At 39.9% G+C, this 119990-nt stretch overlaps 1 protein-coding gene across 25 annotated transcripts; it reads left to right on the forward strand.

Annotated features, from left to right (window-relative positions):
* The first annotated feature begins 29474 nt into the window (after positions 1 to 29474).
* On the forward strand, positions 29475 to 119199 carry C2CD5 (C2 calcium dependent domain containing 5). 25 transcript variants are annotated; one of them, XM_060776537.2, is made up of 30 exons: positions 29475 to 29768; positions 38716 to 38802; positions 39389 to 39560; positions 41479 to 41574; positions 42688 to 42843; positions 45565 to 45763; positions 49674 to 49825; positions 54190 to 54378; positions 57227 to 57312; positions 58196 to 58228; positions 59508 to 59561; positions 63131 to 63239; positions 65775 to 65840; positions 77721 to 77835; positions 79743 to 79931; positions 82928 to 83119; positions 84430 to 84616; positions 85895 to 86059; positions 88404 to 88544; positions 89867 to 89930; positions 94139 to 94200; positions 95995 to 96093; positions 97113 to 97202; positions 99307 to 99394; positions 100890 to 100976; positions 106383 to 106433; positions 108637 to 108738; positions 109706 to 109896; positions 112553 to 112699; positions 117834 to 119199. In XM_060776537.2, exons 1-30 carry the CDS (start codon positions 29679 to 29681, stop codon positions 117960 to 117962), a joined length of 3588 nt encoding a protein of 1195 aa, XP_060632520.2. In that variant the 5' UTR covers positions 29475 to 29678; the 3' UTR covers positions 117963 to 119199. The 25 variants fall into 25 exon arrangements, with proteins under 25 accessions (XP_060632520.2, XP_060632521.2, XP_060632525.2 ...); XM_060776538.2 differs by having other exon boundaries at positions 108667 to 108738; XM_060776542.2 differs by having other exon boundaries at positions 79743 to 79871.
* Positions 119200 to 119990: the final 791 nt, after the last annotated feature.

Here is a 119990-nt window from a genome sequence, read left to right on the forward strand (position 1 = left end):
CCGCCCCCTTGATTAGAATATTTAAATCAACCTCTCACTTTTTTCCCCCTCATCGCCTCTTTCCTACCGCCCCCCTTATTAGAATATTCAAATCAACCTCTCTCGCTTTCCCTCCCTCACGGCCTTTCCTATACCAAGCGTACAGAGAAGCCCGCCCCCTTAATTAGAATATTAAAAAAAAACCTTTCTCTGTGACCAATCGGAAAGAAGGAAGGTTTTTTTTCCCTTCCTCTCTCTTTTTTCCTATTCCTCGCGTACAAGGAGAGAAGCTCTTCAGGCAGGGAAGGAAGCTCCGCCCCCTTAATTTGAATATTTAAAAAACCCTTCTCTCTTTTCTCTCCCTTCGCCTCAAGGCCTTCTCCTTTTGGATAGCGCAGGGCAGGCTGGGAAAATGTAGGGGGCGGGGCGTTGTTGTCAATGGACTGATGGAAGCTTTAGGGTGGAATGACCAGGGTGGGACAAAGGACTCTTGTCTGCTGGAGCTAGATGTGAATGTTTCAACTGACCACCTTGATTAGCATACAATGGGCTGACTGTGCCTGGAGCAAACTTTTGTTGAGAGGTATTATATGTCCTTGTTTGTTTCCTCTCTGTTGTTGTGCTGTTGCAATTTTAGAGTTTCTTAATACTGGTAGCCAGATGTTGTTCATTTACATGGTTTCCTCCTTTCTGTTGAAATTGCCCACATGCTTGTGGATTTCAATGGCGTCTCTGTGTAGTCTGACATGGTGGTTGAGAGAGTGGTCCAGCATTTCTGTGTTCTCCAATAAGATGCTGTGTCCAGGTTGGTTCATCAGGTGCTTTGCTATGGCTGATTTCTCTGGTTGAAGGAGTCTGCAGTGCCTCTCATGTTCCTTGATTCGTGCTTGGGCAATGCTGTGTTTGGTGGTCTCTAATCTAATCACCTCTCAACAAAAGTTTGTTCCAGGCACAGTCAGGCCATTGTATGCTAATGAAGGTGGTCAGTTGAAACATTCACACCTAGCTCCAGCAGACAAGAGTCCTTTGTCCCACCCTGGTCATTCCACCCTTTTTCCTTGGAAAGAAAGGGAGGGGGGACTTTAGGTCCTCCAATATGGCAATATGGCCAACTTCCATTTAGAAATTCCTAGAAAAGTGTTATCACAGGTTAAAAAAATGGGCGGGGGGGGGGGGTTCAATTTTTTTTCACTTTTGCGGGATGACCTAGATATTTCTATGTTCTCCAATTGTAGAATTATCTTCCGGTGGAAGTTGACTGTAGAGTCATGCTAAAAGACTTAGAGAGATTCCTGGGTACGTATTCTCTTAAGTAAAAAAAGTAGCAATTTCTTTATTTGCATTTTTCCACCTTCATGGAGGTGCCCCTAATCCCAGTAAATGTGGAGCAGTAGTTCCAACCTATGGTCTGTGGACCACCAGTGGTCTGCAAGAATGAAAATATGGTCTGCGGCCCCACCATTGCTACATTGTTGCCTTGAAACCACGGGGCAACAAGAGCGACTGCTCCCATGGTCTCTTACAGTGCCAAGGCAACAGGGATGTCAGAAGGGGAAAGGCTGAGAAAACACCAAAGATTACTGCTATCACATTAGCTCTAGATTATTAAATTTAGTGTCAGGAGCAACCAGACAGTTGTATTACATTTTTAACAAAACAAACAAACAAACAGACAAAACACAAAGTTTGCAAGCAAATGTCCTTTGACCGGTATCTGGCCACTTGGAGCACCTCTGGTGTTGCTGCAAGGAGGTCCTCCATTGTGCATGTGGCAGGGCTCAGGTTGCATTGCAGCAGGTGGTCAGTGGTTTGCTCTTCTCCACACTCGCATGTCGTGGATTCCACTTTGTGGCCCCATTTCTTAAGGTTGGCTCTGCATCTTGTGGTGCCAGAGCGCAGTCTGTTCAGCGCCTTCCAAGTCGCCCAGTCCTCTGTGTGCCCAGGGGGGAGTCTCTCATTTGGTATCAGCCCCTGATTGAGGTTCTGGGTTTGAGCCTGCCACTTTTGGACTCTCGCTTGCTGGGGTGTTCCAGCAAGTGTTTCTGTAGATCTTAGAAAACTGTTTCTTGATTTAAGTCGTTGACGTGCTGGCTGATACCCAAACAAGGGATGAGCTGGAGATGTCACTGCCTTGGTCCTTTCACTATTGGCTTCTACTTCCTGGTGGATGTCAGGTAGTGCAATATCGGCTAGACAGTGTAATTTCTCCAGTAGTGTACAGCGCAGACACCCCGTGATAATGCAGCATGTCTCATTAAGAGCCACATCTACTGTTTTAGCGTGCCGAGATGTGTTCCACACTGGGCATGCATATTCAGCAGCAGAGTAGCATAGCGCAAGGGCAGATGTCTTCACTGTGTCTGGTTGTGATCCCCAGGTTATGCCAGTCAGCTTTCGTATGATATTGTTTCTAGCACCCACTTTTTGCTTGATGTTCAGGCAGTGCTTCTTGTAGGTCAGGGCACGGTCCAGAGTGACTCCCAGGTAAATATGTTTATTAAATATGATTATTAAATATGTTTTGGTGTCTTTTAGGCTTGTTCCTTGGCTTATTTGGAGTGCTGATTCAGAAAATTGCATTGGATAGACCACATCAGCTCTAGATTATTAAATATGGTTTTCTGTGGGTGAGCAGATGGCGACTACTGGATGGCATATGTTCTGCATCAGAAACTAGAGCTGATGTGGTCTATTCAATGCAGTTTTCTGAGTCAGCACCCCAAATAACCAAACCAAATCTAAAGTTGACCAAAAACTGATTCGTAACCCTTTTGGTACTAACGTTGGAGAGTGGTCCCTGGTCAAAAAAAGGTTTTGAACCACTGATGTGGAGGGATGATTGCATTTGTTTAAACTAGTATAAGTGATCTTAGGGGGAAAGCTGATTATAATTAAACACAATTGACAGTGACATCTTGGGCTGATGTCTTTCTATGCACTCCTCTTCAAAGTAACTTTCCAAGCTGAGGTGTGATCCATAGGAGTGAATGGGAAAGCTGAAGGCCAGCAGCAACAGTCAGAGGAATGAAGTCATGGGGACAGATAAATAACAGATAGAAAGATGAGCCACGTATGACCTCGAGGTACAGAACGCGAGTCACTGAACTTAACTTATTGATTTGAAAAACAGGGAATGAGCCAAAGCATCAGCCAGAGGCCTCTGATATAATCCACTGAGTCAACATTGCTTTGTTGCTGCAAGATTATGGAAATTTTCCAACATAAACAGCACAGGTACTACTCAGCCAGTTGAGGGAAGGTGGGCTGGAAATGCAAATATATTGATTCTCTTTTCTGAAGAGAAAAAGGCAAAGGTGGCTAATTAAAGAAAAAACCCAACCAGGTCAGAGCAGGCCAATTGAAAGGTTATTGCTCTCTATGCTTTCTCCAGCTGAGCAATCGGCCATCGATAGAGTGTGGGAGGTGGCCGGTGGGAGTTGGACCAGGAGACCAATGGAAAATTTATCGAATATCTTACAATCTGAAGACAATGATGTCCAATCATGCTTTGATTCAAAACAACCCTATGGCTTTGATTTAAACATAAAGCAGGAAAAAATATGTGACCGGATGTGAGGGTGATCTGGCTACGACATCTGTCACTTCAGTTATCTCCAGGTTTGATTCAGTTGATTCTGAACTCAAGAATGGACAGGAAAAGAGATTTAAAGATGGGCTTAAAGCCAACCTTAAAAACTCTGTCATAGACACTGAGAACTGGGAAGCCCTGGCCCTTGAGCACTCCAGCTGGAGGTCGGCTGTGACCAGCAGTGCTGTAGAATTTGAAGAGGCACGAATGGAGGGTGAAAGAGAGAAATGTGCCAAGAGGAAGGCGCGTCAAGCCAACCCCGACTGGGACCACCTTCCACCTGGAAACCAGTGCCCACACTATGGGAGAAGATGCAGATCAAGAATAGGGCTCCACAGTCACCTACAGATCCACCACACACTGCACACTGACCCTGGAAGACTATCCTACTTGGACAATGAGGGATCGCCTAACACCTAACAGCCTGATTCAGTTGATCTGGCTGGCTAGACGGGTGTCCCTCCCTCACCACTCCATGTGTGTCCCTCCCGAAGCTGTGCGCTCGGTGGAAGAGGACAACATCCCAGGTATAGAAGGAGTGTACCAATGTCTCCAGTCTTCGGTCCCAGGTATACAATAGCTGCACTCCCCGCTAGAACCTCCAAAAATATCTGACAGAGTAACTAAGTAACACCATAGGTCTCACTGTAGTTGTGAATAAGCCTTTACTGGTTTTGCTACCACAGTCTAACTCTTGGGTCAAAATAAAAATGGATCCATCTACAAGAATTAATGCAGCTTGACACTATTTGGCTCAGTATATGGAATTCAGAGATTTGTAGTTTGGTGAGGTCCCAGCACACTTTGGCAGAGAAGGCAAAGACCTAGTAAAATATAAAGATCTATTGAGCAACAGTCTTAATTCTTTGGAAACTGTTACAGTGGATATTTAGTGGCTAATTCATTGTTCATGTGTCAAGAATGATGCACACTACAAAGCTTTCAAACTACAGTACCTTTTGGGCAACTTGGCTAGGTTCCACTTCAGACAATATTGAGCAGACTCAGTTCTTGTGGGTTTTTTCGGGCTATATGGCCATGTTCTAGAGGCATTTCTCCTGACGTTTCGCCTGCATCTATGGCAGGCTTCCTCAGAGGTCTGCTGGAGCTGGGAAAAAAGGGGTTTATATATCTGTGGACTGACCAGGGTGAGACAAAAGGCTTTTGTAAGTTGGGCTAGGTGTGAATCTTTTCAACTGACCACCTTGATTAGCATACAATGGGCTGACTGTGCCTGGAGCAAACTCTTAATGAAAGGTGCTTAGATGTCCCTGCCTGTTTTTCTCTCTGCTGTTTTAATTTTAGAATTTTTTAATACTAGTAGCCAGATTTTGTTCATTTTCATGGTTTCTTCCTTTCTGTTGAAATTGTCCACATGCTTGTGGATTTCAATGGCTTCTCTGTGAGCAGAGTCTGAAGCTGATATTATCAGAAAAGGAATTAGTGCCGAAAGATTTCAAGAGAGCTTCCAGGCAGGAATAATAATAATAATAATAATAATAATAATAATACTTTATTTGTACTCCGCTACTATCTCCCCAAGGGACTCGGTGCAGCTTGCATGAGGCCGAGCCCAAACACAACAATACAAGCAATAATAACAACAATTAAAATAAAAACATAGACAATAAAATACATCAGACAGGCCCCAACCCTGGCAGTCTTCAGGAGGAGCTTGAAAACGTGGCTGTTCCAGTGTGCCTTCCCGGACATTTTCAATAAGACAACACACAATTAAAAACAGTGGGAAGGCCAAATGTAGAGTTAAAATTGGAAATAATGCTGGGACATGGATGAAAAGATGATAGTGGTGTTTGTGGAAGGGCATACGAGCAGACCTAAAGAAATGTAGAGCGGTTTGGAGGACAAAGTGCAATGGGATCATTATTCCGGGAAGGCACACTGGAACAGCCACGTTTTCAAGCTCCTCCTGAAGACTGCCAGGGTTGGGGCCTGTCTGATGTCTTTAGGGAGTGAGTTCCAGAGTCGAGGGGCCACCACCAAAAAGGTCCTCTCTCTTGTCCCCACCAATCGCGCCTGCGATGCTGGTGGGATCGAGAGCAGGGCCTCTCCGGATGATCGAAGGGATTGTGCGGGTTCGTATACAGAGATGCGGTCACGCAGGTAGGCGGGTCCCAAACCATTCAGGGCTTTGTAGGTAAGAACCTGCACCTTGAATTCGGACTGGAAAATGAATGGCAACCAGTGGAGCTCCTAGAACAGGAGGGTTGACCGCTCCCTGTAAGGAGCCCCAGTTAACAACCTGGCTGCTGCCCGTTGGATCATCTGAAATTTCCAGGCCGTTTTCAAGGGCAGCCCCACATAGAGTGCGCCTACACTGTAGAATTAATGCAGTTTAACACTACTAGAACTATCATGGCTCAATGCTAAGGAAAAATGAAAGCTGTAGTTTTACAAGATCTTAAGCCAGGGGTTCTCAATCTTCCTCATGCTGTGACCTCTTAATACAGTTCCTTATGTTGTGGTGACCCCCAACCATAAAATTATTTTCCTTCCTACTTCATAACTGTCATTTTGCTACTGTTATCAATTGTAATGTAAATATCTGATATGCAGGATGTATTTTCATTCACTGGACCAAATTTGGCACAAACACCCGATATGCCCAAATTTGAATACTGGTGGGGTTGGGGTGGGCTTGATTTTGTCATTGAAGGGTTTGGTGGGCATTGACCTTGAGTTTTGGAGTTGTAGTTCGACTATATCCAGAGAGCACTGTGCACTCAAACGATGATGGATCTGGACCAAACTTGGCACGAATATATGCCCAAATGTGAACACTGATGGAGTTTGGTGGAAATAGTCCTTGACATTTTGGGAGTTGTAGTTGCTGGGATTTGTAGTTCACCTACAATCAAAGAGCATTCTGAACCCCACCAACAACAGAATTGGGCCAAACGTCCCACATAAAACTACTATGACCAACAGAAAATACTGTGTTTTCTGGTGGTCTTTAGTGACCCCTCTGACACTCACTTGTGATCCGTCCAGGGGTCCCGACCCCTAGGTTGAGAACCACTGTCTTAAGCCTTCTCTGCCAAATAGTCACCAAACTACACATCCCAGGATTCCACAGTACAGAGCCATGGCAGGTAGTGGTGTCAAACGGCGTTAATTTTACAGTGAAGATGCCCCCTGTGACTGCTTATCTTCCCCTTCCTTCTTCATTTACTTCTGTAAACCATTGTCTCTCCACATTGTCCATAAGGCTATTTAGTTCTTTACCTACTTAATATTATTTTCTGTTTTACATCTGAACCCATGCATGGGGAAAAATGAGTGACCCAAGGAAATGATTAATAAAAAAGAGATCTTTATCTTCTGGAAAAATGTGGCATTCCAATGCAAAAGATTAACCCTGTGGCATACTTCAAGCCAACTCTCACCAACTTGCTGTTCAGCTATTACTGGTTTCAAGGTAATTTACAGCTACTGACGCACCTTTATTTGCTGCCAGAATCCATGCTTGGCATTAGGCAATGTTTATGTAATTTGTTGGCACATTTGTTCTTTTATTTGCTCTAAGAGTGTCTATTTGGGTAGCATCTTTGAGGCTGGAATTATTTTGCCTGACCTTCAAAATGTGCTTGATTATATTGCATTTTTACAGTCAACCCTTCACATTAATGGATTTGATACATCGTGAATTTGAGTAATATGTTGTCGCCAGCAATCTTTAGGCCCTTTAATGCAATTCTGTGGTCAATACCACCAGAAGCTGACCATGGAATCACAATGAAGGACCTAGAAAGGTGTTCTCTCAGATTTATTGTGTGTGTGTGTGTGTGTGTGTGTGTGTGTGTGTGTCAGGAGCGACTTGAGAAATTGCAAGTTGCTTCTGGTGTGAGAGAATTGGCTGTCTGCAAGGACATTGCCGAGGGGATGCCCGGATGTTTTTGATGTTTTACCATTCTTGTGGGAGGATTCTCTCATGTCCCCGCATGGGGAGCTGGAGCTGACAAAGGGAGCTCATCTGCGCTCTCCCCAAATTCGAACCTGCGACCTGTCAGTCTTCAGTCCTGCTGGCACAAGGGTTTAACCCACTGCACCACCGGGCACTCCAGATAAAAAATAAAGAAAAATAGAATGTGTTTATGCTCTGAATATTCTCAATTATTGAGCATGGCACAATTAATCACATCACGCTCAAACCTCAGGGCTAAATTTTGCAAGGACTGTTCAGCATTAAGGGCACAACATAGGCAAGCATGTTCATCTTAGTTGTTTGTGAGAAAATGCGTACCTTACCTCACAATTAAGCATATTTTCAAGATCAATTTTACTTGCTGAAATAATAAAGGTGGGCTAAAACTGTCCTAATGAATCAATCAATAATTAAGGGAAGAAACATTATACACTTCCAAGATCGACAAACAAAACTGTAACGGCATTTAATGTCTATATGTTTGTGTAACCTCCATTCTCCTGTTGAGTTATGGTGACTCCATGAATTTTGCAGGATTTTCTTAGACAAGGAAAGATAGCCTTACATCACCTGATATTCATTGGTGGTCTCCCAGCTAAGTACTAACCAGGGCTGACCTCCTTAGTTTCTAAGATCAAATGGTATCCATTGTCATTAGATATTTAGGTAGGTTCGCATTACAGTTAGGTAAAGATAAAGGTTTCTTCTGACATTATGTCTAGTCGTGTCCAACTCTGGGGGTTAGTGCTCATCTCCATTTCTAGAGCCGGCGTTGTCTGCAGACACCTCTAAGGTCATGTGGCCAGCATGACTGCATGGAGTGCCGTTACCTTCCCGCAGAAGCATCATCATTATTATTATTATTATTATTATTATTATTATTATTTTACTGACACAAAACACAGTATGTCACAACAAATGAGATATATATGCTGGATTTCGTATCACAAAATCACAAGTTGAACACTTCTCAAGCATCTAGGACTGTGTGATGTATTTTTGAATGATGCGCACAGATCCAAGCAAGGTGGCCTTTTGCAGTTGACAGATCGTGATTTTGTCAATGTTTATTGTTTCCAAATGCCAGCTGAGATCTTTTGGCACGGCACCCAGTGTGCCAATGACCATTGGGACCACCTATGTCAGAGCCTTTGCAATTCGATTTTGAGGTCCTGATAACGGCTGAGTTATTATTATTATTATTATTATTATTATTATTATTATTATTATTTCCCACATTTCTAACCTGCACTTCTCAACGGGCGACTCAGGGCAGCTTGCACCAGCAACAATTCGATGCCACAAAATAATACAAATATAAACAAATATAACAACAGCTTAAAACAGTAAGTAGAACATTAGGTTAAAAACACATTAAAACATTGTCATCAATACAGTACCTATTGATCTACTCACATTTGCATGTTTTTGAACTGTAGGTTGGCAGAAGCTGGGCATACCAATGGGAGCTCACCCCACTCCCTGGATTCAAACCGCCAATCCTTTGGTCAGCGAGTTCAGCAGCTCAGTGGTTTAACTCGCTGTGCTACCAGGAGACCCAGCGTTACAGTTACCAAATGAACACTATGAATTTCACCATAACTGGGGTCACCATAACTCATAATGCAATTTAATGACACATACTATATGGGAAGATTTTGGGGAAAGTTGTTTGCAACCCAAAGCAGATTTGAAATGGGAGAGGACCACTGAGAAAGGAGAAGATAAGCAAAAATAACCTATTTTCTAGGTCTTCCAGTGCAATTCTATGGTGTGCTTCGCTCAGAGGTTACTATAAAGTAGTGGTGAATTACCTACCAAATTCTTTCCTAGGTTCTTAAGCATAGCCTTAATTCAGACATTACAAAATTGGGTGATAAAAATTGGGTGCAGCCTAGATAACGTCAAACTCTCTTCTCTGTTTTCTCCTCTTCATAGTCTGACTATAAGAGACTGAACTGTTTGACTTCACTCCCTTGGTTTCTCAAGAACAAAATGTAACTATTCTCAGTTCAGATGACTGGAAAGCACTTATGTTTTCATCCACATTGCAGAAGAGCAATATTTAACTTGCTCTCCTAACTGTGTTTAGATGGAAAAACCCATCAGTGAGGCAAGCCAGCGAGAATGTTTGTGATCATTCATTATCCTCTCCAGGAAAATTTCCTTGCAAAAGCCTCTCAGAAAAGCAATTGCCTGCAGAAGGGAAAGGAAGGGCGTGACTCCCTTGTGAGAAAAAGGTGGGATAAAAAAGAAACATCTTTTAAGTTTGAGAAGGGTGGGAGATTCTAAGGGAAATATGACACAGGTGTATTAAATGGTCTAGACAGGAGATTTTCTTTAATCTTCTACAAGAAGGGTATCCAACAGAACTGAATGACTGGAGACTTAAGAATGATAAAGTGACATATAGTCAACCTTCCAAATTTGCTGAGGTTAGGGCATAGGGCCCCTGCAAATGTGTGAAAAATGCAAATACCCTTAAATCCCCCAACAGAACCAATTGGCCAAAGAGTCCTTGAGAAAGAAAACATTTTAATGAAATCCACAAATCATCACATCCACAAAAGTCAACCCCCAAAAATGAGGAGAGCTAGTTTGTAGTGCTTTGTTCAATACAGTAAGCTGTGGTTCGCTGTAACAAAAGTGCTGATTGATTTAGGTGGCTTTAAAAAGAAGCTAAACCAATCAATAGAGGACATTGATTCTACTAGTCAAAATGGTGAGTAACTATTAATATCATCCATGAATGTGTCTAAAGACTTGAAGGAACACAACAACAAAATTCAAGATGACCATATATGCCATGTGTAGGATCAGGGGCAGCATGCATCTAAAACCAGTCACTGGGGAGGAACCAGTACAGGCTGCTGGCTTTCACTTTGAACCAAAACCAGTTAGATTTTGGATCCACACTCTCGGTGTCTAGAATGTACCTTTTCCAGCTCTAGGCTAATCAAGCTATACTCTTCTTATGTCTAGACCTTTGGTCCTTTGGTGTTCAGCAGACCAATAATTATGGAGAATTATGAGTACTGAATTGCATGCCCTCCTTGTCCCGATTGCTGTGATATCATTATTACAGCAATCTAAATGAAATCTAGATATCGTTAAGTTGTTAAGGTCTTTTCATCCTGCATTCTCATTGGAAAAACGTTTTTAATGTAATCCGTCTGATCAGATCACTGGATGCTCACACCATCTCCATTTCAAACTGTATTTGTTCCCCTGCTTCATCTTCTCCCAAGGTTCAGCATACCTTCTTGTTGTTTTGTGACCACAGGTTGTTTCTCAGTAATAGCAACTATAAGATGAACTCATCCCAATGTTTTCTTGGCAAGGTTTGTTCAGATGGGGTTTGACTTTGAGGTTAGAGAGTGTGACTTGCCCAAGGTTTTTTTTTTTTTTGACATTGCAATATTGCAGATACTTTAACAGGCAAACAAAAGACAAATGTCACCATCTTGTCTTTTGCATCAATAGCATAGTGTCTAGATCTAGGGAAGTAATGCTACCCCTCTATTCTGCTTTGGTTAGACCACACCTGGAATATTGTGTCCAATTCTGGGCACCACAATTCAAGAGAGATATTGACAAGCTGGAATGTGTCCAGAGGAGGGTGACTAAAATGATCAAGGGTCTGGAGAACAAGCCCTATGAGGAGCGGCTTAAGAGCTGGGCATGTTTAGCCTGAAGAAGAGGAGGCTGAGAGGAGATATGATAGCCATGTATAAATATGTGAGAGGAAGCCACAGGGAGGAGGGAGCAAGCTTGTTTTCTGCTTCCTTGGAGACTAGGAAGCGGAACAATGGCTTCAAACTACAAGAAAGGAGATTCCATCTGAACATGGGGAAGAACTTCCTGACTGTGAGAGCCGTTCAGCAGTGGAACTCTCTGCCCCGGAGTGTGGTGGAGGCTCCTTCTTTGGAAGCTTTTAAACAGAGGCTGGATGGCCACCTGTCAGGGGTGATTTGAATGCAATATTTCTGCTTCTTGGCAGGGGGTTGGACTGGATGGCCCATGAGGTCTCTTCCAACTCTTTGATTCTATGATCTTAAGCATAAGGTTCCAAGAGATCATAGATTTACACACGTGAATACTTTCCTCTTGCCTCACTTTCCTCTGAAAAACCATTCAATGGTAGGAGAAATCCCCCAGATAGAACCCAATATCACATGTCACCCAATACCCAATGTCTTCTATTTCAAGGGACTGGTGTAGAAGAATCAGTCAGATCACACCTTTTCATGATCCAGAGACAGGTTTTCACATGAAGAGGCTAAAAAGCTATTATTTTCTTCACGTCTTTGGTCTATACCTTTGCTGTTGTGGCTCATCAAGAACTTTGCTTGGATTTCAGAGGGACAGATGAGATTAGATATCCAACACTGAGGAGGACTGTTGACATTTCCATGCATTTCATAAAATGGTGTCTTCTCTTCCATCATACCTTAGTATGACGACTTTACAAATCGGCATCCCTATGACTGGCAGGTGATGGACATCTTGAAAGAACCAACAGTTGTGTTGTTTCCAGTGAACTTACACATTATTCCATCTTCCCTTGCTGCTGTTCAATTTTCAATAGAACATGTTGACCATCTTAGTTGCCCAAGGTAACCTAGTGGTTTCCATGGTTGAGCAGATTTGAATTCTAGTCTCCAGTCATAATGGTCAAATCATTACACCACACTGGCTCTCAGCATACGTAGCTAAGATTAATTCAGGGCAGCAGAAACTCAGCAACTTCCTCAATACTCTGTACGTGACATATGCCCTCATTACATATTTGGCTGACACTTGCTCATTCATGCCTATGTCTGTACCATATTTTATTGTAGGCACTTAGAAGATGCTTAGTCATGGCCTTCTATGAGGTATGCTGTTCAAGTCCTCAGAACTTCAGTCACCCATCAAACCAAAAGCAACCCACTAAGAACAGGATGTTTGCCATATACGAGGAAGGAGCTGTTCTGGGTTCAAACTGTATGGTTGCCTTCTCAAATTGTTGCCTGCCAAATATATTGTACTGCAACTCTCATAAACCTACCATCATTTTCCCCAAGACTGGTGAAAGGGGACTGGAAACCTCTTAGTTAGCTACACAAATCTACTCTATTTAAATTGAGATTTAAAAGCAAACACGGGGAGGTATCTTCATCCATCAGACATCCCAAGGTCTTTCCCATAATTATTCTGTCTGCAAAACTGATTACATAAGATTTTGATAACCACATTTTATAACTGGCAAAGGATTTGAGGATGGCTATCTTCAGGGCTCTAGGGTTACCTATAAATTACTCTTTCAAGGTTGTGCATCTTACCAAACAGAATCAAATCACAGAGAAATAGATTAAAGTTTAAACAAAACAAAAGAACATCAGGGTCGAAGAAAAAAGGAAGCTACAGCCTTGGTAGAAATCTATACTAAGAAAGATCTGAGTGTGACCTTGCTTAATTTTGTAACCACACATTGAGATACGTCTTCAGCATGCATTATATCTGTTTTATAATGGAGTAGAGCAAAGGCAAAAAGTAGTCATAATTTGGAAATGTTCCTTTTTAAAATACAGCTTTGACCTTCTTCTAGCCATCATGGGCAGTAACGTTATCCCAGACATGTTAATGTAAATGTCTTTAATGTAAATGTCTTTTCACACATAGTGGAAACATTGATGAGAATCTTTTTCCTGATGTGTCACAAAATGCAATGATGGCAGATGGCCTTTTTGTGATTGCAGCTACTGCAAGAGCCACAGGTTTGGAGCCTGGTGTGTCAAGCTTCCAAAGGGCCAGATAAGACACAGATGGGTTGAAAGCAAAATCCACTCAAGCATGTTTGGTGGGAACACAGGAGGCCTTTTCAGTGGTTGCTCCTAGACTGTAGAAATTCCTCCCAAGAGAAACCAGGATGGCTAAATCTATATAAATAAAAATGTAATGTTTGTTTGTGGGATTAGCACAACTCAAAAACCACTGAACAAACTGACACGAGATTTGGACATAATACACCTATCAGGCCAATGAGTGACTGTGACTCATAAAAACACAGAAAAACACAACAGAAGGGACTTAAAAGGCCAAAAAGCAAAAAGACGCTACAGCGCATGTGCAAAAACAACTCCCCCGGCAAACAAAACAAACATTGCATATCCAAACTCTCGTTTGGACTACGCCTCCCAGCATCCCCTAGACCAGGCCCTTTAGGAGATGAGAATGATCCAAAAACACTGCTTCCAAGCTGCAAGCTTTCTCCTCCCTGGATTTCTTTGAGAGCATCCCAATCCCTGCATACGTATTTCCAATTTCCTATTCCTGGACTGTGACTCCCATCAATCCTCCAGATAGATAGATTAGATAGAGATAGATAGGTACATAGATAGATCGATCAGGAGGACTGCTGGGAGTTACAGTCCAAGAATAGGTAGAGAAGAAAGAAAGGGGAGAAAGATGAAGGGAAAGAAAGGGGGGAGGAAGAGAAGAGGAAGAGAAGGAAGGAAGGAGAGAATGAAAGAAAAAAGTGAAGGACAGAAAGAGGGAAGGAAGGAGAGAAAGAAAGGAGGAGAGCAAGAGGGAGGAAAGGATGGCCACAGCAACACGTGGTGGGTTCACAATGTATTTTAAAAAAAAATTTAATTGTTTGCATTTGCTTTGTCTTAAATTGTGGGGTAGAAATAAAGTAAACAAATGAATTAAGTAAATAAGTAAATAACTAAATACATATCAAACGCTTTGTTCATATTTGCCAAAGTAGATGCCAATGGAGTGTGCGCTCCAAGGACTGACATACCCGTAATTGTGAACACACATGGATTTATTTATAGTACATTGACAGTGATACAAAACAACAAAACTTTGCTGTGCCATCATTCATTGGTCCTGGTGGGTGTTAGCTAGGATCTGTCACCTCACTGGAGGAGACTTGCATCCACTCTCACCTCTAGTTGGTCCTAAGGCAAAGTCGGAAATTTAGTGAAGTACAGTATAATTGGTGAATTTGAAAGAACAAGATGCACTCGAAAAGGAATGCAACTGATCAAGAGTTAATGGGTCTTAATGTCCCAGTGCCGGGCATGAAAAATATGCTGACCAGACAGACAAAAAGGTGTTCAGGTTGTTGACATATACAATGGAGACCTCATGGAAGGAGGTCTGGCACAAAACTATATAAATGAGGAAGCATTCCCAGGGGGAAAAAGTCAGATGTTATGACAACCCTTGTGGCTCTTATGAAAGGCCCATAATGTGTTCCCTGTGATTTTCCAGGGTATTGTAAAGGGATTATGTGTCATAATATGTGTCTATCCCCTGAGGTCTGGGGTGTGGGGAAAGTTTAGGCAACATGCCAAGGAGAAGTTCATTGGTAATTAGCTTAAAATTAAGGGAGAGGTCAATACATGCTCAGTGTCTGTCCCAATGGAACCATGGACTCTCGGGCTCATTTTTGTGGTCCAATATTCGATACCAGGAATGTGATGACAAATGAGTTTTTAATAAAAATGGCCAAAAAGGGAGAAGAGGAAGAGATGTGAGGACAGAAGGAAGCAAGCCCCATTTGTCATAGTTTCTAAGCATCTTCACATGTTTAAAGAAGTGGAATTGTCTCCAAGAGGAAAAAAGAAAAAGCAGAAGCCAATGGCAAGATTAGGATCTACTATATGATTTGAAGCAGTTTGGCAAGAATGGCTAACTCTAAATAGTTTAACATTAGCAACAGCAGAATGACATTTCCTTGCTCTAAATTATATTTGTAACTAGGAAATTGTTTTGTTTTCTGGTTCTTTGTGACGTGTATGTCTTCTGCGTCAGTTTCTGATTGCTGCACCGCAAGGGTTTCAACATGGTGACATCATTTATTGTCCTAGTCCTCTCCGTGTTGTTGGACAGCAGTGTCTGACAACATCAGACCTGTTATTGAAAAACAAAGACCTGTTATTGAAAAACAAAGAAAATCTTAGAAATGTGACTTTTTTTTTAGAAGTTGCAAACAATGGCAGAGACAAAAGTCTTTTTCTACATGTACGATGTAAAATGTTCAATTACATAGGCAGTCCTTGAGTTACAAACACCTGACTTACAACCTACACACAGTTCAGAACAGGTGTGAGACAACAGGAAGTGAGAGAAGTCTGCCCCTCGGATGGGAAATTCAATACACTTCACTTTATTTTTTAATTAGTCGCTCTCCACCAAGTTGCTCCGAGCGACTTACAATTTAAAATAGCATTTCACAGTATAAAAACATTCAACATAAAAACATTCAACAGTGACTATTTGGCAAATTACATCTGATTACTTAAATGCACAACCAAACAGCCAAGTCTTGAGTGCCTTTACAAAAGGTCGCAACTCCGACATTGCTCTAATGTATGCAGGCAATGAGTTCCACAGAATTGGAGCATAGGTCGAAAAAGCTCTATGCCTCGTAGTTTCCAGGTGTACCTCCCTAGGGCCCGGTATGTATAGGAGATTTTCCTGGGTGGATCGAGGTGACCACTGATGGAAAAAAGGAATGAGGCGGTCCCTAAGCTATAAAGGTCCTTGGCCATTTTGAGCTCTAAATGTATCTTGTAGATCAGTATCTTGTAAGAGATCCAATGTTCTATTGGTAGCCAATGCAGTTGTTGCAGAATCGGTGTAATATGGGATCTTATAGATGATCCCGCTAGCAGTCTGGCCGCTGCATTTTGGACCATCCGAATCTTCTTGGTTGTTGACTTCGGAAGGCCGGCATATAAGGTGTTGCAATAGTCCAACCTCGTGGTGACTGTTGCCAATGCTTCTACCGAAAGGTAGGATGCCAATTTCCTTGCCTGGCAAAGATGAAAAAAGGCCTGCTTACTTATGGCAGTGATCTGGGCCTCCATTGTCAGTGATAAGTCCAACACAACCCCAAGGCTTTTAACAGTGGCAGACAGAACCAGAGCTTCCCCATCGAAATCAGGCAGAGACTGGATTAATTCTGGAGGCTGGCCGGGCCAGAGGATCTCAGTTTTAGCAGGATTCACTTTTCGTCTGCTCGCTCGCAGGCAACTCATCACTGAAAGAGTTATCACGTGGGAAAGGTGTCTCCATTGAAGCTTTCCCACCAATCTTTGTTTCCACAACAAGTCCAATTTTTCAAAATCTAATTATCACGGGGATAGAAAATGAGGTGAAATCTTCGGAACAGGGGCACAGACATCAAAACAAAAACCACAGAGCTGTTAATCCTTTTCTATGTTATCCAAAGCTAAAAACTATACTTTTGGCTGGAGTCACACTTTAAAAATGTACCTATTCTGACCTCAAACTATTCAACTTAAGAACAAACCTACAGAACCTATCTTACTCATAACTTGTGGACTGCCTGTGTTATTATTTTAAAAAGTGAAACATGAATTTCTCATTCTTACTGTAAAAATGACAGTTATTATAAAACTCACATCTAGTCATAGGAAAGATGCAAGTGTCATTGGTTTGCATGTTTAAAAGAATTCAAAAGGAAGGAAGTCAGGGTCCTTATTCTTCTCTTCTTGTATAGTGTGTTGGAGCATGTGAGAAGTCAGTTAGTGTGTGTGTGTGTTTCAACTGTAAAATAAGATGCATTAAGCCAATTGGGCAGGCTATGCCCAGGGAACTGGCTGAGCCTGGGACTTTTGGATACTGTTACATTTTTCAGGCTTGAGCTATGCAGGTACTTGAAGTGCAGCACAGAGAGACAAAGTCTGGAGTGTACTCTTGTTTAATGAGCTGCTGAAGAGAGTTTCTCCACATGGACAAAGAAAGACAATTCTAAATCTCTCATAAAAAGACATTATGTGAGTTAGTGTGATTGATCACATGATTATACATATGTTGTTCCATATTACAAAGAGTAAACTACTTGTGCTTTACTGTTAATCTGTGTGGCATATTTTCTTTCTCTGACAAGGCAGTGTGTGGTCTGATCAAATGTGAATTACACGTGGTTTATTTTACATTACGCCACATAGTGCTGGACTTCATGTATACAAAGCTGACGATCCTTCATGCTCAAAGTAAAATCCATGAAAAATGTTGCATTTCATTCTAAGCTACTGGCAATTCATAGCTCCTGAGTTGAAAACAAAACTCTTGCATACTTATTTCATTGAGCATTTTTCTGCATCTGTTAGGACTACCGCATGTTGCGCTGTTGATAAGAGTTTTTATTTGTAATGAACTGAGTCATTGATGAGACAATACTTGGTTTCCACCCCAATGATTAGAAGGTTGAGTTCTATTTTTGATCCACACTGTTTAACTGGTTTTATCATATCTTTATCATTCATTGCGTCCAAAGAGCACAAAGAACAATATGTGGCTTCCTTACTCCCACCCATTTATCTTTGGAACAACCCCATGAGGTAGGCTAAGAGTCAGAAATGCAATGAAAAGAGCAAGATTACGCACAGAATTTCATAATTAAGAATTTGGAATGGAGGGAGGCACATATCTTCAAGTCACTCATTGATTTATAGCAACGATTTCATAAAGTTTTGTTAGGAAAGGAATATAGGAAGTCATCTACATTTGCAGGTTTAATTTTTGCTGATTTGATTATTTGTAGATTTAATTAAAATTATCCCTCTAGGAATGTGTATGTCCTCCAGTATAACTTTATAGTCAACTTCTGCTCAAGTTGTGCTGGAAAACCTAAGAGAATGCTTCTCTAGTCATCACTGGGTTCTTCAATACAACTATATGGTCAACTTCCAACAATAATTTATTTTTTTCCCACTTTTGCAAGGATCCTATGACCCTAATGGCAGCAAATGTATTCACGAGTGGTTTGTCACTGCCTTCCTTTGAAAGACAGCCTATAACACCTGATGTTCCTTGGCAGTCTTCTATCCAAGTACTAACCAAAGTTGACCCTGGATAGCTTCCAAGATCTGATGAGATTGGTTGCCTTCTGGGTGTTTTGACTAAAAATAAATATGAATCACTTTTCTGCTACCTCTGAACTTTCTTTATTTTATTGCTCTAGATTTTAATTGTATTTTAGTGTCAAAAAGGTTGCTTTAAAATAAGTCGTTAACCTCCTTGAGAACTTTGTGGCTGAAAATCAAAATCGTCATATATGTCAATAATGTTTTATAACCTGAGGACTCAAGAGCAGACAAAAACCAGCATCAGTGCAAACACAATTTTAATACAAATGCCATCAGAGTAAACCGGCAATGCTTTCCTAAATAACCACACACCCACTCAGTGCCAGAAAGTCTACATGCACCTGTTTACTTTGGTGTGGGACTGGAAGGAGACCATATGCCTTCAGCCTGGATTCATGTGACCATCAGTATTACCATACAGGAATGGCAGACAATTCAATTTGCTAGAAGATTCCTTTGAAGATAATATGGTGAATCTTTCCTCCCCTCCAACCCTCCTGCAGATGAAAGGAATGTAAACAGAAGAGATAGATCGGCATTAGCTTTCATTGGGCCTTTTAATGCTTTCCAGAGTCCCTAAGCTCCCAAATGGATTCTCCAACATTGTGCTTGTTTTCTAATTTTATGTGCTACGTGAGACAACCAGCAGCTATGTTCCCTGACTCTAGTCGATCATGACTAGAGTCAGGGAACACTCTTCTTGTCCATCCCCCAAATATCCTAGCAAGTTAACTCCAGGTTGATTGATTACACCAGTGTTTTAAAGGCATTAAAATCAAGCTTTGGATGCCTACTTGTGTGGATTTCCATCCCTTTCCCCAGGGTTATCCCTATTATTAGACAGAGGCATGCACTTCAGGATGGTTTGAGGTATAATGAAAGGGCAGCAGATGGGTTAGTTGCTTTATTATTATACCTACTGCTAGAAAGAGGCATGTATGGGATGTCCTGATTCTAACTCTAACCCTATATCATTCTAAGTAATATGTACTTTGATAAGAAATATATCATTTCCTGCTTCAGAGAGTAGGAAGTGAGCCAATTTTGTCACTTCTGGACCAGCTTGGCCAGTTCTAAATTACCAAGAGACAATGGTTATCAGTATGCGACTTTGTATCCACAGTCAGAACCCCAAGATGAGTGATATATCCAATCATTTTGGACTAGAGCAGTGTTGGCACCCCTGGGGGGGTCGCAAGGGGTTTCCAGAGGGGTTGCCAAAGACCATCAGGAAACATTTATTTCTGGTGGTCTTAGGAACCCCTTTGGCAGAGAATACTAAAGATCTTTCCATCTGTCCTTCTCTTACTTTTTGGAAGCAAACTGTGAATTCCCCCACCAAAAGTCCTCTTCTGTTGTGATTGTCCGACCTCTCAGCCAAGGGGAGGGCTTTTCTGAGCCTCCAAGTGGGGAGAGGAGAGCAGGTATGCTTGGCACATGGCAGTGGAGTGCACATGTGTGGCTGAGGGTGAGCATACAAGGCTGGAGGGAGACTTGTACCAGCGAGTCCCTTCAAAGCATGAGGGTTCTATGTGTGTTTTGGCCCCATTCTATTGTTGGTGGTGTTCAAGGGGCTCTTTGATTTATTATTTATTTTTATTTATTTATTTTGCTTTATTTCTATACCGCGTTTCTCAACCTATAATAGGTGACTCAATGCGGTTTACACAATATTAATTACCACAACAATAACAATTAAAACACAGCATACCCAATAACAAACACACAACCATTCATACAGTGCCTCGATCGCAACCAAGATCCAGTCTCATATCCTTATACCGTTCCTATGTTCAGTTTACCGTCATTCTGTGTACAATTGCGCTGATTAGCCAAACGCTTGCTCAAAAAGCCAGGTTTTGAGCTTCTTCCTAAATGCCAGCAACGAAGGGGCCTGTCTGATGTCGCTTGGTAGGGCATTCCATAACCGAGGGGCCACCACCGAGAAGGCCCTGTCTCTCGTTCCCGCCAACCGTGCCTGTGACGCAGGCGGAACCGAGAGCAGGGCCTCCCCGGACGATCTTAATGTCCGTGTCGGTTCATAGGAGGAGATGCGTTCGGAGAGGTAGGTGGGGCCGGAACCGTTTAGGGCTTTGTAGGCTAATGCCAGCACCTTGAATTGTGCCCGGTAGGGAATTGGCAGCCAGTGGAGCTGGCTCAACAGAGGAGTGGTATGCTCCCTGAGAGCTGCTCCTGTTAGCAACCTGGCTGCCGAGCGCTGGACCATCTGGAGCTTCCGGGCAGTCTTCAAGGGCAGCCCCACGTAGAGCGCGTTGCAGTAATCTATGCGGGATGTGACCAGAGCGTGGACTACCGTGGCCAAGTCCGACTTCCCGAGGTACGGGCGCAGCTGGCGCACGAGCCGAAGCTGTGCAAATGCTCCCCTGGCCACCGCTGAGACCTGAGGCTCCAGGCTCAGCGATGAATCCAGGGTCACACCCAAGCTGCGAACCTGCGTCTTCAGGGGGAGTGTAACCCCGTCCAACACAGGCTGTAACCCTATGCCCCGTTCGGCCTTTCGACTGACCAGGAGTGCCTCTGTCTTGTCTGGATTCAACTTCAATTTGTTCACCCTCATCCAGTCCGACACAGCAGCCAAGCACCGGTTCAGGACCTGAACAGCCTCCTTAGAAGTAGGTGGAAAGGAGTGACAGAGTTGGACATCATCTGCGTACAGATAACACCGCACCCCGAAACTCCGGATGATCTCTCCCAACGGCTTCATGTAGATGTTAAACAACATGGGGGACAGTATTGAACCCTGCGGGACCCCACAAGACAAAGGTTGTGAGGACGAGCAGCTGTCCCCCATCAACACCTTCTGGGTACGACCCTCTAGGAAGGACCCGAGCCACTGTAAAACAGTGCCACCAAGGCCCATTCCCGCGAGGCGTCCCAGAAGGATACCGTGGTCGACGGTATCGAAGGCCGCTGAGAGATCCAGCAGGACCAACAGGGACACACTCCCCCTGTCGAGCTCTCTGCGGAGATCATCCACTAAGGCGACCAGGGCTGTCTCGGTACCATGTCCCGGCCTAAAGCCAGACTGTGCCGGATCCAGATAGTAGACAAACTATAAATCCCAGCAACTACAACTCCCAAATGGCAAGGTCTATTTTCCCCAAACTCCACCAGTGTTCACATTTGGGCATATTGAATATTTGTGCCAAGTTTAGTTTATATCTATCATTGTTTGAATCTATGGTGCTCACTGGGTGTAGGTGAATTACAAATCTAAAACTCAAGGTCAATGCCCACCAAACCCTTCCAGTATTTTTTGTTGATCATGGGAGTTCTGTGTGCCAAGTTTGGCTCAGTCCCATCGTTGATGGAGTTCAGAATGCTCTTTGATTGTAGGTGAACTATAAATCCCAGCAACTACAACTCCCAAATTACAAAGTCAATCCCCCGCCTCCAACCTCACCAGTATTCAAATTTGGGCGTATCGGGTATTTGTGCCAAATTTGGTCCAGTGAATGAAAATACATCCTGCATATGGGATATTTACATTATGATTCACAACAGTTGTGCTGTCGCATGCTGGGCCTGTACATAAGACTGTAGACAGGACATAAATTCTGTGTGCCCAACGGGACGCCGTGGCTGCCTCAGATTAAAGGCCTTTGGATTTCCTTAAACATAATCTTTAGATTGCTTAAAGGTTCAACAAAGTTCTTTATTATTGAAATCAAACAGGTACTTCAAGGCTTTCTTAATAGTCTATTGGCTCTCTCAATCTTGTCCACAGGGGACAGGCACTATCTTCATAACTGTATTTTAACTAATGGGGACATCCTTAACCTCTTATCTGGGCAATCTGTCTTTGCCTCTATTGGCGTGGAGCCCCTACACCCAGTACCAACTGCTTCTGGCTGCCGCGAGTGACCCTTACCAAGCAGAGCTTTGTAGACTTCCAGGGGAAAAGAAGGTGTTCAGGTTTCAGTGATGGCTGACTGAAGTGCTGTGGGACCGGATTCCCTCAGCAAAGGAGCTGTAAGGATATAACATCCTCAGCAAAAGAGCTGTGCTCAGATTGTATCTCTCCGGCCAAGCTGTGGGCCTTTTCTCCCCGGCCAAGCTGTAGAAGATGAAGCTTTCTACAGGAGCTCCTGGTTTTATGTCCTGTATGAAAGGCTTCTCTGTGTGGACTGATCCAAAAGGGCTTCTATTCCCTCCAAAACCCAAAAGGGGGCGGGACCAGGGAACCAAACGATAATTGACAGGTCATAGAGCCAATAAATGCAAACAATAAATGCAAGCCAATAAATGCAAACTAAGGAAGCCATCTAACTGCAAAGGCATAGAACTTTAAAATACATGCAGTAATCAACAAATAGCAAGATAAGCTGGAGCTCCTGGTGCGGCTGTCCCAGAACAACAGTAGCAAAATTACAGTTATGAAGTAGCAACAAAAATAATTTTATGGTTGGGGGTCACCATAATTGTATCAAGGGGTCGCGGCATTCAGAAGGTTGAGAAACACTGGACTAGAGCTTAGAAAAAGTATTGTTTTTGCACTAGATGCTCCAGAATCCTCACTGGCCATGCTCCAGATAACTGAGACCATTATTAATGTGAATGGGGAAAAGAAACCTGTTAATGGCTCTGTTAAAACATGACAGCAAAATCACCAGTTCTTTCATCAGAATTACTTGTAGGCTCACTTTTTTCCTCCTCACCAGGTTGAAACAAAGACCTTGGCAACCAATGGATTCCCTTGAATTCCCTGGAAACCTATGAAATGTATAGAACAAAGCCATCCCAGCCCTGAAGCATTTTGGCTCGTTTTGGGAAGTAGGTAACAAGAAATGTCATCACCTAAGATTTAAGAGGTGCATTTGTTCTGCGTTTTTATGAACAGAGGTTCTTTGTTAGCTAGCTTAATCTCTTTTTAAAGCACAGACAAATACCTGGCACAACTCTCGAAAGGGTCGCATGGATAATGCTATAGATAAATACCGTACTTCTCATCACATTGCTGAAAATAGCCTTGGATTGCCAGTGGCTTTTTTTTCAGGGTGGAGATGGACACTTACAAATTTCTGCTATTCATACTGCCCTTAAAAGAATTTGGAGCTGTCAGTCTGCGCCTGAAATGTGATACACCCTTTTTTGTGTGCAATCCATACTAAATCAAACAAGACATACATCTAACTTCACACGTACACGATTCAGCTGATGGCCTTGCAATTAATCCAATGCAGAAAGGGAACTGAAATCAATGGATTTAACCATGCTTGACTCTGGCACTTATCACACCGTGCCTTTATGCTGCATTGTTCACTTTGAAATCTTCTCCAGCCAGTCTCCTGAGGTTAGTCACGTCTTAACAAAGCCATTTGCATAGGCGTTTTTAAAAAATCTAAATTAATGCCATAATTACTAACTCTTGTACCTCTCTCCTTGCATTATGATTGGTTCATCTATATGTTTTAAATCTATATAAATAAAAATGTAATGTTCATTTGTGGGATTAACATAATTAAAAAACCACTGGATGGAATTGAACCAAACGTGGCACACAGGACTCCCATGACCAACAAAAAATACTAGAATGGTTTGGTGGGCATTGACGTTGAGTTTGGAAGTTGTAGTACACCTACATCCAGAGAGCACTGTGGATTAAAACAATGATGGATCTGGACCAAACTTGGCACGAATATTCCATATGCCCAACGAGGAACACAGATGGAGCTTGGGGGAAATATACCTTGACATTTGGGAGTTGTAATTACTGGGATTTATAGTTCACCTACAATCAAAGAGCATTCTGAACCCCACAAACAATAGAATTGGGGAAAATTTCCCACACAGAATTCCTATGACCAATAGAAAATACTTAAGGCCATCGAGTCCAACTCCCTTTACCAGGGCAAGAAAACATAATCAAATACTGTTTATCCACAAGCATAAAGAAATTACATATATTAGAAACCAACACTTTCTTGTTACTTTATTTTCCAGATCACCAGACTGGGCCACAGCAACACGTGGCAGGGGACGGCTAGTTGTAGCTATAACTCTATAATAATGTCATGACAGTCCAACAACAATATTACAAAGCTCTGTGACTGATATGAGCTCTTATATGAAGATTCCTTTTATGAGAAAAATGGCACAATACAATTAAGTGGCCACTCCACCTCTTGCCATTTGATTCCTTTCTCCTGCAGAGAGAAAAGACTGCCATGATTTAAACTCTGATACTTTTGCTTTCCTTATGGTGTTTTTTCTGCAAATTGAAACTTAGGTGATCCCTCATTGTCCGAGTATGATAGCCTTCCAAGTGTAGTGTCTTGATGGTGACTGTGGAACCCTATTCTTGATCCACATGTTCTTCCACAGTGAGGCCATCAGTTTCCAGGTGGAAGGCGGTCCCAGTCAGGGTTGGCTTGACACGCCTTCTTGGCACATTTCTCCCTCCATCCGTGCCCCTTTGAATTTCGCAGCACTACTAGTCACAGCTGATCCCCAGTTAGAACACTCAAGGGCCAGGGCTTCCCAGTTTTCAGTGTCTATACCACAGTTGTTAAAGTTAGCTTTAAGCCCATCTTTATATCTCTTTTCCTGTCCGCCAACATTCCATTTTCCATTCTTGAGTTGGGGGTATAGTAACAGCTTTGAGAGACAGTGATTGGGTATTCGGACAACATGGCCAGTCCAGCAGAGTTGATGGTGTAGGAGCATTGCTTCAATGCTGGTGGTCTTTGCTTTTTCCAGTACATTGACATTTGTCCGCCTTCCTTTGCAAGAGATTTGCAGGATTTTTCAGAGGAATTGTTCCAGGAGTTGAGTGTGACATCTGTAGACAGTCCACATTTCGCAGGCATATAACAGGGTTGGGAGGACAATCGATTTCTAAACAAGCACTTTGGTCTCCCTACCGATGTCCCGATCCTCAACGACTCTCTTCTTCATTCAGGAAAATGCTGTACTCACAGAGCTCAGGCGGTGTTGTATTTCAGTGTCAATGGTGACTTTTGTGGAGAGGTGGCTGCCAAGGTAGTGTTTATTTATTTATTATTCATTTATTTATTATTTACTTCATTTATATACCGCTTTTCTCAGCCCTTAGGCGACTCAAAGCGGTTGAGTTAATGTTACACCATTAAGCGCTTCCACCACACTCCGAGGCAGAGAGTTCCTCCGCTAAATGGCTCTCACAGTTAGGAAGATCTTCCTAATGTTCAGGTAGAATCTCCTTTCCTGTCATTTGAACCTATTGATCTGAGTCCTAGTTTCCAGGGTAGTAGAAAACAAATCTGCTCTTTCCTTATGACATCATTTCACATATTTATACATGGCTGTCATGTCTCCTCTCAACCTTCTCTTCTGCGGGCTAAACAAACCCAGCTCTTTATGATGCTTCTCATAGGGATTCATGGCCTCTAGATCTTTGATCATGTTAGATGCCTTCCTCTGGACACCTTCCAGCTTATCAATATCTCTTTTGAACTGTGGTTCCCCAGATTTGGATACAGTATTCCAGATGAGGTCTAACTAAAGCAGAATGGAGAGGCACCATGACGTTCCTTGATCTAGACTCCTTTTGATGCAGTCCAAAATCCCATTGGCTTTTTAAAGCTGCTGCATCACACTCTTGGCTTTTGTTCAGTTTGCTGTTCACGAAGACTCCAGGATCTTTCTCACATAGACTGTTGTCGAGTCAGGCATCACCCATTCTGTATCTTTGCATTTAATTTTTTTTCTGCCAAAGTGTAGTATCTAACATTCAAACAAAAAGACCATGCTGGCTGTACCTGGTATATAATGTGTGTGTATGCACCTTCTCATCACTTGTTGACTTGTTGCAATGCCATGAATTTCACTGGCTTTTAAAAGGCAATGAACACTAAAGAGGTGGTGTTGCCAGTTTCTTCTCCTGAAACACAGCCTTCAGCACTTATACTCAGCAGCAGAGTAGCACAGCGCAAAGACATCTGCCCTTGCGCTGTGCTACTCTGCTGCTGAGTATGCATGCCCAGTGTGGAACACATCTCACCACACTAAAAAAGTGGATGTGGCTCTGAATGAGACATGCTGCATTATCACGGGGTGTCTGAACCCTACACCACTGGAGAAATTACACTGTTTAGCCGGTATTGCACCATCTGACATCCGCCGGGAAGTAGCAGCCAATAGTGAAAGGACCAAGGCAGAGACATCTCCAGCTCATCCCGTTTGGGTATCAGCCAGCACGTCAACGACTTAAATCTAGAAATAGTTTTCTAAGATCTACAGAGACACTCGCTGGAACACCTCAGCAAGCGAGACTCCAAAAGTGGCAGGCTCAAACCCAGCACCTCAACCAATGGCTGATACCAAATGAGAGACTCCCCCCTGGGCACACAGAGGACTGGGCGACTTGGAAGGCGCTGAACAGACTGTGCTCCGGCACCACGAGATGCAGAGCCAACCTTGAGAAATGGGGCTACAAAGTGGAATCCTCGACATGCGAGTGTGGAGAAGAGCAAACCACTGACCACCTGCTGCAATGCAACCCGAGCCCTGACATGCACAATGGAGGACCTTCTTGCAGCAACACCGGAAGCACTCCAAGTGGCCAGATACTGGTCAAAGGACATTTAACCAACTACCAAACTCACAAGTTTTGTATTTGTCTGTTTGTTTGCTTTGTTCTGTTAGAAATGTAAATGTAATATAATGGATTGGTTGCTCTGAGACGACAAATAAATAAAATTCAGCACTTATTATTTGTACTAATCAAGGCTGACCTTGCTTTGTTTCCAAGATCAGGCAGGATCTGGTGCTTTGATATCAGGGGTCCTTAAACTCTAGAACAAGCTTCTAAAGTTTAAGGCTGTAACTTCTTATCTCTTTGTACTGCATTCCAGAAAATCCTCATGGCCAAGTTCCTAGGCACAGACAACAAAAGATTCATGGTGTGGAAAGGACCTTTGTGTTGTTGTTCCATAACCATCTCTCCAAAATACATTAGAAACAGCTAAAATATTGGGGGGGGGGGGGTTGACAGCTAAAAGGATGAAAAAAAGTTTATATTCTGAGCGCAATCTTTTCACTCCAGAAGCAGCTGAAGAGCTTCCTTCCCTCAGGGCTTATTTATTTAATTCTATCCCGCTTAATCTTTCCATACGGAGACTCAAAGCAGCTTACAATAAAAAACATTACAACTTAAAATATTCAAATATCTATATAAATAAAAATGTAATGTTCGTTTCTGGGATTAACAGAACTCAAAAGCCAGTGGGCCAATTGACACCAAATTTGGACAGCATACACCTAACAACCCAATGTATGTCCTTCACTCAAATTTTTTTGATTTTGTCATTTGGGAGTTGTAGTTGCTGGGATTTATAGTTCACCCACAATCAAAGAGCATTATGAACCCCACCAACGATGGAATTGCACCAAACTTGGCACACAGTTCTCCCATGACCAACAGAAAATACTGGAAGGGATTGGTTGGCAGTGTCCTTTGGTTTTGGAGTTGTAGTTCACCTACATCCAGAGAGCACTGTGGACTCAAACAATGATGGATCTGGACCAAACTTGGCACAAATACTCAGTATGCCCAAATGTGAACACTGGTGGAGTTTGGGGGAAATAACCTTGACACTTGGGAGTTGTAGTTGCTGGGAGTTATAGTTTACCTACAATCACAGAGCATTTTACATATATTATAATTACATTTGTTAGAAACCAACACTTTCTCATTACTTTATTTTCCAGATCGCCAGATTGGGCCACAGCAACACGTGGCAGGGAACAGCTAGTCTATATAAATAAAAATATAATATTTGTTTCTGGGATTAACAGAACTCAAAAACCACTGGACGAATTGACACTAAATTTCGGCACAATACACCTATCAGGCCAACGAGGGACCATCACTCATAAAAACACTGGAAAACGCAGCAGAGGAGACTTAAAAAGTAAAAAAAAAATTACATTACAACGCATGCACAAAACCACATATATATATATAATATACATATACACAAACATATACATACAAAACACATATACACTGACTAGGCCACAGCAAAGCATGGCAGGGGACGGCTAGTATCTTTCATAAAAACCATACACACACACACACACACACATAGAATCATAGAGTTGGAAGAGACCTCATAGGCCATCCAGTCCAACCCCATTCTGCCAAGAAGCAGGAATATTGCATTCAAAGCACCCCCGACAGATGGCCATCCAGCCCCTGTTTAAAAGCTTCCAAAGAAGGAGCCTCCACCACACACCGGGGCAGAGAGTTCCACTCCTGAATGGCTTTCACAGTCAGGAAGTTCTTCCTCAAGTTCAGATGGAATCTCCTCTCTTGTAGTTTGAAGCCATTGTTCCGCGTCCTAGTCTCCAAGGAAGCAGAAAACAAGCTTGCTCCCTCCTCCCTGTGGCTTCCTCTCACATATTTATACATGGCTATCATGTCTCCTCTCAGCCTTCCCTTCTTCAGGCTAAACATGCCCAGCTCCTTAGGCCTCTCCTCATAGGGCTTGTTCTCCAGACCCTTGATCATTTTAGTCGCCCTCCTCTGGAGACATTCCAGCTTGTCAATATCTCTCTTGAACTGCTCTAGACCCGTGGTTCTCAACCTGGGGTCCCCAGATGTTTTTGGCCTACAACTCCCAGAAATCCCAGCCAGTTTACCAGCTGTTAGGATTTCTGGGAGTTGAAGGCCAAAAACATCTGGGGACCCCAGGTTGAGAACCACTGTGACTAGACCATGGCCATATATCCCGAAAAAACCCACAACAACCCATAATATAGTAGGAGTATTACATTACAGTGTTAAAACAAATAGTAAACAAATGCTGACTTGAAGAGCAATGCTTAGCAATCGACAATTCGGTGCTCTTCTAAACAACCTGGGGAGGGGGGGGGAGAATGGTAACCATGGCAACCTCTCACGACTAGGCTTGCAGACGAGGAGGTGATGCCGAGCTACGACGCATGCGCCTGTCTCTGGAAAGGCGCTCATTGCTACGCGCGCGTGCGCACAAACGGGGAGAGAGAGAGAGAGGGGGGGTTGTTAAGGCACTGCGCACGCGTGGTCAGTTGCAGAAACAAACCGTAGTGCGCATGCTCCGTCCAAAGCAGAGAAATAGAGACCTGCGGCAAAGGAAAAGGGGGGAGCGACTACGCATGCGCACGGGGAGTTGTCTCCCTGACAGGACAGGCCTCAGTTTGGTTTGTTTCCTTTTTCTATGGGAGGCGCGCCTCGCTCGTCACCTCAGCAGCCAACGGAAGGAGGAGGAGGAGGAGCGAGAGGAAGATGCCGGGGAAGCTGAAGGTCAAGATTGTGGCGGGGCGGAACCTGCCTGTCATGGACCGGGCCAGTGACCTGACGGACGCCTTCGTGGAGGTCTGAAGGGGAGGAGGAGGGAAGGAAAGGGGGTGGGCCTCACAGCAGGCCTGTCTGGCTGGGAAGGAGGGACACACAAATGCCCCAAGCCAGGCCTGGGCCAGCTTGGGCCCTCCAGGTGTTTTGGACTCCAACTCCCACAATTCCTAACAGCCGGTAGGCTGTTAGGAATTGTGGGAGTTGGAGTCCAAAACACCTGGAGGGCCCAAGCTGGCCCATGCCAGCTTCAGGTGGCTTGACGCGCCTTCCTCCTGGCACGTTTCTCTCTTTCACCCTCCACTCGTGCCTCCTCGAATTCTGCAGCACTGCTGGTCACAGCTGACCTCCAGCTGGAGCGCTCAAGGGCCAGGGCTTCCCAGTTCTCAGTGTCTATGCCAGAGATTTTAAGGTTTATTTATTTATTTATTTACTTTATTTCTATACCGCTTTTCTCAGCCCTTAGGCGACTCAAAGCGGTTTACAAAGTACAAATTATCACAAGACAGTATCATAGGCAATTAAAACACATTATACATAACAATCAATATCAATAAACAAAGGTTGGCTTTGAGGCCATCTTTAAATCTCTTTTCCTGTCCACCAGCGTTCCGTTTTCCGTTCTTAAGTTCAGAATAGAGCAACTAGTTTAGGAGATGGTGGGCAGGCGTCCGGACAATGTGGCCGGCCCAGCGGAGTTGATGGCGGAGGACCATCGCTTCAATGCTGGTGGTCTTTGCTTCTTCCAGCACGCTGACGTTTGTCTGCTTGTCTTCCCAAGAGATTTGCAGGATTTTCCGGAGACAGCGCTGATGGAGTCGTTCCAGGAGTTGCATGTGACGTCTGTAGACAGTCCACGTTTCACAGGCGTATAGCAGGGTTGGGAGGACAATAGCTTTATAGACAAGCACCTTGGTATCCCTACAGATGTCCCGGTCCTCAAACACTTTCTGCTTCATTTGGGAAAATGCTGCACTCACAGAGCTCAGGTGGTGTTGTATTTCGGTGTCGATGTTGACTTAGGTAGAGAGGTGGCTGCCAAGGTATCAGGATGGTCAACATTTTCTAATGTTACACCATTAAGCTGTATCTCTGGCATTGGGGAGGGGATGGCTGGTGACTGCTGGAACACCTGCCCACCAGTGTCAGGTTGTCCCTCCCCCCCCCTATGAAAGGATGGGAGGGGGATACTGGTTAGGCTGGAATGCACCACAAGCTGAACATGAACCAACAGTGTGATGCGGCAGCTCAAAAGGCCAATGCGATTCTGGGCTGCAGCAATAAGTTTCTGAAAATATAATACAAATATAGAATCAGAGTTGGAAGAGATCTCATCCAGTCCAACCCCCTGCTAAGAAGCAGGAAATTTGCATACAAAGCACCACCCCCCCCCCCCCAAGAGATGGCCATCCAGCCTCTGTTTAAAAGCTTCCAAAGAAGGAGCCCCGCCATTGTCACAGGCACGATTGGTGGGGACAAGAGACAGAGCCTTCTCGGTGATTACTCCCCGGCTATGGAACTACCTTCCTGGTGAGATTAGGTCAGCCCCCTCTCTCCTGTCCTTTAGAAGGATGGTAAAAACTTGGCTGTGGGACCAAGCTTTCGGGTCAGCGCAATGAAGCGGCAATAGGAAAGATGACCAGGCCAATGATTTGACGCAGATGACTAGGACGGTTTTAAATGGTGTATTTTAATATTTTGTTAATTTTTAAAAATGTTTATGTATTGTATGTGAATCTGTGTCCCGGCATTGAATGTTTGCCAGGTTTATGCTGTGCTCCATCCTGAGTCCTCTTCGGGGTGAGAAGGGTGGAATATAAATGTTATAAATAAATAAATAAGTAAATAAACATACAGGATGGGTGACACCAGGCATGGAAGTCTATATGAAAGGGATCTATGGACCATAGTGGACCACCAGCGGAGGCAATAGTGTGCTGCGGCAACTCAAAAAGCCAATGCGATTCTATTCTGTGTAGCAGTAAGATTCTAAAAATGTGATATAGAGATATAGGATGAGTGACACCAAGCTTGAAAGGCTATATGAAAGGAATCTAGGGATCATAGAGGGCCACCAGCTGAGGCAATAGTGTGATGCAGCAACACAAAAAGCCAATGCAATTCTGGGCTGCAGCAATAAGATTCTGAACATGCAATACAGAGATATAAGATGGGTGACAACAGGCTTGGAAGTCTATATGAAAGGGATCGAGGGATCGTTGAGGCAACAGTCTTGTGCGGCAGCTTAAAAAGCAAATGCAATTCCAGACTGCAGCAATAAGTTTCTGAAAATATAATACAGAGATATAGGATGGGTGACGCCAGGCTTGGAAGTCTATATGGAAGACATCTAGGGATCATTGAGGCAACAGTCTCGTGCGGCAGCTCAAAATGCCAATGCAATTTTGGGCTGCAGCAATAAGATTCTGAAATTGTAACATAGAGATATAAGATGGGTGACACTAGTCTTGAAAATCTATATGAAAGGGATCTAGGGATCATAGTGGACCATTAGCTGAGGCAAAAGTGTGATGTGGCAGCTAAAAAAGCCAATGCGATTCTGGGTTGCAGCAATAATATTCTGAAAATGTACTATAGACATATAGGATGGGTGACACCAGGCTTGAAAGTCTATATGAAAGGGATCTAGGGGTCATATCATTGAGGCAATAGTGTGATGTGGCAGCTCAAAAAGCCAATGCGATTCTATGCTGCAGCAATAAGTTTCTGAAAATATAATGCAGATATATAGAATGAGTGACATCAGACTTGGAAGTCTATATGAAAGGAATCTCGGGATCATAGTTGACCCCCAGCTGAGACAATAGTGTGATTCGGCAACTCAAAAAGCCAATGCAATTCTAGGCTCCAGTAATAAGATTTTGAAATCTTATTACTGCAGAGATATAGGATGAGTGACACCAGGCTTGGAAGTCTATATGAAAGGAATCTGGGGATCATAGTGGACCACCAGCTGAGACAATAGTGTGATTCGGCAACACAAAATCCAATGCGATTCTGGGCTGCAGCAATAAGATTCTGAAAATGTAATACACAGATATAGAAGGAGTCACACCAGGCTTGGAAGTCTAGATGAAAGGGATCGAGGGATCATAGTGGACCATCAGCTGTGGCAATAGTGTGATGCGGCAACTCAAAAAAGCCAATGCGATTCTGGGCTGCAGCAATACGATTTTGAAAATGTAATACAGAGATATAGGATGATTGGCACCAGGCTTGGAAGTCTATATGAAAGGGATCCAGGGATCATTGAGGCAACAGTCTCGTGCGGCAGCTTAAAAAGCCAATGCGATTCTAGGCTGCAGCAATAAGATTCTGAAATTGTAACACAGAGATATAAGATGGGTGACACCAGGCTTGAAAATTTATATGAAAGGGATCTAGGGATCATAGTGGACCATCAGCTGAGGCAATAGTGTGATGCTGCAGCTCAAAAAGCCAATGCAATTCTGGTCTGCAGCAATAAGTTTCTAAAAAATATAATACAGATACATAGGATGAGTGACACCAATCTTGGAAGTCTATATGAAAGGAATCTGGGGATCATTGTGGACCACCAGCTGAGGCAATAGTGTGATGTGGCAATTCAAAAAGCCAATGCAATACTCGGCTGCAGTAATTAAATTCTGAAAATATAATACAGATACATAGACCAAGCGTGATCCCTGGGGAAGGCAATGGCAAACCACTCCAGTATCCTTGCCAAGAAAACTAAATGGACCAGTACAACCAGAGATATGTCGGTATGCCATTGGAAGATGGGACTCCCAGGTCGGAAGATGGCCAAAATGCTACTGGGGAGGAGCAGAGGATAAGTTCAACTAGCCCCAGATGTGATGACGCAGCTAGCTCAAAGCCGAAAGGAAGGCTAGCGGCCGACGGTACTGGAGGTGAACGACGAATCCGATGCTCTAAAGATCAACACACCATAGGAACCTGGAATGTAAGATCTATGAGCCAGGGCAAATTGGATGTTGTTATTGGTGAGATGTCAAGACTAAAGATAGACATTCTGGGGGTCAGCGAACTGAAATGGACTGGAATGGGCCACTTCACATCAGATGACCACCAGATCTACTACTGCGGACAAGAGGAACATCGAAGAAATGGAGTAGCCTTCATAATTAATAAGAAATTCGCTAAAGCGGTGCTTGGATACAACCCAAAAAATGACAGAATGATCTCAATTCGAGTGCAAGGAAAGCCTTTCAACATTACAGTGATCCAAATATACGCCCCAACCACAGCTGCTGAAGAAGCAGAAGTAGATCAGTTCTATGAGGATCTGCAGGAACTACTGGATAATACACCAAAAAGAGACATTATTTTCATTACAGGAGACTGGAATGCCAAGGTGGGAAGTCAAATGACAACAGGGATCACAGGCAAGCATGGTCTGGGAGAACAAAATGAAGCGGGACGCAGGCTGATAGAATTTTGCCAGGAAAACTCGCTGTGTATAACGAATACTCTCTTCCAACAACCTAAAAGGCGGCTTTACACATGGACCTCACCAGATGGTCAACACCGAAATCAGATTGACTACATCCTTTGCAGCCAAAGGTGGCGGACATCCATCCAGTCGGTGAAAACAAGACCTGGGGCTGACTGTAGCTCAGATCACGAACTTCTTATTGCCCAATTTAGAATAAAACTAAAGAGATCAGGGAAAATACACAGACCAGTTAGATATGATCTCACTAACATTCCTAGCGAATATACAGTGGAAGTGAAGAACAGATTTGAAGGACTAGATTTAGTAAACAGAGTCCCAGAAGAACTATGGACAGAAGTCCGAGACATTGTTCAGGAGGCGGCAACAAAGTACGTTCCAAAGAAAAAGAAAACCAAGAAGGCAAAATGGTTGTCTGCTGAGACACTGGAAGTAGCCCAAGAAAGGAGGAAAGCAAAAGGAAACAGGGATAAGGGGAGATATGCCCAGTTAAATGCGCAATTCCAGAGGTTCGCCAGAAGAGATAAGGAACTATTTTTAAATAAGCAATGCATGGAAGTGGAAGAAGACAACAGAATAGGAAGGACAAGAGACCTCTTCCAGAAAATTAGAAACATTGGAGGTAAATTTCAGGCAAAAATTGGTATGATAAGAAACAAAGATGGCAGGGACCTAACAGAAGCTGAAGAGATCAAGAGAAGGTGGCGAGACTATACAGAAGATCTGTATAGGAAGGATAATAATATTGAGGATAGTTTTGACGGTGTGGTGAATGAATTAGAACCAGACATCCTGAGGAGTGAGGTTGAATGGGCCTTAAGAAGCATTGCTAACAACAAGGCAGCAGGAGACGACGGGATCCCAGCTGAACTGTTTAAAATCTTAAAAGATGATGCTGTCAAGGTGATGCATGCCATTTGCCAGCAAATATGGAAAACACAAGAATGGCCATCAGACTGGAAAAAATCAACTTATATCCCCATACCAAAAAAGGGAAATGCGAAAGACTGCTCAAACTTCCGTACAGTGGCCCTTATTTCTCATGCCAGTAAGGTAATGCTCAAGATCCTGCAAGGAAGACTCCAGCAATACATGGAGCGAGAGTTGCCAGATGTTCAAGCTGGGTTTAGAAAAGGCAGAGGAACGAGAGACCAAATTGCCAATATCCGCTGGATAATGGAGAAAGGCAGGGAGTTTCAGAAAAACATCTACTTCTGCTTCATTGACTATTCTAAAGCCTTTGACTGTGTGGATCATAATAAATTGTGGCAAGTTCTTAGTGGGATGGGCATCCCAAGCCACCTTGTCTCTCTCCTGAGGAATCTGTACAAGGACCAAGTCGCAACAGTAAGGACTGACCACGGAACAACAGACTGGTTCAAGATTGGGAAAGGCGTACGGCAAGGCTGCATACTCTCACCCAACCTTTTTAACTTGTATGCAGAACACATCATGCGATGTGCGGGACTGGATGAATGCAAAGCTGGGGTGAAAATTGCTGGAAGAAACATTAACAACCTCAGATATGCAGATGACACCACTCTGATGGCCGAAAGCGAGGAGGAGCTGAGGAGCCTTCTAATCAAGGTGAAAGAAGAAAGCGCAAAAGCCGGGTTGCAGCTAAACGTCAAAAAAACCAAGATTATGGCAACAAGAATGATTGACAACTGGAAAATAGAGGGAGAAACCGTGGAGGCCGTGACAGACTTTGTATTTCTAGGTGCAAAGATTACTGCAGATGCAGACTGTGGCCAGGAAATCAGAAGACGCTTACTTCTTGGGAGGAGAGCAATGTCCAATCTCGATAAAATAATAAAGAGTAGAGACATCAGACTGGCAACAAAGATCCGCCTAGTCAAAGCCATGGTATTCCCTGTAGTAACCTACGGATGTGAGAGCTGGACCTTAGGGAAGGCTGAGCGAAGGAAGATCGATGCTTTTGAGCTGTGGTGTTGGAGGAAAGTTCTGAGAGTGCCTTGGACTGCGAGAAGATCCAACCAGTCCATCCTCCAGGAAATAAAGCCCGACTGCTCACTGGAGGGAAAGATACTAGAGACAAAGTTGAAGTACTTTGGCCACATCATGAGGAGACAGGAAAGCCTAGAGAAGACAATCATGCTGGGGAAAGTGGAAGGCAAAAGGAAAAGGGGCCGACCAAGGGCAAGATGGATGGATGGCATCCTTGAAGTGACTGGACTGACCTTGAGGGAGCTGGGGGTGGTAACGGCCGACAGGGAGCTCTGGCGTGGGCTGGTCCATGAGGTCACGAAGAGTCGGAGACGACTGAACGAATGAACAACAACATAGGATGAGTAACAAAATGCTCGGAAGTCTATATGAAAGGAATCTGGGGATCATAGGGGACCACCAGCTGAAGGAATAGTGTGATGTGGCAACTCAGAAAGCCAAAAATGGTCCACAACGATTGCATTGTCTGTAGCTTTAAACAGTTCTTCCTCAGTGCATGAGGCAGGGCATGGTGGACAAGCATACAGATGCTGAGTTGTTTGTTCTGCTTCACAAGGTGGAGGATTCTTCTAGAAAATTTGTTTAAGAGAACCTGGAGTAATTCTGGAATTAGACATTATCCAATCCCCAGGTAGTTCGTGCTGTACAGCCCAGGCATGCCGCAGTGTCCTCCAGAATCTTCCTTGGCTTTTTATTTTATACTAACTTGGGGACCCGGCACTGCCCGGGTTATTTGAGAATGTGGGTAATGGCGGTTCTGTATGCCAAGTTTGGTCTTTATTGGTCATTGGATGACGGTTGCATTGTTTTCAGGAAGTGAGTGAAGGTACTTGAAGTCCCATCATCCATGGTCTACTCTCCTCCAAACTGCAGCAGGATATAGAGTGGGTCATGGGGGCTCTGTGCGCCAAGTTTGGTCTTTAACAGTCATTGGATGAGGGTGGCAGTGGTTTCTGTAAGTGAGTGAAGGTACTGGAAGTCCCATCATCCATGGTCCATCCCCCTTAGAACTGCATCGGGATGTAGAGTGGACCATGAGTGTGCCAAGTTTGGGCCTAGTCTGTGATTTCTAGGGGCTACGATGTTCTGTGGGAAGTGAATTGTGTGAAGGTACTGCAAATCCCATCATTCGTGGCCCATCCTTCCCTAACCGCACCAGGTTTAAAGTGGGCCATTGGGCCTCTGTGTGCCAAGTTTGGTCCTTATCTGTCGTTGGTGTGGGCCAGTGCTCTAAGGAAGTGAGTTAAACTACTACAAGTCCCGTCATTCATGGTCCATCCTTGCTCAAACTGCACCAGAATGTCGAGTGGGTCTTGGGAGGGGGGGGTGTGTGTCTGTGTGCCAGGTTTAGTCTTGTTCTGTCATTGTTGGGGGCCACAAGGTATTTTGGACCAACATTCCTGACAGCTTCAGGCCCCTTTCCTATTCCCTTTGCTACCTCAGAATGTTGTGGTTGGCCAATCAGAGACCACATGCTAATTGTACCTCGGAATGTTGAGGTTGGCCAATCAGAGACCATATGCAGATTGTACCACAGTGGCAGCCAATCAGAATCTTAGAATGTTGTGGCTGGCCAATCAGAGACCTTATGCAAATTGTACCACAGTGGCAGCCAATCAGAACACTGCCACATACACCTCCTGTCCTCCCTCCGCATATAAACACTGACTTTTATTATATACATAGATAGATAGAAGATTTCTGTCCATTGGAGGAGTAATAAAGAATATTTAGTAGATAACTAGATATAGGAAGTATTGTGGAACTTCAGCTCATCTAGATATTACAGGTTTACAAACACTATATGGCTTGATATGTGCAATGTGAATTTTTCACTCCCCCAACCTTATAATTTGAAACAGCTACCAGTATAAAGTGGAGGCATCATAATTGTTCCCTCTTGTATTACTTGACAGGGACATGAGAATGTGCATCAGAGCATGTGCATCAGGGAACACTGCTCACTAGTGATAGAGCTATCCTGCTTCCTTGTTCTAGATGTACTCATGTACACAGTATTTGGAAAATGTTCAAAATCTTTGAGCTAACAAGAGAGCAAACAATCCATTTAATTATTCCTGCTCTTGCTTGTGATTTACCACCGATGTGCTAGCAGAACACTTACTTTGGGTGAAGCATAATGAGACTGTATTTCTAATTGCCAAATGTTTTGTGTCAGTGCCTTTAAATTGGCTAGAGGAGGGTGGAGGATGTGGGAGGTCAAAGCATCAAGTAAATGCTTGTTGCAGTTGATAAGATGAAGTAGAATGCAAGAAACACAGAATAACTTAAAAAGTTTTCCTGTTAGTTAACACATATCATTTAACAACCACAACAATAATACAGCAATACTCCATTGAAGTGAATATGACAGTGGCATATAAACCATAAGAATATGTGTGTGAATTCATTTCTGTTTTTGTTACTGAAATAAATAATAATTTGTGAATACATTTGTTAACACTTTATAATATAATGCAGAATAAAACCTTGTTTCAGTCTGTAATCCATTTTTGTATATATTTTCAGGTGAAGTTTGGAAATACGACATTTAAGACAGATGTGTACCACAAATCTCTCAATCCTCAGTGGAATTCTGAATGGTTTAAGTTTGAGGTAAATGGATCAATAATTGATTAGATAACACAGACAAGCAAATTATTGAGGCAGCTATAGTTTTATGATAACACTGTTTATACATTTGCCAGAATTACATCATTGCACATTTTATTAAATAATGTTTGGGGGAAAATAGCAGGTTAAGTAGATAGGATGGGAGCAGATCTAGTTTGTTGGCTCTTTTTTCTTTTCTTTTTTTGAGTGGTTTGGGTTTTTTAATTTTGTTCTTTGTTTTTTGAGGGGACAGTTTGGACTTCAAGATGCAACAGCAGAATCTTGGTGCAGGAGCCAAGATTGGGTTACACCCTTGTGCTGGCAGGGTTGCTGAATCTGGAGAGAGCAGGTTGAGTGCCTTCTGTCAGCTCCAGCTCCCCATGCGGTGACATGAGAGAAGCCAACCACAAGGATGATAAAACATCAAACATCTGGGCGTCCCCTGGGCAACGTCTTTGCAGATGGCCCATTCTGTCACACCAGAAGCGACTTGGAGTTTCAAAGCTCAAACTAACCACAGTTTTTGTTCATGTAAAATCTTTCTTATGAAATTAGGAAGCACCATATTTCTTTGATTTTGTTTTTTCAGGTGGATGATGAAGATCTACAAGACGAACCTCTACAAATCACTGTTCTTGATCATGATACTTATAGTGCTAATGATGCCATTGGAAAAGTTTACATTGATATTGATCCTCTCCTCTATAGTGAAGCAGCAACAGTTATCTCTGGCTGGTTTCCAATTTATGATACAATACATGGTAAGTTTATTTTTTAGTTCTCTGACAAGTTATCTAACATTTTTACTGTCTATTAAAGCATGTGACCAAGTCATATACAGTACCAGTATACTATAGGAATATTGTTCTGGATCCCAATTAGTGCAGCTAATTGCTTAATAGAACTATCTTTGAAGAGCTTCTCACCACCCAAGAGTTCTATGTGTACTCGCAGATTGCATTACAGACCATATGTAACTATTGATAAAATTCAACCACTTGCTTGATGGTTTTACATTAGTATAGTGGCCTAACAGAATTCCAATCTCTCTCTCTCTCTCTCTCTCTCTCTCTCTATATATATATATGCATGCCAATGAGGCATAAGTTATGGATTTCTTTCCATATTATATATGAATATACTGTATAATTCTGAAGTAGAAACAAACTTGTTTCTTAGGGGAAGTTCTGTTGTAGTGTAATTTTTGTTAAGAATTCTTGCAGTAGGACATTTTCAGCAACATCTCAGAAGTCTAGTGAATGTTGTAAAGCAAGGGTCCTCAAACTAAGGCCTGGAGGCAGGATACGGCCCTCCAAGGTCATTTACCTGGCCCTCGCTCAGAGTCAACCTAAGTCTGAAATGAATTGAAAGCAAACAGTAACAACAACAACAATCCTATCTCATCAGCCAAAAGCAGGACCACACTTCCCATTGAAATACTAATATGTTTATATTTGTTAAAAGTGTTCTTCATTTTGATTATTGTATTGTTTTTAAGTGTTTTTTCCACTACAAATAAGATATGTGCAGTGTGCATAGCAATTCATTCATGTTTTTTCAAATTATAATCCGGCCCTCCAACAGTTTGAGGGACTGTGACCTGGCCCTCTGTTTAAAAAGTTTGTGGACCCCTGTTGTAAAGGAAACTTCCAGAGAAATAAAATATTTCTGTGGGAAGCACTTTCTTTGTATTCTTAAAATTGTATTTCTTCGCATGCTACACTTCAGGATGACCTGTACACTCTGTTTCATGGGACATGGGGTCACCAAGGGTGTTCTCCCACCATCAGCTTCTAGATGGAGTAATTGACTCTGTCTCACATTTCATGGGGATGGAGTTCAAAGTCTGATGAGGGAAAGTTATGGAATAGTTGGTTTCACATGACAACGGGCTTTATACTGTCTTAGTAGTCAGAACATGCTTGTTGATGACAGTGGTTGGTTGTTCTTGCCATACTCGCCAACATCTTTACCAATTCATGTTGAAGTTGCAGTAGTCTTAAATGCTGGTGTCTGCCCCTCCCTCAATAAATACATTATTTGCCAACATTTTAACTCGCTAGTTTCAGACATGACTCATCAATTTTTTTGGGTGTTGATAAGCCTTTTCCAAGCTGGTGCCTTTGATAGCTGATAATCCTTTACCATTGGCTATCTTGCCAGTTGCAAACATCTGTCAATCACTGGGTTTGGGAATGCTGAAGTATGTATGTAGATTTTAATTCACAATTATATCTGAAAAATAGAAGAGTGATAAGTATTGAACACAAAAGGAATGTTTTCTTTCTCAGTTTAGTTTTTCTAATATCCAAAGCTATTAGCATTTTATTTTCAGTACGACTTTTATTATTTCATAGTTCATTACATTGTAGTTTTATATGGCATTGTAGATTGTTTTCTTTTCAAACGTTATGCATAGTCTCAATTAGAAAAATATTCTCGATGCGTTTTAGCACATTTGACACAATATCCATTGGTTACAGATAAGTTGGAATACCCTGAAAGAGCATCTGTACTTCACCTGTTCTGTATTGTTAATATTTTTGTTTTATGTTGTTGCATTCTATGTGAACCACCTCAGGAAGCTTTGGATACAAAAGTCCGTATTCTTCCAGTCAATAAAGTCTATTTATTTAGTTCAAACTGATTCATAACCTTTTGCATGTTTTTCATATACAGGTATACGTGGCGAAATCAATGTGGTGGTGAAAGTTGACCTCTTCAATGACTTGAACCGTTTTAGGCAATCATCATGTGGAGTTAAATTTTTCTGCAGTAAGTCTGTAAATATTTCACAGAATATTTTTGGGTATGAGAAATAGTCCAGAAGAAGCTCTAACAGGAGATAGATGGTGTAAAAGTAAAGTAAATAAAATAAAATAGAATAATAGTTTTTAAAGATTTATATCAGTGGGGCATTGGTGAATACAGAAATCAGTTTTCTCCTCCCTCTATCCCACTTTTTCTAACAGACACACATATTGCAGGTTATGGTAAAGTAAAGGTAAAGGTTCCCCCTGACATTAAGTCTAGTCATGTCTGACTCGGAGGGCTGGTGCTCATCTCCATTTCTAAGTCAAAGAGCTGGCTTGGTCTGTAGACACCTCCAAGGTCATGTGGCCAGCATGACTGCATGGAGTGCCCTTACCTTCTTGCAGAAGCGATACCTATTGATCTACTCACACTTTCATGTTTTCAAACTTCTAGCTTGGCAGAAACTGGGGGTAACAGTGGGAGCTCATGCTACTCCCTGGATTTGAACCACTAACCTTTCAGTCAGCAAGTTCAGCAGCTCAGCGGTTTAACCTGCTGCACCACCAGGGAGCTGCTTGCAGGTCATACCCACAGTGAAAATGAATGTTTCTTTATTTTCAAACAAGCACAACTGGAAGTCATCAGGTTGGAAATGGCTGATAATTGTGATAATCAGTTGGATCACTGAAAAACAAAGTATTATACACACAGGAGTCTATGAACATAATTTAGATGCTTCAGCCAATGGACTTACTTCCCTTCATTTTGAAAGAACTACATTGGCTGCCGTTTTGATTTTGAGGCCAGTTCAAAATACTGATATTTGTCTTTAGAGTCCTAGGGGTTTTGTAATACAAATATCAAGTAGTAACCTCTTCTGTACCATACTTCCACCATGCATAATTAGGCAAGATGGACATCAAGTTCAGTAAGAGAACTTTACTGAACATATTGCCATATTAATGGAATTTCCCTTTCCATAGAGGTTCTTTTTTTAGCCATTCGCCCAGGCTTTAAATATGATGCATTTTTCTCTGAGTCTCATAGGTGGTATCTTTCAGAACTGCTGTGTTTTAATGAAGGGTAGTGCATTTGAGTGAACAGATGTATTTCACCTGTGCTTATTTTTAACAGCTACATCTATTCCAAAGTGCTACAAAGCTGTTATCATTCATGGCTTTGTGGAAGAACTAGTGGTTAATGAAGATCCAGAATATCAGTGGATAGACCGAATCCGTACACCAAGGGCGTCAAATGAGGCCAGGCAGAGGCTTATTTCATTAATGTCAGGTATTTGTAATACCGGTTACTGCTTTGAAAACATGTTGGTCTGAAAGTGAGTCTGTTGTTGTAAAATCGTAGCATTTTTGTGTACTTCATCTGGGATTTGATTGCTAGACTCAGTTAATCTGTTTTAAGCTACTTCATGTTATAGCTATTGTTACCTGAAAACATTAAAATATATTAGACTTAGACAACTCATGACAGTGAATTGACCCAGATTGGGATTTGGATTTTAACTGGTGTGTTTAATCAACTTATTGTCGAAGACTTTCATAGCTGGAATCACTGGGGTGTTGTAGGTTTTTTCAGGCCATATGACCATGTTCTAGAGGCATTCACTCCTGACGTTTCGTCTACATCTATGGCAAGCATCCTCAGAGGTAATGAGGTCTGTTGGAACTAGGAAAGTGGGTTTATATATCTGTGGGATGACCAGGGTGGGACAAAGGACTCTTGCCTGCTGGAGCTAGGTGTGAATGTTCAAACTGACCACCTTGATTAACATTTGATGGCCTGGCAGTGCCTGGGGCAATCTTTTGTTTAATCAACTGTTTTTAATGAACTGTTTTAATGTTTTTAATATATTCGTTGAATGTTTTATGATGATGATGATGATGATGATGATATTGTATGGTGTTTGTTGTGAGGCCGCCCTGAGTCCCCCCTCGCAGGTGAGAAGGGTGGGATACAAATATAGGAAATAACAATAAATAATAAATAAATTAAGGAAAATAATCAGTATTATGCTATGCGTGAGGGAAACAGATGCAATGTAATCTATAAGGTCCGAGGAATGGAATTTCCATAGAGAGCTAACAACATGCTGACAGAAAAGCCATATTAATAGTAACTAGTAAGCATTTCACCTGTTAACATATAACTTAATCTAACAATAATTTACAAACAGTTGCAATGATTGCAACTTGGTGGAGTTATTTCTGGTCTGTTCTGAAACTGTACCTCATGTTATGAAGCAGCCACGTATCTTCTTGTCAGGTTGGAGCTTCAAAGGTCACTTCGGATTGTTGAGCTACATAAAACTACCTCACAGAGCAATAAATTGTTACACTGAATGTGTGAAGAACTTACGTTAACTGTTAAGTATATATATTTTTAACAACTGAAATCTCATTCAACCCATGGATCTCTATAATGAATCATAGTGTCCTATATTATTACTTCTGGCACTTAGCAAAAATCTGCTAACTTTAAGACTGTCTAAAGAGAAGCTTACTTCTGGCTTCTCAAAAAATGTGTTAATATTGCCTGTTGGAGAGCTACAATTCAGACCTGAACAAAATCACTCAGAAGACCCACTAACAGATGATCCATGCTACATAACTACACCTAAAATATAAGAATGAAATCATATTTTTGTACCTGCGTGCTCTTTTAGACATGAAAGGCCTCTTGAAATCCAGGAAATAAGATGACTCTTTTTAAAAAGCCTCTTCTGAGCTTAATATAAGCAAAGGGAGTGCCACCACCAAACGCAGCATTGCCCAAACACAAATCAAGGAACATGAAAGGCACTGCAGACTAATTCAACCAGAGAAGTCAGCCATAGCACAGCACCTAATGAACCAATCTGGACGCAGCATCTTATTTGAGAACACAGAAATGCTGGACCACTTTAACAACTACCATGTCAGACTACACAGAGAAGTCACTGAAATCCACAAGCATGTGGGCAATTCCAACAAAAAGGAGAAAACCATGAAAACGAACAAAATCTGGCTATTAGTATTAAAAAAAACTTTAAAATCAGGACAGTGAGTCAAGAACAACACTCAAAAACTGGGGAATTCCAGACAAGAATCAGTCGGAGCCAGCTAACACCTCCCAACAAAGGATCCCCCAGGCAGCAACCAGTTATCCTTTGAAGCTACAAGGCCATTAAATGCTAATCAGAGTGGCCAATTACAACATTCACACTTTCCTCAAGTAGAAAAGAGTTCTTTTTCCCACCCTGGACTTGCGACAGATACATAAACTCCACTTGCCTATTTTCCAACAGACCTCACAACCTCTGAGGATGCCTGCCATAGATGTGGGTGAAACGTCAGGAGAGAATGCTTCTGGAACATAGCCATGCAACCCAGAACACTCACAGCAACCCAAAAATATGAATTTACGTCAGTGGTTCCCAATCTTTTTTTTTGACCAGGGACCACTCTCCAACTTTATTACCAAAAGGGTTGCGAATCGGTTTTTGGTCAACTTTAGATTCAGTTTGATTATTGCGTTGTATAGACTACATCAGCTCTAGTTTTTGATATAGAACATATGCCATCCAGTGGTCACCATCTGCTCACAGAAAACCATATTTAATAAGCCTGGGCACTATAAGAGGGTTTCATGAGATCAGTCACTCTCATTGCAGTGGTGTAGGCTGTAAACCATATTTTAGTTTTTGGTCCATGGACCGCAGGTTGGAAACCATTGATTTACACCCTACATGAAAGGTATCTTTTGATCCAGAAAAAACTTTTTAAAAATTTACCGTATTCAAGGCATGACGGAGGGAGTGCATCCCTCTAAGCCCTGGCAATTGTCTTTGTTTGATTAAACCAAACACATGATAGCAGCAGAGTCAATATTATTTTCTTTTCAGTGTCTTAAAAATGGCATCCTAATGCTTTAAATAAAAAAGTCACCTGAAAAGAATGCCTTAGCAGCATATTTAAACAGATGAAGGCTTGATCATGGGATTATTTTCTTTTGCAGGTGAATTGCAAAGGAAGATTGGCTTGAAGATACTAGAAATGAGAGGGAATGCTGTTGTTGGCTACTTGCAGTGTTTTGATCTGGAGGGAGAATCTGGACTAGTAGTACGAGCCATAGGAACAGCCTGTACCTTGGATAAATTAAGTAACACACCAGCATTCTTACCCACATGTAATTCCCCATCCAAAGAAATGAAGGAGTAAGTATGAGTTGAATCTTCACTGGAAAGAGTTTTGTGTGTTCTTGGTTTATACTCATAGAGTTGTACATAATTCCATTTGTCCCTTTTGATTTTAAACATACATGCACTTCCTTTCTGGTCGATAATGTGGTTTGAACTGAGAAATTTGAAATCCCTCCCTTAAATGAACTCCTTGGACTGCATGTTGCAAAAATAGACCTTGGCTTGTCTGTTCTGTAAAGCTGGGTACAACTGTATGGACACAACATGCTGATGACAGGGTTTCTGTGTTCTACATTGCAAGTCAAGTCTCTTGCTTTTGATTGGAGTGTTAACAGCATTTTTAAAATATTTCAGGTTGGGTTTTTTTTGCACCATCACCTCTTGTCACAGGACTTCTGTCTTTAGTATTTCTAATCTGAATGTAGCAGCTGTATATTTAATCAAGAGGGAAAATAGTGTTAAAATTAGTGTTGTAACATGAATGCTATATTATTTAATGCTGTAGCTAAGGATGTATGAGATAAGTTAATGCTCTCAAAGTCTTACAGCTGCCTAGTCCTTTCCTCTCATTTAGAACAAGCTGAGTTTTGTTACTCTTTGATTAGAACTAGTCAGTTCTCAGTTTAGTATTGGTTCACAGAGTTCAACATTTTGCAAGATCAAGTGAAATAAAAATAGTAGAGCACTTAACTGGAAGCAACTAATTGTGGAAGGTTACATGACCAGTGGAAATCAAACACTTAACAGCAGTGTTTAGCCTTTTCCACACTTAGCCCTAAAAGGTAGGGGACATGTTTTTCCTGTGATATTGTATATGGGGTTATCTTAGGCCATACCAGCTGCTTTCTTGAATGTTTCAGGGATTCCTGTTACCAATGCATGCAAATATTAAAATAGACACCTCCAGTAATAGCATATTACCTTAATATATATTGTATCTTGTTTTGATTTTTGATTCACAGATATACTTCACTGGATTCTTGCTATTAGAAATATTTGTTCTCCTGCAATTGCTCACATGAACATACCTTTTGTTGTTTTCTTACTAATATGAAGTTATGACATTTTGCCACCTTTTGCAGGAAGCTCATCAACTCGTCCAGTTGCGTATTGATTTTGGCACAGAGATCTTTGCTTGAGTTAGGCCAGGCTTCCCTGTTAAGTTGAATTAGAAGACTTGGCCTGATGGTTACTAACTATATCAGGAAAATAAAACTGAACCACAAACCAAGATCTTTACTCTGAAGTCAGTGGGGAAGAGTGAATGTTCCTTTTTTTAATAATACGATAAACTCTGGAAGAATTATCTGAGTTGGACCTGTTTTGAATATTAGTCAAATTGGTAAATGCCTTGACTATAATTTGAAATTAGTGTTGTTTAATGTCCAACATTGAGACTTATCTTCATTGTTGGAATAGGCAATCAAAGCAAACATCTCTATAAATGTGTATGTGTTCACAGATGGTTTTAACCATTTTTATTTATTTAGGTGTTCAACCTATCACCAGCCTAATCTACAAATACTGATTTTCCTGAATAGTTGGTTCATGTTTGTCCCAGTAGTTTTCCCCATGTGCTCCCTTAAGTACCTTCTGATAGGGGCATATTGTTTGGGAAAGAGATGTAAATTTTGTTCACTTGCACAAAGATTGGGATTAAAACAGGATATTTTAAAAAGCAGCTCCCCCCCCCCCTACTGTTTCTTGCCTTCTTCAAATTAAAGTGTAAATGAGAGCTTGGAAAAAGATGTGTGTGCTTCTGCTTCATCAGAAAACAAGGGGCGCATTCTTGGTGACTGAACTTGTGGATGCCTATGCTTCCTCTTAAGAGCCACCTTTTCAAAAGAAAATAATCAATTTGTCTCCAATGGCACCAATGTTTCTGCGTTTTGCTGACTCTATTTATAATCTTCCTCTGATCAAACTAGACCTTGCAGTTTATTGTACACACCCACGAATAGCCTACTAATAGTCTTCCTACCTTTATTAGCATTTCATCTTGAAATAACTGGAAACATTTTGCTCTGGTATAATCTTGCATGCTAAGATTTTTGTGTTATTTAAAACAAAGTCAAGCCAGTCAAACTAACCACCTTGAACCAGGTTGCACTTCAGACTACCAGGAGCGTATTAATAATTTCTTTCTTAGCTCTGCTGTTGCCACAAATTGCAGTTCTAACAAGTTAATACTTAGCTGGTTTTTTTAAAGATTACATCTTTCCTCTTTAGAGCAGGGGTGTAAAACCTAAATAAATTGGAGGGCCAATTTTTGCAATGAGTAGATCCCCAGGAGCTGCATTTGTTTGTTTGTTTTTTTAAATGTAGTTTTTTTAAAAAAACTAGTCAATTACATTATGATTTGCTGAAGATCAAATTTCTCCAAACTCTCCTTCCTGGTGTCTCACACTCACTTGTTGCAAGTTTTTAAGTGCCTGATGTTTATTTCAGATAGGAGAAAAATCTATTATTGTCTTACATGTGATGGCATTCTGCTTCATCATCCTAATTTAAAGAAAATTAACTTTGTTCATCTAAAGTATGAGGTAATTTAAATGGCAAGCTTGAGCCATTTGAGCAGTGGGATTGATCTTTTTTTGTGAGCAACCATGCCAGTCTGATGTTTGTGGCATTTTAATCCTGAACATTGACTGATGGAGGTAGTTTGGAGGGACTCTAAAAGGCCTAATAAGGGCTCCTATGTTCCTTATGTTTGACACCCCTGGTTTAGAGCCTGCTCTTTTAAAAAATTCACCCTCCAATAGCTAGAACCACCCTGAAATAATTTTAAATGTAACTTTGCAATCTTTTGTATGTATTTTTTTCTTTCCTTCCACTTTGGCTGCAAATTCTCTCAGGTCTCCGCTGGTTCATCCACCAAGCCATGGATGTCGTTCGACTCACAACAGTCCAGTTCACACTGCTACTGGCTCACGGCTTACTCAGAACTTCTCTGTGTCTGTTCCCACTCTCATCTACACTGGTACGCGACCGCTCAGGCTCAGAAGCTGGGGAGAGACAGGCCACAGGCCCAGTGACCGAGGCAGGCAGGCAGGCAGTGTAGGCAGGTACCATAAAGCGTTCCACAGTGGGAGTCTCTCTTACAAAAATAAGTACCCTAGCATTCATCTGATAAAACTGAGACCATACAAAACTGGATGATGCATGGTTTTAGGGTCTGCCTTTGTTTGCTTTGTTTGTGTGAATTTTCCTTTTCCAGTGATGAGATTTGCATCTTAGGTTTTTCACTTGTTATAATGGGGGAGGGAAGGAACAGATCTCTTGATTGGGCTTCAGGCTTAATCACAATTCTTTCATGTTGCGTGGAAGATATCTTCAACAAGACAAACAGGTAAGACAGTACTAAATGCTGCACAAGTTGTTGGTTCATTGGTATTGGTATGGTTTTCCTCTCTGTCCTGTTTTTAGCTGTGGCACGTTGCAGATGCTAACGGATAAGGAAACAGCTTTTCCCCCCTTGGGAATGTGTGTGTGCGTGCGCGTGAGATATAAGTGTTTATGTCTGCGTGTATATGAACACACAGATATATAGTTTGCAACCTTCACTCTGTTTTTGTGCTTTTGTTTTTGAGGATTTGGTTCGAAAAGCATATTGCCTTCCTGACCCAAGCCATGGTTGTGATGGGGTTTACTTTCTTTGCCTGTTTTTCTTAGGTTGGATGCTTTATGCCTTAGCTGTGGTTTTACTTTTGGTTTTGCTAACAAATGATTTCCATCTACCTGCACAATGCTGAGCTGGTAAAAAAAATCTTTTGCACCTTTTGGCCTCATAACTCAGTGTCACACCAGAGGACATCAGTTGGCCCTTCCCTGTCCCTTCCCCACATCCTGGTGTTGGGATCATGCTGCTGTCAGCCCGGTCCTTTGGCATAGGATCACTGAATATGTTTCCACCTTCTTCTGGCAGGATTCCTTTCAATGAAGAACCCAATCCCAATCCTCATTCATCAGGACCCTCCACCCCTCTGAAAAACCAAATCTATTCCTTTTCACCTTCCAAGTCCTACAGTCGACAGTCCTCTTCTTCTGACACAGATTTGAGTTTGACACCCAAAACTGGTAAGGCGCTTCCACCCGCATTATTTTAAGTTGTTCATTTGCTTTGTTTGATTTGCGTTGTACCTATTTTAGCTTTTTATTCACTCCCTTCCTCTGTTTCCCCCCATGTAAGTTATCCTAATAAGCTGGAAGTAGGGTTATATCAAGTGCCTGTGGATTTCCTATTAAATTGTATAGTGCATTGACGTCTTCTCCAGATTGACACATAGTACTTCATAATACAGTAAGAGGACCACAAAGATTCTTTTAATTTCCTCCACATCATATTGCAAATTATGGAGATAGAAAATCGCCATAATATGTTGGGGAGATAGTTTAATGTGTATAACACCGTGCAAATTCATAAGGCTACCTTTCTAATTACAAAATGTTGATCTTGGCCTACATATCTTTCTATTTATTCTTACGTTTGCAAACTCTAAAGTTAAAAATATGGCTGGCTGGCTTCCTGCTGAGCTGATTCCAAGCTATGCATAATTAACATTTATACTTCTTGCTTTCAAATTGCTATTCCGTTCCCACTAGAAGTCTCTCTTCTTAATTTTGACCATATCTTTCATTTTTATTTTTTTATAAATACCATTTTACATTTTGATTTTGTTCTAAAGTGTATCTGCATGCTGTACTGGAAACTCAAAGGCTTTCATCCTTTAATGTTGGTATTTTACCCTGTTCCTCAGTTCAGTGATTCTCAAACTGTGAGCAAGATTCCCTTCATAGTCAAGGGGAATCTGGAGAACGGATGCAAAGTTAGATGTAGAGATGGGACCTTAAAACAAGGGATGCTTTTATCAATCTCTAGGCAAGATCTGGGTGGATTAAATGCCCCTTGCAAAGATCCCTTTCTATTTCACTATGAATTTGAGGATAAATGTCTCAATTTTCCAGTGGTACTTGGAAGAAGGGAATCCAAAATCTGCTGGGGTTTAGTTCCTGGGATGAGTAATCACACAGTGTTTAGAAAACTGTAGGAAAGTTTGTTCTTTTCTAGACAGCAGTACAGGACTGCTATTCCAACCTACAGGTCCTTGCCAATGGTGTTGAGTATGACTGAAATAATTCATACTTCACGTCAGCAATGGTAGCATGTGGCAAATGTATAATTCAGTATTGGGACCTCTGTAGGCTTGTCTGGTTGGTGTTGGTGGGGCAAACCGTAGAAGGCAAAGTTTGGAAAAGGGCCAAATTCAAAACATTTGAGAAACACTGTCCTTACTATATCGCTGTTCCCAGTCAGTTTTCATGTAATGTATGTCTGCTGTTTTTACCTTTAAAATAATTTTTGCAAAGTGATGTTTGATTTTCCTTTTAAAAAAGCAACAATTGAGTTTAGAAAATACAGTGTATGGTGCTGTACAATCTAAGCTATGTTCCAGCAATATTTTGACCTGTTTGTCTACCTTGCTGTGTTTGTATTTTTTAAATTGTTTATCTAGTGCAGTTGCTAATACGTTAGGATGCATTTCTCAGTTTTCTTTCAATTTCACATAAGTGTTGCTTCCTTAAAAAACAATATTTAATATTTGCATTAATTTTTGCCAGAAAAAAATGCTTGCTGTTTATGCCTATTCATCTTGTTTGGTAATATGAAAGCTATTTAAACATGCAGCATTATTGCAGATAAAATATATTTTATTGCCTGTTGAATTTCATGAATTGATAGATTACATTCCATTCAAAATGGGAAAGTTTCTGTCTAATATAAGGAACAAGTATCTAAATCAGTAGATTTTGATACTTTCCCAGTTTACTTGTCCGAACGTGTTTCCCCCTACGAACCATCAAAGACTTTAAGATCATCTGGGGAGGCCCTGCTCTCGGTCCCACTGCCATCACAGTCGTGTTTGGTGGAAATGAGAGACAGGGCCCTCTCTGTGGTAGCCCCTTGGCTGTGGAACTCCCTCCCTAAGGAGGTTAGATCTGACCCCTCCAACTTGACGTTCCTTAAGAAACTTAAATCCTGGTTATAGGAGCAAGCATTTGCAGATTAGATTGATTGGCAATGATGAGATTTTATTGGACTGCAATTTGGATGGATTTGGATGATGTTTTAACCTGGTGAACTGTTTTAATGTATATTGATATTTATTTTTTAGGCATTGGATTGTATTTTATGATGTGTTTTACTGTTTCGGCATCAAATTGTTATCTGTTGGTAGCCATCCTGAGTCCCTCCTTGGAGGTTGAGAAAGGACAGGATATAAATGTTCCAAACAAATAAATAAATAATTCCCAACCTTTTTTTGATCAGGAACCACTCTCCACCATTAGTACCAAAAGGGTTACAAATCAGTTTTTGGTTAACTTTAGATTTGATTTCGTTATTTGGGGTGCTCATTTAGAAAATTGCATTCGATAGACCACATCAGCTCTAGTTTCTGATAGAGAACATATGGCATCCAGTAGTCGCCATCTGCTCACCCACAGAAAACCATATCTAATAAACCTTGGCACTATAAGAGGGTTTCACGAGACCAGTCGCTCTTGTTGCAATGGTGTCGTAATGGTGAGGCCGTGGACCACATTTTAGCTCTTGCAGACCACTGGTGGTCCACAGACCACAGGTTGGGAACCATTAATCTAAATTATATAGCTATACCTGTGAATACACTCTTGAATCTCATTGAACTTAAGAGGACTGACAGATGGTAATAGCATAAGTTTCCAGATCTTAGGTAGTCTCCAAAACTTCCTGGTGGAAATGGAATATGTTTTTGTCCTTTGGTGAGCTGGGGCCCATATTTTATTTGCTCCCTCCACGTGTATCATACCTGAATATTACTCTGACTCATTTGTAAAGTTCTGTGATCCTTTTCATAGACTGGAAGGAAGGAAGAACAGGAAAAGCTCCCTTTTACCTGCTTGCAGCTTGTTGGATTCATTCTTCCCTGAGCTCAAGATACATCTTACTTGAAGAGCACTTCCGAGCATCTTACTTCCTGATACATGACAGAGCTAAATACAATTGCAGAGGCAGTTGTCAAACTCTTGTTTAAAGAAAGGGTAGAAGAGGGGAAAAATTGGTGACCATGTGCCTAATCAGTACTGGAGATTCTATCCCATGTCTTTACTAAACAGTAGTCTTGTACATTTGTATAGAATCACAATCAGTTTCTGTTTGTTTCATTCGTAAGGCCCCGATTTCGTTTTTGAGTGCCTCTCCCAAAAACAGACACCTTTCCGAATGAGCTTTTTTGTCCAAGATCCGAAAAAATGAATTCCTTTTGGCCCATTGGTGGCAATTCTTGGGCTTCTCACGCTCCCCTTCCCTCAGTTTTAGGACTAGTGTTTGGTGCTTGGCTGCAAGCCCTGGCAGGTGCTGGCGCTTTGGGCCTGCTCGCCATACATGCCCTCTCCTTGGAAAGAGAGTGCATGTGTAGCTAGCAGGCCCAAAGCAGCTGCGCCTGCCAGGGCCTACATCCTAGCATGAAAATCAGCCGACCACACTGTTACTGTTCCCACTTTCCTTTAGTTTCACTGATATTTCTGTACCAAAGGGGGGGGGGGTACCATTTTGTGCATTTTGAAAGAACAAAATGATACAAAAACACGAATTAAACGGATGAAATGGTAACTGGGCCCATGACTTCTAGACAGAGCATAGTAATGGAGAGAATAATGCATTGTCTTTCTAAATGTAACTCAAATATATACGAGCTTAAAAACTGTGTCAACAAAATATGTTTTGGTCATTTGAAGCAAACCGTAGAGCCTTCATAAGAAATCTTAAAAGCATGCTGCTCATACAAGCTCAGACTTCTAAGTTGTGAATGGTATTTGGTAAACTAACAGAATAATGTAACTAATAAAATGCTGCTACTTCTTTCTTTTTTTAAGCTAACACATTAGTGATTACCCTAATATATATATGTGGAGGAAATTGTGAAGATGGGACTTCATTATATTTATAAATGTTTTTTAAAAAAAAATATTTAATGTAAACTTTGGTATAGTCTTTAAATTTGCAAATATTCAGAAAATCCACAATCTTCCTGGAAAAAATGGAATGTTCTTTAAAATACCATGGAAAATTGTTCTTAAATACCTACCATCATTTTTTAAATAGTAATTACAATTTCAAATAAAACTTAAAGCATGACAAAATGTCCATTACGTATAAATAAAAAGAAACAGTATGTTAAAATATGAATTTAAACATTTTCCTCATTGACTTCGTAGTGCTGTATTTGTCACCTCATTTATTGTGTGTCAGTAAATAGGTCATTCATGTGCTGCTAGATTGTTGGTTCATTTTTGCAAGTTTCAGTTTTCCTTGATTCATTTTGCTTTCTCTCCTTTTGATTTCACTTTATTTCCCCGCTTTCTGAAATCTACCATCTCTTCTCTACTGCTTCCCTCTACAGCATTTTCCCCACAGGGACCTAGGATTTTCCTGTTTCCCAGTTCCCCAACTCTGTCTAGTGATTCCTTACAGCTTAAACAGCCCCGTCTCCTCTCTGGGTCTAGCCCTAACCCTCTTCACTCTAGCCATGCCAACCCAGTTCTGAGAAAAAGTGTTTCTTTCACTGAAGAGTTGCTTCTGACTGCTTCTGGTAGGATCAATCTTAAATCACGTTGCTATTTGTTGTTATTATTATTTTTTATTTTTAGTAGACTCTGCTACTTTGTGGTGGCACTGAGCACAGCCTTAAAGCTTCTCATACTTTCTCTGCACCCCCTTCCCTTTTAAACTCTGGAAACTGCTGGCTACATGACTATTGCAAAATTCCCCAATTGGGGTTTTCCTCTGTATCTTGATTTTTCCATTAACATTATCTAACCCTCAAAAGGAAGCTGTTTTTTGCAGTTCCAATTTTTGTCCTTTCCTTCCAAAAACCTGACCATATGTTAGTAATTGGCCTGCTTTTTCATCCTTCGGTGGTGATATAATTATTCATTTCCTGCTATTGTAAATGTTCCTCTGTTTCAGTTGGAGCAAACACTCCTCCTTCCTCTCCAAGTCATTTGTATTACTCTGTTAACCATCATGTGGCCATCAGCCATATTTGTTTTCTGTATCTACAGTTTTATATACCATTGTTATTGTTTGCAGTATGTACACTTGTTTTGTCTTTGTTTTCAGTAGATTGCTTTGCTAAATGCGAGTGTTGATGGTGTCTGTTTTCTGCAGTTAGTGTTTTGACTTTTGGGAGAAATGTTTCATTTCCACAAACAGCTGTCATTTCATTTCTGTCTCTGTTCTTAGTATTGTATAGTCCCTTGTAAGACAGACTTAACTTCAAAAAATAATAAATTAAATTGATTTATACAGAACGGGACTATATAGATGCTAATATTTGTTTCCTTATCCAAAAACAGCTAAAAATATTTCCTTAGGTAAGGGTTGTCATTTGTTATACAAGGATCTGGCCATTTTAGTGTGGGTGAGAGAATGACTGATGACAGGTAAACCAAGTCGAATACCTTATAAATTGTACAGGTTGCATTTGTGTTTACTGAGGTTCAGAACATTAGATGGTTTGTAGAAAAAACCATCTGAGTGGGTGGAAAATGACCGTACAGTAAAAAAAACGTTAAAAGTATGCCTTTCTTTATAGTTCTGTTTTGATTCGTTTGTTCTTTGCTTAGTATTGGATGACTTTATTGACATCAGTCTGTGGATTGATAGGGTTTGGTTGTACATGTGTGTCTCAAGAGATTTATTGTGCCATTGTGCTTCTTTGGAAGTCTCGGAAGAGATTCCTAGAAATGCTTTCTGGTGATTAGATTATCCTTGGATTCATTAGGATGTTTAAATCAAATTCATCTTGATTGGAATAAACGAGGTTTGAGAATAATAAAATTGTCCATGGGTTTGTGTATCTCATAAAACTAATGTTTTAGATAGTGGACTGAAAGGTGTTATGATGTTTGTTGTACTAGTTGTGTTGGTGTATATTAAACCACACTATGAAAATGCAGCATGCTTGCATGCATCCTATGCCTGTTTGCACTTGCTTTGCTACTCTCATACTAGATGCCATATGAACCAGACAGGGAAATACTGGCATCTGAACCCAGGACTGTGATTTAGTGCCTCCAAACTATACCCAGGATTTGAAGGGCAGTAACAAATACTGATTTGAAGGTAGTATATACTCCCGTGTTACCTGAATTCAATAAACCATACTCAGGCCACTGCCAATTGAGTCGCTGAATTGGCATAGTCGCCCATTTAGCAAATTACTATAAAGATGGAATTTCAACAACTGGGCAGGATTTCCGATGAGGAGGATTTCCTTTTCCAACCTGAAAATGCCAGGAATTGGATCTCAATTGTTGCACCATAGCTTTGGTTACTTTAGTTCAGGCCTAGACAACCTGTGGCCCTCAAGGTGTTTTGGACTTCAGTTCCCAGAATTCCTGACCATTGGACTAACTGGCAAGGACTTCTAGGAGTTAGAGTCCGAAACACCTGGAGGGCCACAGTTTGTGCAGGTCTGCTTTAGGTCCTAGGTGAGGAAAGAAATCCATGGGATCATTTGAGTTTCACATCATGTAATTTTAATGGCCTGCTACCAGATGTTCATCATCTTGAAAAGGTTAGGCTACTATTGTGAAGCTCACTTTCGATTAACTTTTGAAAAGAGATGTATGGAAATAATCTAAATAATATCAGTGGAAAACCATCCCTGTGGAACTAAGTAGCATGATATTTAGGAAACTGAACTTTATATCTAATAAAATAGTTTTTATTTAATTTATAATTTGTACGCATACAGTGACTGACATCTAGTTGCTAGTCCCAATTAGAGAAGACCCACTGAATCATTGGGTTTTATCTAAATCTTGATTTTTACCAAGATTTAGATAAAAAAGATCAGGTCGTCTACGAATGATTGGTTGTTTTAACAGGTCCTCTCTAATGGAGAGTAGAAGATGGAATTGTTACTATAGTTGATAGTTTACTGTGCACATTTGAGCCAAAAGCTTGATGTGTGAAAATTGGTAGTGTTAACCATGGAAAAAGATCAAATAGTATTGAAAGCATTCAGTTCCTAGTATTTTATTTCTACCTACATCAAACTCCTTATAATTTTCCTGTACATGTTAATAGAAAACTTCTGAGTGAGATAAATACAAAATTACATTAGATAAATACAAAGTTACATTAGGTTCCCTGCAGTGTTAGATAAATACAAAGTTCAACTACAAAGAAACTAAAAAGAAAGCTGAAACGTTATATCTTTCCCCTAGTAAATATGTATTCTGTTTAAAAGTAGTTTCTTGATAATATTGGCTTTCTGGCTCTTCTAAAAGTAAGCCTTCACAGTTCCCACAATATTCGCTAGTAGCCAAATAATGTTTTGCCTTGTTGTGTTTTGCATTTTAGAAAGTTCAGTAATATATTTGTCTTCACTGACTTGAACTGGCTATTGATCATACGTTACTGTCCTTTAGGAATGGGCAGTGGGAGTGCTGGAAAAGAAGGGGGACCACTAAAAGCTCTGTTAAGACAACAGACCCAATCAGCTCTGGAGCAAAGGGTAAGATAAACATAATAACCTTATTTTGTACTTTGTATTTTAACAGCGTAATGTATATACATATTTACTCGGAAATCCCATTGGGTTAAACAGGACATATTCCCAAATAAATTGGTGTAGGATTGCCAAATAAAACCGTAACAGATTCCTGTTATAATCTGCTTAATTTTTCCTTTATCAGTAAACCTTATCTTCCTGCTTTGGTCTTGGGCTATAAGCAATGTAATGTTTGTTCAGATGGATGAATTCAGTGCATATCCAGATCAAGGACAGTTCTAGAAAATGGAGACCTCAATCATGATATGTGTTTTTCTCTTTCTCCTTTCTTCTTTCCTTCCTTCCTTCCTTCCTTCCTTCCTTCCTTCCTTCCTTCCTTCCCCCCTTCCTCCTTGTACATATCTTCTTTTTATCTCTGTTTCTCAGAATTTGATTAACTGTTTAATCTCCTTTTTCATTTAAAACATTTTAGCAAGGTTTACAGGTGGCTAAGCAGAATTTCAAAGCCTGCTCTTCAGCAAAGTCAATTGATAAGGTATATCAGTACAGAGACAGCCATTCTTATACACTTGGAGACAACTGAACTCCATTTTGGCCTCATGCTATTAATTGGATTAGAATGAGAACTATCATTTCATTATGGTTATGGGGGTTTGAAACCAAACTGGAATCCTGAACCTCATTGAAAACTGTGGATTTCAGGCTTCTTGAACCAAAAGCCAGTGTTTATTTACATTTAGAAGATGGTGTCAGATCTTATGTGCTTGAAGATATATACCAGTTTGCACACTTCATTCAAATGTGGAGTAATTCTGAAATGATAGCAACATTAAAATTGTATAAGTGGATGATTCTCTTTTCATTTCTTGTGTTATCCATTGCTAAGGGAGGATCGCCTCATAGGTTCTGTAGAAGGCGGGTATGTTCCAAATCATTGTGTGACATTTGTTTTAAGCCCTATATTTTTGTGTTAATTTTATTTTCCTAGCTTGGAGTTTTGGGTTTGGTTTTTTTGTTTCTTAGGAATTTGGGGTTGTTTGTTTTGGTAACATACTTTCTCCCAGATTCCTTTTAGAACCCTCATATCCAAAATCGAATATATTTGTCCCAAGATCATCTAGCAAATCCAAACCCTCCTGCTTAACCATTAGGCTGCATGACTGTACATTCCATTTAACTTTTCATTTCATTATAATTAGTTATACATAGCTTTTATTTTGTATTGTTCCATTTGACAATAAACTAACACAGGAAAAAAAATATTTATCTTGTGTCCCTGTCCTAGTAATATAGATGTCTTGTGGGTATTTTGTTGCTTTATTGATTGTACTTTTAAAATGTAATTCGTTTTAAAAGTTTTCCTCTTATGAGCTTTTAATAGTTAAATTAATGTAGTATTTTGACCTCATGAACAGTCACCATAACATAAAAGACCATTAAAAAACTAGCCTTAAATATGCTATGTTAGCACTATGCCTTCACACTTAACAACCTACAATTTATTGCAAATGGCATATTTGGGTCTGTGCCATAATCTGAAATACATGGTTTAATGTTACATCCGCTTCCACTTCCTCTTGTCAAAGCAAACCTGTAGTAAGGAATGTGTAATGCAACCCACCAAGCACTGTCACAGGGTTGTCTTCATTCAATTCTATAGATGATGCAGTAGAAATGTTCTCTTTTATCTGCAAGCCTATGCCAGTTCTGGGGGCTCATGGTATAAACATGTCATGCACGCAGGACTATCGTTTTAAAATAAAACCTAAGGCCAGATTCTGATGTAATTTACTCAGTGACATTTGTCACAAGCATGTGAAGAAATGGCTCACAATACAAAGAATGGTGATTTTGAGATGGATTAAATGTGCATCTACGACACAACTCTGTCTCCTAGGGACCTTCCATACAGCCCTATATCTCAGAATATCAAGGCAGAAAATCCCACATTATCTGAGTGTGGACTCAGATAACCTAGTTCATAGCAGATATTGTGGGATATTTTGCCTTGATATTCTGGGATATAGAGCTGTGTGGAAGAGCCCTTGTGGCCTCCCAGATCCTCCCAGGAAGCTCTCAAATGGGGCAAGAGATATTCAAAATTACCTAGTATTTAATTTGGATGCCTTGTTGTGGTTACACAACTTCTTTTCTTTTCTTTTTCTTTTCTTTGGAATTCTAATGTTTGGATGTGTTAGGACAAGGAGCTGGAGGAAATGGGTAGAGCTGAGATATTAAAGCAGAAGCATGAGGTAATTTGTTGGAGATGTTTCTTGTGCAAATGCTTTTGCAGTCTTTCTTGTGCCTTTTTGGGTCATGGAAGATAGGCCAGTTAGTAACAACTAGCTCTACAGTTGGAGGCCATATGTATTTGAGTACCAAATAGATCTAAAAGTGAAATCCAGAGTATTCAAGGCATAGAGATACGTAGCTTCTTCAGGAATTAGGATTCACAGGAAATGTATCATTCACGGTTGTATGGCAGGTTGTGCAGTGGTTCTCAACCTGTGGGTCCCCAGATGTGGGCCAAAACACCTGGGGACCCACAGGTTGAGAACCACTGTCCTAGTTCATATGGACAAGTTTCAGTTTCATACACTTTCTTCTCTTTCACTAATAATGATCACAAGAATGAGGTTCAACATAATTTAGCTTCTGTCAACATGCAAGTGTGAATAGATCAATAGGTACCGCTTCTACGGGAAGGTAACAGTGCTCCATGCAGTCATGCTTGCCACATGACCTTGGAGGTGTCTACAGACAATGCCAGCTCTTTGGCTTAGAAATGGAGATAGCACCACTACCCAGAGTTGAACATGACTAGACTTCATGTCAAGGGGAAACCTTTACCTTTTTACCAGATGCCAAACTCAGGCTTATAGTCAAAGCAAATCTCATTCATAAACTATGGTTTAGAGTTGGATGCTTTGTTAGGACTATAGTTTATATTAGACACAACTGAATTGAAGTAAAAACATTTGAAAACCTCTTTGCAGCTTCTTTGGAAATAGTAGAGTTAAGCAAGACGGAAGCTCTCTGTGGCTTGACCTCAAAATGTGAATCCTGGTTTAGCACAAAAATGGCTACAGGTTCTGACCAAATTGTTCATTCTTTTTTTTGCATTCTTACACACAGACACACACACATGCACACATGTGTATACTCTCTTTCTGTCCCTCATCCACTGCTTTTTGAAAGGCTAGGGGGTTTTTTGCCAAGAAAAGGATCAATTCTTAAAGGTGCGGAAGTTCATTGCATTGAGATGCCACCACACTGAAATTAGGATTTTTATAAATGTAATTGTAGCTTGGAAAGAAGTGAGAGAAGTCTCTTAGTTGTGAGGGTAGTGGGGAAGTTGGTGAACTGGATGGGGATCTCTCGCTCGCTATGTGTTCTTCATTTTTGGTTTACAGTTATGTGTGAGTTCTGCTGATTTCTTTACTCAATTAATAAAAAGAAATGGAGATAGCTCATAGTACTGTAATTTTAGAAATCAATTATCAATTGTACTTGCCTTCTGGTTTCTAATCTCTTACTACTTTTCCCCATCTTGTTTTAAAATTGCCTAAAAACCTTGAGGGATAGATACGTAGCCTAGAGGAACAAAACAAAACAAAATAAACAAATCCATCTGCAAGACAAATATTATCAAAAGCTGAGAATTACATATTTCTTTGGGAGGCTTTTCAAAGTCTGTGCTTGGCTTGTTATTGGCTCTCCCTTTCCTCTTGCTTTTATTACCTGAGAAAGAATTTTAACGCTATGCAACCTGACCTAAACATTATCCCTATGGTATGTGATTACAGGCACTTGACATTTTTCACAGAAAGATATGATATTGATGTATGTTCTGCCTCCCTTCTGCACTCGGCAGTCATAGGAGCATTGTGAAATATATCACTGTTGCATGACTTTATTTTTTATTTTTTGCATTGGTGCTGTAGAACTGGCAGATGGAAACCCATCTCCTTTCCCCCCATAAATATGCTATGCAATGTTGTACACAGATTGACATTCTTACAAAAATAAAAAGTAGCCTATTTGGGACCTTCCTTTTTTTGAAAGCATAAACATAAGATTTCAAAACAGAATTCTAGTTTCTTGAATTTTTTAATTTTCGCAGTTCTATCCTGCAAGTAGGAGAGCCTTGTTTGTGACAAAAATATGTGAAAGGGCTTAATGCTGGCCTTCTTTTTATATTATACTGTATTTTGCATCTTTTGTGTCTATAGATAGATCTGTTACAACCATGAGATCAGATAGACCATCCTCACTTCTGTGGCAATTGATTCCCATTGGCCCTTGATAAAATCATGATTCTGCCCCTCCAACTTCTCTCTGCATCTATTTGAACATTTCCCATTATTTCTGAAGAGATGCTGCTGCACTTATTCTTGTGCTTCGTATTGAGGCCTGAGTTCAGCAACCCTCTCCTATTGCCTGTCTTTTTTGTTTCCTCAAGCTCCAGTCTTTTCTGTTCTCTTTGCACTCTTTTTGCGGGAAGCAGATATATTGGAATCAAATATATGGTTGCAATGGAGCGAGGGGTGGGACTGCAATCAATAATTCTTTAGTAAACTAGTAGGAATAGGGTCTGCATTGTCCAAACACATTTGGGTGACTCAGGCAGTGTTAGGAATCAATAACGGAAGTAAAATTATTTTAACTTCTTCATGATTCCAAGGATTGTGGGATATCTATCTATCAATCTATCTATCTATCTCAGTGGTGGGGGCTAATCAGAGAAAATGTTCTAACAAGATAGACACAAATCAATTTCCTCTGAATGTAAGTAATGGAACAAAGCAGCTTAATCTCAACATATGTCAAAACAGTAATATCAGCCATAATCATAATACCACAAATGACATACCGTAATTGCATCGACATTTCAAACACCAAAAGGTGAAAGTACAGTTGGAAATTCCAATTATGGTTCTTTGATTATTTGAGCTGAATGAAGCTATGGAAAATATGAAGGTCCAAAATTCAGTGTTTTGTATACTTATCACAGAGCAAAAGGCTAAATGGCTATTATTGCAATATCTGCTAATGACTACACAGATTTGCTGTAATCATTTGCTTTAATCATTTAAATATTCTATACCAAGTACTCTGTGACCCTATGGATATTGCTGGACTACAGTTAGCTTTGTTACTGCCCATTGACTTTATTGGTTAAGGCTGATGGGAATTATGATCCTAAAAATTATAGAGGGACACATGTTGCCCGTCTTATTTACATTACTGTTAAAAGAAAAACAGAGCATATAGGATTACTACAATCTTCGTCTTTAAACATTTACTTAGAAGTAAGACCAGCTGATTTCAGTGGAACTTATGCTAAGTAAGTGTACATAGGATTGGGATCTAATGCTGAACACTGCTTGAACAATAGAATATAATTCCCCGTAAACACAGAGAATTAAGCTCCAAACTACCTGATAACAGTCTCTCTCCAATTGTCTATTTCCTCCAGTAATATGTTAATAAATTGTATTGAATATAGCAACCTCTATCCCTGAAGCACATTAAGATTTTGGTATTGCAATTTTCAGTTACCATTTCTGTCAAGAAACAGCATTATGAGGGGAAAGTAGTATCTTAACTGCTTTTTCAGATATTTGCTAACCTCACAGCGCATTCGGGCCATAGATGGCATATATTTTGCTTGTTTAGTGCATAATGTAAACTTTAAAGAAGCATTTTGCCAACTGTCCTGCTTTGCTTGTGTTTCAAAAGATCCTTGCATGTGGATTGATGGATAAGAGATCAAATTCATGGAGTCAATTGTAATTTTCTTTTCTTCTAATTGGAACAGGAATTTCCTTTTTTTACTTTGACGGCCTTTCCTCCAGGCTTCCTTCTCCACGTAGGTGGTGTTGTCAGCGCCCGTTCAGTGAAGCTCTTGGATCGTATTCATAATCCTGGTATGTTACAAGAATAAATCTTAACATCTCTTTGATATGACCATGGCTGTCTATATATTTATTATTTATTAAAGGAAAAACCTTGTAAAATGTTGATGGTTATATAAACACAGCTTTTACCTCCCTCCCACCATGGCTTCCTTGTAATGTTTTCAGTATTACTGAGCTATTTAGTTCCATTGAAAAAGTACCAGAATCTTTGAAAAACATACAAAGCTGTTTGTTTCAGTTTTTTAAATCAATGAATCTCCTTCTCCCCACTTTTAAAGATTATTTCTGGACTTAAAAAGATCTGAAAAGCATGTCTAATTCATTTGATTTCAAATGGAGTAAAATTTCCTAAAGTGGTAAAAGATTTTTCTAATATATTCCCTGAATGTGGACAGAGGAACATTTTGGAAGTGGAAAATTCCTGTCATAAGTCACAGATAGGTGAGATGCTGGAAAATAGTTAGACTTTATGTGTCTCCCCTCCCACCCCCCATCACAGACATTTTTCAATCTAATTTCATATGGCCCGAATATGTCCTGGGCTGAATTCAGAGACAGAAAAAACAGGTATTTGAGATGTTCAAGGCAGGAGTCCATTAAACTGCTTGTTTAGGAAAATATTCTACTTTTGTTGAAGGCTTTCATGGCCAGAATCACTGGGTTGTGGTGTGTTTTCCGGGCTGTATGGCCATGTTCCAGAAGCATTCTCCCTTAATAGATGCAGATGAAACATCTTTATAGGCGAGAATGCTTCTGGAACATGGCCATACAGCCCAGAACACACACAACAACCCAGTATTCCACTTTTCTTTAGGATAAAATAAAAATGTGATTCTTTTGGTAATGGTTTGAATTGCCTTCCCTATCCAGAAATTCAATCTGATCACAATAGCAATAGCCATATCACAAATTTTAATTTAATTAGACTATTAACAACAGGAATCCCAATAATCTGCAGTCTTATGCAGGGACCTGGGGCTTCTGAATGCATAGGTCTCAAAGGAGATGGATGGAGCACCGGTGGCGCAATAGGTTAAACCCTTGTGCCAGCAGGACTGCTGACTGAAAGGTCGGTGATTCGAATCTGGGGAGTGGGGTGAGCTCCCATCTGTCAGTTCTAGCTTCTCATGCAGGACATGAGAGAAGTCTCCCACAGGATGGTAAAACATCTGGGCGTCCCCTGGGCAATGTCCTTGCAGATGGCCAATTCTCTCACACCAGAAGCAACTTGCAGTTTCTCAAGTCACTCCTAACATTGAAAAAAAATGAGGTGGATGCCTTTCCTCCATTAGCTTCTCAGTAGTGTGACACTTCTTACATCCCAATCTCCAGAGAGAATCAATTATTTTCCCCAGTTCTTCCCAATCACTTGCCTTTCATCATTTTCTGTTAAATAAGCTTGTTTTGGGCTGAATGAATATCTGTGTCAGAGATACAAAAATCTAGCATGTTGACTGGGCTGTGCACCTTCTTTAAGGACATCCTTAAGTATCTAGTAATCCCACATGTGGATGTTTCTCTGGGATGATTACTCAGCCAGTATCACTTCTGTTAATCCATCTCTTAATGATTTTAAGAAGCTGCCTTTGGCATCAGCCCTTGTAGCAAATGCAATGCTGGATATAATTTATTTAGATTTTCTGCACTGTCGATGCACACGATTTTCTTTTTCTATGTCGCTAACAATTTACTTTTCCAAGCTGAGAATTGAGAGCCCCTTGGAGCAATTTTTACAGTCCATTTTCCAAGGGGAAAAAATTCCCACTTCCAAAATGTCCCTTTATTCCTGGGAGAATGAATATGTGCTTAGTAAACAAATATGTTGTTTTTCCTTTGTCCACAAAGAATATTCCTTTGTCCAATCTGAGTAATACTTCGTATGGCTCATTCCCAGTTCACATACAAAAGGCTACTGGCAAGAGGGCAGTTCCTCTGCATTCAGCTTGTGTTTGTGGTTCTCTCCCTCACCTATAGTTTGAAAGTTTGATGCCTAGTATTGCACTTATAGAGGCTTACAATTGCTCTCCCTTCTCCTCCCCTTGTCCCAATATGTAATTGACTCAATTGAAACATTTTCAGGTACAATTTCATGGAGTGTTTTAAGTTTTATTGAAGGATGTTCAGAAACAAAATGTTCCTTATACAAAAATATCTCTTATGTCTTTTGTCTCCCACATAGTCAGACCAATACATTAGTTTGCCCAAATAATTATTGTAAAATGTTGCACCATGAGGAGGACATGCCTTAATTTCCAGTTGAATAAGTAGGAACACACAGTAGATGACCTCAGAAGCATGATATAAGTAATTGTTTTAATCTTTTTGTTGATTTGATCAATATAGGTAGATTGATAGAGCATGCTCCTTCTGTCCTTCCTTTTCTATTTTCAGTCTCCTATTAACTTTACTATCTGTGTCTTTCCAGTTCCTGTGGAATGGTATTATCAGTTGTGTTCTTGTTGGTAGCCTGTTTTTCTTTCTTTCTTTCTTCTTTCACTGTTCTGCTGCTGTAACTGATCTACTAATTTGCTGTTTTGAACTCAGCCTGTGTCGGAATTATGGGTAACACAAGATCATACAAACTGCTAGACTGGAATAGTTTCAATTCAGGTATTTTATTAGTCATTCAGTACTACATATGCTGACAGAAATTATGGCAGCTCAGTGAAGTCTTTTTAGAAGTCCTCTGGCTCGTTACCTAGTAAATATCTCAAATTCAATTCTTTTAAATCTGTAAATGATTTTTATTTTCATAAAATTATGTCCTGCATTAAAATTAAATTGTAAGCAATTTCCCAGAAAGGCTCCAATCCCTGTACACGCAGGTAGCCTAATGAGGTCCTGTTCCTGGTTTTGTTCCCTATATAGCACAACTTTTCTTCTACTAGAAGTAGGTTTTTTTTCTGTGCAACTACTTAGTCTTGAATGAAATACTCTTCATCGAGAGATTGGCTCAGTTGTACATGGGTTGCTATGAGTTTTCTGGGCTGTATGTCCATGTTCCAGAAGCATTCTTTCCTGACGTTTCGCTTGCATCTATGCCAGGCATCCTTAGAGGACAACCTCTAAAGATGCCTGCCATAGATGTGGGTGAAATGTCAGGAGAGAATGCTTCTAGAACATGGCCATACAGCCCGGAAAACTCACAGCAGCCCAGTAATTCCAGCCATGAAAGCCTTCGACAACTCAGTTGTATGTATTTTAATTTTTTAAAAATGGAGCAACTATAATTTTATTACTAGTGGGCTTTTGGGACATGTGGGAAGGTGTGGTTGTGGTTAGATATTCTTAATGCTGTTTCAGGAATTTTGATACAATAACCCTTTTACATTTGTTTTGTTCTAAATATTAATGAATGCTAATATAACATATTCTGTAAATTTTGGGAACAAATACATTTTCATTAATCCTTCATATTTATCCCATATGAGCTATATCAATTGTTTATAAACTGGTTTAAAATCTCAATAATCCCCACAGGGATGAGTAGAATGGAACTGGGGTGGGTTGGTTGAGTTTTTGAAAGCAAACTTAGAGTTTGCTTAAAAGTGTAATTTAGATGATAGATAGCCCAAGGTCTCGTGGACCTTGGCAGCATTACAGAAATAACTTGGTGTAAACATTAACGGTCCTTGAACATTTTTTTCCTAATCTGATGAAAACTGCAGAGTTTTCTTCTCTGCAGTTATAGCTTTCTCTTCTGTCTCTTATTATTCTGTCTGCATTCTTCTATAATCGGCATCATTTTGAGAAACACTTCCATTTACAGCTTATTTTGTCCCTTTTATATGTTAATTTAATTTTTTTTTTTTTTGCATATTTTGCAGTTAAAGATTTTTTGACATCTTTGCATCACACCATTACAATTAGCCTCTCTGTGAATTAAGTAGCTGTAGAAAATCTGCATTACAGTGGATTGGACAGCACAATCCTTGTGGTCTCTTCCAACTCCATGATTCTAGTTATGACATTATTCAGTATTAGCAGTATGGGAATATGCTCAGATGACCAATATTTTGTATTCGTTTAAAGTTTATTTAATCCAGAGGAACTCCCTTTAGCATTAAATAGTAGCTCTTGGGTCTGGAAGTGTTGTTTATAACTTGTATCACTTGGGATTGTGTTACTACTTGTAACTACTTTGGGGAAATAGATATTTTGACCTGTGAGGAAGTGAATAGGAGTTAGATTAGGAGCTTGGTTTGAATGTTGAGTGGGATCTTACAGTGTAAACTGTAAAGGGTTATGTTAAGTAGAGCTTAGTCTTTGGGAGATACATGTTCTGTCCCCTTGATTTGAAATGTTTGAGACCAGAGATTAGTCAGATTTTGGATATATTTTTTTACTGTTGGTTTTTGGAATACTTGTATTTACATATACATAGTGAATGAGGGAAAGGGGACTAGTTACACACCCATTCTCCATTGAATACTTCTCAGGGAGCTATTGCTCCTGCACATTCTGAAATTTGACAGGGAAGGGAATGGCGGGGAAAGGGGAGGACTGAGATCTGTTGCTGGACTTAATAATATACCCTGTTAAAAACAGATGTCAGGAGAAGAAAAAGGTTACAGTGAACTCAGGGAATGTTGCAGAACTCTGGCTATTCTGCAAATCCATGCGGCATTTGTGCCCCTTTTCCAGCTGGATGGAAGGAAAGCAGGGTATGGCTTGGCCATCACCCAGAGATTTGCAACATTTGCTGAGCCTGCAGGAGCCAAGTACATTTGAACTTTTTCCTTTGCTGATGCCTGCTTTTTACAGGGGATTTGTATAATTCCAGCAGCAGAACCCAGAATCCCCCTGCTTAATCGTACCCTGTCAAATCTCAGATTGCGACGGAACAAGAGGTTCTGGATGTATAACTAGCCTCCTTTCTGCAACTGGAAGTATGGGGGGGGGAGGAGATGGGAAACGTTCGGGGTTTTTTGCTTTTCAGGGCCCAAAATATACAGAAACTAGATTAGTGTAGATTATTAGGCTAGAGCTCTAATACAGATTATGTTTTCTAATATAGATTGCTTCTTCTTTTTCTTGTTCTACTGCAGATGTGGCCAGTTAGGCAGTCTTGTTTTTAACATATTTTCAACTAAATTCCTAAACCTCTATCAGCCTCTTTTTGGCACATCATTGTGGGTTATCATGTATTGCCACAAAGCACAATCTACTATAAAGTAAGATACATATGATGTTGCCCTTGACATACAAAAGAAAACTATCCAGGCTGAACCTAGAATTGTCAAAATTGGGCAGTAAAATGTAGACTGTTTGTGGAGTTACTGTGTTGTGGATATCATTCTGTTCGAAGAAACTGTTTCTTTGATTAGATTCAGGTAAGGATGGGGAAACCTTCAATTGTTTACTCTCTTTTTTATTTGCAAAATAACAAACAAACCCAAAAACAAATTCTCTTTTTTACTTTTCCAAGAAGAAATAATGTTTAAACCCAGTTTCAGATGGCGACCTCCACTTATTTGGAAGGGAGCTATCCGGATGTACTGCTATTAGAATCAACTTCTGTATTTGGCTACGATCAACTTGAGAACTCAATACATGTTGAGTTCTCCTTCTTATGCTGAAATAAGGAAAATTTGTTTTGTGTATTAACACATCTTCTCAGCAAACTGTAGTAGAAATTCTTGTGTTCTGACAATACCTTATTAATCCTAAATTAGCCCTGTTTGCTATGGTTGCAAGGAAGTTGTGCACCTGTTTTGTGTTTTATAATTTTGTACCTTGAACTGGTTTCATTTTTTTCTCCTGTGATTATATCCTGTTTGTGTGTTGCTTTCAAATCACCTGTTAACATATGGTGACCCCATGACATTCATAGATTTTCTTAGACAAGGAATCCTCAAATGCGGTTTTGCCTCAATGGCAAGATATTACAATTTCAAATCTAAAAAATAACCCTGCAAATGGAGAATATCTCATTGGACCTTATGTTGCGAGATTGCCATCTTGAGAATAACTGAGGCTAGGGGCTATGACAGAGGCATCTAGCGGTAATAATTTGAAACTCTATGCACTACCTTTTCAAGTGGTAAGGGTCGTTCATGGATGGTTCGTGGTTGCAGAGATAAAGTGATTTCACATTGGGTCTTTCTTTTGGAAACACCTTGTACATATAGATAGAATTTTTTAAAAACTGTGTTACACTTTAAGCTGTAATTTGGAATAGTATCAAACTAGTAAGCCTGTAGTATCAAACTAGTAAGCCAAACTAGTAAGATTTAAACTGTATGCCAGAACAGATCGTGTTTTGTAAGACTTTGAGACTAGAGTGCTATTTAACAGCATTACATGTAATAGACAAATAAGAAAAACTCACAAGATAGGCATTGCTTTTTGCTAGTGCACATACTTTAAAGCCAAAGTATTAGAATAACTACTATTGGCCTTATATTCAAAATTAGCTGGTATCCTTCTATCCTAGCGAGGAATACCAACCTGTATTTATTTGTCGTGTCAGAGCAACCAGTCCATTATATTACATTTCTAACAGAACAAAGCAAACAAACAGAAAAATACAAAACTTGTGACCAGCATGCAAACAAGCAAACCAACCTGTAATAATAATAATAATAATAATAATAATAATAATAATATATTTAAAAACAAGTGTATAATTACATCACACTTTGTTTACACATTACATCTGGGAGTAGTTATTGTAGATAAATATACACTATATTGATTTTTAAAAAATGAATTGTTGTAACAATTCTGATAACATCCTGCTAGACAAAGCTAAGATATCTGGTGATATTGGCTCACAATAAATCAATATGTTTGAGTGCTGAATTAGCTAAATATACCTCTTTATTTTGATATTGTTTGCAAAGTTAGATTTTGTTTTAAGATTGCTTACAGTAGCTTGCCTATTCCAGCTAATACTGGTAGCAGCAAGCAGTAATATCTGATATAATGTAGTTGAACGTGCTTCTTGCAGTATACTTGACTGTAAGTGGGACTAATAACTCCATAACAGAGCAATTCATACTCGGTTCTCATCCAGATGAACACTTGCTTAGCCTGGTTTATCCTTCATCTTTTAACTTGGAACAATATGGCTGATAAGTATCAGTCCACAGCCACCTTTTCATTATGTCCTTTTGTATTATATATAGCACAAATTAGAAATGAGAAATTCTTGTTGAGGATCATATCATATCAAGGACAAATAAAGGTTCTTACAGTATGCATGATGAATTTGTAGAACTTTTTGAAATGGTTTATTGTCCCACACTTGTCTAATTCAACCATAATAGCTCACAAAATAGGAAACATTGCTCAAGGATTAACGTGTGTTGTAGATGTTCACTTTGTAGTCACCACAATAAAAATGAATTTGACCCATTCTTATCTATTACAGACAGATATAGGGTTGAAAATGTTTAGATGGTTTTTTTCCCCCACAGTGTGTGTGTGTGTTGAGCTAACTGTGTGATATGAAGTTCTGCTTATTCTTCTTACATACACTAGTGCAGGCATCCTCAACTGTGGCTCTCCAGCTGTTTAGACCTCCAATTCCAGGAATCCCTAACCATTGAACAAGCTGGCAAGGACTTCTGGGAGTTGGAGGTCCAAACCGCTGAAGGGCCACAGTTTGAGGATGCCTGCATTAGTGCTTGGAAGAAAAGACTAGCAAGCACAACCCAGGGACATGAGATGTCAAGTCTGTTGTTGCCCCCTCCTCGTGTCACGTCTGTACTCAGCTGTGACAACCCACCAACCTTATTCTGACTGACATTAGCCAGACCTCTGAAGATTAGGTAGGTGGCTGTTGTGTCTGGTGCAGACTCCTAATTTGGCTGAGCACCGATGCTGAACCACGTTCAGCATGGCTGGGCAGTAGGGACTCTATGCACATTGGATGTTATAGAGAATATACATAACTGGTATAAAATGAAAGAAAATAACAACAACAACAACTTTATTTTTATATTCCGCCACCATCTCCCCGAAGGCACTCGGGGCAGCTTACAAATGGGGCCAAACCCTACACAACAAGGTTTACAAACAAAAAAACACATTTTAAAATATAGACATACAAACAATCAAAATAAAACAATTAAAAACAGCAGAATATAAAAACAACCATTAAAATGAAACAAAACAAACCTCAATAACCAGAACCAGGGATAACGTGGACAAGATCAGAAATTGGAGAGGGCTGAGCATGGCTTGTGCAAAAAGCAGATTATAGGGCCAGGGCTGGGGTAAAGTGCTGAGTTACCATAATTGTCAGTTTGGGATTCATAGACAGGGGCCTAATCATTATCAAGCACACACTGGAACACAAAATGAAGTATATGAAAGTGTGTGTGTGTATATCATATTTGTATCTGTGAGAGAGAAAGAACGAATGAAAGAAAAAGGTTGTGATTTAGGCAACTGTTATGCTGATCTGCTTTATATGCATTGACATAGTTCTGTTCTTTGAAATAGTCTGTACCAATTTTAAAGACTTTCCAAATCAGATGGCTTGTATCTGAAAAATTAGTGTAATTAGTTTAATTACACTAATGTGTGTGGTTGTGATTGCTTTCTATTCAGTTACAAAATAGATAAGAAGAAGGCCAATATGTTTGCTTTTTTGTCAAATCTACACGTGAAAGAAAAAACTGAGGTCACAATAGAAGTCAAAACAGTGTGAAAATATACATGGTCATAATACTCAGGATACCTATTAACAGTTACACAGTGCTTTTTTCTTTTCATTTTTAATCTTTTCAATCCTCAAAAATTAATCTCCCTTTTTAATATTATTGATTAAATAGACTATAGTCCTAGGTATATTTATTTTAAAATCGTAATAAATAGAATAATTTTCGATGGAATTTCTGTATAGTTGTAGATCTAATATGCAATTTTTGGCCTTTAACAAGAGAAGTTCCATTTATTATATTTGAATCAGCCTACAGTAGTTGTTTTCAACTACAAGTGACTTTTAAAAGCAATACGTTTCCAGCTGTACGTCTACTGACCAAGGCATCTGTCTTCCAGTACTTTACTAATCTGCAAGGCTTGGAGTATTCTTACAATTGGTAATTTCAATATAAATCTTCACCATAAAGTTTTTAGGTCCCCCTTGATAAACCCACTTGAACAGTATCTAGCCAGAAAAGCTTGTGATTGAGTGCTCTTGTATGCTTGCCTTTTGCTTCACCTAGACTCCAGGGCCATTACTTTCTGTAACCATTTCAGTGAGCTGCCATAGTTTTCAGTCTGTACTGTCACCTGATCCAAGCATGCGCCAAAATACCCACCGTTTCTGGCTCCTGTATGCTGAATCTGCTTTGCAAACCCTGAGTTCTTTAAGCTTCTGCTTCAGCCCGGAACAGAACAGGCGACACTCTTCCAAAGTGCGCTGGACACATGCCATCTTGCCGCTGTCCCCCTCCTAATCCCTCTTATTGTTTATGTAATTCCTTAGCTTTACTTAAATGTGTAAATGCTCCGATGGCATCTCCATGTAAAATTGTGTGGCTCATGCGTCCAAAAAACAAAAAAAAAGGCTGCTTGTGAACCTGTATGTCAGAAAAAAAGAACAGAATGCTCCACATTGCACTGCATTCCAGTGTTTTGTAAAAACTCCTTTTGCCATGTTGTGGTGTCTTAATTTTTATCGCACTTGTTTTTATCTTTTAACACATAAAGGTAAGTTTGTGTTTATATTGTTTAAATATGCAACACATTCTGTATACATACAAAGTTATTCTATTAATCTTCAGGAGCAAAAGCTAAACCTGAAAAAAAAAATTACTCTTGCAAAGGACAAATATCTGTAAGAAAGCATATTATAATAGTAGGGGAGATGTTTCATTTTAAAACTTTGTGGTTTTGCATGTGACTTTTTGAACATTGTGGAGCCGATTCCACTTCCAAGAAAATCTGGTGATCTTTGTAGCCTTTCACAGATCCATTGCAATCTGTTCCATTTTCTGGGATGCAATGTGGTATCTAACCATGATCCCACACTATTCCCTGGTTTTTATGTTTATAGTTTTTAATCCACTGACACCTCTTCAATCCTCTTTAAGTATATGGGGTATTACCCACAAACATGATTGTGAACTGTTGCAAGTACAGGTTGAGCATCCCATATCCAGAATTCCAAAATACTTCCAAAATCCAAAATTGACCACGGAAATGGCTGAAATAGGGACCTATGTGGACACTTTGGTTTTTCAAATTTTGTTTTTTCGCATTTTCTTCAGCCTATGTGTCTACGATCTATATGAAACATATGGATTTCATGTTTAGACTTTGGTCCTATAACTCATTATACATATCTAAGTATTCCAAAATAATAAAAAAGTATATGAAAATGGTCTAGTCCTAAGCATTTTTGATAAGGAATGCTCAATTTTATAGTGAGAATGCTACAAGAAAATTACAGATTTAAATGGAGTTAACCAGGAAAAGAAAGTCTCTTGTTCTGAAAACATGTGTGCTACACAATGCTCCATGTGTGCTGAAGCACACTAGTTTCAAAAATTATACTGGGTGTCAGGATTTGGAATCTTCGGCATTATTTCTGAAGTTTTTCTTTTGAACACTTCTGTTTGCCTTAGCATTTTCAAGTGCAACTTTCATTTATGTCTGTATTATTTCATTTATTTCCTCACTTTCTGTGTCTTCCCTGCCCCCTTCTATTTCTGCCCTCTTCTTCCTTCTTGCATCCTGACCCATCCTCCGTAGTTTGCTGTTCTGTGCATTTACTCCCAGTTGATGGTTTAGAAAGTTAGGCAAAACTTTCACCAGTGCCACACTTTTAATACACAAGACATTTTCTCACACTAGGCATGCAGGATTCGGATATTTAATGTTAGCAGATGATTATAAAGCTAAGGATCCTGCTGGGAGGATAGCTATAGGCCACTCTGAGTCCCCTTCTGGGTGAGAAGGGCAGGGTATAAATACAGTGTATATATATATATATATATATATATATATATATATATATATAAAAATAAATAAATAGTCAATGTATTGGTTGTCATTCTGTATCATAGCCTGCATTGCTTAACTTTATGCCTAGCGGTTGTGCTGCACAACAATCCTAAGTGAACTGTGAGGATACATATCAGGGCAACAGTAAGAGTTCCTGGTATGTATTGGGCTCTATTGGTGGGCATTGGCACTCCCTACCTGTCCTGGTGTACATCAGCAACCTCTAGCCATTTTCTGAATGGGCTTTGGGGTTTTCTAATGCCACTGACCCCAACATACAATAGTTTACCATCTCCCTTATGTAGTAATGCCACAGCAGTCCCTTGCTAAATACAATAGTATCAAAACTGTTCAGTTTTTAGATCCTGCAGCTTCAAGTCCCTTACTGAATTCCAGCTATTGTACTCTTTACACTTAGCCTTGTGATGGGTTAATAAAAGTATTTCTCTTTTTTTTTAAGGGGGAAAGGGAAAAAGACCACTTTAATCACAATCTTGCCCATTGCTCTTTCCTCCGTACCCATTTAGTAATTTATTTATTTATTTGACTTGTATACCGCCACTCCCAATTTGGCTCGGAGCGGTTTACAGCAGTAGATTAAAACAATACAACCAACTTTAAAATACAATAAAACGAGAACCAACATAGTCCCAAGTTATTCTGGCTAAAGACTTACAAAATCTCAATAGGGCTCAATACTACTTCATTGCAACATTTTGAAAATTTTCAGTTTCAGAAATGGTTTACTCAGAAGTGTATGAAGCTGTCATGGGTGGGCAGGAATGGGGAAGTCAAAAACGATCATAAACCCACCACCCAGTCCTTCAGATCTCTCTCTCTCTCTCTCCCCCCCCCCCCCCCCCAAACCCATTAGACTTTACTTCTATTGCACATGCCTGCCTAAGTGTTAGATGGCCACAAAATACTCCCTGGTTTGTTAACAGACAAAGAAGCCAAATGGTAAACCATATGCAGTCGCCCGAGGCAAATTTTGCCCTTGAAGGTCCCCATTCTTCATCAACTGGCTGATGGAAACAGTGCAAACCTATACAAACTAAAAGAAAGACCGTAATCCAAATATAGCAAAACACAAGAACCTGTGATTCTCTAGATATTTGCAGCCAGCATTAATTGTTGAAGGTGACAGCAGCAGTAGTCCAACCTCACTTTTTTGAAAATAGCAGAAGAAAGCCATTGAAGAAGTGGTTGCACTAGACAAACATGTTTGCCTGTATTGTGTGTTATAATAGAAATGGACAGGATACTTGGCTCAGGTATTTATTTATCGTGTCAGGAGTAAACCAAACAGTTGTATTGTATTTTTAAAAAAGCAAAACACACACACACACATAAAGTTTACGAACTTGGCATTCTATTAAATGTCCTTTGACCCATAGCTGGCCACTTGGAGTGCCTCTGGTGTTGCTATAAGAAGGTCCTCCATTGTGCATGTGACAGGGCTCATATTGCAAATGTCATTCTTGGGACAGAAAAAGAAGCTACACTGATGGAGATTATTTTCATATTTTAATAGTTTATAGATCAAGATGCACAATATCAGTAAATGTAAATACATTTAGTTAGCACACCATCAAGGAATGTAAGTAATGTAATATAACATTGCAGAATTACAGAGTTTAAGGTAGCGATTGCATAGGCACATTTTCAAGCTGTTCACCCAAAGGGTTTCTATGAAATATCCATTTGTAGTGTTCAGGCATTTCATAGAATTGGAAGGATTAAGTATCTTGTAATCTGGACATGCATATAAAATCTCTTATTCAGATGTCTTTAGGCTATTAAAAGGCAACTCCATTGGATTCTTGGTTATTGACAGTCCTTATCTGTATAGTCAACAACAACAATAACATTTTATTATGATCCCCAAAGCCCCTGATCTGTTTAGTCAAGTTCTAGGCAAGCAAGGTCTGTTGTGTTGGCACTTGAAGCAGATACAACTCTTCAGGGTTCCAGTTTTTACTCTTGAGGATGCTAGATTTCCATCACTGTCCTACTTGAGATCAGATGAATTGTGGTATGCTTTAGAGAAAAGAAGGGCCAGCTGAAGTTACCATTAACTTGGATTTGTGGTAGTAATTATGCACTTGGTGAAATTCATTATTGCATTTTACTTTTGTAATGGCGGCTTCTTCTAAAAAATGCTGTAGAAAGGGAAACCTCAAAGCCTTTCTCTTTATTTATAAAAAGAATTTTGTTCTAGTATCTCTTTCCAACTTGTGCTTTTGACAATGGCAGGTGTATTTATTTCCTTTAGGGTAGTGAGTCTTGTTCTTAAAACTATTTTTCTTGGTGAGAGTTAAAGTAGCTTTTGATTTTTTTTCCATAATCACTAGCTCTTACAAATAATTACCCTCAGTGTTATTACTGATGCATGTATAGGGGATTTTTGTTGCAATAAATCAGTCATGCTAGTTGAAAAACATTCTGTTTGTATTCAGCGGGACCATTTAGTTCCTAGAAGATTTAATACATGTTAATGTTTCACGTTTGAAATTCTAATATCCTGTATATTTGGCAGGGTTTGTCTTCAATATGGCTGCCCTTAATTTACTCGTTCCTTAGTTAGAACTTCAGTATTAATCAAAATTACTCTAAATTGATTTTTTTTACTTTGAGTTTTAGATTGTGTTCATGAAGTGTATAGAATCATTGCTGTAATAATTTTTAAAAATTAGTGCAGTCCTACAGCGCCTGATTAGATAATTCAATAGTTGAACCTGAAAGTGAGGAGGATAAAATAGGAAATAAGGGTTGTCTGGTGAGAATATCTGCAAATGTGGTGTTTTATTTTTACATACAATACAAAAACAAGAACTAGCGTAGGCTTGCACGAGGACCTTCTGTTTGCCCAATAGAATTTTTGACATTTTTCATTCTTTGTCTACCATGCCATGTTGCACTGTGTCTTTGAAACCCTAAGTTTCAAAGGACATTTTATCATGAAATAATGGAAGCTGCTGTCATAGAAATCTTAAGATTCCTTAGAGCAGCTCATGCAACTTGTTTTATGCTGCTTTGTATCTGGGCCATGAGGGTTATTTTGAAAGGATGTTGAATGGGTAAGTGAGAGAAAATATTTTGCATGTCTTTTTTAAAACAGTTGGGGGTAGAATCCGATTGTAAGTGCTACAGGTCTGTTCAGGAGCATAAGATGCCATATACATAAGTAAGTTTAAATCACAAAAGGTTGATAATGTTGAGAGTAATAATGGCATTGCCCTCCTTTGGGCAAAGCCTATAATTATAGAGAGCAAATTCCAGAAATAATGTACTCTCCGAGGATTAAAGAAGAAAAGAATGAATAGTTATTTTTCACACAATCCACCCCACAAAGGGAAAGCAAGGTTACCAAATTGGTGCAGTGATAAATTGGCACTGAACCCCTCTTACATTTTCAGGGTTTTTTTGCCAGGTTTAATAAAGTTCTTGTTTAATGTCTTCTCTTTAGACAGAGTCTTAAATGTTTGCATTAATGCATAATAGTGAAATCATTTATGCTTTGTCTTTCAGATGATCCAGAGACAAGAGATGCTTGGTGGGCAGAAATCCGTCAAGAAATAAAATCTCATGCAAAGGCATTGGGTTGTCATGCAGTAGTGGGCTACAGCGAATCAACTAGCATTTGGTAAATCACTTGTATCTGATTTTCCTAATGCTTTAGCAGCTACTACTTAGTCATGGAAACAGTAGTGTAAGAGTGGCAAGAAAATAAGCCAGGAGGAATTATTGGAGCAAGTTATTCTTAGGCAGGGCTGAAATGAGGACAGAGAAGGCTTAGGATGATAGCTATATAGTTGCTTTGCCACAGAGACTGGGCAGAGAGGCAGACAGATAGGAGAGGCTCTCTAGGAAGTATCTGATATATTGAGATGTACTTGACCTCTTTGGTTTCGATCAGCCTCTGGAAGGAATTACAGAGGCTTTAGTTAAAGCTACTCTATATTCCGGGAAGAGATGGTCTCCGTCAGGTACATTAAATCAGAACGAGGCATAATTTTATAAGTGTGCAAAATGTTCTCCAGCCATAGAACTCTCCCTTCTTTTCATGATTCCTCATAATTTTTTTAAGTACTGTCTAATAGTCAAGATGCAGGATATAAAGATAGGGAAAAGTAGCATGTGTAACTATTTTGTGTTATCAACAAGGCTACAGCAACAGGGAGGAGGAATGCACAGACATAAATATTATGAAGGCACATGAAAGTGAGTGGCTACTGACTCTAGTAATAAAAAGGTTTTTGCTAAGGTTTGCTTCTCTTTATTTGTTTTGTTTTCAAAGAGATAGAGAAGCTCTCTTCTTGCCCTGTGGTACAGCAGAAGAGCATGGAGCCTCTAAAACAGGCATGGGCAAACTTCAGCCCTACTGCCTGTTAGGAATTGTGGGAGTAGAAGTCCAAAACATCTGGAGGGCTGAAACTTGCCCATGCCTGCTCTAAAGAGTAGGAACAAATAAATTAAAAGATCAGGTATTCTAATGGTTAGTTCATGATAAGGAAGTACAGTGTTCCCTCACTACTTCGCGGTTCACTTACCGCAGACTCGCTGTTTTGCGTTTGAAATATATATATAAAATTTTTACATAGCGAGGGAACACTGTAGTGAGGAGGGAAGAAGAGCCACCCTCTCGCCTTCTTTACCTTCTTCCACCTTGTCATTGCTGCCTGGGCCTCTTGCTGCTGCTTGGGCCCCGCACCGCCTCCGCAGCAAGAGGCCCCAGCGATGATGACGAGGAAGGTAAAGAGGTCGAGGGGGTGGCTGTTCTTCTCTCCTCGCTCTCTTTACCTTCCTCTTCCTGCTTCTCATTGCTGCCGGGGCCTCTTGCTGCCACTTGGCAGCAAGAGATCCTGGTGGCGACATGGAAGAGAAATGTAAAGGAATGTGTCACGGGCCCCTTGCCGCCACCGGAGGCCCGCAACACCTCCGCCACCTCCTCAATCGCAGGGCCCAAGCAGCAGCAAGAGGCCCATGCGGTAATGAGGAGGAGGAAGAGGAAGGTAAAGAGGGTGAGGAGGGAAGTCAGGGGGCATCCCTACTTCTCGGTTTTTCACTTATCGCGGGTGGTCCTGGAACACAACCCCTGCAATAAGTGAGGGAACACTGTATTTGTAATTAGTTACCATGTATGTACTGACTAGTGAATGTTTATGAAGTACACACCCATAGTCCTGAAGTCACTCATAATTTCTTCTATCAATGGGTGAAAGAAATGCTAATTCATCTATTACATGTTATGATTTGACTGGTGTATCAAGGTTCTGAATTGGAACATTGCACTGTCATGTATCTCTGAATGCTAGGCTTTGATTGTATTTTTACAGCTGTCTCTAAACTACGCAGTTTATTTTGTACGCCCACACCAGTTTTGGTATATACTTGCAAAAAGTCACATGCCATAATGTTTCAGCATATCTCCCAAAGGGTTTACTCTGAACCGATTTCATGTTGTGATTCTCTTGCTCTTGTTTTTACTTTTCTTGAATCTAATATGTATGCCACTAAAACAAGATCTTACCTCCTTTTCTTTTTCCATAGTGAAGAGGTCTGTATTTTGTCTGCATCTGGCACAGCAGCTGTACTGAACCCTAGGTTCCTGCAAGATGGCACCATGGAAGTCTGTTTGGAACAAAGGTTATCATGGCAGCCTGGATACTTTTCCATAGGGTCAGAGAAGGGAGAGGTTGATTTTTTTCCTCAAAACCAGGATAGTTCTCCTCTATTAGGGTAGGTTACCAGTGTTACAGTACAGGATGCGGGACCAACCACTTTATTGATCTTTAACTAACAACAGACGTTCTGGGATTCTGCACCAAGTCACTAGTCTTACTGTTTTTACATTTCTAACAACCTAAATAAGGTAACAGACTTGACTACTAACCACATATTAAACATCTCTCTCTTCCTCCAATGCTCTTTGCTGCACTTTTGTATTCTGCTCTTCATTTAAGAGACCTCACCTATGTATTAAAATCTGAGCTCTATGATAAACTGTAGTGTATTGCAATATATTTCTTTTTAATAATCTAATATATAATCTTTCAAATGACTAACATTCAGGGAATGTGTGGGGGACCACTAAGGCTCAGAAAACCATTACTATCTTTGATGTTGTTCAGATATAAGCCATATTCTCCCTGCATGATCCACCCAGTAGGCCAGAACACTGTCCTCCACTCCAAAAATAGGCTCAGGACTGGATTAGGAAGTCATAGAATCATAGGGTTGGAAGAGACCTCATGGGCCATCCAGTCCAAACCCATTCTGCCAAGAAGCAGGACAATCGCCATTCAGACCATCCCCGACGGATGGTAGTCCAGCCTCTGTTTGAAAGCCTCCAAAGTAGGAGCCCCTACTTCCTTTCAAAAGCTAGTGTTTTCATCGACTTTCGTAGTGAACAGATGTAGGTCTGAAAGTAATCCCAATGTATAGCCGCTGTTGCATCACTATGTGGCAGTACCTTTTCCCCTCTCTTAACTTATAAATCTTAACATTTAATCTAGGTAAACCATACCTGTGCCTAGTTCATGATTAAGAGACTGACAGCATAATCTGTAATCTTTCCCCTTCCCTCCTCCCTGTGGCTTTCTAAAATAATATTCCTATTGATACGTAAGAATAACAGATTACTATAATGCCAAAAATTTTGGATTTAGCCATAATATGTTTATTTGCTTTTATCCCCTTTTAACAGTACAAAAAGAAAAGGTGATGGGTTACACTCTAAAGTAGTTTATGCAATCCATCACATGTATTAGAAAGAATAGCTTTATGTTAGCCACCTGTAACCATTGTTGTGCCTTGGTTTAAAAAGATTTTGTCCTTTGGAGGCTTCTGTCATTGGAATAGGGAGTGGAATTATGTTGATTCTCTCTTCTTTTTTTGCACCATCCTATGCTCACCTCAAGTCTGCCTCAGATTGCTGGGAGACATTTGTGAGCATCATAGGAAGTAGCATAGGGAAACTTCAGGAAATCAGTCAAAATCATCTCTTCCCCATTTGACTGATGGGTATTTGTACAGAAGAGACTTCTGAGATACATCATTGCATACAATCCTGTGATCTAATACCAAAGTCTTTTGTATAAAACTGAGGACTGAACAATCTTAACAGTAATGACACAAGCCTTGGGTTTGGTGATTAAAACTGATGTGGAGAATCTATCGGGATTCCAAAAGTTAATGCTGAATATTACATTGTTATATCTAACAAGTGGTTCACACAAATATATACTTTTGAGTACTCAACTGCTGACTAAATGTTATACAATCACAATTGCAAACACAATGTTTAAAATGCAGAACAGAAAATTTGTGATATGTACAGGTGACAACAAAGATCTACCATGGCATTCTGGTTATTTCTATAAAATGAAATGTATATCCTACCTTTCTATGGAAAGTTCAGACTGAAAATTCTGAGATGTTTACTCAATAGATTTCTAGACGAAGGTCCTATTAAAAGAAGAGACTAAAACTGTTAGATGTTCCCCACTCTTTGAGAAGCCTCAAACAGCATTAAACATCTTAGTTTTCTTTGGGCAGAGTAGTACCAAAGGTTTTTTGTGCATTTGCAGATCTGTTTCATTTACAGAGTATAAAAGAAGAGTAAAATACAAACAAACATATGCCTACAAGAGGCAGAACAATTGCTTGTCCTGCAACTGATTTGCAAAGAGCCAATGCACTCGAAGGTGCTTCATTTTCAGCCATCACACTCCTCTCAGACTTTCTCTGCCTGCATTTAAACCATAGAATTAATCTAAGAGAAAACCCCAGTTTCTAGGAGATGTATTCACAAAGCAAAAATAATTAGAACAGTAGTCATTTTGTTAAATCATTAAATTTGTCAGATAAAACCATAACAGCTCATTACAACAGCCTGTTGCTGTGATCACTGACTGCAACAGGTTCTTCTAGAGACAATATTTATTTCCCCTAGCTCAGGTATGGGAAACCCATGCCTGGGGGCTGGATGCGGCCCCTTGGGCTCTTTTCTCAGACCCTCCTATCTCTCACCTTCTCTCTTTTCTGCCTCCTTCCCTCTCTCTTTCCCCTTCCTTCCTTCCCTCCCTCCCTCCCTCCCTTTTGTCTTTTCTTCCTCCATCTCTCTTTCCTTCCTCCTTACCTCCCTCCCTTTCCTTCCTCTTTCTTCTTCCATTCTTTCATCCTTTTCTCCTTCCTCCCTCTCTCTTTCTCCTTCCTTCCCCTTTGTCTTTCCTTCCTCCTTACTTCCCTTCCTTCCTTCTCTTTCTCCTTCCATTCTTCCCTTCCACCCTTTTGTCCTTCCTTCCATCCCTTTTGTCTTTCTTTCCTTCCCTCTTTTCTCCCTCCTTCCCTCTCTCCCTCTTTCTCCTTCCATCATTCCTTTCCTCCCTTCCATCTTTCTCTCTTTCCTTCCTCCTTCACTCCCTTCCTTCCATCAACAGGCAGCCAGTCCTCCTAGCAGGGAGTGCTAGCATGTGGCCCCCAAATTAGAAAGTTTACCTATGCCTCCCCTAGATAATAATAGCAAATTTATTAGCTTCAGTCACAAAAAGAAGAAAGCAGAATTTTGTCTACCTCTACATTTGGTTCCTGTCTAGGTCAGGTTATTTTAATTTACCTAAACTAAAAGTCATACATGCACATGTACATTCAGATGCATGTTTTGTAAATGATATATATATATATAAAGACGTGCCTGAACAGTTATGTAATACTTCCCACATTTTCTCTTCTAGGTTGGAAGAAACATCACCTCCAGGCTGTGGCTTTTGCCACATTCCTTATGATGAGCTCAACATGCCATTCCCTGCTCACCTCACTTACTGTTGCAACTGTCGGAAACAAAAAGTCCCTGATGTTATTTTCACGACAATCGATCTGCCTGTGGATGCCATGGTGATTGGGAAAGGATGCCTCATTCAAGCCAGGTATATCCTGTTAGATTTGCTTTTCTCCTTTGAACCCCACTGTTGGATAGCTATGTTCTCAAATATTTATTCTCTAACTGACTGAAGGAGCAATCCCACGAACACATGTGTTTATTCCCATGTGCCAGCAAGTCCAGCCAGGAATCCAAAATCATTTTCTATTAGAAACATTGGCAATTCTGATAAAATTGACTCACAGGTGCCTTCTGACAAAATGAAAAGGCTAGCAGACAAGCTCTGAAATCAGATAACTGTTTCTATAATCATAACCCAGCAGGTCACTGGGGGGAAAACACAGACAAAATTAATAGCAATCAATTAGTTATTGAGAGGCAAACCTCTGATCTGGTGTTTGGGGGGGGGGGGGGGATACATTTACACTCGAGTGAAAAGGAGTCAGAAGTTTGCATTGAAAAAGAGAAAGTCTGAATGAGAGAGACATTTTAGCAGGGCCACTTCCTGCAAAAACAAGCAACTTGTACACTCATAGGGCTGATGTCCTGCATAATTGGCATTGGCAGGAGAAGTGTTGTCGTGAACTCAGTGGTACTTTTTCACTAGAAAAGCTTAGCCTTGGGCTCAGCCAGGAAAACACAATTCAACTGGATCAGGCTGTACACATTGTATTCATTAGTGTTTATATAGTACAGCCTCTATTTGTGAGGGAAATGTTCCCTGTCTTCTTGGGGATACACAAAACTGCAAGTAATAGTAAATGCTATTAAAATTGAAGGACTTTTTGCCAAGAATACCACAGAGCCACACTGGAGGACCTGGAATATCCCTCGAGAGAATATGTTTTGTCAAACATAGATGAATGAAACCATGGGTACAAGTCCTGCTGATATGGGGGCTAATCCTTTACATTAGAAATGCTGGCAAGTTAAACCATAGAAGGACAAAATATTAAGCAAGCATTATTTAGATCATCTTAAAAAATCAGCCAAGTCTCAGTATGTTTACCACAGAAATAAAGCTTGCTGAGTTCAGAGTATGCCAACTTTTTATGAAGAATAATATATTGTTGTTATGTGCAATCAGACCTTTTAAAGAATTCAAAAAAAGTAAATCCACCTGCTTAAGTTCCATTGTAAGTGTGTTTTTAAAAAATGCATTAGGGCAGACCTGTATATATACCACTGACTTGGTGCTGCAAAAAGGCCAGTGAGGCTTCAAATGTCTCCCTCATCCCAGTTAGTGCTTGTTTTCCTTCTCTCCGCCTCTTCTTTCTGAGGTCAAAATTTTTGTATGAGAGTCTTTGTCTCAGACCAAGCTAACACTTCTTTGTGTTTGACTTCTCACCTCATCAGGCTGTGTCGGCTGAAGAAGAAAGCCCAAGCTGAAGCAAATGCCACCGCCATCAGTAATCTGCTGCCATTTATGGAATATGAAGTACATACCCAGCTCATGAATAAGCTAAAGCTGAAGGGAATGAATGCACTTTTTGGGCTGAGGATCCAGATCACAGTGGGAGAAACCATGTTAATGGGATTGGCAGTAAGTTTTTTTTTATTACTTGTGACAGTAATCTGATTTTACTCTTCTCCAGTATTGCTCCAGAGGTATAAAGTTAGCTACAGCCATTTTGTTATTATCTTATTGTTATTATTATTTAACCATTTTCACTCCACAACATACATCAAGGTTTCAATGTAGCATATAAAATCTCAGGGTAGAAACCATCAGCATAATAAAACAGAGAAAATTATTTTATCTCCATTAGATATCTATAGTTTCAATAATAATAATATTTATTTATTTATTTATTTCGAGGTTTTATATACCGACCCTCTCACCTTCAAAGAGGGATTCGGACCGGTTCACAACATGTGTTAACATACAAAAAATATACAATAACAACACAATGCCACTTCATTACACGATTAAAATATCAGCACCATACACATTAAAACATTATCATCCCAGTTAAAAGAGCAGGGAGTTCCAAAGTCGAGGGGCCACCATCGAGAAGGCCCTGTCCCTCATCCCCACCAGCCGTGCTTGTGCAGGCGGAGGGACCGAGAGCAGGGCCCCTCCAGACGAATAATAATAATAGTAATAATAATAAATTTTATGTATTGCCGAAGGCTTTCATGGCTGGAATCACAGATTTTCCCAGGCTCAGGCAGGCCTTCAAATGCTAATGAAGGTGATCAGCTAAACATTCACACCTAACTGCAGCAGGGAAGAGCTCCTTGCCCCACCCCAGCCATTCCACAGATATATAAACCCATTTTTCCTACTTCCAACAGACCTCACAACCTCTGAGGAAGCTTGCCATAGATGCAGGCGAAATGTCAGGAGAAATGCCTCTAGCACATGGCTCTATAGCCCGAAAAAACCCACAAGAACCTAATAAATTTTATTTGTACCCCGCCACCACCTCCCAAAAGGGGACTTGGGGCGGCTAACATGAGGCCAAGCCCAAAATTATAGTACAGCAAAATAAAATACAAAGCAGAGGTCATGTGCCCATTCCCATAAAAAGAACTGATAAAAGGAAACCAAGACTAGGAATATTATGCTCTGATACGGTACATGATCTTTCTGAAAAAAAATCATCCCACATAATTTTTAGAAATTGTGTTGGGATAATGAGTATATGAACACTGTCTTACAACATTTTGCTCATTGATCTAAAATAAAATATTCCATATCTGTTTGTAAATAACCCCTTTAGCTTATATCAGCAAAAGAGGGAGAACGTATAACAGAGCATATGTGTTCCAAGATTGTGTGTTAAGTTTCACTTTCTCACTGTATTATTCTGTAAAGTCTGCCACAGGTGTGTATCTGAGTGCTTTACCGACTCCTGGCGGCATTCAGATCGCTGGAAAGACACCAAACGATGCCACTTATGAACAACATATCTCACATGTGCAGAAGAAAATAAATGATACAATAACCAAAAATAAGGAGCTTTATGATATTAATCCTCCTGTAAGTACAATTGTTCTAATTATTCTAACTATTCTAAAGCATTTGACTGAGTGGATCATAATTGTGGCAAGTTCTCGGTGGTATGGGGAGACCAAGTCACCTTCTCTATCTCCTAAGGAATCTGTATGATGACCAAGTAGCAATGGTAAGAACACAACACAGAACACATAGACTGGTTCAGGATTGGGAAAAGAGTACGGTAGGGCTGTATCCTCTCACCCGACCTCTTCAACTTGTATGCAGAACACATCATGTGATGTGTGGGGTGTGATGAATAGAATGCTGGAGTTAGAATTGCTGGAAGAAACATTAACAGCCTTAGATATGCAGATGATACCACTTTGATGGCTGAAAGTGAGAAGGAGCTGAGGAGCCTTATAACCAAGGTGAAAGAAGAAAGTGCAAAAGCTGGGCTGCAATTAAACATAAAAAATACCAAGCTTATGGCAACCAGACTTATTGATGACTGGCAAATAGAGAGAGAAAATGTGGAGGCAGTGACGGACCTTGTATTTTTAGGCGCAGATGCAGATTGCAGCCAGGAACTCAGAAGACGTTTACTTCTTAGGAGGAGAGCAATGACCTATCTTGATAAAATAGTGAAGAGTAGAGACATCACACTGGCAACGAAGATCCGGATAGTTAAAGCAATGGTATTCCCCATAGTAACTTATAGATGTGAAAGGTGGGCCATAAGGAAGGCTGAGCAAAGGAAGATAGATGCTTTTGAACTGTGGTGTTGGAGGAAAATTCTGAGAGTGCCTTGGACTGCAAGAAGATTCAACCAATCCATACTCCAGGAAATAATGCCCAACTTCTCAGTGGAGGGAAGGATATTAGAGGTAAAGATGAAATACTTTGGCCACATAATGAGAAGACAGGAAAGCATGGGGAAAATGGAAGGAAAAAGGAAGAGGGGCAGACCAAGGGCAAGATGGATGGATGGTATCCTTGAAGTGTCTGGCTTGACCTTGAAGGAGTTAGGAGTGTGGTGATGGCTGACAGGGAGCTCTGGCGTGGACTGGTCCATGAGGTCATGAAGAGTCAGAAGTGACTGAACGAATAGACGAGTACAGTTATACAACTGTTGAAAGGATGCTGGGCCAAATGCAGCTGCTGTGAATACTAACTCCTGTGGAGTATTGGATAATGAACAGTGGAGATGAGCAAAAGAGTGTACTTAGAAAGAGGCCAGGTATATAAGGTTGGAAGTCATAGGATGGGGAATTACCTATTTAACTAAGATATGTTCTAGGCTTCCCAGGGAGACTGATTCTTCCCTGCGCCAACTTATATTCCTCATACTGCCAGGCCAGAGGCCTGAACTAGCTTCTTTGGTAATAAGGCCAGAGAATTTGTTTGGACAGTCTGTTTGATAAGTTTGTCAATAGGCAGGATAAACAGTGAAGGAATTCTGAAATCGTGTTAAATGTGGGACAGGGTTGGTTTTCTTGTGTTGCCAGTTCATCATTCAGAAATAGAGATTCATTGAATCCTATGTCCCAACTTTTTATAGGCATACATTATTCAGTGTTCCTTTTCCCTCCCATTTCTTCTTTTCCTAGTGAAATTACAAGTAGCATCTAGGTTCCACAATTTCTAGATGATGAGGTAACATATTGGGAACAGTTGGAAAGTCCACCATTTTATGCTGTCATAGTTATTGAGCTGCAAGAGCTCTGTAACATTCCACACATAGATAGATAGATAGATAGATAGATAGATAGATAGATAGATAGATAGATAGAAGGTAAAGATTTTCCCGTGACATTAAGCCTAGTTATGTCTGACTCTGGGGGGTGGTACTCATCTCGCCTTCTAAGCCAAAGAGCTGGCATTAGAGCTGGCATCCGTAGACATCTCCTAGGTCATCTGACTGGCATGACTGTATGGAGCACTGTTACCTTCCTGGCTCAGTGGTACGTATTGATCTCACATTTGCATGTTTTCGAACTGCTAGGTTGGGAGAAGATGGGGCTAACAGTGGGAGCTCACCCCACTCCCCAGATTTGAGCAGCCAGCCTTTTGGTCAGCAAGTTCAGCAGCTCAGCAGTTTAACCTGTTGTGCCACTGGGGGCCCCAGACAGATAGATAGATAAATAGATATCCACACAATCCTTCACTCTCTAGCATTCAAGGGAAAGAGGAAGAATAACTTGAACCTCAAGATTAAAAATGTTTGGAATAGCTTGACTCATACAAGGACAGGGACAGTCAGAAAGTGTGCACTTTTTTGTTATGGAAGAGGTGTTGAGGAGTAGGAAGATATTTAAAGCATACATGTGAGATTGGATACGTGTGACTTGTGGTGCTTACTTTATCTTTATATTGTTGTTTTTTGTAGGAGGCATGTGAAGAAATCATAGGGTCTCCCATTCCAGAACCAAGGCCCCGCACTAGGCTGTTAAGATCTCAGTCTGAAAGTTCAGATGAAATTACAGAACTGGATCTCTCGCATGGAAAGAAAGATGCTTTTGTCTTGGAGGTACATTCTATTTCTGTACAGCCGTGCATATTTCTCTGTGTGTTTTAAAGAAATTAATTAAATAGAGCAGTGTTTCTCAAGCATCCTAATGCCGTGACCTCTTAATACAGTTCGTCATGTTGTGGTGACCCCCAACCATAACATTATTTTCATTGCTACTTCATAAGTGTAATTTTGCTACTGTTGTGAATCGTCATTTAAATATCTGATATTCAGGATGTATTTTCATTCACTGGACCAAATTTGGCACAAATACCCAATACACCCAAATGTGAATACTGGTGGGTTTGGGGGAGGGGGGTGGGTGGGTATTTTGTCATTTGGGAGTTGTAGTTGCTGGGATGTAAAGTTTGCCTACAATCAAAGAGCATTCTGAACTCCACCAATGATTGACTTGAACCAAACTTGGCACACAGAACTCCCATGGGAGAATACTGTGTTTTCTGATGGTCTTTGGCAACCCCTCTGATACCTCCTTGCGATCCGCCCAGGGGTCCTGACCCCCAGGTTGAGAAACACTGAAATAGAGTAAGAAGTAGGTAGCCTTTCAGATATTGTTGGACAATCTTCAAAAACATATCCAGTAGTGATAGAATGAGAAGTATAATCCAGCATTATCTGGTGACCAGTGTGTTCCCTCATCCCTAGCACAAAGACATGAGAAAACTGTATCAGTTACAGATGACAGAAGAGTGGTTTTTACTGTAATATCATTTTCATGGCTTTATGAAATATTGCCCGATTTATACCTCTTTCTAATCCCAACTTTCTATGATAAAAAATTGCAGATGTTACAAATGTCCTTACATCTCAGGATATGAAACTCAGAGGGAAGCATCCCTAGTCTGTAGCAGATAGCTAACCAACCAAAGTATCAAACCCACCTAAATGTTTCCCTCTGTGATAATGTTAGGAGATACAATTTTATTATTGGCAAATCATCTCCTTGTAGAAAGAGATATATAAAACAAGACAGTGTTTTATAGTCATGGGTGTCTAAAAATAGTCTCAAATTAATGCCATTGCCTCAAAGTATAAACTATGTAACAATTTCAACTGAAGTTATTTGCTCTGTTTCACAAATAAATTTTCCCCATGAATACATTGCATTAAAGCTGCAGTTTAAAATATGCAGAGGCGAAATTAGCTATGGTGATGATTTGAGCTCAATTGAAGGAGTCAATTATAATTTATAAGTCCTTCGAAAGCCCTTTGTTTTGTTTTTTTAATTAATATTGCTGCTACACAATATTTGCCAGACTGATAATCCTGGCAAGAAAAATTTTGGAGTTTAAAATACTCTGTGTTGATTTACTTTCCAGATTGATGATACAGATGCAATGGAAGATGTTCATTCACTATTGACAGATATTCCCCCGCCTTCAGGTATTGTATGGTTTGCATGTGTTCATTCATAAATATTCTGTTAACTTTATTAAATGTTCTCAGACAGCCTGAGAGTATAATTTGACAGTTTTCTTTATGTTGCATTTTTTCCTTTTAACCAGTATCACAATATATCAAGTACTGTATAATTCCTGCAGTTGTAGATAAAAGGATTGCACTGACATCTGATTTCATAAGATTTCTTAACTTTCTCACAGTTCCACCAACAAAGCTAAGAGGCTTGCTTTAGGTCCCACTGTTGTCAAAGCAGCATTCAGTGAGGACTCAGGAGATGACCTTTTTGGTGACTTCTTTTGTACTGAGTGCCTCCCTCCCACATTAAGCCAACCTCTTTTCCTCTTCATCCAGTAGACAAAGAACTTTTCATTTGGACAGGTTCTTTCTCATTAACAGATATTTGCAGAAGACTTTTAATGCTGTTTGATGTAACCTCCCTCACCCCACCCAACTGTTATGAACCAAAATGCATTTGAACTTCCCTTAAATTCAATCTTGTTTTTGGTATGATAGTATTTGAAAACATTTTACTAGTATGTGTTGTCAAAGGCTTTCATGACTGAAATCACAGGGTTGCTGTGAGTTTTCTGGGCTATATAGCCATGTTCTAGAAGCATTCTCTCCTAACATTTTGCCCACATCTTTGGCAGGCATCCTCAGAGGTTGTGAGATCTGTTGGAAACTAGACAAGTGAGGTTTATATATCTGTGGAATGTCCAGGGTGGGAGAAAGAACTCTTGTCTGCTTGAGGCAAGTGTGAATGTTGCAGTTGGCCACCTGCACTGATTGGCCTTGTAGCTTCAAAGCCTGGCTGATTGCTGCCTGGGGGAGCCTTTGTTGAGAGATGTTAGCTGGCCCCAAAATCAGGCTACCACTATTTTTTAAAAAACTCTCAAATAGGGACAGTAAATAAAGAACAACACTCAAAAAATGGGAATTCCAGACAAAAATGAATCTGGGCCTGCTAACACCACCCAACAAAAAATGCCCCCAGGCAGGAAGCACCCAGGCTTTGAAGCTACAAGTCCATTCAATTCTAATCAGATTTTTTTGGTCATGTCAGGAGTGACTTGAGGAACTGCAAGTTGTTTCTGGTGTGAGAGAATTGGGCGTCTGCAAGGACGTTGCCCAGGGGATGCCCAGATGAATTGATGTTTTTATCATCCTTGTGGAAGGCTTCTCTCATGTCCCTGCATGAGGAGCTGGAGCTGATAGAGGGAGCTCATCTGCCTCTCCCCGGATTTGAACCTGCGACCTATCGGTCTTCAGTCCTGCCGGCACATGGGTTTAACCCACTGTGCCACTGGGGGCTCAGATGATACCACTTCGATGGCTGAAAGTAGGGAGGAGCTGAGGAGTCTTATAACCAAGATCAGGGGTCCTCAAACTAAGGCCTGGGGGCCATATACAGCCCTCCAAGGTCATTTACCCGGCCCTCGCTCAAGGTCAACCTAAGTCTGAAACTACTTGGAAGCACACAACAACAACAACAATCCTATCTCATCAGCCAAAAGCAGGCCCACACTTCCCATTGAAATACTAATAAGTTTATATTTGTTAACATTGTTCTTCATTTTAATTATTATAAAGTGTTTTTTTGCACTACAAATAAGATATGTACAGTGGGCATAGGAATTCATTTATGTTTTGTTTTGTTTTTTTCAAATTATAATCCGGCCCTCCAACAGTTTGAGAGATTGTGACCTGGCCCTCTGTTTAAAAAGTTTGTGGACCCCTGACCAAGATGAAAGAAGAAAGTGAAAAAGCTGAGTTGCAGTTAAATACAAAAAAACCCAAGATATTGGCAGCCAGACTGATAGATATCTGGCAAATAGAGGGAGAAAATGTGGAGACAGAGACAGGCTTTGTATTTCTAGGAACTAAGATTACTGCAGACGCAGACTGCAGCCAGCAAATCAGAAGATGTTTACTTCTTGGGCTGGGAGAGCAATGACCAATCTTGTTAAAATAGTGAAGAGTAGAGACATCACACTGGCAATGAAGGTCCACATAGTTAAGGCAATAGTATTCCACACAGTAACCTATGGATGCGAGAGTTGGACCATAAGGAAGGCTGAGCGTGGGAAGATAGACACTTTTGAACTGTGGTTTTAGAGGAAAATTCTGAGAGAGCTTTGGACTGCAAGACGATTAAACCAGTCCATCCTTCAGGAAATAATGTCCAATTGCTCACTGGAGGAAAGGATATTAGAGGCAAAAATGAAGTACTTTGCCCACATAATGAGGACAAGAAAAATGGAAGAAAAAAGGAGGAGGGGCTGACCAAGGGCAAAATGGATGGATGTTATCTTTGAAGTGACTGGCTTGACTTTGAAGGAGCTGGGGGTGGCTGAAGGGGAGCTCTGGCGTGGGCTGGTCCATGAGGCCACGCGGAGACGGAAATAACTGCACAAATAAACAATAACAAGCCTTTCTCTTGAAGCCAGTAGTTTTTGGCCTTTGTTTGGCTCCTTAGCTTAACTCACAATGACTGTTGGTGGTCAAGATTAATTTTTTGATAGGGCTGTGACCTGTGTTTTTCTGTTAATAATCTCACAGGATAGATAATCTTGAGGGCATATTATATGTTTACCTGATTGGGATCTTCAGCTGTCACTCAGATCCAAACTTTACAAGGCTACAGTTTAGACTCATTAGGCATATCTCTGTGGCACCTCTTCTCATGGTCACGATACCATTCTAAGATAAAGGCTGAAAGACCAAGTCTGCAGAAACTTTAAAAACATGTTCTACTCCTGACTATGAGTACAGTGTGAAACAAGTTACCACTGAATTCTGCATTGGAATACTGCTTTGGTTGATGTGATCATGCCCACACCATCAGCAATGGAATAGAAGCCAAATCTTTTCATGCTGACACCACAAATTAAATGTCGTCTAGTCTGCCAAAGATGAAAGACTTTCATAATGTATGCCAGTGAGGGACCCAAATACTTGCATATAGTTACATGTATCTCATTGGACTGGGGTCCAAACTCAGACCATGCCATTCTATGCCCTTACAAAGGTTATGCCAGTAACAAAGGGAAATGGCCTTGTGGGAAGCCACTGTATTCCATCATGAATAATGTTTTGAATAATGGTCAGACCATTATTCATCTAGGTCGGCCATCTGATAGCTGCTTGGGCTAGCAATCCCTCTCCTAGACCTTGGACAGAAGTTAGCTCTTTTGAATGATGTTCTTTTTAACTGGAGAGAGCCATGAATGAAGCAGGAAAGTTCTGCAGGCAAAATAGGCTATGAGCCAAGCAATATCCTACATTAATTATGCTAGTGCATAATCTATGAGTGCTGGTCCTTGTGTAGACAGAATGGCACCAGTCAAGCATGATTGAGTGTTGTTAGCAAGCTGGAGGGAGCCCAGATAAATATGAAAAACCTCAAGGTAAACATACTATTGCCTCTTTAGTGAACAAGATGTGCATTAAGAGCCCCTCAGTTTAAATGTCATTAAAAGAACCTTCTGAAGACAAGACCGTAGAACCTCACTGGAGGGTCCAGGGATCCCTAGAAAAGTTTTCTCTCTAAGAGCCTTGGTATCTTTGGGAAGAAGTTGACCATAGAGTCAAACTGGAGGATGCAAAAGTCAAACCTGCAAATGTGGAGGGACAACTGTATCATTCATGTTAGTACGTTTTATTATATTTCTTACATTTAGGTCTTCTGCCACCTGTGTTTTCTTTGTTTCTCAACTGTCCAGGATTCCTTAGTCAAGCAGTAGTGAAAAATTTTGCTGAAGAATATTCACTGCAAGACTGTCTTAAGGACTTTTTCTGCAACCCACGAGAAATAGATTTTTATAAAGGCAAAAATTAGAAAGCTTTACATCTTCCTATTAGAACTATTCTGTCAATTACCCAAAAGTCTTTCTTTCCGAACCTCTGAATTTGAGAAGTTGGACATCAGTAGATCAATCAGTACTTCCTTGTTTTCTGCACTGTTTCTTAAAATACACATTTTTGTTCTTAAGAAATGTAATCCTTTGATATATTCTGTACTTTTTAAAGGTAATTAACAAAATGAAGAGATTTATTTTGTATATGTATTTTTAAATTTATTTTACTAATGGAAAACATAGCTAGTTGTGTAAAACCTGGAAAATGAGCCTGATACAGAGCACTGTTTTGCGTTTTCTAATGTTAACAAACTGCTTTCTATCTTTTGATAGGATTTTATAGCTGCAACACAGAAATTATGCCTGGTATAAATAACTGGACTTCTGATATACAGGTACAGTGGCTGTAATATATGTAAATGCTTTTTTTCAAATTATTAAAAGACTTTTCTTCTTTTTTCATATTTACATGTACAGTGTTAGGATCCTAGTGTTCTTTTTAGGCTTAATGAATGCAGTGTTTTGTGTTCAAATATAATTATTGATATAACGTTTCTGACTCAGAGAAATGAGCAGTATCCCCAAGTCCTATTAGGTTTGTTAAATATTATGATCCAATGGCGAGAGAGAGAGTTGAATTGAAACTTGCGCTTTTACTCACAGAAGGCCTTTTTTAAACATCTAATATGTTGCCCAAACAGAATAAGAAAACTGTTTAAAAACTTCCTGGTATTTATACAAGTTTCTCTAGAATAAGATGCAAAGTAAAGAGTAGAAGATAACCTTAAAAGGTAAATTCCATCCACTAAACACTGATCAAAAGCAGCATGAAACAAGTGAATGTTTAAAAAGGTCGCTTTTGGGGAGACTCCATCAATGAGATAAAAGTGGGAACACCTTGTGTGAATATTTATAATTGGATCTCTGTCACTGAGCATGTTTTCTCCCTGATTCCCCTCCAATTCCCAACTACCAGCCCAAGTTAATATCCTATCTTCTTTATCTCCTTCTTCCCCCTTCTTACAATATGGCTAAATTGTCTTTATCCAGGAGAGGTCCCAATTAGGCCTGTAAGCAAAACAGTTTTCATAGCTGTTCTGCAACTACAAAACTGATCTCTAGAGGCAGTGCAGTCTGAATAGACTGAACATTACAACCTCAGGCCGTCCCATAGAGATTCTGCTCAGGATTCAGCACTGTTATAGCACCATAGACTGCAGTGCTAATGATTATTCCCTCTGTTAGCATTAGCTCATAGTTCTGTAAACACAGTCATATGGTTGGAATGGAAAACTGTATGTCTAATCTACCCCGCTCCCTAATGTCTCCCTAATCCTCCTCCAAAAGTAAGCGGTGGGATAGAGCTACAAACAAGATAGGTTCTGTAGGTTTGTCCCTAAGCTGAATTTGTTTGTAAGTCAGAACAGGTACATTTTTAAGTGTAACTCCTGCCACACATCATATGCACATATACATGCTTTAGATAGCATAAGGAAGAGTTCACACCCCTATGGTGTTTGTTTTGCTGTTTGTGCCCCTGTTCAGAAGATTTCACCTCACTTTCTGTCCCTCTGATAATTGGATTCTGAAAACATTGGCTTGTTGTGGAAACAAGGATTGGTGAGAAAGCTTCAGTGGGAGGCCCTTTTTAACCATGATAATAATTCTTTCAGGAGTGAATTTCCTTTTTAGGGGTAGATTTTTCTCACTTCTTGTTGTCTCACCCCCATTCTTAACTATGAGTCGTTTGTAAGTCAGATGTTTGCAACTCAGGGACTGCCTACATTTGATTTTAAGTTGTGATGCAATTTAATTGTTTAATAGTTTTTTAAAATCTGGATTGTTGTATTTTATGATGTTCCTGTTTCAGTGGTGTTTTTGTCTTAATGGATTGCTTTGTTTTTTTGACTGTTGGAATTACTGCTCCATATGTAAGTCACCCTGAGTTCCTTCAGGGAGGTGGTGATGGGGTATAAGAATAAAGTTATTATAAAGTTATTATAATTTACTTGCCTGTATTTAATAATTCAGGTTATGAAATTGTTTGTAAGTCTATTTTGCATTGAATTATCATAGAGCATTTTTTCTTTTTTCATTTCATTGCCATTTCCTATCTCAGAAATGTAGACTGTAATAAAACACTGTAATCCTAAAAAACAAGCAAATTGAAATTATTCTTTTTCCTTCAGATGTTCACATCAGTGAGAGTCTCCAGACTTACCAATACTTCCCTAACAAATCAATCTCTCAACAAGACTTTTAATGATCTCTGTGAAAATTTATTGAAAGTAAGAAAGCACTTTTGAAATTTGATTTTGAAATATTGATTCAAGTGATCAATTTATTTGATGTATCTGTATTTTTTGTGATTTCCTGCATTTCTCTGCAGTCTGGATTGCGTAAACTGATATTGGATAGAGGTGAATGTTAAAGGAATGGAGGATACAGTTGTTAACCGAGGATTTTGCAGATGCATTTCCCATCCATATCATCTATGGATCCAAAATTATGATATGTAGATGCCATATGATACTTCCATGTTCAAGTAACTCTGAATCTGTCCATTCATACGTTCATAGACTTAGATTTTCACTGGAACATGAGGGCATACATGAGATCTATTACTCATCTTTGGCAACTATAAATGTGACAAAACAATCCATTACTGCTTGTATTTAAAAATACACTGGCCATAAAGTAGCTAATGATACAGATTCAACAGTGGTGTAATAAACTCAGGCAGACATATATGTTTTTTTCCTCTTACATATTTGGAATTGGACCACAGCTATTGATTCGTTGGGCTTAAATCTGGCATTTGCCAACTATATTGTAATTAGCAAGATTCTAAGTTGGTTTGTCAATGACTTTTTAATTAGGTCTTGCCATCTCCTTTGAGAAGACTGAGACTTATTCTTTCATATTTATTATACAGTCATAATAGCATCAGAAGCTGCGTACTGAAATGATTCATGCACATATGATCGGATAATTCAAGGTCTAATCATTCTGAAGTAACTAATGCAGGTGGACAGTTGAATAGTGAATCTATTCCACATGTAATTGAAAATATCAAAGGAACTTTCCAAGATGCTGAAACATATCCCTTAATATGCTCAGCATTGTAGTAGATCTTGTTAAGTAAGCCCAAACCTGCCATGAGTTCATTGCCCCACTGATTTGGGAGCCACCAGCTACCATGGGAATGAGGATAATAGTGGGCCACATGGAAGTGTAATCTACATATTTTTCCTCTTAAGATTGTAACATAGATTATGTAATAAAAATGGTATTTTCTGTTCAACAGAGCCTGTATTTCAAACTTCGGTCTATGATTCCTTGTTGCCTGTGCCATGTGAATTTTACAGTTACACTTCCAGAGGATGAAATAATTCAGGTAGACTAATTCTTTTATCTTTTCAGGCTAAAACCCATTAAGGCTAAACTAGAGCCATTGAGTGAGTGGGATATGTGTAAGTTTTGACTAATCAGTTTCCCACTAAATCTATCTACTCTAGTTAAGACTAAAGCTGACATAAACTTCTTTGAATTCTGTACTCAGTCAAGTTATACTGTCATCTGACCAGAATTTAGAAAAATAAAAGTGTTCAAGCGAGACAAGTTTTCTGAAAAAATTCTAACTCACAATTTTATGGCTAAGAAGATTGATAAAATATTGCCATTTCAGTTCTGAGATTGCATACTAAAATGTTGTAGTAGGGCATATATTAAAAATATGGTGAAGAAGATGGCTTTCCCTTGACAAAATTCATGGCAGAAGACATATTAACTTGCAGCTTGCATAATGCTATTTGTGTATCCCAAACAGTTACAATGCCTTTTGCCATTTCTTCTTTACTGTGTATGCTTGGGTTTAAAAGTTGAGGGCAGGTTTAGGAGCAAGACCTTTAGGATTTGATGCAACCTGTTGTAATTTCAAGGTTCATCCCATTGGAGAGGGGAAAGCATTAGCATCACCTTGGAACCTGTGGCTATTTTCCAGCCCAACCATATAGTGAGGCCTTTAGCTATTCAAAGAAGGGGCTGGTTCCTTAAAAAAAAGTTAAGGTACAGTATTAAAAGAAACTATCTACTTCTCTTCTCGTGGCACCATTTCTGTCATTTTAAGTCTGTTGCAAGAAGTACTGGCAAAACCTACTGTATTTATACACATATTTTATTACATAAATATTTTCTCAGATTAACTGTATAAACTATCATTACCCGGGAAGTTTATGCTACCAGCTTCCTTCTCTTAGTCTCTCGAGTACTACAAGAGCTCTTTGCATACCCTAGAAGGCCATTTATCTAATGTCTGTTCCTCCACACAGAAACAAGTGACTCTATTTCTAAGTACCATATATACTTGAGTATAAGCTGAGTTTTTTATCCCCCTTTTAAGTGAAAAAGCCCCCCTCAGCTTATACTCAAGTCAAAGTTATTTATTATTTTACTCTGTTAATATTATGTATTGTATTTATTATGTTACTCTGTTATTATTACATTTACATTATTTTACTCTATTATTATTTTATTAAATTTGTTATTTTTCTCTATTTAGTATTGTTATTATTACATTTATTCTTTTACTCTATTATTCATATTATTATTACATTTACATTATTATACTATATTATTATTACATGTATTATTTTACTTTATTATTACATTTATTTTATTCTCTTTATTGTTGTTATTATTACATTTACATTATTTTATTCTATTATTCTTATTATTACATCTATTATTTTACTTTATTATTACATTTATTATTTTATTCTCTTTATTATTGTTATTATTACATTACATTATTTTACTCTATTATTATTTTTATTACATTTATTATTTTACTCTTTATAATTATTGGAAGGATACATAAGCACATTTACATTGCAGAAGGTTAGAATAATGGTTTAATCAGAGTTGGACAGTCTTATCTTAAATTACACTTTTATATAAATATTCAAAAACATTTAACCTACTAATGCCTCAGTTAGTGTAATTTTATTGGTATCTATTTTTATTTCAAAATTTACCTGTAGCTGCTGCATTTCACCCTCTGCTTATACTTGAGTCAATATGTTTTCCCAGTTTTTTGTGGTAAACTTTTTATCTCTGATATGTTGTTAAATTTGTTTTAGATTTTAGTTTGTTCTTGTAAGCCGCTCCGAGCCCTAGGGGAGTGGGCGGCATATAAGTTTGAAATATAAATAAATAAAAATAAAATTAGGTGCCTCAGTTTATATTCTGGTTGGTGTATATTCGAGTATATACGGTAACTTAATCTGGACACAGATCTATGCGGGCTGAGTTATGACACACTTTTATTTTATTTCATGTTAACAAAAGTGTCGTAGCCAAGTTTAAAAAACAAGAAAAATATTGAGTTATTTTTAAGTGAATTGTATGGGTACATCCTGACTGAACAGATTAGATTAATTCTTGGTTTTTTAAACAAAGGTGAAAAATGTAAACTAACATGTTCATGGTTATAATTACAGGTCACTGTCACTGCAGTTGCAATAACTTTTGACAAACACCAAGCTTTACAGACAGCCAAAACACCTGCAGAAAAAACAGTACAAAGAGGTAAACATATTGAGATCGTCACTATGTGTAATATCTAGGCATAATTTCATATATTTACATATTTCATCTTTAGAACCATTTTTGTCTAGTAGTTTTTAAATGTAAATCCTGTAGATTTAATTTTTGCCAGTTCTTGATGTCACTAAATGTATGTGTTGTGTGGATGCTTCATCATAACAGCTGGTATCTCCCCAATAATTACAGCATAAGTTTCAGTTTGATAATCATTGCTAATGACCATTCATTGTCCTTGTCTCAAAAGTATCACAAAGGGACATCATGCATGTGCTCAAAATGACTCCTGAGGAAAATTGGCTCTTCTCCTTCCCCAAGGAAGCTGAAGTTGTCTTGTCTGAAGCAGCAGAACTTTAGGCAGTGGAATATATTGCAGTATTGCAAAATAAATAATTGGGATCTTGAGAATTAAATCAGTAATAACTGGCAACAATAGGGAACAAATTAAACTCAAAATTCATTCTGGTTAAACAGAATTGAAAAACTTTGTGCAAAGTGAAAGTAATTGTCCCCACAATCAGTAGAAACAGTAGTTTTTAGAAAGTAGCTCATGGTAGTACTTCGTTTTCTGCTATGTTACAAGAATACCTTTTTCTATGCAGGTTGAACATCCCTTATGTAAAATTCCAAAATCTGAAATGCCTCAAAATTGTCCACATAGGTGGTAGTCTTGTACATTTGTATAGAATGACAATCCATTTCTGTTTATTTCATTCGTAAGACCCTGTTTTCATTTTTGAGCCCCACTTCCAAAATGGGGTGCCTTTTTAAATGAGCTTTTTGTCCAAGTTCTGAACAATGAATATTTTCGGCCCATTGGCAGCAATGGGTGGGCTTCCCATACTCCCATTCCCTCAGTTTTAGGGCTAGCGCTTGCCGCTTGCCTGCAGCCGCTAGCACTTTGGGCCTGCTCACCACACACATTCTCCTTGGCAAGAGTGTGTGTGTGTGGCGAGCAGGCTCAAAATGGCTGTGCCTGCCAGGACATACAGCTAAGCACCGAAAATCAGCCAATCGAACGGTTACCGTTCCCACTTTCCTTTTGTTTCATTGATATTTCCATACCTGAGGGGGGTGTACTGTTTTGTGCCTTCCAAATGAACAAAATGGTACAAAGACATAAATTGAACAGATGAAACGATAACCAGGCCCATAACTAATAGGTGGTTGAGATAGTTACCTCTTTGCTTTCTGATCGTTCATTGAGCACAAACTTTGTTTCATGCTTAAAAATATTAAAACTTCAGGCAATGTTTTATAATGAATTTTGTGTCCCATCTCCCTTTATGAACATATATGCAAAATAAATGATTTTTGTGTCCCATCTCCCCTTCTGAACATATATGCAAAATCCAGGAAATCTAAATATCTCTAGTTTCAAGCATTTTGAATAAGACATGTTTACCCTGTATAAACAACTAAATGAGTCTCTAAGCTGAGAAATTAACAAGTTTGCACTACTTTTCATTGTTGTTCCAAGCTTCTACAGACAATGAAGAGCAGCTACAATTTCCTCTGGAGCTTTCTTCTGATCCTCATGCTCCTCAGCAATTCTCACCAGCTAAAGGTTTGTTAGAAAAAAAGAGAATATATGCCTATCCTTACCTGTTCCATTTATTTGCTCCCTTATGGTTGGTTAAGCAACTTCTTCACAGTATAAGTTGATTATCTGCAAAGAGGGCTTTATCATTCATTAGATACTTTAGAGGAACTGAATGTTTCTTGGACAGTCTGTGTATGAAATTAGAATAGTGCTGTTTAAAGGGGAGCAAATGAAAAAGGAACAACTTCTGCTTATTTTATTGCCTTCCAGTGCTGCTTTGAGCTGCCAAATAGCCACTGCATTGTAGCGTAGAGGCAGCAGTGTTTTGGAAAAGGATGAGTTAATTCCTCAAAATGCAAAATTGTGCCCTCTGGAATTCTCTGAAATAAGAACTGAAAATTTTAGAGTTCATTTTTCTGAGAAGAAGTTATGTCTGAAAATTGTCAATCAAGTGGGACATATCAGTCATTTTCTTTTTTAAAAAAATCACCTTAATACAGAAGATACAACTTTCAATGTGCTGGAAAGAGTATGCCAAGTCAGGCTTAACAAATTAACCTGTTACCAAATGAGGCCGTTGTGCAGTTAGAGTCAACAAAGATGCTTCTGTAAGAGAATAACAGTATTGGGCTGTTGTATGTTTATTCAGGCTATATGGCCATGTTCTAGAGGCATTCTCTCCTGACGTTTCGCCTGCATCTATGGCAAGCATCCTCAGAGGTAGTGTGGTAGTGACCTCACTACCTCTGAGGATGCTTGCCATAGATGCAGGCGAAACGTCAGGAGAGAATGCCTCTAGAACATGGCCATATAGCCCGAAAAAACCTACAACAACCCAATGATTCCGGCCATGAAAGCCTTCGACAATACAATAACAGTATTCATTTCTGTATGGTTCCACCTGTACTTCATGGTTGTATACTTGATTGGCGTTTCTGCTGACCAAAGACAGAATTATTTTAAATTCATTAACAAGTTATCACTTAGCATTCCAGCTATCTTATTAGTGTATTTTGAAGTGTTTAACTAGTAAAAATCTCCTTAAGTTTTATTTGTTTCATTCTGATCTTTAAAAAAGCATTCTTCTCGTTAACAGAAATGATTTAGACGTCACCTATTTTTTGAAAAATGACAAAACTGATTTGTAAAGAAGCTGTCAGCCAGTAGAGGGTAGTCTGCTCCCATGTTAAAAAAATAAGAAATAGTGTGTTTAGTGTGGCTGGTCTGATCCTGGAACATGATTTTAAACTGGTGTTTTTAATATTTTCTAAATTTTGGTGTATTTATAATTGTTTTAATTGTTCAATTGTAAGTTAGTGTTAATTGTTAGTATTATGTTCAGCGTCTAATGGTTGAGAATAATAATAATAACCCATGCATCTGATGAAGTAGACTTAAATCTACAAACACACTACCAAGACCTTTCTCTCAGTCTCAAAAGGTGCTGCAAGATCCCTTTGTATGCTGATTCATACTAACACGGTTATGTCTTTTAATTCTATTCTGTTCGTACAATTCAGGGAGGTGAGAAGGACGGGGTATAAATGCTTGAAATAATAGTAGTAGTAGTAGTAGTAGTAGTAGCAGTAGTAATAATAATAATAATAATAATAATGTACACAAACCTTTCATTCAGGCAGTTATTCCATAATGTTCAGGTCTTCTAGATAGCAAAAAATTTGAGTGCATTGTTTTAACAAAACATCTGCAAGTTCCAGTATGAATGAAATAGCCCACAAGTTTTCTGTTTTTATTGCTGTTCATATATCCAGCCTGCTCATTCATAGCTCTAAAGGTTTGTTCCTAGGCATTTTACTCCATGCATCTGATGAAGTAGACAAACACGCTACCAACACCTTTCTCTCAGTCTCTAAAGGTGCTACAATATCCCTTTGTATGCTGATTCATACTAACACGGTTATGTTTTTTTAATTCTATTCTGTTCATACAATTGATTTCTTGGAAAAGCACTCTCCAGCTGTTACTGTTGGCTTGTGGCATTACAAATGCCTACTTAGGAACTTTGGAATTCAGCCATAGATGTATTTTCAGCCTGTCCCTTCCCATCATCTTCCTGACTACAGAATTGCTGAAGCATTCCCTGCTCACGTTCTTTCAAAGCTGCCCAGCTGGCACTGTTTTGTAAACAAATGTAAATTTCTTAACGTTGACTGCAGATATTTCTTTTAAAAAGTGTACCTGGTATCATAGTATTCCAGATGTTTTGTAGTATTCATACATCTCTCTGTGTTACAAACATGGACTTCCTCGGACAGTTTTCCCAATGATGACTTTATCGACTAATATGTATACCATATTAGGAGCCACCTGTGGTGCAGTGGATTAAACCGCTGAGCTACTGAACTTACTAATCAAAAGGTCTGGTTCGAGTCCAGGGAGCAGAGTGAGCTCCCAGGGTTAGCTCCAGCTTCTGACAAGCTAGCAGTTCAAAAACATGCAAATGTGAGTAGATCAATAGGTAGCACTTCAGCAGGAAGCTAACAGTGCTCCATGGAGTCATTCTGGTCACATAACCTTGGAGGCGTCGACGAACGATGTCAGCTCTTTGGCTTAGAAATGGAGATGAGCACCACCCCCCAGAGTTGGACACAACTAGACTTAATGTCAAGGGGAAACCTTTACCTTTACCTATGTATACCATGTTAATTAAGGGTTGTCCATTCCTGTTATCAGCAGTAGCCTGTGCTATCATGTGTTAGTTTGTAGGGAATTATGTGATTATTGGAAGGAAGTTAAAATTTGAGAAGTATTTATCACATTGTGAATTTTCATATGATTGCTTGCCAAAGACCCAGATAGGTTGCTTAAGGAAGAGTCAGAGATTAAAGTCTCTAAATTTAAAATGGGAAACTTGATTTATTGGATTATTTGTTCTCAAGAGTATACACACAGACAATTGAGCAAGCCACGTGTTGCAAATAAAGTAATCATATTTTCAGCATCTTGCAATATACCTCGTTTCTTTGATGGGTTCCACATTGGATACTCCCCAGTTTCTGCTACTTACAGTCATATATCACACAAACAGTTGAGATGACTTGTTAAAATGTTAATTTATTACTTGGAATTACCTGCAAAAACTTGAATGATAAAATATATTGCTAAGAAGTAAGCATCCCTCATGCTGAATGTATAAGACTAATATTTGTCATTGAGGAAATAAATTGACCGTGAGGGCAAAACAAATCAAGGTCATGTTTGCAAAGGAAAATGAAATATCCAGGGAGGATAGAATTCAACAAATGTGAATCATATAAGAAAAGCTCATGGAACAAAATGTGGTGATGATGGTGACCTAATAATACGTTGTAAAGGCCAGTTTCATGGGGAGAACAGTCATGTGGGTGTATCACAGGTGAATATGAGTAAGTTGCAATGTTTTTTCCCCCCAGATTTAAAGTGGATTTAAAGATTTTATTGCCTATGTGCTCCTGAATTTGGTGTGTTGTTATCCTGTAATGCCCTCGTTTCTATATTTAATAAATTATTCATCTTTTCTGTTTATGGTAAATCAGTTGGCTGCTAGGTCAATTACTGTATAAGCTGAGTTTTTCAGCCTTTTATTTTGAGCTGAAAAAGCCTCCCTCGACTTATAATGGGGTCAAGTCCAGGCAGCAGAGCCTGAAGGCCATTGCTTGCCTCTCTCCTCTTGTCTCCCTTAACAGTGTGTTTTCTTTTCCAGTCAAAAGGGAGGGAAGGAGGGAAATGAGATAGATTTCATATCCTCCTTGCTTGTATGGCTCCCTTTCCAACCCACCCAATTTCCTAGCTTTTTGTGTGTATCTAAATATATTAACTTTATCTGTGCATTTTTGTTCCCTTGGAAGTGTTTCTATATGCATGTTTCTCCTGAAGTCTTTGCAAACCATATATATTCATTAATCTTATAAAAGCACTTTCCCCTGAAATATTTGCTAATCGCTCCTACCCTTTACAATCCCTATGTACCTGTATATTATCTGTATCTATCTATCGACATTAATTTTCCCATTTGCAGGTTTTTGCAAATCCTATATATAGAGAGAAAGAGAGAGAGAGAAATTTCAGTGTACCTGTATATCTGTATCTTTATGTATATATTATTTTTATATATGAATTTTCTCCTCACATGTTTGCAAGTATCTGCAAATCCTATATAGATATAGATATTGATAAATATATAGAGGCACCTATATATCTGTATCTCTCTGTGTGTGTGTGTGTGTATAAATAATTGTATATATGAATTTCCCCTTACATGTTTGCAAGTCTTTGCAAATCCTATATAGATATAATTATTTATATATAGAGATGTCTAGATAGATTTATATGAATATAGATATATAGAGAGCTTGCACATATTACAGGGGAAAATGTACACACAAATATATATAGACATGTCTAGATATATATGAATATAGATATATAGGGCTTGCAAGTATTGCAGGGGAAATGCACATATATATAGAGAGAGAGGATTTGCAAATGCTTCAGGGGGAAACGCATATGTGAAATTAATATATATAATTATAGATCTATATGTAGCTCTGCATTGTTTATATAGGCACTGAATGTTTGCCTGTTACTATGTTGGAAGCCGGCCTGAGTCCCCATGGGGAGATAGACTGGGATACAAATTGATTATTGTTATTACTATTACTATTATTGTTATTATTAAGTTATTATTGATACCATATTGCTTTTGTTGACCCTACTTTTCCACTTACAGAGCTAGTTTACTGTTTTTCTTTGAAATATGGTAAATATTCAAAAATATTTAACCTACTGATGCCTCCATTACTGTAATTTTATTGGTATCTTATTTTTATTTTGAAATTGACCAGTAGCTGCTGCGTTTCCCACCCTTGGCTTATACTTGAGTCAATAAGTTTTCCCAGTTTTTTGTGGTAAAATTGGATGTCTTGGCTTATATTTGGGTCGGCTTGTACTAGAGTATATACGGTACCTATTTAATTAATATTAATTCATATTAATCTCTTAATTTTTTTTGTTAACCATTAACACCACTCCTGCCCAGAAGCTCTACATCCATGTATCTGCTGTTTCTCCTTTCAATTGTTTTAGAGTTAATATTACAAATGTTGCTATTAAACAAGGGGTCAAAAACTGGCTTTATAGGCTGTATCTTTACATCATAAGGATGGAAGTGCATAAACGTAGACATGCCATTTTTATGGGATACACAAAACCTCCTTGCCAAATCAATCTTAACTGTAGTACAGGGTTCACTAGATTTTCCTGTGATTAATAAGTTGTAGAGAATTGGTATGTCATTTGAAAAGCCAGAGGAATACAACAGCATGATTTGTCTCGAGCAGCTGATTCATTGGGGGGGAAATTAAAAATTGTATTCATATAGCTAATGTTACCTATGTTACATCAGTGGAATTCGTTTTGTCTTCTTATTAGAGGACCTGGAGAATGCAAGTTCCCAAACAGGTATACCAGCTGCCCAAAGAGGTGAGTTTCCTTCATTGAACTATAAGCCAGAACAGAATGCATTCCTGGGTCTTTTGGGGGTACACTTGGGCTGTGACACTAATCATTCAGGAAATATGTACCAATTACCTTAGGAAGCATGGTCTGATGTGGCTTATTGATATCTGAATATGTTCATCAAATATATTTGCATACATTTAAAATAGCTGGATAGTTAGAAATAGTAACAAAAGAGAAACTTACATTGTTACTCTCTTTTTCCAGAGCAGTTAGCCAACCCTTCAGGTTTAACTGTGACAGTAATAATGGCTTCAACAACATAGACAAAGATTGGTACACAGTGTATTTTGTGTATAACTTCTCATTCTTATTATTTATTATATTTCCTAAAAAGAGGAGATCTTAAGATTTTGAACTAAAAAGATATTAATAAACCTTGAAGCGTCTACAGTTTCTGTATTCTGGTGAGCTATCCCAATAAACTGGGTTGTTCTAGGTTTTTTCGGGCTATGTGGCCATGGTCTAGAGGCATTCTCTCCTGACGTTTCGCCTGCATCTATGGCAAGCATCCTCAGAGGTAGTGAGGTCTGTTGGAACTAGGAAAAAGGGTTTATATATCTGTGGAATGACCAGGGTGAGACAAAGGACTCTTGTTTGCTGGAGCTAGATGTGAATGGTTCAACTTGATTGAAACAAGGACAGCGAATCACCTCTCAACAAAGGTTTGCTCCAGGCACTGCCAGGCAATCAAATGCTAATCAAGATGATCAGTTGAAACATTCACACCTAGCTCCAGCAGACAAGAGTCCTTTGTCTCACCCTGGTCATTCCACAGATATATAAACCCTTTTTCCTAGTTCCAACAGACCTCACTACCTCTGAGGATGCTTGCCATAGATGCAGGCGAAACGTCAGGAGAGAATGCCTCTAGAACATGGCCATATAGCCCGAAAAAACCTACAACAACCCAATGATTCCAGCCATGAAAGCCTTCGACAATACATTATCCCAGTAAACCTATGCTTTAAAGTGATTGTGCAAGGCATACCTGCTGGAGGCAGTGCTTCGATCGTATATTTCTGTATGGCAGGACTCCTGGTCTCTTCCAGCTCTGTGATTCTAATAGTTGGTAACTTCACATATCAGTGGAAAAGGCTAGAGAATGTGTGCTGGGATTTAGTTAAATTAAGTGATTATAAAATGAATATCATGATCTTAAATATGAATACTCTCAGGGATGTTTTCTTCATTCATGCACCCTGATGTCAGTTATTTTTGGATTTTGTTTTAAAATGTAAATGGGTAACAGAATGGGTAACAGACTTGAATGACTGCATCTTACTGTTTGCATCTCAGTTCATGATATCAGATGTACTAGATTTACTAGATATTTCACCTGCCCTGGATGGGCCTCATCTCATTCCAGTACATGGTATATATTTAAAATGAACACATGGTAACACTGAGCTAATTGGGCACTTCTTACTGAGACAGTCAGCAGACCCCCATGTATCAGGCCATTTGCATTTTTTTCTCAGTAGCCTGGCAACATAGCCAGTGGTGAGGTATATCTTGAGGACCACTGTTACTATTCCTGACACGAATGATCCTGTTGTACAGGGCTCTCATATGGATCCAAATTACATGTTGCCGTAGACTACACATATGGCCCTCCAGGGCAATTGTGAAGATTGCAAAAATTGAAGGCAGGCACCAGTTTGTACAGCCTTGATTCTTTGCAATCCCCTCTGGTGCCCCTTCATCAGGAGTGGGTAAAGCATGGCCTTTCAGAGCTGTTTTTGTATCCCTTGCACCTCCAGACTTCCTGAGATTGTCATTTTTCTAGCCAGAACCAAAGAAGGTGAATTCTCTCTCCAGAAGCCTCCAGTTCACCTTTTAAATTGATCTCAACTATCTTGTTCAAGCCTCTGTTAATACAAAGAGCTGCAAAGCAGTCCCATGTTATCCATCACTCTTCTGAGTTCAGTAGTGCTCAAATAATACAATCTGTACATATTTTTCAAGTGATTGGTTTTCAAATGTGCATAATTCCTATCTTGTCAATCAGAAAGGCAAAGTACTGAGGTCCAATTTCCCGTGAGAGCCATTTAGCCTTGGATACAAAGAACTGGTTCCCCAAAAGGAGCACCGCAATGGGCAAAGGGGCGTCATCCATATCTTTTCCTTTGTTTTTTTTCTTTTGTTTTTATGTCTGTGTTTTCAGCAACATCAGTTGATTACAGTTCCTTTGCAGACAGATGCAACAGCTGGATAGAATTCATTAAACTGAAAGCTCAGACCATAAGGCGTGGATCAATTAAGACAAGTAGGCAGCCCTTTCTACCACATTCTGATCATTGGAAGCATAGTTCTGATCTCTCAGTGGCAATGGGTGGAGCTTCCTACCCGGTAGTGGCGTCGCAAAATCAGTGTCCGAGTGTGAAAGCTGCAAACACACATCTGTTCCTGTTTTTAAAATAATAATAATAATAATAATAATAATAATAATAATAATAATAATGCTGGGCTAGTTTTGGAGTATGCTGTTCTGTACTCCAAAAATAAATTGCCATCTAATATATAGGGGGTAAATAGGCTTGTGGAAATTGTACAACAAAAAAGTATACATATGCAACATGCTAGAAAGCATATGTATACATCAAATGGTATTACGACTAATAGTCAAGGATCACCTGCATGACCTTTGTGGCAATAGCCACTGAATTATAAAGTGGTGAGTTGTTAATTGTGGTTGACGCAGGTGGATGCCCTGCAGGTATGACTGTTGTTGCTTTATTTACTCAAGATGAAGATTCATCTGGGAGCTATCATCACTGAAGAATTTCCCCCAAATTTCCACAATGCCGGACTGGAGAAACATGTCAACTTTCACACTCTTTCCCGTAGACTTTTGTCGTTCCCTCTTAGCAGAAATTTCTTTTATCAAATTGTGACATCTTTCCCACCCACCTCTACCCCTGCCCTCCCCACTCCCTATGTTTTCACTTTATAACAGATCATTTGTATGTGCCACTGCTGGCCTCAATGTTTTCTTTTGCAGGAATGCTACTCTTCTTCCAAAATAAATCCCATTCAAGCTTTTTGTCTCTTGTTTGCATGTGCTGCATGATTATTTCCTTTCTTTGGCTGAGCATCACAGGCAGCTGAATGTTGTCACCAAGCTATGTGGAAACCATGCAGAAGGGTTACTCTGCTAGAGCTGCTACCGTTTTAGTCCATTTGAGTAATTATTGCGTTGCCCTCTTTCTTTCTTTTTCTTCTGTCCTGTCTAGCCGTATCAATTGACAAGCCAAGTCCCCTGATCGAAGGACAATCCCGTAACCGCTCTGGCCCGTCTGGCTTTTGCTCCGTAGTGCCAGTTGTTAAGATGACGCCACTTTCTTTTATCCCTGGGGCAAAAATAACAAAATACCTTGGAATAATCAATATGTTTTTTATACGAGAAACCACTTCATTGCGGGAGGTAAGCCATACACCAAGGTTTGTATTTCTCTCTTGGCTAAAAAGACTGTTTTTTTAAAAAAAACACTTGGTTTGAAACAGACCTAGATGTTCAAAAGAGATAATTCAGCATTTAATTGTTTAAGCAAGTACTTTTGGGTTCAGTGATGCATCTCAAAGAATCAGAAAGTGTTCTTTGGTTCACTGTGCTTAAGGTGGAAATCCACTACTCTTCCCATCTTTTAGTGTCATAACTTTGAGTGTACAACTCTGTCACTCCTTTCCACCTGCTACTAAGGAGGTTGTTCAGATCCTGAACCGGTGCTTGGCAGCTGTGACGGGATGAGGGCAAACTAATTGAAATTGAATCCAGACAAGACAGAGGTACATCTGGTCAGTCGCAAGGCCAAACTGGCTACTGGGTTACAGCCTATGTTGGATGGGGTTACACTCAGGTTCACAGCTTGGGAGTGATCCTGGACTCATCACTGAGCCTGGAACCCCAGGTTTCAGTAGTGGCCACGGAAGCATTCACAAATTAAAACTTGTGCGCCAGCTGCGACCGTATCTTGGGAAGACAGAGTTGGCCACGGTAGTCCACGCTCTGATTACATGCTGAATAGATTACTGCAATGCGTTGTATGTGGGGTTGCCTTTGAAGACTGTTCGGAAGCTTCAAATGGTCCAATGGACTGCAGCTAGGTTGATCACCAGAGTGGCGTACCGGGAGCATACAACCCCCCTGTTATGTCATCTCCTGTGACTGCCAATCTGCTACCGAGCACAATTCAAAGTGCTGGCTTTAGCCTATAAAGCCCTAAACGGTTCAGGCCCAACTTACCTGTCCAAACGTATCTCCTCCTATGAGCCATCACGGAGATTAAGATCATCTGGGGGAGGCCCTGCTCTCAGTCCCGCCTACGTCGCAAGCACGTCTGATGGGAATGAGATACAGGGCCTTCTCAATGGTGGCCCCTTGGCTGTGGAACCCCCTCCCCGGTGATACTAGAGCAGCTCCCTCCTTCCTGGCCTTCAGAAGGAAAATGAAAACCTGACTGGCGTCAAGTCTTTGGATATTTATCTATAATGCAACAATAGCCTCGAAATATGTCTTTGGAAGCTTTTAAACAGAGGCTGGATGGCCATCTGTCAGGGGTGATTTGAATGCAACATTCCTGCTTCTTGGCAGGGGCTGGACTGGATGGCCCATGAGGTCTCTTCCAACTCTTTGATTCTATGATTCTATGTGCAATTGATCTTTGGGACAGCCCATGATTATGATTGAGGCAGGATACAAATAGAGTACATAAATAAATAAATAAATAAATAAATAAATAAATAAATAAACTTTTAAAGGATATTAAACTATGTACCATTTCCCAGATTTTTTTCCTTTTAATTTGATAGATTTTTTAATATGGTGTTCAGTTTTTTTTAGTTAAATCAAATGAAGGAATCTGAAAAGCAATATGTTCAAGTACTTGTCCTCTGAATTCTGACACTTAATTTATTTTATTCATTAAGTGAACTATGCCTTGTCTTTTTATCATACTCAACCAGTGGCATTCTTTCAGAATATGTGTCATAGCTTCCTTTAAGTTACTAAGACTCTCTGTCCCAATAATAGATCTAGGCAGCATCTATGGCCAATGGCTAGAGAAGTTAAAGGTGCAATCTAATGATTAGAAAACTGCAAGTCCCTCACCCCATTAAGCGAAACCCCTTGCAGGCATTCAGAATTTGAGTATATTAAGCATGTGAAGAGAGGGAATGACGCCCTCCACATCAGTACATGTGAAGGGAGATTTTCTCAAGGGGAGATGTTGTCCTGCTCATTCAGGATACATCCTTCTTCTGAAAGTCACCTTCCTCATGGGGTGAATGACTGAAACAATGGAATGGGCAGGGTTAGCACATTTCCTATCCACTCACATGTACTATACTCATATCCTGAACTCCTGTGTAGCACTTAAGGTGTACTAAGCAACTTTCTTTTCAATAGATTAGCCATGAACCTGAAATGGTTTTCAAGTTATCCAGCAGAACTGTAATATACACTTTTTATCCAAAAAGATCTTAAAGTATAGTATTACCAGGTAGCCATGACAGCTAATACTTTTGAATCCTACACAAGGATGTCCTGTAGTTTCTCCATTCGTTGTATGGTTTTACTCTTTGTGGGCCATTCCTTATGTTGCTATTAAATCAGATTGCATTTGTTTGAAAGCCGAGTATAGCTCTCAGATTAGTATAAATATTGCTTAGACTACATAACATTACTTTGAAAAGCCGTTGTTAACAGAAATGTGCCACCACTTTGGAAGCAATCAGTGTTTACCTTTTACAAAGTTTGGTATCCAGTGAAAATATGTTAACTAAAACACTTAATCAGTTCTCCAATGCTGTGGAAGACCCCCCACTCTGTTATAATCCTTCTTTTTTTCCCCTTACTTGCCACAAAACCTCATAACAAAAATCTATGCTCTCAGAATGATTAATAGTTCTGGAATTTAGCATTTTAATGTTATTTGTTACGTTGTTAGTTTGGATTGCTCATATTTTGGAATATGTTACTATTGTACAAAAACCATTAAATACATTTTAAGAATAGTTTTGAAACTAAAGCATAATGAATTTCCCACTGATTCTCTCCTGTATGTGTGGATTTTTTTTTACAGGAAGGTGGTGTGAGTGGCTTTCTGCATGCTTTCATTGCTGAAGTGTTTGCAATGGTGAGAGCTCACGTGGCTGCTCTTGGGGGGAATGCTGTTGTATCATACATCATGAAACAGTGTGTTTTTATGGAGAACCCCAACAAAAACCAGGTAAATGTGTGCTTGAAAGAACATTGCTTGCTTTACAGATAAAGGATCTGGAAAAGGGGACGCATTCTATATTAGTAGGTTCATCTTAGTGTCATGATGTAGTTTTCCATGCTAAACCAACTCAGAAGAACTCCTGAGAACCATGTCGCAGCAAATTGTTGGGGTTCTTTGTTCAGCAACAAGCCAGCCCCTCTTTCAGTAGAAGCACTCCCCCTCCAATTAAGGAGAAGACAAGCACAACTTGAATCTTTAGTAGAAAATGTTATACAGCAGTATTTATATATATCTAGTAGATGTACTTGACTCTTCTCTAGCCCTTCTTTCCAACACTCCCACTCAGTTCATGCATTCTCCATAGTATTAGTTCCTCTCTGGTTTTCTTCATTAATCCTTCAAACTTTGAATCTCCATTTCCAATAGCTCAACTCTCAACAATCTTACAACAGCTATTTATTTATTTGTTTATAGTATTTATATTCTGCCCTTCTAACTTTGAAGGGGACTCAGGACGGATCACAGAACACATATATGCCAAACATTCAGTGCCAGTTATAATAATGACAAGACAGTCAACAGAGTTATATATACTAGCTTTCCTATCTTTTGGCATCTTTGGAGGCTGTGCTAAGTTCTGGCCACTGGGGGGTGGTGTGCTGTCACTCCATCTCCCTGCAGTTCCTATTTATCTACTCACATTTGTTTTCAAACTGCTAGGTAGGCAGCAGGTGGACTAAAGGTCAGGAGCTCACTCTGACCCGGGCTTTGAACTGTCAACCTTCTAGCTGGCAAGATTTATTGCAGCTTGGTGATTAACCTTCTATACTAAAGCCTGGCCCTCCACAACTCACAGAGAAGCTTATGCTATTTTTATTATTCATTCAGCTACCCCATCCTGGCTGTAAATTACTCAAGGCTAGCCAGGTGATTAAATCCTTAATGCTTGCTGCTGGGGTGGTCCTGGTCCGTATAGTTACTTATTGTCACTTTAGAAATGATAGAATGTTACAAAACTATAGATACACCCAAGGACACTTAGAGAATGAGCCATTCCTTAGCACACTGTCAAACTGCAATGGTTTGGATCGTCGAATTTTCAAACCTGGCAGATGCCTAAGGGTCTGTACTTGTGCTGTTATACAGGGCAAAAAAGCAAAATGACTTACATTTGAAATGAAGCGGTACATGTCACTTTGGCTAGGCGCAAAAGCTGGGGAAGGATTCCCTAAGTTCAACCAGTGGTCACAAGTCCCCTACAGCAAGCAAACATGAACTTTTTATACTTTGCTGTGCACGGTTTGGACTCCTACATATAAATAGATGTTGATTCCAAAACCGGATAAAGGACAAAGGTAGCAGTAGCCTGTATATAAAATGATGAAACAACAACAATTTTTATTGATTAACCAGTTGGCCTTATCAAAAACAGACAGTGCAAACACAACATACAATATACAACATACGTCTGGTCCTATTAAAATAGAATACAAATATATAGGAATTTATCAACTTAAAACCAATGTAGCTTAGCCATAGATATATGCATCAACTATCCTCGTCTCCCCTACACTGATGAAACAATACAAGAGTAACAGAGGGGCTGGGTATGTGTGTGTGTGTGTGTGAAGGTCATGAAGTTTTGAAATGTACCGTATATATCAGGCATGGGCAAACTTGGGCCCTCAAGGTGTTTTGGACTTCAAATCCCATAATTGTGGGAGTTGAAGTCTAAAACACCTGGAGAGGCCAAGTTTGCCCATGCCTGGTGTATAGGTACTTCATACATTTAAAGCAGTGGTTCTCAACGGTTTTTTTGACCAGGCACCACTCTCCAACATTAGTACTGAAAGAGTTACGAATCAGTTTTTGGTTAACTTTAGATTCGGTTTGGTTATTTGGGGTGCTGATTCAGAAAATTGCATTGGATACACCACATCAGCTCTAGTTTCTGATACAGAACATATGCCATCCAGTAGTCACCGTCTGCTTGCTCACAGAAAACCATATTTATTAATCTAGAGTTGATGTGGTAGTAATAATCTTTCATGGGTAGTCAGCCCCATCTCTCCGGACATCCCTGTTACCTCAGCACCATAAGAAGGTTTCACAAGACCAGTTGCTCTCGTTGCTGTGTGGTTTTGAGTCAACAATGTAGTAATGGTAAGGCTGTGGACCATATTTTCATTCCTAGGGACCACTGGTGGTCCACAAACTACAGTTTGGGAACCACTGATTTAAAGTCTATGTAAGTTATAAGATATATATATATATATAGTATCATTGATGATATATAGTATCATTGATACTATATATATATAGTATCATTGATATATATATCTCACACACACACACTAGCCATCCCCTCCCACGCGTTGCTGTGGCCTAGTCTGGTGATCTGAAAAATAAAGTAATGAGAAAGTGTTGGTTTCTAATATATGTAATGTCTTGATGCTTGTGGATAAACAGTACTTCTTGCTATCTCTTTGTCAGTGTTGATGTGGAGAGTGTCTGGTTTGCCTACTCTGGAACATGCAATATATAATTGTCCTCAGTTCTTGTGGGTTTTTTCGGGCTATATGGCCATGTTCTAGAGGCATTTCTCCTGACGTTTCGCCTGCATCTATGGCAGGCTTCCTCAGAGGTCTGCTGGAGCTGGGAAAAAAAGGGGTTTATATATCTGTGGACTGACCAGGGTGAGACAAAAGGCTTTTGTAAGTTGGGCTAGGTGTGAATCTTTTCAACTGACCACCTTGATTAGCATACAATGGGCTGACTGTGCCTGGAGCAAACTCTTAATGAAAGGTGCTTAGAAGTCCCTGCCTGTTTTTCTCTCTGCTGTTTTAATTTTAGAATTTTTTAATACTGGTAGCCAGATTTTGTTCATTTTCATGGTTTCTTCCTTTCTGTTGAAATTGTCCACATGTTTGTGGATTTCAATGGCTTCTCTGTGTAGTCTGACATGGTGGTTGTGAGAGTGGTCCAGCATTTTTGTGTTCTCAAATAAAATGCTGTGTCCAGGTTGGTTCATCAGGTGCTCTGCTATGGCTGATTTCTCTGGCTGGAGTAGTCTGCAGTGCCTTTCATGTTCCTGGATTCTTGTTTGGGCGCTGCGTTTGGTGGTCCCTATGTAGACTTGTCCACAGCTGCATGGTATACGGTAGACTCCTGCAGAGGTGAGAGGATCCCTCTTGTCCTTTGCTGAACGTAGCATTTGTTGGATTTTTTTGGTGGGTTTGTAGATTGTTTGTATGTTGTGTTTCCTCATCAGCTTTCCTATGCGATCAGTGGTTCCCTTGATGTATGGCAGGAACACTTTTCCTCCGGGTGGATCTTCATCTTTACTCTCGTGGCTTGTTCTTGGTCTTTCAGCTCTTCTGATGTCTGAGGTGGAATATCCATTGGCCTGTAGAGCCCAGTTGAGGTGGTTCAGTTCATCTTGGAGGAGGTGGGGTTCGCAGATTCTTTTTGCACGGTCTGCCAAGGCTTTAATGGTGCTTCTTTTTTGACTTGGGTGATGGTTGGAGTTTTTATGTAGATATCTATCTGTGTGTGTGGGTTTTCTGTAAACGGTGTGACCCAATTGTTGATCTGGTTTACGGATGACTAGGACATCTAGAAAAGGCAATCTTCCTTCCTTTTCTTTTTCCATAGTGAACTGGATGTTAGGGTGGATGCTGTTAAGATGTTCCAGGAACCTGTTGAGTTCTTCTTCTCCATGGCTCCAAATGGTGAAGGTGTCATCCACATATCTGAACCATATAGTGGGCTTTTTGGTTGCTGTTTCAAGAGCTTGTTTTTCAAATTGTTCCATGTAGAAGTTAGCTATGACTGGGCTGAGAGGGCTCCCCATAGCTACTCCATCTTTCTGTTCGTAGAATTCATTGTCCCACTGAAAATAGCTGGTGGTGAGGCAATGGTGAAACAGCGCCGTGATGTCTTCTGGGAACCTCTGGTTGATGAGTGCCATGGTGTCTGCAACTGGGACCATGGTAAATAGAGACACCACATCGAAGCTGATCAGTATGTCATTTGTATTTAGCTTGAGATTGCTGATTTTTTCAATGAAGTGGGCTGAGTCCTTGATGTAGTGTGTTGTGAGCCCAATGTGGCTTTGTAACTGTGCAGCAAGAAATTTGGCTAAGTCATATGTGGGGGACCCAATGGCACTCACGATTGGTCTGAGTGGGGTGGAGTCCTTATGGATTTTGGGGAGTCCATAAAGCCTGGGTGGAAGGGCTTCCGATTTACATAGCTGCTGTCGTATGTCGAAGTTGACTGAGGAGTTTTTAATTAGAGTGTTGGTTTTTCTGGTTATTTTGGAAGTTGGGTCTTGCTTAAGTTTTCTGTATATAGTAGGGTCCAGGAGTTTTTTGATCTTCTCCTTGTATTGCTCTGTATGCATGATGACTGTGGCATTCCCCTTGTCTGCTGGCAGAATGAGGATATCAGGATCTGAATTTAGGTCTCTAATGGCTTACGTTTTCTTGCCCTGGTGAAGTTAGTTGGACTCGATGGCCTTAAGTAATTTCTGTTGGTCATGGGAGTTCTGTGTAGGACGTTTGCCCCAATTCTCTCGTTCATGGGGTTCAGAATGCTCTTTGATTGTAGGTGAACTGTGAATTCCAGTGTCTACAACTCTCAAATGTCAAGGTCTATTTCCCCCATACTCCCATCTGTGTTCATATTTAGCCATATTGAGTGCTTGTGTCAAGTTTGGTCCAGATCCATCATTGTTTGCGTCCACAGTGCTCTCTGGATGTAGGTGAACTACAACTCTAAAACTCAAGGTCAGTGCCCACCGAACACTTCCAGTATTTTCTGTTGGTCATGGGAGTTCTGTGTGCCAAGTTTGGTTCGATTCCATCATTGGTGGAGCTCAGAATGCTCTTTGATTGTAGATGAACAATAAATCCCAGCAACTACAACTCCCAAATGACAAAATCATAATTTTTTGAGTGATGGTCACTCCTTGTGTTGTGAGACGTTTTGTTGCCAAATTTGGTGTGATTTCGTTCATTGGTTCTTTTGTTTTTAAGGTACTCATTATGCACAGAACATTTATATCTATATAGATATATGTATGTGTATATATATATGAGTTTTTTTAATAGCGGAACTTCCTCCTTTGTTATTGCAGGCCCAGTGCCTAATAAATGTAAGCGGAGATGCAGTAATCTTTATACGGGAAACTGAATTAGATGGGGCACAAGTCCAGCCCCCGATCAGCAACTCTCAGCCCACAAGTACAAGAGAGATTACAACATGAGGACAAGCGGTGGCTTTAATTTATGTCAAGATCCCATCCAGATTGTCAGAAGGCAAGGCTTTGAATTGTTTCTTCATCGGCAACACTCCATGTGTCAAGAACAGCAATGTCTTCAGGCAATCAGTAAAATATTATCCATCCATCAGATTAATAAAAGCTAAGGAATCATTTAACAAGCCCTCTGTTCCTGAAAGAAGATCTGTCTAAAGAAAGAGCTGTAAATAGCAGATGTTCCTCAGACCCGAGGTCATCAGGATATTACCATGCATTTCACAGGCCAGGATGGAAATCAAACTTGGAATCACTGTCAGAAGCAGATGTTGCTCATTCTGAGCTGGAGAAGGGAGGGCTTTGTCACGCAACTGGAACATGACTGAGAAATTCCGATCTCACATCTTTTGGACAAAGGAAGAGCTGGTTTCCCCAGTATTGCCAAATATGTGATATGAACTGGACAATCTGGAAGTAGCTGCATGTTAGAGTACACCTTTTTCATGTTTGTGAGCTATTGAATATTTTTCTACTGTACATTTTTTATTTTAAATCGTTGAATGCCATTATGGTGAATTGACTGGTTCAGATATATTGCCATTTAGTGTTTCTGCAACAGTCTGCTGTACAGAGTCAGTGAAACCTCCCTGCATGTCACGACGAAATCAATTTTTTGTATTTGGCAGGTTGTAGAAGTCACCCACCCACCTACCCACCCACAACTGACCCTAAATGCAGTAGTTAGAAAGATAAGGACAACTGGATACATAGAACTAAGTAATTTATCATACATATTAGAAAATTTTGATAAAAGATTAGAAGCCTGGAAATCTAAGAAATGACTGATAATGGATGTAATCCCACACAGGGAAGGAAAAACACATGCATACAACCAAAGATGTTTTGAAAGTTACCACAGCTGCAGGTACCTGGTGAAAGAGGAAAGCCCATTTTCCTCTTTCCCCAGGTATCAGCTGCTGCAGGAAAGCTTTGTAGCTGCTCATAGATACCTGTTGTCCTGCACTCAGGCACAAGGATGAATATAGGTTGGTGCACAGCCAAAATGTTTTGATGGCCTCAAATATGGAACTTGAAGAAATTGTGTAAACTTGAATGTAAATAGAAGATGTCTTACTGGATATAGGTACAGAAATTATATATTATTTGTCCAGTTCAGAGATTCCATTGTAAATGAGGATGATGAAAATCACATTCCTGTTTGTGTAATAAACTATCTTTATTAAAAGCTCTTGGTTTGATGTTCTGGGAAGATATTATGCTCTAGATCAGGGGTCCTCAAACTAAGGCCCGGGGGCCGGATGCGGCCCTCCAAGGTCATTTACCCGGCCCTCGCTCAGGATCAATCTAAGTGTGAAACGACTTGAAAGCACACAACAATAACAACAACAATCCTATCTCATCAGCCAAAAGCAGGCCCACACTTCCCATTGCAATACTAATAATTTTATATTTGTTGAAAGTGTTCTTCATTTTAATTATTGCATTGTTTTAAGTGGTTTTGCACTACAAATGAGATATGTACAATGTGCATAGCAATTCATTCATGTTTTTTTCAAATTATAATCCGGCCCTCCAAAAGTTTGAGGGACTGTGACCTGGCCCTTTGTTTAAAAAGTTTGAGGATCCCTGCTCTAGATGCATCATCGGTGTAGTTCAGTGTGCTCTCTGGCTGTAGGGTAAACTACAACTCCTATTATGGTGAGTCAGTCCCCTCAAACCCCTCCAGTAAGTTGAATTAGTGATGGGTCTGAGTGCCAGGTTTTGTCCATGTCTATCATTAGTAGAGGCCACAGAATCTCTGGTTGTGGGTGAACTACAACTCCCAGAAAGGAAGGTCAGTTCCCTCAAAACTCCTCCAGTAATCGCATATCAGGTACATGTGCCAAGATTGATCCAGATGCTTCAGTGTTTGGGTTCATAGTGTGCTCTGGATTTATTTATTTATTTATTTATTTATTTATTTATTTAAACATTTATATTATGTCCTTCTCACCACACAGGGGACTCAGGGCGGAA

Source organism: Anolis sagrei, chromosome 5, assembly GCF_037176765.1.
Source record: "Anolis sagrei isolate rAnoSag1 chromosome 5, rAnoSag1.mat, whole genome shotgun sequence".
NCBI lineage: Eukaryota > Metazoa > Chordata > Lepidosauria > Squamata > Dactyloidae > Anolis > Anolis sagrei.

What these genes read in the sequence shown, in the direction of transcription:
- C2CD5 (XM_060776537.2), top strand. Translation starts at nt 29,679, where the DNA reads ATGCCGGGGAAGCTGAAGGTCAAGATTGTGGCGGGGCGGAACCTGCCT. An exon ending in CTGAATGGTTTAAGTTTGAG is followed by an intron (nt 38,803 to 39,388) that starts GTAAATGGATCA and finishes TTGTTTTTTCAG; the next exon opens with GTGGATGATGAAGATCTACA. An exon ending in TATTAAAGCAGAAGCATGAG is followed by an intron (nt 59,562 to 63,130) that starts GTAATTTGTTGG and finishes TAATTGGAACAG; the next exon opens with GAATTTCCTTTTTTTACTTT.